Genomic DNA, 105,307 nt, shown 5'->3' on the forward strand with positions numbered 1-105,307 from the left:
TTCTTCCTTCCCAGAAGCAGAGTTAGATCCTGAACTTATGGGTGGTCCCCCTTTAGACAGCATTGCAGGAGATTGGACTAGATGACCCTGGTGGTCCTTCCAACTTCTCTGATTCTCTAATTCACCTTTCTCTTCTTCCCACCCCCTCAGGTTCCCACATCCCTAAACACTACTTTAAGAAAGAACCCTGCATTAAGATGTGCAGTTTTGCATTTAAACTCACCGAAATAACCACACACCCAAGAGTAGACAAATAAAACAGGGGTTACTTCTGCTGGGCTAATGCTAAATACATTTACTTGGAAATAAGCACACTTTTGTTTTAAAAGTAAAAAATTTAAAAAACGTGCACCTGTAATCATGTGCATGTCTGGGCCAACTATAAAATATTTCTTAAAATAAGATGCTATGGCAACAAGCACCGAAGCTGGTGGCCCCACTCATATTGGCCGAGATGTTCATACTAAGTCTCGAAAATCTGCCAGTATCCGAGTCAGCTCTTGTCTTCCCCTCTGTCAAAGGCTATGTATACATTAGTGACTTAAAATGCAACAAGGTCACCCCCTCCGCGCCCCATGCTGCTTTTCAATTCATATTTGCATGTTGCTGCACATGCCCAAGTGGGGCAGAAATGTCTTCACCTAATGTGCTTTACCTGTCTTGCCTCCCCATGCCTACCACACATACCCCTCCTGCCGCTGCAAACTCCTATTCAGTGAAGCTGCCATCTGCGCATGGGCTATGGTTGCCTGAAATGTACATACATCAGTTTAACTGCAAAGTGAGACTTACATTTTCAAATCGGATGGAATCTGGTTTGACAGAAAATGCTGTATTTTTCAAGAAACTACAGGACAAATATGGATTGTGGCTAATGTCATGTGTACACAGCTTCAGAACACCAGTGGTTGGAGTGCACTGCAGCCAGAGTAAACGGTAATATGTACAGAGCCAAAGTTTAGGCTGAAAACTCCAACTGAATGAAAGTAGCTTCTTGTTTGTTTTGTATGTCACTCACGCTGTAAAGTTCCATGTTCATTTGTTGTATAATAAATACCTATCCATGCTCTGAAAAGCGTTTTTTGTTGTTGCTGAAGATCAAAGAATACGGTAGCCACTTTAGCACTGTTGCAGAGAAAAAGACTGAGGAGGAACTGCATCACAGCAAAGAGGACAAAAGGCACCATTTTGCATAAAATGGTATGCATGCATTATCAGAAAATTTGCTATCATAATAGAAATGTGAGAATCTGATTATCACTAGGTATCTCATCTGTGACCAGGTGTTCTGTTTGCCCTCTCGGTCTGCTGTCTGGGTGCTGCTAACTTCAAAGCACAAACAGCACAAACAGTTGGGCCTGGTGAGCATTTAAGGTCCCCAACCCTAATCTGCAAGTTGCAATCTGATTGGATTTTATTCTGATCCTGATCAGATTTGAGGATGTATTTTAATTGACTGTCTGATTTTATGTTAATGTGTTATACATTTGATGTTAGCCGCTCTGAGCCTGGCTTCAGCTGGGGAGAGCGGGATATAAATAAAATTTATTATTATTATTAGGATTCTTATTCTTTAAAGTGGACTTGCCCTGGACAACCCTTCAGACGGAGGACTGTCCTCTTGTTGTTGTTGTTGTTGTTGTTTAGTTGTTTAGTTGTGTCCGACTCTTTGTGACCCCATGGACCAGAGCACGCCAGGCACTTCTGTCTTCCACTGTCTCCCGCAGTTTGGTCAGACTCATGTTTGTAGCTTCGAGAACACTGTCCAACCATCTCGTCCTCTTATAACCCTTCATAATAGAGGACTGTCCTCTGTAAGACACAAGTAAGACACATGTTCACCCTAGGGGCCTGCTGAACAGCTGGAAATCTTGGTAACCAGAATTTGAGGTAAAATAAACACCCTCTTAGAAATTGCCACCCACCCCGTCTCTGGGTCATCAAGACCTTTTTGGTTAGTTTTTTACCCACTTATTTTTATTAGCTGGTTTGGAAAATCAGCAGTTATGTTGAGTTAACATCAGTTTCACTGGAGCTCATGTCTCTACTGTAATTATTTATCCTAAAGCAAAAGCAGTTCATTTTTTAGTTTCTACCAATGCAAAGCACTCCTATGCCCCCTATTGGTTCTTAAAAGACAGTTAGAAACAGAAAAAGTTGGGAAAGGAATGAAATGGTCATAATATATTTTAAATATTTTTTAAAATGGATTCAAGAACCAACTAATTTATGCCCACCAAAGGATGTTTGGGTTAATTTGTTTTCTACTGTAATTTTACACGTTGCTGCATCCCCACTTAGCACCATAACAGAAAAAGAAGGTGGAATTTTCCATATCTGCAGGCAGATTTAGCTCTTTGGAATTTAAAAGATAAAAGGGAGATATTGTATGAGCCGCTATAGAGTTGTGGACGCCGAAATAACATATTGCTCAGTCTTCCTACAAAGGTCCTGGACATTCAGCTGAGGTCCAGTAGAAGTTTGTCGCTATACATTTTGTGGTGGCAATAGGTGACCAGGAGTGTAATTTCATGTGTTATATTTGCATGCCACCTTCCTCTGAGGAGCGAAAGACCGCACACTTGGTTCCTTCTCTTTCCTTTTTATCCTCACAACAGCCCTGCGAGGTGAAGTTCGGCGGAGAGAAGAAGCTCACTCACAGAGTAAAAAAGCCTCATGCCGCACACGGTCGACTAAGGATTAGACTGAGCACACGCGCTACATTTAGGCACATTCCTCTCCAAAGAATCCCGGGAACTTTATAGTTTCCCACGTTCTGGGAACTGCAGCTCTTTAGGTGGTAAGCTACAGTTCCCAGGATTCTTTGTGCGTGTGTGTTTCTTTTTAATGCATGGTTTGCCAACATTTGGCGCTCCAGATGTGGCTGGGCTCCAGTTCCCATCAGCCCAGCCAACATCGCCAACGGGCAGCGATTATGCGAGCTGCTGTCCAGCAGCGCCTGGAGGACCGCGCACTCGCCACCCTCGCCCTAACCACTATGCCAGACTGCCTTTCTGGAGTGAAGCTAGTGGAACCTGCAGGGCTAAGCAGCAGGAAAGGCACGTGGCGGAGGGGGCGGGAGAAAGAGTTACGCTAAACCGGAACACCGGGGGGGGGAGAACCCAAACGCAGCGGAAGGCCTGTCATTCGTCGCCATAGCGACAGGCGGCCGGAAGTTCTGGCCGACGCATGAAGCCCCCCGTTTGCCAGGATCTCTTCCTAGAGCGGTGCCGCTCTAGGCCTCGGCACCTCTATAGCGGAATTAACTCCTTCCTCGGAGACCGCGCTTCCGTTCCCGCCTACCTGTCTCGCCGTCTCCTGGGTTCGTCTTGACTGTTCGCGCTTCTCTTCCAGCCAATCCCTGTGCGTGCTTCCTCCAGAGGAGCAGGTTGCCCCTAAGGCGAGCCTGGCCTCTCACTTCTCTACCTCAGTCCTCGCGGGACGTCGCCCACATGGCTACTACATCTGTGGTAAGAGTGGAAGCTGAGGAGGTAGCGCGGGGCAGTGGTTAGAGTGTCGTCCCCTGAGACGGAGGACGTGGGTTCAGGTCGCCCTGCCGCGTAGCTCTTAGGGTGGCCTAGCCTCTGCCTGCCTAACCGTTGTGTTGTTAAATTTGGGAGGGAGGGAGGGACACATGCGACTTCCTAAGTGGAGGGCCGGCCCATGAGGCAATGTGAGGCCACCTCCTCGGGCGGCAGGACCAACGGGCGGAAGAACCGGCTTCCAAAGAATGTATTGCCAGGCGTCCGCTGCTGCAGAGGCAATGGCAAATGAGGTCGGCTCCTTGGAGGCTGCTTTGTTCAAGAGTTTCAGCTGGGAGATATCGGGCCACTAGTGTGCTCTCTTTCTCTCTCAGCCTAATCTTACAGGCTTCTTATGTGAATGGAATGGGGAGGGATGGAACAAACAAGTATGTGGTCCTAGGTGACCATCACGGGAGAAGGGCCCACTACAGAGTTCATGGTGTAGGAGCACCCCCCCCCCGAAACAATCCCTTTGCTGCCTTTCTCCTAGCACATAGTTGAAGGCATAACTTCACTGCTGCTTCTCTTCCTCTGTTTATGCTGATACTGAATGGGACTGTTTCATGTAATTATGGTCGACAAAATCATAGTCATAGGTCATTTCTGCCAGTCACTTATATAAAGTTGTATGGCTTTGGGGCAGGGGTTACAACAAAGCAAAACTATGGAAGAGATTTCTATCCATTATCAATAATAATAATAATAATAATAATAATAATAATAATAATAATATATTATTATTATTATTTATTCCCCAGCCACTCTGGGCGGCTTCCAACCAAAACTAAAATACAATAACCTATTAAACATTAAAAGCTTCCCTAAACAGTTCTTGTATGTCTTCCCTAGTTCTTGTATGTCACAAAAAGGAAATCAATTAAAACTTTACAAAATGGAGTTCCCTTCTCTGCATCTGACATCTTTACCTTACTGTTGACACCCTTCGAAAATGGTTTCATTAAGCTGTGTTTTTATGTTTAGAACTTTAAAACCTATGTGGATCAAGCTTGCAGAGCTGCTGAAGAATTTGCAAATATTTACTATGAAACCATGGATAAAAGGAGACGGGTATGTAGATTCCCAACAGCTTTTGTGTTTGGTGTGGGGTTTGGTTTTTTTAGAAGAATTGTTTACTGCATTTCACAAAGTACATATCTGAGTTCTGATGTTGTATGTGCTGATATTATTCGTGCTAATATACACATTTGTACATGCTGAGATTATTAGATCATTCCATGTTGTCATGGACACAGGCTTCAAACATATGTCATTTGTTTCTGTCTCTTAACAGCTTGATCCTCTGTATGTTTACTCAAAAATATGTTCAGTGGGAGTTTACTCTGTGAGAATATCTGTAAAGGACTGCATCCAAAGGCTACAATCCTATACCACTTGCCTGTAAGTCCTATTGAACGCAGTGGTGTTTAAATAGACATGTATAGGATTGTGTTATAAATAGTGCAAACAGGTACACAGAAGTGTGGAAGCAATGACTGAGCAGTTCCAGTTAGTTTACATGAAATGGTAGCTACTTAATCTGAGTGTTTCTCCCTTTGAACTCAGTGGGGCTCACCTTTCTGTAGACATAGAACCAAAGAATTGGAAGGGACTTTGGAAGCCAAGTCCCAGCTCACTGTAGGATTTTGCAGTGCAGGGTGCAACTTCTTGCATCCCTAACACATGGCTTACACACCTCCAGCAAATGAGACTCATTGCCTCCCAAAACAGTCTGTTTCACTGTTAAAACAGTTCTTAATGTTAGGTTGTTTCTCTTACTGTTTTAGCAGGTGCATCATGCTGTTTGCTCATACTTAGAATGTGATCAGCTAAGATACCTAGTTCCTTTTCCAGTGTACTACTGCCAAGCAAGGTCTCCCACATCCTATACTTGGTGCTTTGATTTGGGTGTGTTAATTACAAGACTTTAATGCAACTCTGTGCATTTTGTTGGGGGACTTCTTTAAAAAGCCTTTCAGATTTTTTAAAAAATAAAAAACCCTAAAGGAAAGGGGGAAATGTAAATACAGTGGTGCCTTGCAAGACGAAATTAATCCGTTCCGCGAGTCTCTTCATCTAGCGGTTTTTTCGTCTTGCGAAGCAACCCTATTAGCGGATTAGCGCTATTAGCGGTTTAGCGGATATTAAAGGCTTAGTGGCTATTAAAGGCTTAGCGGCTAAAAGGCGCTTAGCGGCTTAGAGAAAGGGGGGGGGGAATCTCAAGACTCGCAAGACTTTTTCGTTTTGCAAAGCAAGCCCATAGGGAAATTCGTCTTGCGAAGCGCATCGAAAAACGGAAAACCCTTTCGTCTAGCGGGTTTTTCGTCTTGCGAGGCATTCGTCTTGCGGGGCACCACTGTACTGTATCTGGATGCAGCAACCTATATGGGAAGGGGTGCTGTAATTAAAGCACAGTTTCCCCTTGGAGTTCATGTAATGCTTCCTAATGTTTCTCAGGTGTTGACCAAACTCTACCTGGACAAAGCGACCCTGGTTTGGAATGGGAATGCAGTATCCGGGCAAGCAGCACTTGCAGAATTCTTTGAAATGTTGCCTTCAAGTGATTTTCAAGTTACCACATTTGATTGCCAGCCTGTTCATGGTAAGATGCCTTGTCAAACAGTGTAGCCCACAAATCAGGGAAGATAGCTTGATTCTAAATATGTAAGCAGAATTATTTAACCATTTCTGGAAGAATGGCAGATGAAGCTGATTGACTGTATGGGACTGGCAGAAATGACTGGCAGAATCCGTGACCAGGGAGAAGAGTCGGCAGAAGAAGATTGGAAAAAATTTAAGGACTATCTACAAAAATACTGCAAAATTAAGGAATGTTGAATGATGTTGGATTGAAATTAAGCGGTTTCTAGCTGTAATGGTAAAAGGAATTTGATAAAATGGTTTTCTTTTATTCAAAGTTATAATAATCTAAGATGTTGGAGAGAAAATAAGGTGTTTTCTTTTTTTTTTCTTTTTAAGCTGTAATGCTCTGAGATAAGGATTTGCTGTATAAATAATCTGAACAGGATATACAAGAAGGGGAGGTATGAGGAGGTCGGGGAAACATGTTATGAGAAAATAAGTTGTGAAATTTATGTGTTTTTGTTTTTTATGTTTGCTTTTTTCTTTTTGTTTGTAAAAAATTGGAAACACTAATAAATATTTAAAAAAAAAAAGAATTATTTAACCATTTCACATTATGTAACTTGCAATCATTCCAGTTTCAGAAATTTCAGCTGTTTCTTTACGTTTCTGAATTATGTGGTTAAATTATATCTACCCAATCTGTTCTTGTGATGTTTCTGCATATTCTTCCAAAAAAATGTAGAAATGGAAAAGCATCCATAGTGTCCCTGATGGTCTTTTGGAAAAGGTTGTGAGGAGCAGCTTTGTTCCTATTTGTGCTGATCTTCGTAGCTCAAGCAGAAAACTATTGCAAAAAGTGTGACAGCATGCTTTAAAAACGTGCTTATTAAATATTTTTTGTGATACAAAACAAACAAAGGAAACAAACAAAGGAAAAAACAAAGGAAAAGTACATATAGTGTCTCCACTTTCAACTCATAGAGTCTTTTTCACAGTTTGCGTACGTTCGGTATGAGACACTATTGTCACAGACTTAGGGGGAACAGGGGAGAAAAAGAAGGAGGGAGAGGGCTGGGGGGATAGTTGTCTTTTCATTCTATTGTGCAGGGTTTTAGTGTCAGCATTTCATGGGTAGGTCCTTTATTTATATAGATATGGATTTATATTGGTATTGTGAGAGATTGGAGAGTCCAGAGCTTGGTTGGTTGTGTTCAGTTGGTTGCAGCGTGGTTTGGTTGTATGTATGTGGAAGGGTGTTGTTGTGTCAAATTAGCCATATTGATTTGTATGCTGTTGTTGGGGATAGGTCATTGTCTTGTTGGACAGTATGCTTTTTAGAACATCAGTTCCTATGCCACCTTACAAGGCTGCTGGACAGGTCAGAGCAAAATCCTATGAACTGTACAAAGAGTGCTGATGTGGACATAACCTGAATATAATTGTTTTTAGAAGCCTTAAAGATTAATTTGAATTTCCTGTAAGTCGCTTCTTTGAACAGTCCTTTGCCCAACTTATTTCATATTTTTAATTTTTAAAATTACATTTTTATACTGTCCTTCATCTGAGGGTCACAGGGCGGTTTACAATGTTAGCAATGTTAGCATCTGTCTAGGGAGATAATTGAAGAGCTCACCTTTGGGGGTAAAGTCAAACCACTGGAGAGTTACAGCGCCTGCTTTGGCTGTAGAGTCCAGTAGGGCAGATGAAGACGTTTGGTTTTGCTGCTGCAGGTGCACCGTGGCATTTCTTCTCTTTGTGCTCCTTTCAGTGGTCATTCATCCTCTAGTCACTGCTGTGGACACACAGCCTGACTGTCTGTCTCCAGGCATTGCAATGTCTGTAAGGGATTGCCATACAGTGGCAATCCCAGCCTCCATGTCATATTTGCAGACATCTTTGTGACACAGAGTTGGTCTGCCATCAGGCCTAGTCCGTGAAGCCAGCTCCACTTGCAGCACATCCTTAGGGATCTTGCCATCTTCCATTCTGTGTACATGACTAAACTAGTGTGGATGTTTCTGAAACAGAAATGTGAACATGCTAGGAATGTGGGCTTGGGAGAGCACATCTTTGTTTGAGACTCTGCCCTGCCATGTGATGCCCAAAATCTACCTGATGCAGCACAAGTGAAAGACATTGGGGCTTTGCTCCTAGCAGGTGTAAGTTGCCCATGACTCACTTCTATAAAACAAGTATGCATAGCATAGTAACAAGCAAAACATAGTCAGGATGGCGAAAAATAGCACTGAAATTATTGCTATTTTTGTAGATTCTGTTTTCATGTTGTATTTTTGTATTTTATGGTTTTAATTTTTACTTCTATCAACAGAAGTATTGTTATTGGATATATACATATTGAAAATGAAATAACGAATAATGGGGGGGGGGGAGTTTGCTAGTTGGCAAGTTAGAGAAGAGGCATACCTCAGTGGCAGAGCATCTTCTTTGCACACCGAAGGTCCCAGATTCAGCCTCCAGCCTCTCAAGATGGTACTGGGATAGACTCCCTGTCTGAAATCCTGGAGAGCTGCTGCCACTCAGTGTAGACAACACTGAGCTAGGTGGACCAATATTCTGCCTTGGTAGAAGCTGCTTTCTAGACACCCATAGAACATTGTAAAGTGGCACCTTGGACTAAACCATTGGTGGGTAAGTTGTGGCACCAATGACTCTCTCTCTCGTCATCCCTGACTTTTGGCTATGCTGGGAAATGAGAGTCCAACAATACATGGAGGGCCACAGGTTAGCCATCCTAGGGTTAAACGGTATAATAAGAAGATGAACTTACTAATACTTCTTGAGTTTCACACACATACGCATACCTGTTTCATGATTGCACTGCAAGCTTCTAGAATACTGACTGTATTGTTGGTTGCATTTTACAGGTGTTTTAGTTAGAAAGAGGAGGAAGAAGCAATAACTTTGAAATGCTTGATAGAAATTCTGTATAAAAGTAGGCTTGTGGTATATCGGCATGCCTTAATATCTTCTGTTCTGTTTCTTTCTGTAGAGCAAGCCACTCTGAACCATAACACCATCCTTGTTGTGACATGTGGGTCTGTCAAATTTGATGGGAGCAAGCAGCAGTACTTCAATCAGAACTTCTTGTTAACAGCACAAACCACAAACAACAACACAGTGTGGAAGATTGCGAGTGACTGCTTCCGCTTCCAGGACTGCCCTAATTAGTGGGGAGCAGCAGTTGGCTATACTTCCTCTGGACAAGATAATTGGCTTTCAGGATGGTCGTACTCTGGATATGAGAAAGTACCTTCTCTTTGAAAGAAACTTCCTCTTGCCAGGAATTACCAACTTCAGAACAGCAAAAATCAAACTTACTTATTTAAGAATGCTGTCTGGGGCTTCGGTATTTAAATCAATATAGGAAAATACTGTTATCGTTTACTTGCATTGATGACTCATTCATACACATTGTATACAAGCACTATCTGTCACAAGTTGTATTTGTTTTGGTGAGAAATAAAAATAGCTGTAACAACAAGGTGAGAATGCAGATCCTGACCAACTTTAAGTCTTCCTAGAATCTGAAAATCTTGGTGCAAATAAGTACAGCTGGGAGAAAATTGTGTGAAGGAGAATGATAATTGTCTCTGGGCTTCCATGTATTTCTAGTAAAGGAAGCTATTGGAGAGATATTAGGAAGACCTCAAGAGAGCCAGTGTGGTGTAGTGGTTAAGAGCGGTAGTCACGTAATCTGGGTAACTAGGTTCGCGTCTCCGCTCCTCCACATGCAGCTGCTGGGTGACCTTGGGCCAGTCACACTTCTTTGAAGTCTCTCAGCCCCACTCACCTCACAGAGTGTTTGTTGTGGGGGAGGAAGGGAAAGGAGAATATTAGCCGCTTTGAGACTCCTGAAGGGGAGTGAAAGGCGGGATATCAAATCCAAACTCTTCTTCTTCTTCAACACTCCGAGGCTAATTTTTTGAGCTGCTTTGGAACTGCTTTTGTTACACTATGTTGCTTTGTGCTGTTTTATCTATGATTAGTTGAGTTTGTATGTAACCATTTTACTGGCTACATAAAAAAATATATAATTTTTTTTAAAAGGGGGGTTTGGAAGAGAGATTTTGACTCTTTTGTAGCAGAGTTACGCCCAATGGTGATTGCTCCAAGCATATTAAAACTTGGTTACATTTTGCATCTACCCTCATCTACCTTTAAATATAGGTTCCTCATGAAAATACTTGAGCTGGAATACATCATACACACTTAGCTTTGCAAATAATAAAAACTGTTTGCATCCACCAGGATCTTAACTCCTCTGTTACAGCAGAGGTGACCAAGGAGTGTCCAGAGCACTGTCTAGTCCTGTTGTGTTGGATGAGTTTCAGTTGGTAAGGATCGAGAATGTGGACAAGGTGCTTGGATTGATCAGGACGGCCATTTGCATTCTGGACCTTAGTTCATCTTGGCTGATAAAAACTAGCAGGGAGGGGCCAGGTGGCTGGGCCAGGGAGGTGATTAATGTCTCCTTGCAAGAGAGGGTGGCCCCTGCCTGCTTGAAGGAGGCCACTCCTTAAGAAAGCCACTCCTTAAGAAACCCTCACTGAACTCGGAAAATCTAGAGACTCAGAAAAACTATTGGCCAGTTCCTAATCTCCCCTTAGGCAAGTGGGTGGCCACAGATCAGATCCAGGTGCTCTTGGAGGAAACTGATTTTCTGTATACATTTCGATTGGGATTTAGGCCCAGTTTTGTCATAGGAACTGTTTTGGTCACCCTGTATGATGACCACTGTTAGGAGAGAGACGGAAAATGTCTCCTTGTTAATTCTTGACCTCATGGTATCCTGGAGCAGCTGTCCAAATTGTTGGAATATTCTGTTCCACCTTAAGGAACAGGCATGATTGTTGTGTGTCACATGTCAGTTTACACTCCAGCACAGTATGCTGGGAACTTCCATTTGTGTATTGCTTTTGCTTTTTTGCTTTGGACACGAAGGAGATTAGACATGTTCCCTTTTGTCCTGATGTACGCTGAATAAACTGCTTGTAAATATCCTCACCTGCCTCTTCTGTTTGTGCGGTGTTTACTCTGCTGAGTAGCGTGCCCTAGCTCCAGGCCGGTGGGCTGGAGCCAGCTGGGGGCCTGCCAATTGCCCCTGTTTCCTTGGCTGCATGCAAACACAAATTGGGGGTGGGTGGCACTGCTTTGTGGTGGTTCCAGTTGTACTTGTGTGGTCGTTTCCAGAGGGTGATGCTTGGGAAGTTCTTCACCTTGGAGGCTTCAGTGTGGGGTTTCTCAGGGTTCAGTTTTATCCCCTATGCTGTTTAACATCTACATGAAACTCTGGAGTACATTGCCAGCAACCAAGCTCAGCATACTGCCTTCACACTGCCAGTGAGGCAGTGGTTGTACTTGACCATTGTCTTGCCTCAGTAACGAACTGGGTGAGAGCCAACAAACTGAAGCTCAATCCAGGTAGGACTGAAGCACTGTTAGTAGGAGGTTCCCTAGACCGTATGGATGGGAGGTTGCCTCAGAAGCAGTAAAAATAGATTTTTACTGTAGGGATTCATTAGCACATGGGTGTAGGTGGGTGTCATCCTTTGGCCTCTATGTATTGAAAACATGTAAAGCTATTTCACTGGGTCACGCAAGTTAGCCATCCCTCTTGATGATGCCACAAATGCCAGCCACCTGGTGGTTTGTGTGAATGAGTCCTATATGAGTATCTGCACACTCATTTTGGGCTCCACACAAGGTAGAACCCTAGGCCAATTGGGTTTTCTTCCCATGTGAAGTTGTACTTGTGTGTGTTTGATGGCACAAATGTGTGGGGCCCTTTGAGTTTGGGTGTAACCTTCGACGCCTCCCTCTCCATGGAGGCACAGGTTGCAGCTACTGCAAAGGCGGCATTTTTCCATCTCCGTCGTATGAGATTAATTGCTTAATGTGGACGAGGTTGTGACAAAAAATGCACATTTGCTGAAAGGCAGTAAGCCTCTGTTCATAGATATGATGGAATCCCATGTTATGCAGTAAATAGTGTTGGGCAGCCTCTCCTGAGAAAGAGCCCCCCTCAAGTGCCTTAAGCCTTATATAGTGGGGAGAAAAACATTGTCTGTGGATGGCCTGTCTGAACCATCTGAAAGACAAAGCCTCCTCTTGTGATTAATCAATATTTTGGGATGGCTTTTTGTGCAGCCTTCAGAATAATTCTATGTGTAGAATTGGACTGTTTGGCTCAAGATGATGAGTGACACCTCAGACAACTGTGAAATTTTATCTAGTTCTTAGTCTATAGTAAGACCCCAATCACAGCATTGTAACAGTGTTTTTCTTGTTCAATTTGTAGGCTGTTAAAAAAAGAATATTTACCGCATAATGCTTTACTGCTAACTCAAAAACATTTGACAAAGACATGTGCATTTGCATGTGATCTATTCTTCCTGATGTTTCATTGTGCAGGCATTTGTCTTTGTATTAGCAGGAGTCCTATGTGATAAAGTAGAATGCCCCTGGGTATGTGGTACGGTAAGATGTACATAAACCTTTTTTTTAAAAATGTACATAAACCTTATGCATAGGTAAAGGTACCCCTGCCCGAACGGGCCAGTCTTGACAGACTCTGGGGTTTGTGCGCCCATCTCACATCTATAGGCCGGGGGCCAGCGCTGTCCGGAGACACTTCCGGGTCACGTGGCCAGCGTGACAAAGCTGCATCTGGCGAGCCAGCGCAGCACACGGAACACCGTTTACCTTCCCGCTGGTAAGCGGTACCTATTTATCTACTTGCACCCGGGGGTGCTTTCGAACTGCTAGGTTGGCAGGCGCTGGGACCTAACAACGGGAGCGCACCCCGCCGCGGGGATTCGAACCGCCGACCTTTCGATCGGCAAGCCCTAGGCGCTGAGGCTTTTACCCACAGCGCCACCCGCGTCCCAAAAACCTTATGCATACTTTCAACCATAAATGTATGGCATTGGAATTAAATTATTTTTTACTTTACAGAAGCTTCAAAGGATATGCAACTGAAGAATGGTGTGAGGCCCATTAATATAATTTGCCTTTCTTTTGAAATCATTTTTATTTGGTTTTTACAATACAAAATTATTTTAAAAAATTCAATTACATATCCATATGGAGAGATTCCTCCGAATCTCAGGGCTATATAATTTGCCTTTCAAAAATGTTCTTTCTGAAAGACACTGTATTAGAGAAATCTTTCCATCCAGAAGCTTTTACATATGCAAGAGTCTCACCAAATTGTGGGAATGTGAACTGAAACATGACTATAAAGAGGTGCTACATTCATAGAAGGGTTTCTCCAGCTTATTTGCTTTTTCTTTGCCTTCCTTTGTCATGGCTCATCTTTCTTTACACCACCTGCTTCCTCATTTGTCCTAAATCTTCACCAGTGGCGTAGCATGGGTTGTCAGCACCCGGGGCAAGGCAGGTAATTTGCGCCCCCTAACCCATGGATTTGTGCCCCCTAACCCGTGGATTTGCACCCCCTAACCCTAACCCCCAGATGTTGCGCCTGGTGCGGCCGGCCCCCCTGCACCCCCCACGCTACGCCACTGATCTTCACCCAGCCCAGCTCTACCTTCCTTGATGTCTCCTAAATTCTGCCTATTTTGCTTTTGCCATTGCCCCATTTTACGCCACCTTCTTCCTGCCTGCCCCACTTCATTATAGCTCGGCCTTAGAACTATGTTACGATGCATGTGGCTGTTGTAATGTATGTGGAAATATGGCCTACGGACAGGAAAATCAGATTGCCCACCCTGGCAAAATGTCATTCTTGAAACCTTGATGTCTAGTACTCTCTTTTAACAGTAGAGGGGACTGGGGCTTAGTCACTTGCTCACTCACAGCTACTTCTGCCCCTATTCTCTTGATGCCAGACAAGGGCTAAATAAATTCAACAAGGTTATCCAGTGGCTACTAGCCACAATAGCTATGCTCTGCTTCCACAGCGATGCTTTTGAATGCAAGTTACTGGAAACCACTGGAGGAAAGAGTGATCTTGTGCACGAATCCTGCATGTGGGTTCCCCACAGGCATCTGGTTGGTCACTGTGAGAGCAGGATGCTGGACTAGATGGGGCATTGGCCTGATCCAGCAGGCTCTTCTTATGTTTTTATGCGGGACATCAAGTCCCAAATGCAGGTAGGAGAAGAGTGAACCATGACAACAAAATTAGGGGCACGTGAAGTCTGCCTCTCGGAAATGTAGTGGAAAGCTAATCATTGCAGTAACTTGTCACAAATACAGTAATTAGAAAAAGTCACAGAAATAGTACTAATCTAAATCAAAGTAGAAAAAAACAAAGCACTGGAAATACAAATTCTCCCGAATATATGCAGTTGCTAGGTGTATCAAGGTCTACACATCAGGTGTATCAAAGTCTATACATGAGTATAAAATTGCTCCAAAGTCCATGAACACAACAGGCAAAATATTAATCCATTTCAGATCATTATTCTCTCGACAGGAACAAACAAGCACTTGCTTGCTTCATTTCAAAATGCACTGCAGTGTTTGACATGTATTGGACCTTTATCAAAGGAACAGAAAATTCCCTGTTACTGAAAATGACTATCGTTTACAAGGATAATAAATACCGTAGTCATTTATTATCACTGTGGAGCTGCAAAATTCTGTTGATAGTGGACTTAGGCTGAAGTTTAAGGTCAACCAGTAAAATACCTAAGAGAGACTATAACAGGTCCCTGCTATCAGCCAAATGTTTTTGCTTCCCAGTAACTGCAAATTACAACTGTCATTTATTATCACTGAACTGGAGCCAGATTAAGTTAGTTGCACTTAAATCTTGTTCAAACAAATTTGATAAGTCACAATTGATTTTAATGGGTCTTCAGCACAACTAACATATAGTGCAATCCTATACATGTTATTCAAAGGTAAGTCTCAATGTGTTAATTAATAAGTGTTTAGGACTGCAGCCTTAGAGTGCAATCCTATAAATGTCTACCTAGAGGTTAGTTCCACTGAGTTCAATGGGGTTTACTCTTCTCTCTATACACACACACACATACCCCATTGAACACATTGAGAGAGACTGTAGACACTAAGAAAGTCACAGAAGTCTGCAGAAGACATTCATACCTCAGATACATTGCATTTGAAGGCAAGTTCATTTGTTTAAAAATCTTCCCACTGGTATTAAAAAAAGCAATTTTGGCGTGTCCTGGTTTTTACTTTTTGAAATATGGCAATCTAGACTGGGGAGAAGACAACTCTAAATAGATGCTGGTAACAGGACCTAGCATTTTTTTTAAATTTAAAACATTACTTTGCTGCCCTTTAATTCAAAATTTCCAGGGAGGTTTGCGATATTTAATACAAACACTATAAAAAGCATAAGAAAGGGGGTTTGGGGGTTGTTTTTTTTAAAATATGACACCTAAAAATGATCAAACATACACCAGAGGTTAAAAGCCTGGGAGGGAAATATTGCCTGATACCTAATGGTATTATTGATACAGGCCAGCCTTTCCCAAGCTGGTTCTACTGACGGAGAAAATGGCAGAGCATGCAAGACTGGAGGTAGCACACCACCCCTACTGAAAAGTAGATGCATTGGTGCTCATTTCTGGGGCAGGGGGTCCTCTCTTCCTCTGGGGGCAATTAAAGAGAACAAAAGGTTTGTGCTGTTAAAATCCAAAGCGGTGTCATACCAGGTCTCCAGCCTCAGCACACACCCCTTCCAACCCGCATGGCTTGCTCTCTTTGTTTCCCTGGCCAGCACCCCTCCTCTTAGGACTATTGATGAGCTGTGCAGCTGCTGAGGGTGGGGGGTGGGGGGAGAAGCTTGGAACTCGGGGCCCCAGAAAAGTATTTGCTTGAATGGCAGAGTTTGTGTGTTCACAGCCAAAGCTCATTGTAACATGATATTTTTAAGATAAATTATCCTCTCCTGTCCAAGGTGGTGGGCACCTTTTAAATGAAAACCCATCATCAAAGAAAAAGAAATAAAAAATGGATGTTAAGCAGCAAAACAGTTACAGATACTTTATATGAAATGTTCTCCATCACAGGGCTGCCTGGACAATATAAAGCACATTCCAGTGCCCACCACCCTGAAATAATCTTATCTTCACACCCTTAACAAATTACAGTTCCCAGGATTCTTTTGGGTTGTGGGCGGAGGAATGTGCTTTAAATGTATGGCGTGCAGGCAGACTTTTACATCCTGCAAGCTCCCAAGGGAACCAATAAACCTGTCTGTCTTCCAAACAGAGCCAGAGATGGATCCCAGTCCTGGTGACTTGTGTTCTCTAAGGGAGAGCATCCCACGGCTAACTCCACCACCACATGGCCTCTGGCATATGTGTCCACTGATTTGTTTTGCAGTCAGCACAGTCCAACCTGGAGATGGAGAACCTAAGTTTGCTCCAGATGCATTTAAAGCACATGGCTACCCCGGAAGAATCATAGGAGCTGGCAGTCTTAGTGGGAACATCCGGGGGGAAACAGGTTCCGCACCGCTGGTGTAAATACCTAAATATACCTGCACAGCACAACGCTCCCTCCGCTTAAGACTAATTACAACGCTGAGTACCGAACCGTCTTTTTGCCTAGCGCCATCTGCCTCCCCATTCAAAGCTTGCACGCGGCTTCCTCGTGGGGCAAATGAAGCTGCAGGACGGATTGTTTGGTTAATTTTTGTTGTTGTTTCGTTGCCCCCGCCGAGCTGAGAGGCGCAGGTCGCAGTTCAGAATTCCAGCCTTTGAGCGGACCGCATCCCCCACCCCCGAGAGCACTTCTTCAGATTTGGGGTGGGCCGATCCGATCCTCCTCCGGAGCCTTTCTCCTCTCTCACAGATGCTCGCTGTCGTCGCCGCTGCTCCCCCTCTCCCCGCCGGCAGCCGCCGGCATCCCCTCGCCCAGGCTAGGCTCCCCGGCCGCCACCGCCAGCTTCGCTCCTGGTCCTCCCGCGCCCCTTCCCAGGCTCCCCGCTCTCGCCGTCCAGTCGCTCTCGATGTACAAGTGGTAAGGGTCGTGCTTGGACTCCAGCTTCCTGGAGCGCGTGTAGGCCAGGATCAGGCCCCCGGCCAGGCAGCCGTAGAATATCATGATGAGCAAGATGTACAGGTAAGCGTCGTCTGCGCCCGCTTTGCTGCCCGCCGCTGTCGCCTGGCTTGGCGGCGGGAGTGAGTCGTCGAGGGGGCTGCTGCCTTTGCGGATGGCATTGGGAGCAGCGCCGCCGCCGCCGCCGCCGTGCAGCTCCTGCCAGAGCCGACTCAGGAGGACCTGGATTCGGAGGCTTTCGCTGCAGTTCATCGGCCCCTGCATCCGCCGCCTTGGCACGCTCGCTAGCCTCTGGTCCCTTTTGGCCTCCTTGCTCCGCGCCCCTTTCCTTGCAGGCGCGCACCGCCCACCCAGCCGCAACACAGCCGTTGCCTGCTGGCCTCTCACGCCTCGGCCATCTGCTTCTCGCCTGGCTCTGGAGGGACAAAGGCGTCTGCAGCCTACCCTACCCCACCCCCTTGCGGGAGAAAGCAGGGGGCGCCTGCCTCTCCCCCTCTCTCGGCCGCCTGCCACCCAGAACTCTCCAAGGGGGGTGGGCAGGGAGGGGGAGAGTCTCTCCGCCTCTAAAAAGCTTCTTTGTTCCTTAACTGGCAATCCTGGAGTCTGGCTGCCTTATGATATTGCCAGTGGTCTGCCCCCACCCCCACCCTGCCCACTCGCCCATGAACTGAAATATGGGAAGGTGTCTTTGAATTTTTGGGGGGTGCTGCTGCTTTGAGATCTGAGTCCCCCCCTTACCTATCACCCTCAGCGAAGGTGTGTTGGTGGTATGGATCTATCAGTTTGTTTGTTTTTTTTAAAAAAAAGGTTTTGCATTAATCATCGTTTTGCTAAGTCTAAAACTTTGCTTTAATTCTGGTGGTGCAGATGAAAAGCGAGGGGCAATGGCATCCTTATTGGGTCTCTTCTTGTTGCTTTGCATAAATGTGCACAATGATGCTTGAGAAAATTTCTGTGCAACCTTTTCCAAGCTGGTGCCTTCCAGATGATTTGGACCACAACTTCCACCAGCCTCAGAACCACTCTCTGGAAAATGGAACAAGCTGTATGACCAAGGCCCTGGGAGTGAGGGGTGGCACTCATGATCTCTGCGAGTGAGGCTTGCACTTGCTGTGGTTTCGGAAGGGCCAAAACCAAGATGGGACACAGGGACACCCATAGGAAGCTGCAGTTCAGACTATTTGCCTGTCAGGCCAAGCAACGTTTGCACTAGTGGCTCCCAAGTTTTTTGCTATGACAACCCATAAGTCCCAATTTACTTGGTATGGTGACCCATCAGTTTATTATCACATTACATTTTGGACCTTGGATCTTCTCTGCTGCCAGCCACCAGACAGCGGTTTTCAAGGGTCAAAATGCAAGAATTGGGGGTTGTGACATTCATTTGCAAGTGCTAATGCAGCATTATAATACATGAACAAAAAAGCCCATCATACCAGTCAAGGATTACAAACCATGCTTATTTAGGGTTTGTTTATAAAGCTCATGACTCACTTGTGTGAGTTTTGCAACTCACCTGCATGCCACCATCCAGAGGTTGGGAAACACTGGCCTACACCAGTGTTGGGGAGCCTGTGGCCCTCCAGATCTGGATGGACTCTTAACAATTTTGTGGGTGTCAGGAATGACTGAAATATGGCAGCCCTATCCAAAGGGATCTTCCCCATGTAGAATTTGTGCTCTGACACTGTTTCCTGGTGCATGTCGAAGGCAGGCTTAAAGTTTCATGCACTTCAAGTCTCAACTGCCAAGCATCACCACAGGATACTCTTCCATCTTTGGACATTTTTTTTAAGGGGGGGGTCAACGTGGACTGGCAGTGCAGAGGAACCATTGCATTTCGCCATTTTCTACAATCTAAATCTCCCTTTTCTCCCAAGCGGTTATTAGCCACACTAGTGGGGAAATACACACAATATTTTGTGGTACTTTGGTTGGTCTAATAAAAGTACTGACCTAGTAGGGATTTTGGAATTTTTCTTAGCTGTCAACATGGCTACCTTTACTCTTTGTTTGAAGCACAATACTCTCTCTCCTCCCGTCAAACTGTCCAAATTAAGACATACATTAGAATCCAGGGAAGCAGGAGTCTTTTCCCCGTCTTTCTTTTTGCTGGTGTATGTGTGCTGCAATTCTCAAGGTAACTGTAAAAAACTAAACATTGTTATTCTCTTCACCCCCCGCCCACCTCAGGTGGTGGCGAAATATTTATTGGGGTTGTCAGATCTTTGAATGTGGCTTTGGCAATTTATCCAGATTTGAGTTTTAAGAGGGATTTTTGTTGTTGGCTGTTTGTGATTTGTTTTTGTTTTGGGAGGAAATGCATTGCTATTGCACTTTGCTTTTAACGAAGTCACCTAGATGCTTTTGTGTAGGCTATGCATACATGCAGTAAATAATAAAGGTCGCATGACATAGATAGGACATTTTAAAACCCAGAGCTATCCTCTGTGTTAATTCATCTGGAATGTTTAAGACTCACAATCACCAAGCTGGATCGAATCCTTGTTTCACCCGTAAACTTTTGCCTTGTAAGGCTTTGGGAAGAGTTTCCCTCAAACTACTTGCTGTAGCTACTGGAGAGACGAAAGGAAGTTCTCCTTCATATTACTAAATAGACGACTATCTGTCCTTGACTGTTAGTTATGGGACAAGTTAGCAGTTTACCACTCACTATGGCATGCGGATGGCGCTGAGGGTTAAACCACAGAGCCTAGGACTTGCCAATCAGAAGGTCGGCAATTCGAAACCCCGCAACAGGGTGAGCTCCCATTGCTCGGTCCCTGCTCCTGACAACCTAGCAGTTTGAAAGCATGTCAAAGTGCAAGTAGATAAATAGGTACCGCTCCAGTGGGAAGGTAAACGGTGTTTCCGTGTGCTGCTCTGGTTCGCCAGAAGCCCCTTAGTCATGTTGGCCACATGACCCAGAAGCTGTACGTCGGCTCCCTCGGACAATAAAGCAAGATGAGTGCCGCAACCCCAGAGTCGGTCACGACTGGACCTAATGGTCAGGGGTCCCTTTACCTTTACGGCACAGCAAGGCTGAACACCAGTTTGTGGCAGATATACAGTAGGTGAGGGCTACTGCTTTTAAGTCAGCAGTGGGAAACCTGTGGCTCTCCCATCATCACCAGCCAGCATAGCCTGAGGTTGGGGGTGATAGAAGCTGTAGTTCAGCAATTTCTGGAGGGCCACAGATCCTGCATTCCTGCTTGTGGGCTGCCTGTAGTCATTTTATTGATCACCAGATTTCGAAATTAGCCAGGCACCAGACACATTTTGCACCTAGCTATTGGCCACTTGTGACCAAGTGAAGATGCCTGGGTGGCAAGATGGTTCCTGACGTCTCCACTATCTGGAAGTGCATACCAGGCCAGGGGATCCTTGGATCTTGACCGGTTTAACACAGTAACCCCACAACCTGTAGAATTCTATCAGTTATATTTTATCTGCACGATCAGAATGAATTTCAGGAACCAAAATGCTTTTTTGTGTGTGCAGCCTGAGCAGGAGCAGTCAACAACATTAAAATTAACTGTTGTAACTTGTTTTCACTTACCCCACACACTGTCCTGCTCACAGTTGTGAAGAATATCCCTACATTATGAACGGTCCATGAAACCATTAAGAAAAAGAGGTTGGAACAGGCCAATATATATGTGGACCTTGCCTGAATCAAGTGACTTTTCTTCTTTACGTTCTCAAAGCTCTTAATCTAGCTCCAGGTTGTGATTAAACCAGTATAAGCTGATATAAGTACAGTACTGCTCTATATGAACATAACTGCCCCTTTGATTCCCTTTGCTTGTAAGTGTATAAACGCTTGTGCTTTTTCATATTTGGTGTGACACCCCCCCCCCAAACTATTTGCTGGTTGAGGTTGTGTTGCACCAGTCTTGCAATGTCTAAATAAACATCCTGTTTGACTGACAGTTGGAGTCTGGATCTTATTGGACATCCAGGCTGAACCCACAGTATTGGGTATTGAGCCCCAATATTTCACAAAAGAAGGTAAGGCCTTTTGAACCCACTTCCTTATAAGTATGGGTTGCACATCTCTCTTGTTCCCATTTTACAAATTACCACTCAGATCTGAGGAATCAGGTCTACAGCCTGAGCAAGCCTTCCCTAACCTAGTGCCTTACAGATGTTTGGTATAACAGACCCCCACCTCAGGCCAGCACAGATGTGCTGGCTCTGCAGCTAATGGGAGTTGTAGTGCACAACATATGGAGGGTACAAGGCTGGGCTAAGGTAAGGTGTCAAGAGCTGTTTGTGTGAAGGCATTAACTAGCAGAAACCTGTGACATGCACTGCTAATTCTAGATCTTGCTTTCTCTTTCCTTTAGTTTCCCTTTTGTTAATATATGGGAGAAATTTGAAGGTTGGGACTTGCTGAGCCGAAAGCGGCTAGATCTGTTCTCCATCAGCCAACTCACAGTTCCTCCATGCACAGAGCAATGCAGCAGAATGACCAAAAAAGGCTCAGACCACAACTGCATTGGCACCTGTTCTTAACAAGGGGCAGCTTGTGGAGCTCTGTATTCCTTTGGGCCAAATGGATGGCTGAAAAATACTATAAATAAAAAAAGACGTATATGAACAGGTGGTTTTGAGTTTAAGAACTCACTTAAATCACGGCACCATCATGGTTGTAGGAATAAATTGGGACTTTGCTTCTGCTGTCTTTATGATACACAAATATACTTGGGAGTAAGCACCATTTTGTTGTAGAAAATGACATTAGATGTCTTGCTGCTCAGCCATGCCAACAAAAACATTTGCAAATAGTGTCAGCCAGTGGGGCCTGGCATACCTATGCTGACCCAGAAACTGTTGTGGGGCCTGTTGTGCTGCCACCACCATCTGCCACATTGGCTGGGTCTGTGCCTCCATCACATGTTGTTCAGGAGGGTCCCATAACCCTTCAGAGATTTGTGGGAGTCACAGGGGGCAGCAGGATGAAGAGGAGGGGGCAGGAAACTTTCCTTCCATGAACATCCTTATCTTTGGATCCAAACTAAGAGTATCAGTTGCTGGGTGGGTAGGGAGATCAAATTTTGGACCTCAGTATGTAGCCAGGAGCAGTGGCGTAGTGTGGGGGGTGCAGGGGGGGCCGGCCGCAACATCTGGGGGGGGCACACTCGCAGTGCTAAAATCCACGGGTTAGGGGGTGCGAATTACTTGCCTTGCCCCGGGTGCTGACAACCCACGCTATGCCACTGGCCAGCAGTTAGCTTTTTTTCTTCCATAATATTAAATCAAATGCCCTCATTAGCACTATTTTCTCTACTTCCAAAAGCCTCTGAATTTCTTCTCCACAAATACTATTGTATTTTCTTTTGCAATAGGAAGTACCAATAAAGGCAGGCATAATCACAGTAATGTTAAGAATTCAGTTCTGAGTTTATTTGCTATACTAGCAGTGGCTACACTGGGGCATCTTAGTTCTGTGGGATTGTCAACTTCAGTTCCATATGCATTAGGTGGTTGAAATCCCCGCAATAAGTCCGCAAGTTAGGTGGCAATATCCCCATATTGCGAACCTGGGGCTGAGAGTAGCTAGTCTTAAGGTCTCCTGGTTTGTGGCAGAAACCCAGAGGTTTGCTGATTTGTGCTCGGTCTCTTGGTCCCAATGCTCACATAAGCTGATCATCACATGGAAACAGGTGTTTAATACCCCCACCTCAAATCCTCAGTGTGCTAGTGCCAGACTAGTGCAAGGTGGCAAAAACTCTTTAGGTATTCATATAAACACATGAGCAGGGTCTACAGCATGGGTGGGCAAACTAAGGCCCGGGGACCGGATCCGGCCCAATCACCTTCTCAATTCAGCCCGTGGACGGTCCAGGAATCAGCATGTTTTTACATGAGTAGAATGTGTCCTTTTATTTAAAATGCATTTCTGGGTTATTTGTGGGGCATAGGAATTTGTTCATTCTCCCCCCCAAAAATATAGTCTGGCCCCCCACAAGGTCTGAGGGACAGTGAACCGGCCCCCTGCTGAAAAAGTTTGCTGACACCTGACAGGGATTAAGGTGCTAACTCCATCCCCCACTGCTATTCTTATTGTCCTTCAACTTGTGCAAAGTAATCTGAAGTGAGGATGCTTCTGTACACGGGGAAGTTTCCCAAATTATAGAATCCTGGAAAATCTGGGTTCTAAAATACAGAGCACCTCCAGGAGTGCATAAGGTTCCCTGCTTCAGAACAAGGCTGGAACTATCACAACCACAGCCCCTGCAGGAGGCGGCAGGTATATAGTTCTATGGCATAGGCAAACCTACTAACCCCACTTTGCCCTACCTGTACCACTCAGTAGTGCTGGTTCCAGGTTGTTGGGGGTTTTTTTTGGGGGGGGGGTCTCCTTGGTGGCCTCCAGCCTGTTCACTGTCCATTGATTTACTTCCCCGTGGGCCTAATCAACAGTACCGAGAGAGCAAATAAGGCATGTAGACGTTACATTACCTTCTCCTCTAATTGAGGAAAATATGCAAGCTCCAGTGATCAGTAGTGTATAACCCTACAATGGTGGAGCCTTCATAGGTGTCCAGTGATGCTAATCCCCAACTTCTATTATGCCAAGATACTCTTATTTAAATTTTGGCTCACAGCTAGAATTACCATGTGGTGCAAGCATACATCTTTGTCTTCAGCAACTTCTAATGGGACCTCAGAGAGTAACTTGTCTTGTTTTATAACATTTTGTGAATGCATGCGGTTTTCTTCGCAGTAGCCAGAAACCACCCATAAAATGATCAGCCAACATTTCTTAGTAACTCACATGTCTATAACCAGAATAATGTGTTTTCAGACAATACTAAGCAGTTTCATTTGTTTTGGCAAATCTTTGGATGTATAAGATGGTTTGCTTTGGCTTATTTCCTGTTCAAGCACTGAGGCAGTGCAAATCTAATTATAGGGAACACAATGACATAGCTGAAAGTTAATATTTTTTGTCATAGCTGGCAATTAAAGGCAAGCAAGGGTCTTTGATTATGTTCTTTCTTTCTTTCCTCCTTTTCAAAGGCAGCCCCATAGTTAAACTTTTTTTATTAAATATGAACTATTAAGATGTCATCTCAGTAACACCAACCAGGGCCTCTCTCAAGCTTTATTCTCTGTAATAGCCACATTTTACTGACTGATCTGAGTAAAAGCCAGTATGTGCTCTCCACAAAACCTTGCCTTGAAACAAGTTCCTTGTTAGTTCCTTAAAGACGTGCATATTCCAGTTATATTTTCACACATGGGAAAGAAAATTGATCTGAAATTTGGTGACTTAGTGCCTAATTAATTGATATCAAGGTGTTTTTTTACAAGCTAGTTCTTGAAGAACCACTTAGAGCTAGTTTTCACTCTTGAAAACTTTCTATAATGCCTCTGGCTGAAGAGTGGTGTATTTTTTTAAAAGGAGAATCTAATAAAAAAGCAAAGAAAGAGCAAAGAACAGACAAATCAGCCACAAATCTGCAACTCAACTGACAAATTTATTGATGTCTACTCTCACTTCCCAGCTATCCCAGTATCAATTTAGGAAGATTTTAGGGCTTATTTCATACTTTTTCCAGTGACAAAAAGGAGCCTTCCAATCAGCGACTGACCTGGTTTGTGCAACATAGTAAGCCAAACAAGTTTCGCAAGACTACGTAAATGTGCAGCCTCCTGCAGAGAAGCATGTGGCTGCATTGTTCCCATCTACTATTTTCTATATAGGCCAAGCTAAGCCAAGGCTTGGCTTAGTGTGTTGTCCCAACTGGGGGACTTGTATTTAAGCTCTTGCGGTAACAGCAAGCTATACCCAAGAACAACCCTGACTTTAGCTTGTGGTTAGTGAGAGAACTTAAACATCAATTCAGCTGACATGGTAAAACCAAATCTTGGTTTAGTTTGGCACAGCAGGAAAAAGTACTTTGCTAAAGCTTGGCTTACTGTTTCATGCAAATCATAGCCTTAGAGGCATTGGATACAGGGGGGCCTCTATTTGTAGTACCATCACCTGGGCTCTGCCTACTTCAGGTTCCCTAAAAGGGAAAAAAAACACCACACTCTTGTTTATCTCTCTGCAGTTTCTTGCTAAAGCCCTAGAATATTTTTCATTCCAAGACAAAGATATGAAAATGTAGGCGGTATCTAAAAATTATGTAACAGTCCATCTGTAGCTGCTGGGAAAGTGTATTGGTATGCAGGGATTAAAATTAAGGAGGTTAGAAAACTGAAAACAAATGAGTTCCACAGAATGTGTTCCCTCACTAGTTTGTCTATAGTAATTACATAGGATGTAAGCTGCAGGGGCTGCTTAACCTAGTTAAGGCTATATTCACTTGCCTGCAGGTAAGTTCCATTGAACTCAATGGGACTTACTCCTGGATAGAAATGTAAAGGATTGTGCTGTAAATGTATTTTATGGAATAGAAAGTCATGTGAATCTTATATGGACTTGACTTTAAAACAAAAACAAAAACCGAAAACAACTATGATGAGTCTTAAGCTGTGGAAGAAAACTGCAAGACTTTCACAGTGGGAACTTTTAAAAATATATCTTCATGAATACCAAAAATGAGGTTAGTCAATAAAGGCCACATTAACACCAGAGCAAAGAGACTATATAGGTCAGAGATATACTCAGTGCATTCTAAACAAACACCACAAGCTGCTGTTAAGATTTAAAAGCACACAACAGCTATTAACTCCATACATTTGTTGTTTAAAGATTTGTCGTGTTTGACGAAATCAATATAGCAAATTTGTGTCTAAGAAAGAGCAATTTTTATCACATACTGAATATAGTAGACTTCAACAATGAGCTCAGGGGAGGGGATCCCTAATCAATAGGGGAAGGATTTCCTGTTTATGTAAACAAGTGTATGTGTTTAGTGAGGAACTACCAAGAGGCGTTTTTCTGGTCCCAATGTAGGACTCGTCATACATTAGCAGCCCTCAGATTGGACTCGACAAGTTCAATTGGCAGTGTGCTGGTTTGATGGGAGAAGGATGGTTGAAAAATTGTCTAAACTATCCTTGTGCCTCAAAAATTAAAATTGGTCCTTAAAGACAGAACAGCTAGTTCTGGCCAGAACAATGGCTCAATAGGTTTGACAATAACTGAAACTGGTGATTTGTTGTTGCTCTGAAGGTTGACTGGCCCACACATACACTTCATAGAAGGAAATCTTGCCCAAATCTTGAGTACAGGAACAACATTTCATACAAAAATCCCTTCATCATTTAGAAACAATACTGGATTGTTTTCTTTTGACCATAATATACACACTTAAATATTATGAATAAAAGAAATCTATCTTATAAATATTTTTAGAGCCAAGTCAAAGTATGACACATTGCAATCAAGGGTCACAGCTGTACAAAACTGGAAGCAATGTATAAAAAGGTATTAAGAAAAAAGTGCAAAATAGAACAGCATCAAGAATTGCCACATCTTACAGCATTTCTAATTCAAGTGTGAACTGCTAGCAAGGATATAAAAGTCCAGAGCACGAACTCAAGGGGGTGGGAAAAAGTAAGACAGCTGAATGCAGTACACAAAACACAAAATACAGGAGAGTTGCTGCCTTACTCTCTTCTCAACACACCAAGAATTCCAGTTTTTAAACAAACGTTTTCACAAAACAGAAGTTTTAAATACAGTATTTTCCCTTTAAACACATCCTCGAACAAAAACTTCCAAAGACCAAATTCATCACTCACAAATACAAAATTAAGCTTTTACATATGACTTGTGTGGTGTATTAAAAGAAATAGAAATGCCCTTTCAGAGGGAAAAAAATAATATAAAAACCCATAGGACTTAATTTCTGGTGTTGATGTGCTTGGAAGAGCAGGCAGAGATCCCAATTCACCATCCTTGGTAAGTAAAAGTGTATGCTTAAGAAAACAGAGACTACTGTAGCCATCAAACTTGTTTAGTCCCATTGATTTTAAAGGGAGTGTGCTAATGATCTGAAAACTTATGGATGCTGCGTTATCATTGGAAGTCGGCGTAGTGTTGGAGGTGGTAAAGATCACAAACTTGTCATCATTTAGAAAAGGATTTTTAGATCCTTTGGTGTTTGAATAGGGGGAGTCTCCTTGTGATAGTATAGGATACAACCCTTAAGGAGCAGATAGGATACATCTGAATATAGATTACAGATCAGCTCTGAAGTGTACTTGTTTCCCTTTTAGACACTAAAAACACTGAAAAACTGGCAAGCGGAATATCTCACCAGTAGTGCATTCTTTGCCCCGTCCACATTAAATTTATGAACCGAATGATGTGGTCTGTGATCAATAAAGGGCAGAAGCTAGTTTTACAGTTATTCAGTGTAGGGTAAAATGAAACTGGGTCTTTAATACCATAAAAAGTACCACAGGTGTCTCTTCTTCCAGAATATTTCCACACAGCTAAAGTGTGCTTTTTAGGAGCCTAAACTACGGCCAACTGCACTCAATGTGTATTCACTTAACTATCAAAAAAACCCCACAGTACCCTGTGGTAACATTTCTGTTCCAAAAAAATCTGATCAGTTACATTTTAATAAACTAAATTGCTGTGTGTTTACCAAACACATGCATGGTGCAAAGCAGATGCATGCTAGGATCATTGTGGATCTGTTTTTGGCTGTGTGAAAGTAGCATTCAAGAGAGAAACATCTTTTTCTGTCTTTTAGCTCTACTTAATGACAGTCAAATTAAAAGAAACTACTTTCTCTACCAAAGGACCTGAGATTGCAGATTTATGAGCAGCACTCTGGAAAGTATAAGCTTCATTCTGCTTACTCTTTCTTCAGTTTTTCCATATACAACACATAAATTAAATACAAGCTCGTTTTTTCCTCCACTTGAAAATCATCATAGTGAAATTATTAAAGATGATTTAATTCCTTATGAGTAAGGGAAGCCAGAATATAAAAAGATAAAAACAATGGTTTACCCAGTGAGGGAGTTTCATATGGACACAACCATTCTTTACTGGGAGTGATCAAATGGAACTACGGCAGTGGGTCAGTCATTTGGACAGCATCTTGAAAGTACAGTTCAGGAAGCCAGTATTGTTCCTTCTTGAAAATGAAGTGTAGCTTTCATCCATTTCACAAAATGCCACTTCTCCATTTATAATTATAGCCAGCGTTTGGGGAATGACATTTGTTGCTTTGTTTTAGAAGGAATCCTGCACAACATCTTGACTCCCGATGTCTGGAGATTATTTACCGCCATACATTCGCTCAATGTCGTTGAGGTAATGATTCTTCAGCTCTTTCCTTTTCAATTTGAAAGCATCTGTGACTAGCCCAGTCTCTGGAGTCCAGGGCTCTGGGCTTAACCGCACTTTGACTGGTATTTCAAATCTTTCAAGTTTCACTGCAGGATCAATTTGGGAGAGTGAAAAATGGAGATTAGGAAACATGACAGTGGTTTAATACTCAACTGATATGTGCTCATGAACATGGCCTGCACAAAATATTCAACTGTGTGAAGTCTAGTAAAGAGAGAGCTTTTACTACCTAGATTAACACAGGAAACAACACTGATTTTCAAGCTTCAGGGAACTCTTACCACAGATGTTTGTTCATCACTGCTCTCCTGAATGTCTGCCATGGAAACCTCATGCATTGAAGCAGATTCTGCATTTTCAGGTCAAGTCTGTTGGGCTTTACTCACATGTGACTAAGAATATGTCCAAGACATTCCTGCAGCTGCACATTGCAGTAGGTTTCTTTTTTTTTTAAGTGAACATCACTCATTGCTGCTAATTTCACTGAAGAACCCCTCACCGATAATCTTCCAAGGAGACCAGGGAACTGACTAGACTATATGAATTTTAGTTTATTAATTTTTTAAAAATGTAAATATGCATATTGGTTACTCAATACAGAAACCTCCAAAGCATTTTGTTTACAGTGGTAACTCTGGATGCAAACGGGATCCGTTCCAGAGCCCCGTTCGCATCCAGAGCAGAACGCAACCCACGTCTGCGCATGTCGCGATTCGCCGCCTCTGCGCATGACATCATTTTGAGCATCTGCGCGAGTGGCGAAACCCGGAAGTAACACGTTCCGTTACTTCCGGGTCACAGCGGAGCACAACCCGAAAATGCTCAACCTGAAGCTACTTTAACCCGAGGTATGACTGTACTTCCAAGCTTTTGCCCAGGGCCAGCGGATCAGATCAAATTATGCCAATCCTTAGACATCTTAACTGGTTGCTGATTTGTTTACAGGATCAATTCAAGGTAATATAGAAAAGTATGGTATAAATTAATTTAAGAAAGCAGATCTTCATGTGCTGCTTTTCTGAAGTGTGAGCAGGAATGTAACTCAATAAGTATATTTAATTTTAAATTATCATTATAATATAACAAGACATTTAAACAAATTTTGAAATAAAGTTAAGGCTACTGATTTTGCCAGAATGTAATAAACATTAATTTCGGTGTGTTGTGCTTCTTCAAGTAAGAATTCCAGTTTTGGCTTACAATGAATTAAACTGGGACTTCTGGAAAGCAATTGGTTAACAACTTGTTTGTATTGCTGTAGGAACAAGCAAGCTATGATGAGTTAACTGCCAACATGGAAGAAATTAATTTAAAAGCTTCTGTTTAAAATGTACCAGTTTTTGTTAAGAAAGTACTTATTAAAAGACTGCCTGTTCCCATATGAACATACTAATTTTGTTATTCTGTGGGTAGGAATGGTCATACTGTTCTTTCATTACATTTCATTGTTGTTTTTTGTCAACACATTACTGTATAAACTGGTGTTTTAAACTATTTTCTCTACTGTTTATAGTATGTTAAAATAAAATTGAATTGGTAACTGCTGTGAAAATTTTGCTAAAAATATGAGGCAATATAAATGAATTGAATTAAATAAAGCCTAAATGTTTTGCGGGTGTTTTTTGTTTTTTTAAAGAAAGAAAATGGTGTACGTATAGCCACTAGATGGCAGGAGAGTAATGAATTAGGATGTTCCCAAGGGCTGTCTGTATCCCAAGAAGCAATTCTGCTTTTTCTACCCTTACACAGCCCAGTTAACTTTAACTGACCGTTCCCCACCCCCGGTAATCAATATATTTAAATCTATTGAACAGTTATGGCATATCCAGTCACTACATTTTGAGAGAGAACCCAGGTCAGGGTCCATTTTTGCCTTTATTCCTAATGCTTTCGGGTTTTAATCAGATCCCATTTCCTAAAACTCTTAATTTGAATTCTCTTTGCAGTACAGTTCTTGCTATGCCCACAACACATTCAGCTATGCTGCAGTGCTCGAGTACTAGGCTTACACTGCTTGGCACAGTTCATAGCATTAAATACCACGCAGCAAGTTTCAAGTAAAAGGAAGCACAGCAATGTTGCAAGTAAGCTGTGTATTCAGCATGCATCCAGGAGCTGGAATCTTGGGAATGGAAAGGATGGCAGTCCTGGACAGCTGAATACAGAATTCCCATGGGCTATTCCGGTACAACTTCTTTTAAAATGAAAGGGGGGAGGAGAAAATTGGATCCCTAAAAGGCAGCATTTCAATCAGAGTCACACAATCAGAGTCACACTTTCTATGGCAAGTAACCAAAAAGTGTTTGTCCAGACCTTTTCTCACCTGCCACCCAAAGAAACAGAACTAGCATGGAAACAAGAGGAAAATGTCACTATGTTTGGGGAAAACAGGTTTCTAGGGGTGTATTTTAAAAATAAACCCAAAATGAAGGCATGGCTGCCACCCCAAGCATGAGTGGGCTTAGGCAATAAGGCTATATATGGCCTGGGGTGAGAGGCAGTGGCATGGAAGAGTCTTGAGGGCCAGTTAGAAAGCTTGTGGGGCTCAATGTAGCGCTTGCGCCAAAGAGGGTCCTCCACTCCTGCTATAGTCTCATCATTTTGTTGGCAGGTCTGTCTTTTGCATCATTACAACAGTATTCTGATATCCAGAAATAGCTGTTTGCTTACTTTTGTTAGCCATCTGTTTAATCTCTTTCAGGACTTCAGATTCCATTGTTGGATTGTTACAGATGTCCACCCAGCTGCCAGTTGCACCTTTCTGTTCAGCAAGAGCAGTTAATTTCTTCTGATTAGGAACCACAAAACTGATGACGTAAGACTGGTCACTAGAAAAGAATGCAATAGAAATTCATTCAGGACCCATAATCATACTTCTTTGCTTGCAAAAAATATATGCTCCTATGTGCTTTAGCTAGAAAAGTACTCCAATCCTTCAAATCTGTAGTGTGGGTTGTGTCCAAGACTAGTCCTTCTCAGAGTAGACACACTGAAATTAATGGCAACAACTAAAAGGTTCATTAATTTCAATAGGTCAGCTCTAAGTAAAATTTAGTTGGATATAAACCACTGGAGACAACTCATTTATCACAACATTTGATTAATAGTCTTGAAAAGAAAAAAAGGAGCGCATGTAAGATTCAACACAATTCCAACACAGAAGTGTTAGTAAGAACAAAAAGGGAAATACAGCCCCATGTTTTTCTACTACTTATAGGAAAAGTCTGTTGCTGTTAATTATCTCATTTCTATATAAAGACTAAAGATGAAGAAAAAGAGGGTTGCTTTTTTACTTGTAAAATAGGTGCTACCTATTTGGAATACAGCAATTCTTTCCAGAGCTATGAGAGAGTTAACAGCTGCTGTTTCTCTGTGCCAACTTAATGTACCTGTAACCTGAGCTAGGGAAAGGCATGTGTGTCAGCTCCAAACCTGTTGAAGCAGCCCTGGGTCTAATTTCCACTCCTGCAATTCTATAGTCATGCAAGAAAGCCTTTAGATAGTAAAGAACAAGGCTCATTTTAATTAAATATGCTACTTTGCTTTTCAAAGTAATTTGGGTTTTTTAAAAGCCTCCCAGAGACCAGCAAATCAAATTTATGAGCACACAAATTCATACAAACCTACCTTTTGGCATAAGCACATATATTGTCAATAAGTGGACAGTTTTTCAGAGCTGCCTCAACTTTGCCCAGCGATACATATTCTCCTGCCTGCAACTTCACCAAATCTTTTTTGCGATCTGGGGAAATAATTGGGTGAAATGGTGCTTTAGAGAGAGCATGCAATTTGATCCTATACATCTTTACTCAGAACTATGTCCTACTGTATTTGTGAAGCAAACATGCAGATAAATGTTTCCATTTACACCATGTGTTAGGAGAAAGCTCAATATACAATCAGATGTTTCATTTTGTTATTCAAAGTGACAAGGGATTTGCCTTTGCAACAGGGACTCTACTATGAGTTCGATGCCAAAGTAAAAAATGTATACATAAAATTTAAAGTCAAGATTAAAAGAATTTCTGTTAAGATGTACGGCAAGACAGAATTTGGTTAGGGCTCTAATATAGCACACTCCTGTATAACAGGAAGACATAATACAATGGGTGACTGAAATCCAACCAAATCATATTCAGAGTAGATTCACTGAAATGAATGGAAGCTATTTAAGTCCACTGATTTCTACAGATCTTCTCCAGTATAACACACATTGGATATTAAATGTTTAAGTATCAAACTTCAGTCCAATCAGAGAAAAAGATAAGGCACCTATGATTTGCAGACAGCCATCAGGATGAAACTCTCCAATGTCTCCAGTGCAAAACCATTGTTGACCATTTTCATCAACAATGAAATCTTCTGCTGTTTTCTCTTCATTTTTGAAGTATCCCTTTGAGACATTAGGTCCACCAATTATAATCTCTCCCCTAGGGTTTGGTTGGTCTCTGTTCGTATAGCCTCCTGAAAAAGTAATATAAAATAATTAGCAAGAACAATTATAGTTCTTGCTTTCCTGCAATCAATGAGAAATAAAGCAAAGCAGCTATAAAGCAGGCTATAAAAATAAGCAGTAAAGCTATATAAAAATAAAATGCTGTACTGAAGAAGTGAACATCAATGATTAACTGTATCAAGATACCAAATTCACAGGGACAACAAAATGCCATCCTTTATTAGGAATGACCAATGCCTACAATGCTCTCCCCCCTTTTAATGCCAAGCCAATTGAGCCTGTTAGATGACAGGCATGAAGATGACACCAACTCTGGCCTATGCATGGTTACTCAGAATTAAGGACCCCCCCCAAAAAAAATATGGGGTTTATTTCCAGTAAGTGAGCATATAATTGCAGCTAACACAGCCTTCTTGTACTAAGCAAGCCCTATTCAACTTAACTGGAATTATCTTCTGAACAAATATGCATAGGATTGGTCTGTAAGTTTGACTGGTAAGTTTTTCAGGGTTTATACGTGCATTATATTAGTAACTGAAAAATGGAAAGTGCTGCTGTAATTTGTACTGGACATGCAGTGCTCTCTTACCTTCTTGCCAGTCTCTCAGTTTAATCTCACAACAGATTAGAGGAGCCCCTACTCTGCCAGTGCTGTAGTCAGAAACTAGAGGAAAATCAGAAAAGATTTAAGACAACAGCCAAAAGAGTTTTTCCATTTTAAAATTCTAGGTGCTTCCAGACTGTTGCTGTTTTGTGGATGATATTCAAGCAGAAACAGGCAAATTCAACTAATGCAATTAAAGTGGATTTCGTGCTCTTGTGCAACAAACCCACTTCCAAAATAAAACAAAACAAGACTTTTGTAGTAAAGAAAGCAATGGGAAAATGACTGAAAATCATCAGATAACAACTGCTTGATGCAACATTGTGTAACCTACCCATACATTTAAGATAACAAATCAGATGAATGCTCAACAAACAGATTCTCTGGAAGCATTGTATAGAGACTAGATAAAAGAACAACCAGCGAAAAGTTAATTCAATCACTGTATTTTTCACTCTATAAGATGCACCCGACCATAAGACACACCTAGTTTTTGGAGGAGGAAAACAAGGAAAAAAATATTCTGAATCCCAGAAGCCAGAACAGCAAGAGGAATCGCTGTGCAGCAATCCCTCTTGCTGATCTGGCTTCAGCGATAGCTGCGCAGCCTGCATTCCCTCCATAAGATGCACACACATTTTCCCTTACTTTTTAGGAGGGGAAAAGTGCATCTTATAGAGCAAAAAATACGGTATTTAGCAGAAACTCATACCGACCTCCTAGAAACAGAGATGATGTAACCCTAAATTGTTACCTTCAGTAATTGTCCCTGCTCCACAGGTTTCTGTTAACCCATATCCTTGACCAACAGGACAGCAGAAACAAATGTTCATGAATCTTTGTGTTTGAGGTGAAAGGGGCGCTCCTCCTGAAAGCATCATGCGTACATTCCCTCCTAGGAGTGCTTTCACCTTGTTAAATAAGAGTCTTAAAGGAAAAGAAACTAGCATTAATAAACATGTATGTGCAATTCCAAGATCTCCTTCCTGACAAACAATGTGATCTGGATTATGCCCTATTGTTACAGCAGTGGCTAGCTGTCCCATTTTTAAGAAACTAAATGGAGGCATATTTACATGACACCCAATAATAATGGCTGTGTTTCAAACCAGCTTTAGACTGTGCAGTTCAAATCCAAATGTGCACATTCTGACTGCAATGCATTCATCCAAAGCCCACTGAAATGTCAGGAGAAAACTTTATGGTTTTAACTTCCACTCTATGCCCTTTGTTGAGTGCTAGCACTAAAAATGTTTCAGCTGGTAGAAAGGTTAAAAAGGTTTCGCAACCTAGATGATATTGGAATAGTAGCCTAAAGTGCAATAGATTAACCCCTACATAAGAATTATTCAGATACACTTGAGGATGTACAGCAGCAGGACCATATTTGGGGTGCTTCTTGCACTGGTTCTTTAGAATACAAAATTGGTAAAAATGCATTTACTCAATTGTTGCTCCCTATACAGTGGTGCCTCGCAAGACGAAAAACTCGCTAGATGAAAGGGTTTATCAGTTTTGCGTTGCTTCGCTAGACGAATTTCCCTATGGGCTTGCTTCGCAAGACGAAAACGTCTTGCGCTTTTTTAAAAAAGCCGCTTGAAGAGGCGCAGTTGCGACGGACCGTGCTTCGCAAGACGAAAAACATCGCAAGACGAAAAGACTCGTGGAACAAATTCTTTTCGTCTTGCGAGGCATCACTCGTAGCTATATAATTACTTGTAGCTTTAACATATTAACTGGCACATATATGAAATATACTTACAAATTACATAGAGGTGCATCATAACCCCTTTTTATTTGTTCCAATTTATAGTCATATCCTATCTTGAATAGTGTTTTCTGGATATAGTTCATCTCTTGAACTTTGCTCATAACGTTCTTATAAATTCGGTCCATGATTTCCTATAGAAAGATTTTTTTATAAAGGTGAGTGTTGAGAAAAAATACCATTCCTGCTTATACTAGTACAGTCTGGCAATCTAAAAAGGCAACAGGAAACAGGAATCTCATTCATTTTAAACAGCTTAGTTTTTCCTTAGTTGTGCAATGCTTAGTGTACAGGCTAGTTAATCTATTTATGGTCAATGTTAGCCGGGAGCCATTCTGCGTAGGCACAAGCTGAAATGCACAATGGAAAAATTGAGCTTTCCTCCCTTTCCCTCTGAGCTATGCTATTTCAACAAGATTTTAGTATAGCACATTGGTTTCTAATGTTTAAGAAATAGTTACAACAGTGTCTAATTTGCATCACTATAGTATCTGAGGACAACCTTCAAGGTCTGCAGTTCTAACCACCCCATTCTTTTCTTTTTGTTAAAAACAACAACTCATAAAGGAGTTTTCCAATTGCCCCAGCACTGACTTTTGTTTATTTTCTGAGTATGCTACAATATATGGGTCAGACTTATGGGATGCTCATGAAACTTAATGAAGTAAGTTCTTTCTCTGCAAGTTGGACTTTCTGCCATAGCTTGCACTAGGTCTTTCACAGGGCAGTCATGTACATATCTATTCAAAAGCAAATCCCAGTGAAATACAACGGCGCCTACTCTTCGGAAAGTGGACATAGTTTTGCAGCCTCAATTGCTGGTTAAAATCACAATATTTTGTGGTGGCAGGGAATGAAGATAAGTTAGGTTGCCTACATTCAACAGCAAGTCAGCTATGTAAATTATTAGCTGCTAAGATATCTATAGTAATAGCATGGATTATTTGCACTCAATCATGCCTCAAATATCCCAGACTCAAGGACCAAATATAATTCTAAAATGTATAATATATATATTGGATTGCAATCCTATGTACACACTTATTGGGGAAGATATGTCACTGTACCTTTTAACTACTAAATTAAAATAAAAAGTTACCATACAGATTCACTCTACTTCTTAGTGTTGAGGCTGTTGGGAGTGAATGATATGGAAAATAAAAGGAGACTTCTGGTTTGGCTTGCCATGGCGGAGGCTGTTGATTACATCTCTGCCGTTTTGCGCAGGATATTTTGAGGATGAGGTGGATTTAACCATCCTCCCAACCACCCCAGGGCCGGGGGGGGGGCAGCTTCATCTGCAGATCACCCAACACCTGCCCCCCAATCTGGTATGAATGAGGGGGCGCTGGGTGGAAAGCACTGTGTGTCTCTTTGGCAACTCTCCAAAGTCACCACCATGAGTGAAGAAACTCCTGTTTTTTAAGATGATAATTCGGACTTAATTAACGAGCATGCTCTGAGTGAGAGGAGATAAACTGCTCTGCCAACTGATTCAGCCACTAAGGAGCTAAATGATTTGAGTGGAAGAGAGATTATCTTTACTATGAAACTGGTATGTCGGAACGGAAAGTGGGGAGAGAGGGAGCCACCTTTGTTTCTTTTTGATATACTGCGTATCTGCTATTTTACTTGGCAAATCCCCCTGGAAAGTCTGAATATCGATTGATTATGTATGCAAGTGAGACTGGACTGTATTGTAATATTGATATAATTTTGATCTAATTATTAACTGTGTGGAAAAGATTTACGAACTTGCAATTAATTCTGATGGGGCTGTTAAGAGCGGAAGATGGGAATTGAGGCTCCTAGCCAAAATACAGGCTTATCTGTTCTGGTATGGTATGAGATGAAACGGAAAGGTTTGACATATGCTTGTAACAATTGGCAGAAAGCCAGATTTCCTCCATTTTGGGATGTATTGTATTGGGTAACAACTGGCATGAAGAAGCGAAAGTGAAAAACATGGAAGAAAATAAACACCCACACAGAAACATACTGTTTTGATATAACTTGCTTGCTGGACGAACTCAGAGGCTGTGAAAATGAATGAAGGATTAACATCGGATTGATTTATAGGAACCACCTGGACTAATTAAGAAAGCAGCGCAAATGTGGCAATCCTCCGCAAATGATGGCAATCCTCTGACCTCAGAGCATAGGAAGTCAAACAAAGATTTATGATTTGGCTTAATATTTGGACTGTTTGATTATTTTAAAATTCAGAATATCTTTAACGTGGCCTTTATTAGATTGTTAAATAGGAAAACTTAATAAATATTTTTATTTAAAAAAAAAGGAAAATAAAAGTATTTTACTAGCCACTTGTCCCAACCAATACTTACGGGCACAGCTGCCATCAATGTTGGTTTCAAAATAGAACAATCTCCTTTGCTTCCCTTTTTAATTTTACTTGACTGCAAGAAAAGAGTATGAGAATCTCAGTTAAAAGTACATTAATAGCCCTAAGACTGCCACATTCCAAAAACAATTACTTTATTCCATTCAGTGAAAGAGAATGAACCTCAAAAACACAAGGAACCCCACTAACAATACACTTTTCCATACTAAAAGAAACAGCAAAGTTGTATGTAATTATCTGCAGGCCTTGATGCAACTAAGTAATGAGGCAAAATACTGGGGAGTGGTGCTCTTTGAAACCTAGCTTAAATCCATTTATTCACACAATAAGGGAGCTGCAAAACTTTTCTTGGCATTACAAGATCTGTGCATGCTATTCAGTTAGTGAGCAAGATAAATATTATTTATTGCATGTTCAACATATTATAGTGTGTCAGGGTAAGCAACTGATGGGCTTGCCTGTTCAAGACACTCTATTATATACACATATATGTGGGCAGGCTGTTAAAAGTGCTATGGATGGGTACAATTCTTTTTATTTAGTTGTAAAGCTGATCCTAAAGATGGCTATGGGTGGTGAGGGGTGGATCATGCTGTTGAACTAGATTTTTCTAAAGCCAGTTTCCCGAGCAAAGTTTCCTAAGTGCCTTTTTGGATGTTACACTTTCCTACACTAGCCACTACTGCGCTTTGAACCTTTCAGTGTGGCGAGTCTAGGATTGCTAATCATCTCCATGCTATTCACAACTGTTGTGTTAATTCAACTGAATGTTAATACATTTCTTTCTTTCTGAACAACCAACAGGATAGGTCAATACATTTGCTTACCTGGTCTGATAGTGTGAGAGGAGAGGAATATCCAATCCTGCAGCCGTAAGTAATACAGGAAATTTCTGCTGTCAGTTCTAATACATGAGCCAGAGGCAAATAGCCAATGTATGTGTCCTTGGGTCTAAAGGAGAAAAATTATGTGATTCAGTATAGCATGCAGGTTATCTGAACTTAAAAAGAGCCCTGCTGGATCAGGTCAAAGGCCCATCCAGTCCAGCACTCTGTTCTCAAAGTAGCCAACCAAATATCCATGGGAAGCCTGCATACAGCACTTCAGTGCAGTAGCACTTCCTCCACCAGTGATTCCCAGCAATTCTTGTTCAGAGGCATACTGCCTCTGACAGTGTAGGTATAACATAGCCATTGTGGAGACTAACCTCCAATAGCTTTGCCCTCCATGAATTTGTCTAATCCTCTTTTTATAAAGCACAGAAAACAGTTTTTATTCTACATTCCTTTTTCATAATTGAGGGCTTCTTGGATCTATGTTCTCTAACATATAGCCAGGCAAATTACATTACTTAACAGATGAAAGCTTTAAAAACATCTCACCAATGGAAAGAATTTTGAACCTACTATTCAACTTCCTGGACTTGTCAATTATTTTCAAGCAGAGTATTCTCTCCAGCTTGGAGACATCAGGTTAAAATAGGTTTCCACTGTTGTTTTATTATTGCCCTTCTTAAGGCTACCACAGGTTTCCATTTAAAGTCTGTTTCTATTCTCCCACTTCCTCACCAATAGTCTTCCAGGCAACAAAAAATAAATAAACCTTCCCTTTGGTGCATTCATGTCAGTTCCAAGATGTACCCAATTTCCAAAATACTGGTGAAGTATCAGCCACCAGCACTTAAGTTTCCTTTGTCTGGTCTTCTCCCCACATATCTAGCAGTTTGGTGGGGCCCCATATATGATGCCCAAAAAGTCTATTACAAAATCCTCAGACTAGTATTCAAACATTTCAGACCTCTGTTTTATAAAGGGTTTGTTTGTTTTCCACTCCTATGTCTCCCCCTTAACTTTAGCAGTATCCAAGTTAAATACTCTATTACTACTGTTGCTGTAGTAAAGCCTTAGAATGATCCTGTCCAAGGTGTAAGGTTATAATCCAGTAAGAAGCAAGTAAATAGCCAAAGTATGAACCTAGGATCAATAAATAAAATTTCCTAGGAAAAGCACATAGCTTTTATCTTATACAGACTAATTTATCTCTTCTTTTGAACACTGTTCTGTTTAACCCATTCTAGTCCTTGTCAGCTAAGTCTCATGCTAATGATTCAGCCAGAGTGCAATCCCCCTCCCTATCTGCTGGGGGCAGGATGCAAAAACACATAGAGAAAGGAATGGAAAGTGATAGGAAGAGGGTTTAGAATGGGCCAACCTAATCCTCTCTGCCCTCCCTCCTTGCTTGTCCATCAGTAGCTGCAGTTAACAGCAAGTGCCACCCACCCACATGAACTTTAATCATTGCTAAGTGACAGGTGAGAGGAAGCACCAAAAAGGCGTTAATCAGCCCAATTCCTCTGGTTGCCATGCTGTTGACAGGTATGCTGCTGTGCCCTGATCCTCCATGGGGAGAAAGCAGGATTGCACCATAAATGATTACAGAAAGACAGTGTTGTCTTTAAAAATGGAGTTTGAGTTTTTGACATACATCTTTGAAAAACAGGAAATGCTTACCCCAACCCTGGTATCCGTTCACACTGTCCTGTCATTCCAGCTATCAAATTTTTATGCATCATCATCACTCCTTTAGGTTTCCCAGTGGAGCCACTGGTGTACATTACTAAGGCCATATCTGTGGCAGTAGGTCGACTTGGAGAGATATTTACTAGAAAAAAGATCAGGGGCAACAAACATTACAGATAAGTACATCACAGAAAATGAATTAAACTGTATTTTATATTTGATGCCAATCTTAGCTAAAAAAACAAGGTATAAACAAAATTTATGAAGAAATTTGACTGTAAGTACTTTCTCTGTGTGGGAAACCAAAACTAGAATACTCTTATCTGCATTCCTATAAAAGGTCAAAAAGTCCCAGAAGTTTCTGTCTCTTAGCTTAGAACTAATTGGAAGGGCTTCTTTCTAGCAATGGAAATTTCCAAAGCAACTTTAATCTCACTGGGAAGAAAGTACTGAAAGACTAAGATATGTGACACATCTACATGCCATTTTTATGTTGATGTTAAATCAAAAGTATCCCGCTTGGAGAAGGGCTCAAATAGTTCTCAGGAACGGGATCCATACCCTGCTGGTGTCGTTTTGATTATATCTATTCCTGCTGAACAGGTTGCATGGTTCTGGCTATGGGTGAAAAATAGGCTTCATCTTTATTGACAAATTAGCTGGTTGACTGGGTGCTTTGTTTGCCCCTCTGCCAAGGCTTCAGGTGGACTTGAAAGAACTATCAACTTATGCTTGACACCTGGAAGGTTCAGCTGTTTTCCTGATGCTTTGCTTCAATGCAGGCACAGAGGAACAGGATAAAGCTCTTTCACTGAAGGTGACTGTTATGAGGCAAGTTTTAAAATGAATGCGAGTGGTGCTGTGAACCTGGAATCCAGCAGTGACCAGGGCACCAGGTCAGAGGCTACAGTGTCACTAGCAAAGGAACCAGACCAGATTCCTGGCTTTGAGCCTGATGCTAGGACCACTTAATTTGAGGCTTGCAGGCAGGAGCCCTTTGAACTAGCTCCTATAGCAGCAGGACTGAAATAAAACCAAATCCAGTATTCTTATAGGTCTATTTCCTGGGTCTGGGGGCCTGCATGCTTCTCCCACTACCTCACCACTTTAGTGCCACAAGGACTAAAGTGATAAGCCATGAACTGCAGGAGATGTGTCTGTCTTCAGGCCAGAGAGTTAGTCTTTTAAGAAAACTCTAGTCCTCAACAAAGAAAGAGCATAGATGGATTGGAGGCAAAGGCACAAGAGGTTTCAATTCACTCCCAACCCTTGTCAGAACAAATTGTTCACTAGTCCCCCTTGGTGCTGTGAGAACCAATCTTGCCTTGCCTTGTGGGCTCATATGTGGGACCAGAACAAGACAAGTATGGAATATACCCTGGGGTAGTAATTCTATCCACCTACCAAAGCTTTAGAGGTGGGAACTGAGGGAGAGAGCGACCAAGCAGAATTAAAATCCCTGCACAGGGAGTTCAGTCCTGCTTTCTGCAGCTGATCCAGCCACATATCTGCCTGTCCTACATCCAACTTCACATATGACATCAATGTGGGAGAGGTGAGCATGGTTTTTGGAAAATTTGGCAGCCTGGTGGACCAAATGGGACCCCATCCCTGGAATACTGCATTATCAAAATTTTAATACTCTACTCACTGGAATGTGAATCGCCAATCTAGAGTGCCTGTGGAATGCCCCCTCTTTAGCAGTGCAACTGGTGGTGACATTATTATTATTTCAGCCGCATGTAAGGACTTACTTGACCCAGCGTTTTAAGAATTTGAAAGTTCGATCTTACCTGCTACTGTACTTTGATTATATCTGCTTCTATTTATTCAGATGCAGGGTTTTATAAGATTATTGTATGGCTTGTTTCTATTATGTACTGTACAGTATATATTGTACTTCACCCTCATATCTATAGAGATCAGTGTTGGGGAACTAACTGCAAGCCCAGGGGCCAAATGTGGCCTTCTCTATCTGGCCCCAGGGACACTCTCCAGACCACATCCATCCCACAGGCCAAACTTTCCTTTACTCATTTAACCTGGGCTGAAATGTGTTACTGAACTGTGATAATACCGCTTGCCTGAAAGGAGGCCGAAGAGATATGTGGTAGTTATAGAAACCTCATGGCTAGAATGTAAGATACTGTACAAGGGTAAGAGTCACACCACTGCTTTGCCCACTTTTGCATCTGGACCCACCACCACAGGATTTGGCTCCCAAAAAAGTTGCCCATAATGCAATGTGTCTCCTGGGCTGAAAAGAGTTTCCCACCCCAATATAGATGAAGGATGGGCTAGAAACATTTTAAATAAATACACATGTGCATACAATATTGAGGGAGAAGCTTATATTTTAAACAGCTTACAGTTTCATACTTCTTCCCTATGATTAACATATATTTACAACTTTGCTTACTATAGTGAAAGAAGTGTTTTATAACTTTAAGCAGCTGTGATAGCCTTTCACATGGTCCACTTACAGTTTTCTGATTTGGCTCCCAGTTCTTCTACTGCTTGCATGCTAAGGATCTCTAGTGTTTCAGGATAGTCTGCCTTATTGATAGTCTTCTTGTCCACATAAATGATATGTCTGAGGCAGGGGATTTCTGACAAAACATTCTGATGAAGAAATATTTGAAGGTTGATTACACAGTGTACAGAAAAGGATCTTAACATATTGCCTGTTTATTTTGATACCTCTATCCTTATGATGGTTTGGGCTAGTATCAGTGCTTTAAAAATCTACTCCCTTTACCTGCAGCCATTAAACATCCAATCCAAATGGAAGCATATTTTTATATATTAGTTCATACTAGAACTATGAAAACCTTCAGATGAACATTGCACAAAAGGTAGAGAAGCTATCAATAATGTTTGCACTTTGGCTTTCCAGCTTTGTGCCCAAATCATGGTGGTCAATATGCTACTTGTTTGTTTAGAATTTTCAAATAATTTCAATGAAGGGAATTTATTGAGAGTCCCACTGATTTATAAGCCAAGACAATACTTTGCATCCCCACTACAAAATACACATAGCCACGTTAGTCCACACGATCTCCAGAATTTCAGCCTAATGTTGAATTAGTTTTCCATGAAACTTAACATCAACCCAACCCATATCTTTTGCAAGATTAATATTATTTATACCAAATGAAGATATCTCATCAAGACTTACCTTGAGTTTGCCTTCTAAAAGGTCGGTGCTAGTGATTAGATAAGATGCTCCAGATTCGTTCAGTCCATAGGTTACTGCATCTTCTCCAAGGGTCGCATATAAAGTAACAACTGTTTAACAGAAAGGGGGAGATTGCTTTTTTTTTATTAAAAAAAAAAGCTAAAACCAAATCTGTATTTCCTTAGCCACCATCAATTACTTTGCATTGAGGAATGAGTAAAAGCATTCTGGTTTTTCATGTTCATTTTATGTTTCACATCTACTGCAAAAAAACCCCCACCACTATCCCAAAGTAGAATAAACCTGACATACCAATGCAAAATTCTGAAGTTTGTAAGAAAAATACAGTGACTATTCATGCAAACCAAGAGACTTCCAAATGACGACTGTGCTTACCCTTGTGTACATTTGAGTTTTACACAGAAACATCATGGACAGTTAACTCTGGCATTGTATTTTAAAGTTACATACCTGTTTTGATAACTAGGAGATAACATTGCAGTGAGGGGGGAAATATAGGACCAGGAAAGGAGGGAACAAGGAGCCTGGGGATCAGAGTCCTATTTTTCCACAAACTTGCTCATATATGCCAGATAAAGCATCAATACTCACGAGGAAAGCTGTATCGGAAACAGGTTTGTGCTGCAATCATCCATTCAGTTCGGGTTTCACAGAAAATAGCAACTGTGCTCTTTGGTTTTAGCCCAAGTGAAACTAATCCTCTCCCAAAGTTGTTCAGTTTCTGGTTAGTTTCCTCATAGTTCAGCCACCTATAGTTTCCTAAGATCAGCTGGTTAAAGAGTAAAACACTTGTTTAATATACAAGAACTTTGGTTAGTAGGCTCCTAAATAAATAAGTAAAATATACTGTTGAATGACTTGATCTATAGAACATGAGGCAGTATTTGCTAGAACAAGAGTGCCTAAAAACTAAATATTTTATTCATCATTAAGAAAGTCAGCCACAATGTTGGTCTAAAAGAAATGCAGGTAACTTTCAAAATAGGCCAGCTGTGTTTGTAGTGCTAAGAAACCTGCCCAGTAAGGTGTCTGTGCAAATACAACATTTTCGTACTATATCAATACAGCTTGTTCAATAACATTGTTCTCTGAAGTACTTTAGAATCCTCTCCCTTGATTAGCAGCCAACAATCCACATGGCAATAGAAATGCCACTGAAATATATACAAAGTAAATATCTTCAGACAGAAGCACATAGTTCCAATACTTGGAACAAGTATTAAACTTCATATCTGTTTGCTTGACAAAGTAACTTAACAGTGGGTGATGCCTTTTGAAATGAGCATTGACCTATTTATTACTAATTTAACAAAAAAGTATTTGTTTTTTTAAAAACACGAACTTACTATTTGAATAGTATAACAAATAATAAAGTGCATAGATTTCAAGACCCTCTAAACATACCAAGTGCTTTAAAAAATGATCCCAATTCATTGCAGGTAAGATATTTAAGACATTATCAACCTTTTAAAAATACCTTATTAATGGTGTTTAAACATTTACCAAAGTTATTACCTTCTTAAATACTTTCCCATGGGGCTGCATTTCATTCTCTTCACTCAGGATCTCTCTTGTTCCAAGACAATCTTTTTTCCCAAATTTTGCAACAGCATGGTCAAACAATTTGTCCAAAGTGTCTGCTCCAGGCAAGTCTATAGTGGCTAATGACTCAAGATGTGAAATGGCTCTGTATGGGCTTCCAGGACTGTCCAAGACGGGTTTAGCTTTTAATCGCTTCGCCATAGCTTTTTTCTTCTTAGCATTTGTAAGAAAATACCATGGAATGAATATAAGGGCACTGTACAGATTTATCAACAAGTACACAGGAAGCAAGAGAAAGATGCGTAGTCCTAGCTTAGGGTTCATAATGGATGGCTTTCTGTCTCCTGTCCTTCACGAATTCGAAGTGCCTTAGTTTTTTGCACGACAAAAGTGGAAGCAGCCGCAGACAAAAGCAGAATGAAGGTTTAGGTGGTTCAGTTTTAGAGTAATCACTGCAATGTTAGAAATACTGGAAGCCAGCAGCAGATTATTGGTGGTTGAAGATCATAGGTAATCAGATAACAGGAGGCAAAATTAGTAACAGTTTGTTAGCTTCAATCCTTTATTGGTTTCATCATAAAATGCAGCTAGATACTGGAGGTTGAAAAAACTGGTTTCATACTTATATACATCACATAACTGATTTTAAGGAGAATAAAACTGAAATAAATATTTGTTCCATCTACCCCATCTCAAATATTTTTGAGAAGCACTCTTAAAATGTTATACTTTTAATCCAGTTTAGCAAATAAGTATTGCATCATTGTGTTCAAAAGTTCATAGCTTTTTCTTTAAATATTTTTACTTGAGCAGGAGAGGATTTAGCAGTGCTGTTTATGACTCAGAAGCTACATTAATTCACTGTTTACTGGACTTGCGTACATTCAGATTCCTTGGCAGGCCAAAATACTGAACTGTTGCAATTGCTTATTGCAAAATGCTTCCATAGCCTCCCTTCTGACCTTGCTTTAAGACTGGCAAACAGTTTGATAGAAACAAGGTCTTAAACATATCCTAATATTCAGGCATGAGCCAATATAGATATGTGATTTTGGCTTCTTATGTGGAAGGAGCTTCTTCTGTTCAAATAACAGCACTGCAGTTTAACCATGGTTTCATAAAACCTATCCTTATATGCAATCAGATCAGCCTCAGTGGTCTTGTGCACAATACGGACATATTGCAGGGGATTGGACTGGCTAACCCTCAGGGTGCCTTCCATCTTCATAGGTCTTTGATTCTATATGGGAGTTAGGGTTTAAATTTGCAAACGGAGAGAGTGAGTGATGGATAGAGGAATGATAGGCGCTGACTGAACAACATTCACTTCCATTTCACTAGGGCTTTCTTAAATATTCCTCACAATTTCCAGGGGAAATGCTGGAAGCTACACAGAACACTGTTTTGTGAAATGGGCCCAAAACATTCTGATATGAGGGAGCAAGAAGCGAGGATCATCTCTTTACACACTTAATGGGGGGTTGCAGCGTGCTTCAGGATAAGGACTATTTTGGACAGATTGATGAAGCATAATGCAGAGGAACCACAGGACAGGAAATTCCTCAGGAACAAGGAATTCAGACAGTTATACCCCAGTATTCAAAGTGATGTATAAACATATTATATGTTTCAGGATGAAACACGCTGTGCTTTAAAAATAGATTTTAAATGACTGACTAGCATGTCAATAATTAAGATTCTGCAGCACCCATTATTTAATCATGATAATTGAATTTGCTCTAAGGTACAGCAGCAGCTACAGACTAGTAGCATGTATTACTCAGCTGATAAATGTTATTTAATTATATAGTGCAACATGATAAATTTCTGATTCATATTTATAATCACAGTAAAACTTTATCTGTCAAGGCCTCAACTCCTTTGAGGAAATTTAACAAAGAAGCCAGCCATGTATACCATCAAAAATAAATAGAAAGATGTTCTTCATATGTAACAGCCATATGACTTGTAAGAAATCCCCTAGTTTCCATTTTCTCAAATAGGAATAGTAATTCCTACAGAGTGTCTAGCTTTTATAGAAACATAAATATATGATTTACATCCATAGGTGAAAATGCTTTACGTTACCAATATTCCAAAAAAGACATTTCCCATGAATTTAAATCTAATTTACAGTAGTTAAATCCCAAAGCAACTGTGGTACAATAACTTTTATCAGAGTCAACCAAAATATCACAAGGAAGTGGGAAAGCTTTCCAGTTTTCCAGTTTCCCAGGACTTTCACTGAGCTGCTAGATGTTCAGCAAAAAAAAAAAAAAAAAAAAGGTCAGAGGAGTGGGGAGGAAAAAATATGGTTCTATGGCAGCAGTTCTGAACACCTTTGTGCTTGTGTGGATGACTTGAAAATTTATGGGAGTTTCAACTTGCACTTTTTCGTATTCCATATTGACACTGTTAAAAACAGCACTGTGTTATGATGCTTTAAGCCATGGCCTTGTTGGCCTTATTGATAAATATGGCTCTGATCAAAACAAAAAATGAGTAAAGTGCAAACTACTGATATCCTCAACTTTTCTGCAACCTTTAACATGGATCACCTGGTGGCTTGTGTACCAGTTTAAGAGAACCAGTTTAAGCCTGTTGGGTCAGGCCCATGACCCATCAAGTCCAGCGGCCCATCTAGTCCAACATCCTGTTCTCACAGTGGCTAACCAGATACCTGTGAGAAACCAGCAAACACAAAAGCACTCTCCCCTCCTGTTGTTTCTAGCAGTGGCCATTCAGAAGTATTGCATGCATAATGGCATGCTCATTTTGTTTTCACATTTTAAAACGTGACAGCCATGGCTCTCCAATGAAGTATATTTTGACAGCTCCAAATAGGACTTCTAAAAATATATTGTGTTTGCCAAAAACAAAATGGTAGTCCCAAGACTTTCAAGTAAATTACATTAATTTGCATTAGCTCTTTCCTTAAAACCTGTTTTAATGCCGCCCGCCCACCAGTTAATTAAACACTCCAGTAGAAGTAAGTTGCACATAACACAAAAACACATGGGCAGAAATGTTAATGCTAGTTAAAGCTCTAGCGAGGAACAGTGATACAATATGACATAATTTAAGAAAAGATCTGGAAAATTTGTGTTCAAAGTCTGACAACAGACAAAGCATGCAACACCAATTCAGAGCCTAACTTTACATTTATACACAAATGTGTGCATCTGAACTCCCTTCTCCTTCCCCTCCAGGAAAAGCTTCTTTGGAATGGGGAGATTTTGACGGGAGAAAGTGTGTGTGTGTGTGTGTGTGCGCGCGCGTGTACGTGCATCCGTGCGTGCACAATTCCTTAGCTGTTTCTGTGCTTCCCATCACTTCCCACCCTGTCTCCCTCACCTGGGTCCAAAATATAAAACATGCACTTGGGCTCCATGGAGGAGATGCAGCAGAAGCAGCAGATTGGTTGGGGCCCCGCTATCATCCACCATTACTTCCAATCTTCTCCTCCTAAAGTAACTTTTTTGGGCTGTGGGAGGAGCTCCCTCAGGATTCAGTTTCGTGCAATATACATTTAAGATGTTTGGAACTGGCCAATGCCAGTCAATATACAGTTTGCAAAAGGCTCAGTGCTGTCGTCTCTATTCATAATGAATTAATAGCACCAATTCCACAATAAAAGATCTGAAATCAACGCAGGCTACCTAAGCAACATAAATAATCATTCAATACTAAGGCTGATGGAAACTGCACTGTGCAAAGTTTAAGAGTAGTTATTAAGAAGCACCTCCCTGACAGACTGAAAAAGCTATACAATGAAAATATACTGTACAGTACTTAATTAGAAATTAAGACAGCCTTTTATTCAAGTACTAGCCCTGTACCCACAGGTGAGAAAGGACTGCATGCAAGGAAAATTGCAGTTGTGCTCTCTTGAAGGCGTTTCCAAAGCATGTTATATAATGGGTAGGATATCAAAATTGCAACCAGAAAAGGGGGGCGCAGAAAAGGTGCCCCCATGTATAAGGCGCCCCCTATTTTGGGGTGCTCAAATTTAAGAAAATGGGGGGAGATGGCTTAGAGTTGTTGAGCTTTTTCGGGGGGGGGGAATGCCCATGGTTGTTGAGCAACTGGGGGGGATGCCAAACTGAATATCACTCACCCAGCTGGCAAACGCTAACGATCGCAAGCAACGCAAGCCAAATTGCCGAAGTGGCAGCCAATCCAAAGCAGCCCTTGCCACATCCACTAATAACCTGCCCATTTGACAAAGCAGCAGCCAATCCAAAGCAGCCCTTGCCACATCCACTAATAACCTGCCCATTTGACAAAGCAGCAGCCAATCCAAAGCAGCCCTTGCAGCAGACACCATTCACCCACCCAATCGCTAGATCCTGCTCACGGATGCAACCAGTCGCCCATCCCTCCTCTGCACTACCCAGGTATAAGATGACCCCCATTTTTTACTTTATTTGGGAGTAAAAAAAACCTCGTCTAATACACAGAAAAGTATGGTATCTTAATGTAGAAAGTAGCATGGCCCAAAGATGCTCCATTTATTGTTTTTTTGAAATGATGAGGAAAAGTCTCACCATTAAACAGTGTTTTAATTGTTTCCATATTATTTAAGGTCAACCCACTGGCATCAAGAAAAGTGCTCATCAAAGCTTTTAAACACATAATCTCATTAAAAGTTTGTTCACTTTAGAGTACTCCACCAGTTAAAAACAGAGTGTGATATGAAAAAAGCTTATATCCAACTGACTGTGGAGTTAATGCCACATAACCTATTGAAAGTTTGGGTAGTTCTAATAGTCACACAAATATCTTATTTCATCTTTTTTCCAAGCAGTACCTGAAGTGTTACCATGAAAATTGCATGGTAAATTGCACCTGAGGAACTTTCAGATCCAGATGTTTTAAACACCTAGAAGGCCTGTTTTGAAAAAGTTGCTAGTCATCCCAATTCAAAGGTTGATAGTAACCACACACCCAATCAAATACTGCTGTAGACATTCAATATATGACAGCAGAAAGATACAGGCTATATTTAGGATATATTTCTAAACAGGAAATTACTTCAATCAGAACACTTTAAAAACAGTACATAAAAAACAGATATGTTAATGAAACATATTCAACAATAAGTATTGGTATACCAAAATTCAAACTTACAGTTTTTCCAGGAGAAATGAGAACTCTTCAGAAGTTGCTCAGTCCACAGTAAGATGGGGATGACTGTTTGTAACTCTAGATTTAAAGTTACACAGAACTTTAATTTTCAAGTTTTATATGGCTATTTATCATAAACAAATTTTGCTTTTCAACAAAATGACAGTTTTTTTGTTTTTAAAAAAGGCAACATCAGAACTTAAGAATAGTCTGTCAAATCAGGCCAATGGCCTATCTAGTCCAGTATCCTGCTGTCATAGTGGCCAACTGGATGCCTGTGGGAAACCAGTGAGCAGAACATGAGCACAATAGTATTCTCCCCTCCTCAGCAATTGGTATTGCTACCTCATAGCTAGTAGCCATTGATGGCCTTCTCCATTAATTTATCTAATCCTCTTTTAAAGCTTCCAAGTGACCATCACTGCCTCCTGGGGGAGGGAGTTCCAACGTTTGACTATGTACTGAGTGAAGAAGTGCTTCTTTTTATTTGTCCTAAACCTTCCAACATTCAGCTTCATAGAATGTCCATGAATTCTAGTGCTATGAGAAGGAGAAAAACATTTCTCTGTCTACTTTCTCCATGCCATGCATAGTTATTTTATAAACTTCTATCATATCACCTCTTACTTGTCTGATCTCTAAACTAAGAGAAGTCCCAAATGCTGCAACTTTTCTTCATACAGGAGTCGCTCCCCTTGATCATTTTGGTTGCTCTTTTCTGAACCTCTTACAATTCTACAGTATCACAAAAGGCTTCTTGGAACAGAAGAACTGAGAACACAAGATGATCATGTTGCCCAACAATGAGATGCCATTCAGGCAATCAAAACATTTGATTTCTGAATCGTTGCTTGTTTGGAACCTATTAATCATAGTGCCTGATCGCATGTCAAGGGAAACTATAGTAAACTGTAGCTTTTGTTTCTGTGCTCGCACAAAAGGAAGATCAAAGGGACTGTGTCAAATGCAGTAAAATTTACATTAGTTCTGCTCACTTTTGTCTCTGGCATCACCAACCACAGGGGGAATGTGGTCCTCAGGCTGAAAAAGGTTCCCCATCTATGTTGCATGGTTACCTGCTACATGACCTTAACTTTTGCATGTTCCACTTTTAACATCAAAGGACAGCATTTTTAATATTACAAAATTGTAAGAGTTTCCTTGGAAATTGTAAAAAGTTATTTGTGTTTTCAACTACTTTTGAGTACATTTTCTATTTTTGACAATATAGGGTATTACTTACAAGTACATTCAAGCTTCTCACCCCCATTTCCCTGCTGGGGAGAAAGGGGTAAGATAGATAGATAGATAGATAGATAGATAGATAGATAGATAGATAGATATCCCGGTTTGATGTCACAGAGAAGTAACTGAGGAAACCCAGCCAGATGGGTGGGGTATAAATAATAAATTATTATTATTATTATTATTACTACTACTGATCATGTGTCAGCTCTATCAGGGCATCTTTGGAAGTGGAGTGGACGGTACATCAACAAACTCCTAATCTCTCTCTCATCCCTAAAACAAGATAGCAGTACAGTCATACCTTGGTTCTTGAACAGAATGTGTTCTGGAAGTCTGTTCGACTCCCGGAACCATTCAAAAACCAAGGCATGGCTTCCAATTGGTTACAGGAGCATCCGGAAGCCACGGAAGCCATGCCAGATATTCCGTTTCCAAAAACTGTTTGAAAACCAGAACACTCAATTCCAGGTTTTGATTGTTTGGGAACCAATTTCTTTGGGAGCGAAGGTGTTTGAAATCCAAGGTATGACTGTATCACCAAAGTAGTACCAGGGTTGATTATGCTTCAGAACCATCAATCCTATAAGAAAGATACATCAATGCAGACACAATTTTTTGCAGTGAATCTGCCTGCAATACTAGAAAAACCACCACAACTGCAACAAGAATGTTACTGGCTCATGTTGAGGCAGTTCAGTGGCTGGTATTAGGGCTGGGCAGTAACTGTTTTCCAACATTGTAATATACCACCAGGTAAACACTGCAATCTATATCACAATGTCAGAAAGAAGCCCATATCAAAGCAATGGATGAGGAAAGTGTGCTAACACTCTGTTTGTTTGCCTGCCTCATGCACTGCCTTGGCATGGGCAGAGTGGGGGAGCGAACGGGCTACCTCTCCCTCCCTGGATGAAGAAGCAGCCCGTTTTTACCTCCTCTGCCTGTTCCAAGGCGATGGAGGCAGCTAGGGCAGCAACCTCCACTGCCTTGGGAAGGGCAAGAGATGCAGGTGGGCTGCCTCTCCCTCACAGGGAGGAGGAAGCAGCCTGTTCGTGCCTCCCCCGATCCATCCAAAGGTAGCAGTGGGACCTGAGGCAGCATCTGCTGCTGCCTTGAGACAGAGGGACTGGTGAGGCTCAGCTGGGGGGCAGGAGTCTTCTCACCCCTGGCTAAGCAACCACAACCAGCGTGCATCTGCCAGAGGGACCGGGGGCTTGTTGAAGCAGAGGAAGGAACAAGCTGTATCACACCTCGCTGATACAGCTTGTTTCTCCCTCTGCAGCAATATGAGGGCAGACCGTGATGATGGCATCACTCAGCGGTATATCGCTGGTAAAACTGCTACTGCTCCCGAGTCCCTCTGCCTCCAATGCCCGGCTGCAGCTTGTTTTTCCCTCAGCGTGCAGGGCGCTGGTAGCAAAAGGACTCAGGCAGAGGTGGTTTCACCAAAGATATACCACTGAGTGAAACTGTCATTGAGATCTACCCCTAATACCAGTCCTGGCCGATATATGGATATATTGCCCAGGCCTAGCTGATATGCAGTATCTCTCTCTATCTCTCTCTCTCTCTCTCTCTCTCTCTCACACACACACACACACACTCCTTTCCAGACTGCTAAATTGGTTTTTTAAAAAGCAATCATTTGTAGAAAACATATTAGGAACCAAAAATAGAGTTTCTTAATAGTGTAACTGCCTTTGAAATGGGATTGTGAGAGGAGAATTTATTTATGTCATAAATAATGAACTCTTCTATCGTAATATATGCAGTCAGTAGTCAGAGATGCTATGGTATTATAAAACTGAAGACTGAGTGAGCCAAACTGGGACTATTATAACTCTGTGTCTAGTTTAAATTGGATGACAGAGATCAAATTTAGATGTTATTATCTGGCTACTGGGAGTATTCTGACTCAAATACACCAGCACCTCTTCCCCTTGGTATCTATGGCATAACATTAAATCTCCACTGGAATTAATGACCATAGTAAGTCTTTACTCTTATGCTCATGTAACTTGGAAGTAAGCCCCACTGAACTCAATAATACTTCTGAGTAGCCACATATATGATTGAGCTGTTGAAACTAAAAGCAGCTTCTAATCCTTGTTCAATCTCCAATGTAGGTTCTTTAAAAGTGATCAGACAAAAAAATCATACCCTGGGTGCACTTTTCATTGTGGAATTTAGACAGATGTAAAACTACAACTCAGCAATTCTAGGACATTGTTTATTTCTGCTCAGGTGACAATGTCCTAAAATTCAGCCACAGCTTTATTTCCGTCAAGTCCTGGTTTGCCCAACAATGTAAGCCAAACTATGGTTTACCAGGATAGCACAGGTTCTCTAAGGGGAGTTTGCAGTTGCTTTGCTCCCTCCTGGTCCTTTTTACTGTCGTGCCAAGCCAAGGTTTTGCTTAGCATGTTGCCAAAACTGGGACACATGGTTAAGCTTTCTCCCCACTAATCATGACCTGTACAGTAGAGGCAAAAACAGGTCACAAGAATAATGAGAAGGCCCTCTTGTTACAGTATCATTAATTTTTAAAATGCGGCACATGGAATAAGCAGAAGACAAGATTACATTTTCTATAACTGCTTTTTTCCTCCACTCCAAGGTTTAATGTGAAAGAAAAGATACCAGAGATTACAACATTCATACAGAAATATACTTGTTATTTTCTATCAAAGAAGGCTTTGAAAGGCACTGCATAATTAAAAGGTACTTTTGTTCAAAGTTGTAAAGGTTTACAAAGTTGTAGAAGTTGAAACTTTTATGTCCACTACAAAATATTTGTAACGTTATCAAGGGCAGGTAAAAAGTTAAATATGTGACTTTTTAAAGCACTGTTCCGTTTGCACACAGAAATGGCTAGCAGCTTAAAAAAGAAAACAAATGGTTTAAGATCAGAATATTTAATGCTATTGAACCAGAGGTGTTTGCACATCCAAGTCAAACTACGAATATGCACACAAACTGCAGCTACTCACCAAGCGAAGCCTTCCAAGTCTGTCTGCTAGTCTGTATATGCATTAGGAAACTTATAAGGCTACAAGAACACGCCTACTAAGACAATACGTTTTTCTTTTTAAGTAAGCATTATGACCTATTACTTCCGATTCTGGGGAAATGAGTCAATACTTGTTGTGGCAATGGTGATGTTTCTGAAAGGTCAAACTGAACTGACCATTTTTGCAACTGCTGTTTTGTTGTAATATAAATATTCTGCAAATGGTTAAGCACTTTCCTACATAGCCACAAATGTTCTCATGATGTATTATAAATCCCCAAAAGCTTATTTACAATGAGGAGTCATCTGTCTTGCAGCAGAGACTAATAACCATGGTTGACCCTTAAACTGATGTTCATCTTGAATAGCTAGTCACTAGTGTATGAACTGTAAAGGATGTGATAAAATATTAGTGTACTGTTAGTGGAGAATGAAATCTGGCCCCTTATCTTTCAGACAAGCAGTTAAGACATTTTCTTTCTAGTAGGCTTTTAATAATTTTTAATCACGCTAGCTACAGTGCCCTTTTATTTGTTTATACTCTGTGTTGCTTTTAAAAATTATATTAACATTTAGGGAGCAAATATTCTTCTTTCCCAAAAAAGCACATTATCCCTTTCGGATCCTGTAAATATAGGGAGACAAATCAGTAGGTCTAGGCTGCAAAAAATGGGACTGGCATTGCTGAAGTTGTCAGCCACATATTTTTTTACATGGTTGCAGACAGCAATAATTTTGGCAAAAAGCACAATTTCATTGAGTCCAAGGATCAAAGAAATTACAGGATAAAGTTAACTCTTTTAGCTGGCAAGTTTAGATAAACCTAGCAAGGTTTTCAACAGCTGTGTGTAAACACTTGCTTGGAAAATATAGGGAACAACAAATTCCACAATGGCGAGTGAACAGGCAGAGGAATTTTGTGCTCTTGCACCAGAATAGAAACTAAGTAAATTGTGGGAAAAGCCCTCTTTTCCACACTCAAGTGTAGAACTGTAGTGAGCTGCTGGAAGAGTCATGGTGCTCCTTATCTCTCTTCTTCCAACCCCTCTGCCACAATAGCAGGCTCATAAACGACTCCCCCCCCCTGCACAGTAACATTTTATAAATCTAGCCTTAAGAGTCATGTTTTTATAGTGCTGCAAGCTATAACATATCACACTGACGTATGATCATTAGCACACACTCCTCTGGGTACAAAGGAAAACAAATTGTATGTGCCTTCTTGCTTCATCTTCATTGATACAAGCTGCCCACTTTTACGTAACTGAGAGCAAAGGGCAATTGGCAAATAACCTTGAGTACTATTTTAATTATTCTGCCTTCGCTGTTATTTTCATAAATGTAAATTAAGATACACTGCATTTCTGCTGTTTGCTTCTTTCATTGGCATAAGCCCCGCTGTTAGTTTTAGACTGTCCATCCATCACATAGGTGGTCATCCTCTAGGGCTTTTGAAATTGTAGGCTCTCCATGTTAACACTGCTGTATTCCATCAGTCTGAATTGCATCTTGCCACAACGTTTTTAACTATGGCAAAATCAAGATTTGAGATAGCAGAATAGGAAGTTGTACTAGGAGGCACAGAGCTTCCTCAACTTCTGATCACTAAAGATTAGCATTTTTACAAAAAACAAAAAAACGATCTCTGCTCATTAAAAAAGAATCTCCAAGGGAATCGGAAACATGCTTAAAAGAAAGTCACTTTCTGATGTATTCATTTATAGACTACACACATAGTCTAAAATCAGCTATGTATTTGGAACATTAGCTTTCAACATTTGAAGCTAAATGAGAAAATGGGCAGGTCACCCAATATATGATTGCAATGTAGACTATTAACTATGTTCACACAGCCTGGCAGTTCTGTCTGTGTGAGGTGTGTGTATATGGTGGTGGGGAGAGCAGAGGGAGTGGTTGGCTGATCATGCTTTCCACACACACCTGCTTGCAGTTCACACTGATCATTGGAGACATTCACAAAGAGTCAGATCAAGGGAAGTGTCAGTCGAAGGATCAACATACTGGTTAGGAAAAGAAGTCGCAGAGCACTATCAAATAATCAATAGTAGGTTCCACACATTTGGTTCCTGCAAGTGCCAGTGGAGTTGTCAGTGGAACAATTCTGCAAAGCTTATATCATCAATGGGAACTGATAGAGCTGTCCAAAGTTTTCCTTGGTGGCAATTGGAACCCTCTTTGTTGCAATGATGAACAGCAACACTTAACACAATCCCTCAAATTTTTATCCAATCAAATTGTTTTTTACTTCTCAGATTTATTCAGTCATTCCTACTTGCAGTTTTAACCAAGTATAAAATTACCTTAAATGTTCAGGTGGGCAGTATGTTTTGACCATTTCCTTATCTTAACTCCCTGTTCTTGGCACAAAACAACTGGAGCATGGTCTGTACATGATACTTCTGTTTTTGTGAAAGAACAAGATGCAGCCTAATAACCTAGTTCTGTAGCTTGATTACCAGTGTCCCAGTATATAAAGCTAGCTCTCAGTATGGTTGGCTAATGGGGTGTTCAGAATGGAAACAGAAAAAGTAATCTTTGTCCCCTTCACCCCTTCCAAAACATTTTTCCTTGTTGGTGCTAAAGTTCAGAACAAGCCACAACATTTAATTGGGGGTAGCAACTTGCATGCTTAAAATTACTACTGGGAAATACAAAAGATAAGTTTGTGCATGTTGAATAAAATCCTAATTGTAGATCAATAGGAAATAGGATTGCAAAATTGTTAGGGTTGACAGAAATGGTGCAGTAGCAGACTTCCTGCAGAAAGGGACATTACTCATAAGCAATTTTAAGTTGCAACGTATCAGAAAACAGCTTTCACAGGACTTGCTCAATAGCAATGTACTTCCTGTAGGAAAAGCACACAAGTTTATCAGTGATGTCCTAGAATAACCTCTTCACTACGGAAGTGATGAAGCATATTCTTAAGAAGATATATAGCTGTACAATAGTTGATGACCAAGTAACCACATTATGTAGGTTATTAAAAAAGCAAATTTCCATCAGCTCAATTGGGACATTGTAGATTACCAATCCAATTACAACTCCTCCAAACACAAAATAAGGAACTTTCACTAATTTCAGGCTAAAGTCAGCATTGGATTAGCACAAGCCTCTTGTGCTCTTTAGATAGCAGGTGCAAGCACACATTGTCTCCATATTTCATTTGTTGGCTTTTGAAACAAAAGACATGTAATCAAAAGGTTATTGTAAGTTTGTAACAGTTGTAACATCAACATTAAACTACTGTACAGGATTATGAGGGAACCATTGCCCTCTTTGGCATAATTGCCAAATGGTTATGTTTACCATAACAAGATAAAGAAAACAAGATTCTTACTATGAAGTAGTCCTAATCTGGATAGTTTGGTTCCCTCTCTAGCTTGCCGATCAGAAGGTCAGCGGTTCAAATCCCCATGACAAGGTAAACGGCGTTTCCGTGCATTGCTCTGGTTCACCAGAAGCTGCTTAGTCATGCTGGCCACATGACCCGGAAGCTGTCTGCGGACAAACGCTGGCTCCCTCGGCCAGTAAAGCGAGATGAGTGCTGCAACCCCAGAGTCGTTTGCGACTGGACTTAATGGTCAGGGGTCCCTTTACCTTTACCTATGGTGAGCCTGTGACCTGGATTCAGTAACTAAGTATATAGCATCTCAAAAGGAATGGCCAGGCTGCCTAGGTGGAGAAATCAGTGATCACTGTCATGTATCCTGACAAACAGGATTTCTGTGGTAGACTGCCCTGTGATGTATTTCTGTTGGAGACCACCTCCTTCTGTGATGTATGTACAGTGGTACCTCAGGTTACATATGCTTCAGGTTACATACGCTTCAGGTTACAGACTCCGCTAACCCAGAAATATTACCTCGGGTTAAGAACTTTGCTTCAGGATGAGAACAGAAATCGTGCTCAGGCAGCACGGCGGCAGCGGGAGGCCCCATTAGCTAAAGTGGTGCTTCAGGATAAGAACAGTTTCAGGTTAAGAATGGATCTCTGGAATGAATAAAGTACAGTACTTAACCTGAGGTACCACTGTATGGTGTTTTGGGGGGTGGTCTTGAGCTACAGGGTGGGTAATTTCAAAAGTCTATATAAGGGCTTGCACACCATTGTTCGGGGTTCCTCTCCTCCCTCCCTGTGTGGAGTGAGTGGAGGACCCAGTTTAATAAAGATCGGGCTTATTAGCTGCTTTGCTTCTCAATATTCTCTGGTTGGCCTCTGTTATTTTCTCCTACTGAGAGGGAACCTACTTAAGGTCTCCATACAGGCTCTTGTATACTCCATAAGGGAAAAGGAGCAGTGGTTTTTTTCTTGTAACACTTACAAGATTGTTAAATACCAAATTTGCAGTCTTTATAAGCACCAATAACCTATTTCAAAGAGTTAATACACACATAAAGATAAAAGCAAAAATGCTTCTTTGGAGAAACACCATTAGGTTCTTGAAGAGCTGATCATAATCTGGTTTAGAATGTCTGCAACAGATCCCTTTTTGCCAACCTGTGTAAGACAACGGAATATATTAAGAGAAACTGAACTGCAGCTGTCCTGGGGGGGAGGGGGCAAAACTGCGCTACCCATTAAATGACACTGTTCCTCTAGCAACGGGGAATCACATTACCCCAAGCCCATCTAAAACTGCTACAGAATACAATTATTTGTTGGCTACCCTACTCACTCATTTCATTTTCTAGTTTTACATGGAGTTTGTGTAAGGATGCCCAGAACCATCTCATAACAATTCCGAAGGCGCTATTGCCAGTTCCCCTCTTCAATAACACCACCTCCAATACTGCATCCTGTAACTTGTTCTTAGGCTTTATTACTTCTCATATAGCAGTGATTCCCAACTTTTATGAACCCAAGGTCCTTTTTTAACCTCAATTACTTTGCAGACACCCATATGCTAATTGTTGTAATTTTAGGCTCTGCTAACTGATACATGGCAAATAACTATTATGAATATTGCAAGGCCTCTTATATACTCTTGCCCAAAGGAGGTGGTGGAACCAAAGGTTGCTTGCTGTGACTTGTTTGCACAGGATAAAATTGCTTGCATCCACTGGCATCTTGAATCCGCTATTAAATTCACAAAGAGTCAGATAGCATCAGTGCTCCATAAATCACTACTACAGCTAATTTCAATGAAATTTAACAACTCACAAACCAGCTAAAAAAAAATTGATCCACATCCTGTTCTTACTTAGCCACAGATACTGGATCAAGTCATAAAATAGTCAAAGAGAAAGTATTACTTCTTAAATAGCAGTAGATTATAGGCTTTAATTTAGTCCATGTGCAAGCAATTGAAATGAAGACTAGTGATGTGAGGTGAGAAAATTCTCGAGAATGAGAATATTCTTGAGAAATATTCTCTGCTAGAAAATTCCCCAGAGAATATTCTCCACAAACTGTAAATTCTAATGTAAGAACCAGTTTTACAACCCACATTTAAAAAATCTAGTAAATAATAAGTCAAGCTGTGATATTGCCAGTGTTAGTAATGAATAATGATTTTTTTTGATCCAGTTACATTACTGGGCATTGTGTCACTCACCACTGGCAGTTTTGAAATGTGAGCTACAGAAAACCTTTTTTTAGTTTTAAAAATGCTATACTTTTAATTTGATGAACTTTTGAATTTGTATGTATTTCAACTATATGTAATAGCCATTTTTCTATTTTGGTGTGACCTTATTCTTAGTAATTCTATACCGTTGGCCATACAGTGTGATTTTTTTTTACAGAAAGTAGCTTTAATGCTTTATACATTTAAAGTACCTAGGCCTATATGTGTAACAGCATATGAGGTAGCCTTGATTAAAACAGTTGACGTTTCTATATTTTTATTTAGTGCCAGTAACTGGTTTTTGCAGTACCATTCAATGGTACAAGGTGCCATTTACCAGAGACTGACATACTGAAATATATTATCATATAATGATAATATATTTAATGTGAATGGCTTCTTTTTTATATGTATGCATATACAGTGGTACCTCTGGTTGCGAACAGGATCTGTTCCGGAGGCCCGTTCGCAACCTGAAAAGAACGCAACCCACGTCTGCGCCCACACGGGTCGCCGCTTCTGCGCATGACGTCATTTTGCGCATCTGCGCATGCATGAGCGGCGAAACCCAGAAGTAACCCTTTCTGGTACTTCTGGGTCGCCGTGGGACACAACCTGAAAACGTGCAACCTGAAGCAAACTTAACATGAGGTATGACTGTAGTTTTGTTTATCAAGCTGTGTTTTAGTCACCAAAACAGTTATTAAGATTAGAACTATTAGAAGCACAAGATAGCCTATTACAGAACTTACTTGTATCAAACCTTAACATGCCAATTGCATTTATTGACTTGTCCTTTAACATGTAAATTTTCTGATGGAAGAATAAAATATGATTTAACTACTGAATTTCCTTATACCAAACCTTAACATGTCAATTACTGGTGCCATCACCTTAGAATGGTTTAATTTTAACTATAAAACATGTTTTACTTTTTAATTTGATACTTGCAAGTCAAGTGACAAATAGGCTTGTGCTTATATATTTTCACTGTGGTTCTTTTACTAAATATACAGTTAGTGGCAGGCTTAGTGATTAACATGAGTCATTCACATTGAATTTTCAATTTCAAGTTTGGCGCAAAAAATCAAAGAATGTGAATTCACTGCATTGCCCCACTGAATAAAAGCATCTGTACAGGTTTTGGCTGCCATCTGAACAAGATTACCCATGAATATTACATGTACATTAACTAATTATATAATTTTCAATGTATTAAAATGAATATTCTCCTATTTAAAATGAAAATTCTCTAATATTCTCATTAATCCAGAATATTTTCCAAAAGACTATTCTCAAGAATTTAACATCACTAGTATGGAATCTATTTATGGGTACTCTATGCATGCATCTTTTGCACATGGAAGAGAATGCTATACTGGGGCATCAGTTACAAGACTCTTCTACTCTGAAATTATAAAACCATTTAACAAAGGTACTAAAATAATAGAATTATAGAGGTGGAAGGGATTCTAAAACTCATAGTCCAACCCCCTGCAATGCAGAAATCTCAACAACACCATCATCCAATGTGAAACCATACTGGACCCTGCTTAGCTTTACAAATGTGCTAGCAATTTTATTGCTACACCAATTGTTGCTTTAAAAAAACCCACTGCAAGAAGAAATTAAGAAATTGTTCCACTGAGCAAGAAATCATAAAAGGAAAAAACTTTTTGTTCCAGACCAGTCTTTGCCTCAACTCTAAAAATGTGTGACAACCCAAAAGGGCAACTGTATATGGACAAATCCAAACCCCTAGGAATGGTGGATTAAGAGCTCTAGAAAGCAAGACAGTAAACTTCTATAAAACGTTACTTATCTGCTTTCCCAGAAAAACTGCACATGAGAATATTAAGTGCACATCCTTCCTTGAACAATCATATAACTGAATATCTACCTGTTCTTTAAACATTCTTTAAGACTCTGCCCTGTCATGCTTATGGTCTAGAGATGTGAATGACTAGGATTCAAAAAAGGCAAGGGGAAAAACAATCTGGTCAGATAAGTATTGGTGTTTGCATATTTCACGTTAGCAGAATCAGCATGTCCGAGAAAAGGAGGAGGGCTAGTCACTACAACCATTCTAGGAAGCATAATGCTTGTACAACTACAAAATACCGTATTTTTCGCTCTATAAGATGCACCAGACCACAAGACGCACCTAGTTTTTGGAGGAGGAAAACAAGAAAAAAAAAATTCTGAATCTCAGAAGCCAGAACAGCAAGAGGGATCGCTGCGCACTGAAAGCAGCAATCCCTCTTGCTGTTCTGGCTTCTGTGACAGCTGCGCAGCCTGCATTCGCCCCATAAGACGCACACACATTTCCCCTTACTCTATAGGAGGGGAAAAGTGAGTCTTATAGAGCAAAAAATACGGTAGTTATGACTACTCAAAAGCAAATCACCTCCACCATTTAAAATACAAGGACATTATGAAGCTATTGTTAATCCAGTACCCTTGTAGGAAGTGACTCCTATGCTCAAATTTCCTTTCCATGAAAAGCCAGTCACACTAGAAACAAAATCCTACGTCAAAAATAAACAAATATAACATGAAAAACTAAACAAATACTTCAGCCATTTAAGCTGCTCCCACTTATGTGGGAGCAAACTTCACAAAACTCAGTGAGCCTTAATTCCGAGATGACACCATGAAGATGTTGTTGTTGTTGCTGCTGCTGCTGCTACTACTGTTGCTGCAGGTCTCATGTATAAAATTTCAGTTTTAAACAGCTTTAATTTTGTTAAAAGGTTCTATTCTGCATGTTCTCCTGCAACAAGAGTTGGTTGCCTTCTGCACCCCGCCTCCCAGTAATAATATATAATCACATTACATAGGTAAAAGGTAAAGGTAAAGGATCCCTGGACAGTTAAGTCCAGTTGAATTTGACTATGGGGTGCAGTGCTCATCTCTGTTTTCAGGCCGAGGGAGCCAGCATTTGTCCGCAGACAGCTTTCCGGGTCATGTGGCTAGCACAACTAAACCACTTCTGGTGCAACAGAACAGTGACGGAAGTCAGAGCACACACAAACGCCATTTACCTTCCCACCACAGCAGTACCTATTTTATCTACTTGTGGTGGTATGCTTTCAAACTGCTAGGTTGGCAAGAGCTGTTACATTACATATTACATTACATTACATATTAACCTGCTCAAACCAAGAGCAAATGCTTCTATTTTCTATGTCTTTTCAGCCAAATATATATCATGATTCCAAATACATTTAATTAAGATTGCTATTCTTCCATAATAAGGAACACTATTTTAGTGTTTGATAGCTTACACTGTTTTGTAATTAATATTTTTGTCATTCAATAGTTTTTTCTTAGATTTGGGGGTGATACAAATGAGAAGTCAATACAACAGTCCATTGATAACAATGAAAGCATCCCCATTAAGGTTTCAATCAACAATTAAGTATGGGAAAGTTGTATAGATTGCATAAGAGTACAAATAAACAGCATTATGTCTGATAGACAGTTTCCAAATAAAGATGACCACAAAGGCTGTTTTAATTGCCATTCTTCTACAGTGGTACTTCAATTAGGAATGTAGCACTGATGAATAAAAGTCAACTGACTATTTATATCCTGCTGTCATCCCTCTTTGTTGGGACATAACAAAGCTTCATATCCTTATACTAACGTGCCTATTTTGGAAGGTGACAAAAGAGTGATAGTTTGAAAGGTAAAAAATATATAATGTCCTGCTATTCAGTACTGCATGAGACAATGCTATTAAACCCTGTGGTGTTCAAATAATTGCTTTATATCTACAAATTGGCTAATTGCTGCCATATCAGTGACTGCTTTCCCAATATATACTGTATATACTAAATAGAAAGCTTACTTTTTACCCAACCAAGGAAAGCCACATGCATCAATTAGTTCATATGAGAACACAAAACATAGCTGATGTAGCCTTTTACCTCAAGCGGAAGATAACACTTTAGTGTCCACTCTTATCATAATAGACAAGATGTAATATGCAACCTTGGAAGCTGCTAAGCACTGAATCACATTTTCTTGGTTTTCTTTCTCTCTTTCTGCCTCCCCCCTCCCTTGTTACATCAGCATCAGGCCACATCCTGAGCCCAGCCTCCTGAGCTGCGTCTACAAAGGGGGCGTGAGAGGGAGGAGATTATGCTACTGAAAACAAATGACCAAAGGAAACCATCTGGTCTGAAGCCAGAAAGATGCTACTGATTCAGGGAAAGAATCACAAAGAACTGCTTACTTCTCATTCAGCTCCTGGGAAGAAGATACTCTAGCTGGACAAAGGCCAGAATCAGCTCACGGGGTTGTTTGTAATCCAGAATATAACTCTTTAAGGTACATTACTGACAATAAATATAACATCTCTTTCTCAAAAGCAACAAAATATAAACATTTGGTAATGCAAAAGGCTGCTAGAACTAAAAAAAGGAGGCAGACAGGAGGAAGTGAAATGACAATTACAGCAGAGTGTAGCAACAGTGATGAACATATGCAGTGATAAGCCACATACACCTACACCTACACACACACACACACACCGTACCTGAGGCCCTAATAAAGGCAACATTCCAAATGCTATGCAAGTCAAAGTGCATTTCTCACAATGGCTACACAACACATACTGACAATTAAGGGTTTGCATTTGTTTCTTTGCAAGACCCACCTCTTGCAAACTGTTAGAATTACAAAAGTAAAACTGTTCCAAATGGAACAGAATAATATAAGTTTTATCTGTTTTTATAATTGCATGCTATGTAACTGTAACCTGCCCTGGGACCTTATGCTGAAGAGTGGGTAAGAAATTCTATAAGTAAAATAAATATGAAATTAACATCTGCTGCTGAGTTTTGTTAAGCCTATTCTATAGATCTCTCTAATATTAACAAAAATATTCTTAAATAACATGGGCCCACATATATTCACCCTACCACTGCAGCACCCCATTACAGATAAGAAGGCTATCTGGAATACCTTACCCTGAAATAAGATGCCTCAGATTACATCTTGAAATCTGAGCCACTAGCCCTGATCGGCATGCATATGCTTCTCCAACTTGCAGGATCCAATCCCCATTTGGCCACACTTCATCAACTTTACAGATGCTTTCCTCCCCACTCCTCTGCCAATTCTACACTTCTTTTCAGTGTTGTTCACATGAACTTCATCCCAGGTGACCACCTCATATTCAGCGTTCAAAATTAGCCCCTTTTCAGCTGGCTATTGGCCACTTGCTACCAAGTAAAGATGCCTGGGTGCCAAGATGGTGCCTGACATCTCCACCATCTGGCTGGCTGGTGCACAGTAGCGGTTTTTTTGCTGCTGTGCTATGGCATGCGTCAGATTTTAGATGGAACTGATAATATACACAATTCATTTTCAGCTTTGTAATCTTGGGGGGGGGGAAGGCACCTAAACATTCAGTTTGTGAGCCTGTAATCTAGGTTTAAGGCACCATTTGGCAAAAAATAATAATAATTATATCTGCTTCTAACACTGCTCATACTCTACTGTGATACTTTTTCAGAACCACACACCTATGTCGTCCCTTCCTATTCCTCTCCTTCAATTTTTTTGTTCTCTTATACTGTCGTCTAAATCTTCATTTCTGCTTTTCTTTCTCTCCTACTCTTCTGCTTCTACATCTCCTACTTTCCTAACAGTGTTGTCCAACTTTGCTTTCCTCGAAAGTCCATAAATATAAAGTGATCATCATAGCATGATTACCAATTTCCAAGAAATGAAAGTTCTGCATAGTTTAGCTAGGGAAAACACATGGTATCAAATAATTTCTCAACTTAGGTTACCAAATAGCCTGGGATTCATTTCACTGACCAAGACAGCGATAAGAATTAGATTGTCCCATACAAGCTAAATTGCTTTTAAAACCGATTACAATCCTAATGTTGCAAATATATCCCATGTTAGTTCTAATTCTTCAAATTCATAAGAAAACATATATAAATTGGTGTTATTCATAAATATCTTACACACAAATTTACGAATGTCTACTTGTGGTTAAGCCCCTTTGTCTTCAATGGGCTGTACTCCCAAGCATTAAGTGTACCCAGGATTGCACTCTTGTCTGGAAGTAAATTCTATTGAACGCAATCAGTTTACAGATGAATAGATATATAGGAAATTATGTTGTGGTTAAGTCTCCTTACCTAAATGTAGCCTAATGTGACAAACAATATACAAAAGAGGCAATTAAAAAATAATATAGCAGCAATTTATCTCCCTTCTGAGAACTTAAGTGCTGCACACCGTTGATACAGGTATTTGTGCTGCTGAAAGTGAAAAATCCTATGACAACCCCACAAACAACCTCACCCACATCCACACAACCCATCCTTTCTGATGCAACAGAAAGTAAGTGAGCTCACAGATGAGTCCATCAACTCAAGCACAATGTAGCTTTCTCTTCTAAGCAAGATCATTATCAGGATAAAGGGAAGATCATTTTAACTATTATCTGCTTATCTTAAGATGGTCTCAAAGTATGTTATGACTATTAGATTATTATTTTGGGGAAGGGAAATAAATGGCACAGGAACCATCATTACCCAGCCCTTATAACTTCCTCTATCCAGGGTGAAACATGATGTGTGTGCGGCATTTCTCAGTTTTCTTGTAGATATAAGTCCTCTGTCATGCATGATCTAGTTGAGATTCCTGCATTGCAGGAGGTTGGATTAGATGACCCCTGGGATCCCTTCAACTCTACAGTTCTATGATTCTATACATTTCCTTTTGCCCAAGCAAGGCCAACACATACTCTCACCAACTCCTGAATCCACAACGCACAGAATGTTTTGACTGGCAGGAAGATACAAAAATCTAGTGTTGATTTTCACAAGCAATAACCTTTGCCTTCCTCTGGGGTTTATGCCATCTCCCTATCTCCTGACAAAGTATCACACTAGTTACCCGCCAAATCTAACCTGTATACTAAAAAATACCAACTGTTACTCAATCCAATCTGGGTGCGAGAGCCCTTAAAAATGGGCTGTGATATGCAGCCCTTTGTCCTTTCCATGCCAGACTACTAGTCCCTCACGTCAGGGTCCATTATCAAAAATCAAAACCACTGCAACAGACGACCTATGGTGTGTTACTCATGAGACCAGAAGCCTGCTTTCTGGATTCCAAATTGTGTTTACACCAACCTCAAGAATTCTAGAAATCTCCTACATGCGTAACCACTGAGCGTATGCTACTGGGTGAAAGTGTGGGGGTAGATAAAAGCAGACTTCTTTGTTCCCTGGGAGTCAGATAAGTTGGGTACTGACTGAGAAGTGCAGAATGTGCTACCTCAGGATCCCTCTGAAAGCAATTGCTTTGTTTTTTCAAAATTCACCATGCCTGGGAGCTGAAAGAAATAATTCGCAGGTGCAATGGCAGCAATACCTGATAGTTAAGACACCGCTGGCCTACTCTACAAAGCCGTTGTGCAAAGGAAGAGCAGAGCCAGGCTCTCCTAACCTTCCTGTTCTGTTATACGGCCACATAATCCAGAAAGCTGTCTGAGGAAAAATGGCAACTCCCTTGGCCTGAAAGCAGAGATGTGCAGCACACCCCATACTCAAATTTGACTGGACTTAACTGTCCAGGAGTCCTTTACATTTTTACCTTCTGTTACACGCCCTCTCCTTCTCCGTTTTATTTCCTCATCTTGATACTTATAGGAGGACTAAATACACCCACTCCAGGGCTAACTAACACAGTTTTAGGCCTTTTTGGAGGCATGTTAGGGAACAAGGGGGTCTGATACATTCAATACCTCCTTCAACATGCTTCATTTTCAGGATGAACATCTGCTCTACACAGGCATCAAGTACAGAGACTTCCTCAGCTGCAAGATCTTACGACCGCACCCTTAGTCAATTAAGTGATTACATTAGCCAAGGCTGTAACCTGAAACATACTTACATGCAACCCCTAAACATACATGAACAAAGTGGGATTTATTTCTGAGTAAACATGCAGAGAGGACTGTACTGCACAAAGCATTCTGATTGGCTAAAAGGTGCTTCCACAATCAGATTTATTAAACATTTTAAAAACAAGCACTCTAATTAGCAACACCCTCTTGTCTTGTGGCATCATAATGACACACACATATATTGTCACATAAGCTTTCATCAACTATGGAAACTTATGCCACAATAGATCTGGTCATCTTCAAGTTACCTGAAGACCCTGTTGTTTTTGCTATAACAGACTACCATGGCAACCCCTCTAGAAGTTCTCCCTGAAGAAAAATTTTATCCTGTGCAAGAGAAAACAGAAGACCTCTTCTGGGATACCTATTGCAGCCCAGGAATGCATCATCTAAATAAGAAAAGAAAGAGAACCCATTGTTTTTTCCTCATAAGCAATTATATGTAGATAAAAGAGATTAATTTGTAGCAGAATCCATACCTGCCTATTTAGAAATAAGGCCCTCTTAGTTCAGTAGTGTAGACTCCTAGGTAATTGGGAGAAAAATTTAGCCTAAATCAGTCAAAACTCATACATATAAACAGCAAAGGCAGCAAATTTTACACTGCCAGTTAACTTATAATTGTACTGCATGGAAACCAAATACCGTGGTACCTCTGGTTACGAACTTAATTCGTTCCGGAGGTCTGTCCTTAACCTGAAACCGTTCTTAACCTGAGGTACCACTTTAGCTAATGGGGCCTTCCGCTGCCACCATGGTGCGATTTCTGTTCTCGTCCTGGGGCAAAGTTCTGAACCCGAGGTACTACTTCCAGGTTAGCAGAGTCTGTAACCTGAGGTGTTTGTAACCTGAGGTACCCACTGTACTGGAATCCTCTACCCACCTACCAAAAGTAAGCCCCCCTGAACTCAATAAGCAGACATATAGATTGCACTACTAGTTGAGTATTTGTATGAATTTTAACTGACCTGATTAATCTATGAAATGTGTATAAAATGTATGTGTTACACACACACACACACACACACACACATGACTCAAGTGTGAGGGCCGCCATGTATACTGAGTTTCTGTAATGTTTTATTGATGTTATTGTATTTTTTATTGATTAAAAAAAAACATTCAGAAGGTCAACAGGCAAACAAAAATGGCATTAATAACAACATATATTTGAGATTTTGATGCCCAAGCAGAATATAAATCCTGTTGAATGGATTAACATTAAACATACAAACACAAATTTTAGGGCTCCCATTTGATTAAAGAAACCCTGGCTTAGGGAGGAAAGCAGTATGCCCTTTCCCTGCCAGAGGACCACATTTCTTCTCATGGACAACCATTTGGGAATATAGCGGTATGGCCAGAAGCAAAAGTATGAGGAGGAGGAGGAATGCAATCCTTACTTTTCTAGGCTGCATGACAGCCATGCAAATTCACAAAGAGGTTTCCATACACACACTCCTACATCCTACCGGCAAACGGCTTTGAGGATGTACACCTGTGTAGGCAAAAGTAGAGCCACCTGAGGAGGGGTTCCTACCCCTGCCGATTAATCGGATGGCCTTGAGCTGATTGATCTACCGCTACATCCCACACTGAGGGGAGGGCAGGGGGTCAGTGAGGCTGAGGGGGAAATGGGTGGCTCAGAGAAAAGGGAAGCTGGGCAACGCAGGTGACGTATTAATAAAAGCGAGGTCAGAGGAATGCGACCCGAAAGCCAGCTTTGAAAGAAAAGGTGAAGTGAGATCCCCGCTTCCTGCTTCTACCCGACCGGGGGAAAAGCTTTCATCCCCTTTGGCGATGGCTGGAGGGAAGGAACCAAACTGTCTTTCGCAAGGGCCACGCAGCACCACTCACCTCATGCGGCGAAAGGCAGAGGCGACCCCTTTCCGGCACATATATATGTACCCTACATATAGGGTGGGCAGGTGAATAATCTCTCCCAAATAAAAATGGGCGGGAAGCGATCTCCTCCCCCCCCCCTTAAGAAGCGGGGCGCCGCCAGGCGAATCTCACCGTGATGTGGGGCGTGGAACGAGCGAGAACTCTTTCCTGTCCCCGGCTGCCGTAACCGAATCTCTCCTCTCCCGCAACTGAAGCCGGTCCGCTGCCCGCCTCACGCTGTTTAAAATGGCTGAGGGGGGAAAGAAAGCGAAGCAAGACCACGGGGGAGGAGGCGGGGGCCGCGCCGGCTGAGGTAACACGGGGGCGGGGAAGTGAGGGGGAGGAGGGGGAGAATGCCCCGGCGCGTGGACCAATCCGAAGCCTCGCTCAGCTGATTGATGTGAAGGGCAGCCTCACAGAAAGGAGGAAGCAAAAGAGAGAGAGAGAGAGAGAGAGAGAGAGAGAGTGGGAGGGGAGGTTTGGTGGTGGTGACAGCGGAGCCGGCCGTGACGGTGTTGTCGTCTTCGTCGACGGCGTCGGCTGCTCAGGCGGCTGGAGGGTGAGGTGATGGGCTGGAGGCGGGCGAGGTAGGAAGAGAGCCTCGCCCAGAGAGGTGGCGATGTTCTCTTCAGAGGTGGCGGTGGGCGAGCGCGAAGTCTGACAGGAATTCAAGCTATTCTCTCGATCTGGGTTGTTGGTTTTTGTTTTTTTTTGACCGCCAACGTATAACAGATCAGACATATATATGCCTCTCATAGGTTTATTTATTAAATTTCTATACAGCCCTTCATCCAAAATATGTGTGTGTGTGTGTGTGTATGAACATTTGTTCCCCACTCTAATGTAGTCAGAAAGGCTGCCAGAGCAGCATACATAGTCAGTTAAAACAAAGCAGTCCCTACCCTCAGGGTAACAACAACAACAATAAACAAAAAGTACACCGCACACAAGGAAAAAGGGATAGGGAGGGAAGAGGAAAATCAAAACAAGTCTGTGAACTTGCTATCTAGAATGGTACATGCCTTGCTTATCTCCCGCTTTGACTGCTGCAGTGAGCTTCTACATGGGGCTACCTTTGAAGGTGACTTGGATACTACAATTACTCCAGAATGCAGCTGCTAGACTGGTGACTAGGTGTGGCCACCAGGACCATATAACCCCAGTCCTAAAAGACCTATGTTGGCTCCCAGTATATTTCCATGAACCATTCAAAGTGTTGGTGCTGACATTTGAAGCCCTAAATGCCCTTGGCCTTGTATATCTGAAGAAGTGATTCCACCCCTGTCCTTCAGCCTGGACACTGAGATCCAACTCCAAGGCCTTCCTGGCGGTTTGCTCATTGGGAGAAGTGAAGTTACTTGGAACCAAGCCCAAGGGCCTTCTTGGTAGTGGGGCCTGCTCTGTGGAATGCCGTCCCATCATATATCAAGGAGATAAATAACCGACTTTTAGAAGACATCTGAAGGCAGAATGTGTAAAGGAAGTTTTTAATGTTTAATGGTTTATGGTTTTTTAAATATTTTGCTGGGAGCCGCCCAGAGTGGCTAGGGCAAAATTATAATTGTTCATTAACAGCAACAATGATAATTTTGGTACACAAAAAAATCATCATAAAAGGACAAATAAAACAGTGGCTTCCCCCAGTTAAATTAATTTAAGGACAAATCAAACAGTGGCTTCCCCCAGTTACGGTAAATTAATTTAAGCACACAATGAAATATTCAAGAAAATTACTTCATGACCCCCAGTTAAGTTAAGAGCACAAGAAAGTTAAGTGAAATCTAACTGGATAATCATGTGAGTTTAAATCCATTAGCAGTACTATGAACAATGTAACAGTACAATAAAGTTGTAGGGTGTATGGGGTGTTAGGGGAGGAGTAGTACCTCTGGTGGGGAATGCATCATGCTCTATTTGGGGTAAATTGTCCTCCTTTGATCCCTACCCCACACTCAACTCTCACCTGTGGCTCCTAGAAGCTGTCAGCATGCGACTGCGGTCACACCCCAGTGTGGTTGCCATATTTTGAAGAGTAAAAAAGATGATGCTATGACAGCCATTCAAAGGAAATAAATGCAATTTGTCTCAAATTTTACCCCTGAAAAAGAGTGTGTCCTGGAAAAAGAGGACACATGGCAACCCCCAGGAAATTGCTTCAACTGGCCAGCTAAACCAGGTGAGGGTAGCTGATTGGTCTCAAATCCTCGATGAGTTAGTGACTTCCCCTGCATGCGAAGACTCTGGAAGATTGAGCAGACAAAACCAATAGAGGGCCAATGGTCAAGGAGGTTTCTGCATGTGCTGTAGAGAGAAGTGAGGGGCAGATGGGGCTTATCAACCTGGGAAGGTAGCCCATCTAGGAGAATGAAAACTTTGACCCTAAACCACCCCTGCTTTGTGGGATATCTTTGGAAGAAGAAAATGCTAAGGAGTAAACCCTACACAAATCTAGAGTGGAGTCCCTAAGACGGTTGGATGGCACCTTGTATGCCTCCTTCTGTCAACTCTTGCAGCCAAGCTAGTGCCAACTGTATTGCTCTTCTTTCCTTTGGACTACATCACCGAGGCTGAGAAGGAGGCAGCCTATAATAACAACAACAATAATAATTTTATTATTTATACCCTGCCCATCTGGCTGGGTTTCCCCAGCCGCTCAGCCTAGGACTCCATGCACCCTGTTCAGGCATGTGCACTGGGGAAGTTCACTTTGGTGCTGCTAACGCAACGGTTTGACTTCACCTCCAGAGGCTCACTCACTGTCTCTTGAGAAAGAGGGATACCAACACAAATCACAATAAAATCATGAAAACTTAATGTCGCCACAACCAATAATTTATTGAAAACCATGATAAAGTAGTGTAAAATCTCAAGCTATTAATCAAAATTATGTTATTAAAAATTATGATGGAAACACAGAATCTTGGATCATAAGATATATTTACTTGGACCGTAATCTGGTATTCATTTTCATTGGGAAAAGACCAGTCTAATTTGGTGTGGCTTACTTCTGGCTACCATTACTTCTAGTATTATTACTTCTCACTGTTACCAGTAAGTAAGTTCAGTGAAGGAAAGTTTCCCACCCATTCCTCCCCACAGCAGTCCCCTGTGCCGAATCCCTCATGTATTTATTTATTGCATTTATATCCCACCTTTTTCTTGCAAGGAGCCCCCCCCACCCCAAAGCATGTTTGGGTGAAAAACTGTAATTGTGTGTGTAAAAGGACATAGGTTGGCTCTGGTACTGAATCACGCATCAGAAATGAGGACTCAGCTGGGTTAGAAACAGCTTAACTAACCAAATGCACCTGTAGCAGGAATGTTCACATGGAGAAGCCACACAAAGCCACACAAATAGTGTCACATGGTGACTTTGCATCTTGCCCAGTTAACAATGGATGATCACCAAATGGGTAGCAGAGAATGTGAACTGATTAGAGATGCTTTATACATTGTCCAAGTACAGACCCTCCAAGTATCCCTATTTTCCAGAGACGTCCCTAATTTAGAAAAGCCGTCCCAGTTTCTGATTTGATCCTGGAATGTCCTGCTTTTCCTTAGGACATCCCTATTTTCATTGGAGAAATGTTGGAGGGTATGGAATTATCTAACCCCTGAGCCATCTGAAGGCAATCCTGTATAGGGAAGGTTTGTTTAATGTTTTATTATGTTTTTATATGTGCTGTAAGCTGCCCAGAATGGCTTGTGCAACCCAATAAGATGTGTGGGGTATAAATAGTAAAATTATCATTATGGAATGGGACGTCCCTATTTTCATCAGAGAAATATTGGAGGGTAGGCAAGTAATTAACACAGTACCCAAGTGGAGAGAATATGTATATCGGCCAGTCAGTGCACACACCAATTAATGTTGATACTCATGCAGATCAGCAATGCATATGGTGGTTGCATAGGAAGCAGAAACTGCACAGTTAGACTACTGAATAGGGTAACAGCTTTGCTGTGCAACTCTGTTCTTGTTTACTCAGAAGTAAGTTTCACTTTGCTCAGTTGGGCCTATTCTCTAGAACGTGGGTGAGCAGATCTTAGCCTTGTAGGATTAACGTTGGGGTTTTTGCCTTTTTAAGTTTATCCCTGACATCCACTTCAAGATGCAAAATAGTGGCTCAGCCAGATGGCTATGAAATAGAGTGCTTCTGAACAAATGCTCAGCCCAGGAATTTGAGATCAGTACCAGAACCAAGCTTACAAATACTTTCAGAGAAAAAAATCACTTCGGGTTTTCCCCCTAAGCATACATTTTTAGCAACCTAATATTATGTGGGGGCAAGCTTTTCAGTTGTTGCTATTGTTAGACAATTGGAAATCGATGTCACCTGAAGATCTACCAGTAGATGCTAATCTTCCTTCTTCCCACCAACACAGACCTAGAAAGTGTGTTTGGATTTCACCTTTAAACACCTACTATTTGTAGCACGGAGAGAGGCAGGTATGTATTGACAGTTTCAATGACGTTTAAATCAGATCTGTTAGCTTAATATCCAGATTCCTCATTATTAAATCAAAGTCCACGGATGTCTGTTATTTGTATACTGTAATTGCAGCTCAATGCAGTTTAGAAATATAGATCCACTACTTAATCATACAATAAACTTCCTTGTGGGTTATTTTAAAATGTGTGAAATTGAAAAAGGGAAAAATAAACCCTTTTGCTCATCTTTAAGATTAATTTTTTACGCTAAACTTTCATTTGAGAAGTCACTTAATGAAATTGGTGGCTGAACTCTTTCGTAAACTCAGTAACTTGAGACTCATGAGAAAAGAGTGGGAAATGGAAACTAAAGTGTTGATATAAGAGGAACTAGAAAATGCAGCTAGGACAGATCTTTGTGCTAAAATGCACATTGTAAAAAAAAATAATCTAAGTATTTATTTATTCCCATAGACGTTTTCAAATTCTGGATTAGTGGCCTTGTACACACTGGTATGAAATATTGTGTGCTCAATAGACTGGTTTGGCATGCAAATAATTGAAACTTTAACTCTTCCCATGATTTCATCCCCTCAACTTCCAGTTTAAAGACATGACCATATTTGGTGTAGGACTTCAGAACTGATTCTTTGGGGTTGAAGTTACATACAAGATGTTATCAAATGAAAAGGAAGAACACAGTCAACAAGGCTTTGTTTTTCTGCTGTATATAGCACACAGAGGATGAGGAATCTCTCCCCACCCCCATTTCATCCAATCTGAGATCACAACAGTCACAATTCCTTTTCTGACTTCATAGTAAAAAAAAAACTGCAGCAAGCTATAGTGGAATTTAGTGATTCATTCAAAATTCGAATGAAGGTCCACTAAAATCAACAGGATGTGATTCTAATTGTTTTGGATGAGTATGCCAAATCCTTGAACTGTTTTGGGAAATACCAAGGCAAAATTTTTAATTGATTCCTAAGGCTTAAGCGCACATTCCCTGCCTAATCCTTGAATGAAAACCCCACTTTCTACCTCCTCTCCCCTTTCAGTTACAACAGTGGATGGATGTGTAGTCAACATCCAGTTAAATCCTTCCTTATTCTTTCATGTGAGATAGAAATGCAATCTTAGCTTACAAGGTTGCATATATTATTAGCATGAGTGGATAAGGTTGTCAGATACTGGATTTTTCATACCAGGCTTGCTGGATCATGTCAAGGACCTGTCTAGTCCAGCATTCTGTTATCACTATGGTCAAATGGATGCTTATGTCAGGCCTGCAAGCAGGATCTGAGCACACTCTTCCCATTGCAATTCCAAGCAGCTGGTATTCAATGGCATACTGCTTTTTTCCCCCTGCTGCGCAAACTTTTCTCCCTCTTTGAGTTCATTCGCATTTCCATTTGCCCTGTAATTTCTTAGGCACGGGTCCAAAAGGTTCTTCCTTTGTCCTGTGTCCAGAAATCATGGGACAAGTGGAAGTGTGGATTTTTTTGTGAATAGTTTGTAAATACACCTTTGTTTCGTTTGCTGTTCTGTCATACAAGTGCACTAAAAAAAAGGGGGGCCAACTTGTGCATGTAGTACCACGTTCAACTCCTAGCCCAGCCTTCCTCAGCCTGGTGCTTTCTAGATATTTTTGACTACAACTTCTGTCAGCTCCAACGAATATGGCTATTGTTCCAGGATAATAGGAACTGTAGTACAAAACATTTGAAGGGAACCGATTTCTTCTTCTTCTAAGAGTAGTCTCTGGTAAAAAGGCTGGAAAATACATTTTCCTTAAACTTGAATACCCTCTGCCCATCAGAGTACACAGTACTGTGCTAGAACTGACTCAGGATAAAGAAATTATGCCACACATATCTGTAATGTGTTCTTCAGAACCTCTTTGTTAACTAAAGAAGCAATCCAGCATTTATAAGGCAGTGGGTCATTTCCATGGCCTTAAATGGAAAGGTGAATTGTACAGTGGTACCTCGGGTTAAGAACTTAATTCGTTCTGGAGGTCTCTTCTTAATCTGAAACTGTTCTTAACCTGAAGCACCACTTTAGCTAATGGGGCCTCCCGCTGCCACTGCAATGCGATTTCTGTTCTCGTCCTGGGGCAAAGTTCTGAACCCGAGGTACTATTTCTGGGTTAGTGGAGTCTGCAACCTGAAGCGTCTATAACCCGAGGTATCACTGTATTGTTAATTGAACAGTTAGACTTCTTACTGCTTTCTGAGGGCCAAAATAGCTAAACTACAGAAAATCTGTGATCATATTCCCCAGTGTTTTTTGGATTCAGTGTTGTAGTCTGCAACACTAAAATGAGATATAATCCTTCCCCTCATACTGTTTGCTAATCTAAATTGTGTGCACACGAACATAAACAAGTTGCTGTTTGTCCCATTGTGTGTCGAGGACCCCCAAGACACCCCCCCAAAAAACACGGTTCACACATCCTTTTTGTTTTGGTTTATGGCATAATTTTGGCCACAACTTTATTGAATTACAGTATGTACAGTGGTTGCTTAGGCATTGGTTAGTGAGGTAGGAACAGAACTGACAAACACACCCTGTGAAAGTCAGTAAGGGCAAAAAAATTTGGGGAGAGAATAAAGCTGGGTGCCAGGCTCCCACCTCTCCCCAAATGCTCCCAGGGGCTCTTGTGTGGCCCTAGCCCTTTGCCAGGGATTCGGACAAAAGCATGGCGAGCCCCTGGATTCCTTTAACGGAATACCCTTGCAGAAGCATCATTGGAGGGGCAGGCACAGCCAACCACATCCCCTCCACCAACCAAAAAATTAACCAATGCCTAACTGCAACCTTACAAGTTGTGACGATTTGCTACGCAGTAGGCAAAACCCAAATGGCACCACCAATCAGCCAAATTGTATAATTCCTACCAGGCCCCTGCTCTAAAGCAGACGACCCCATGACAGGCATAGCAAGGTCAGCGCGAACAAACCCTAAAGAAAGGGAGGGTGGGGGGGGGAATCTGATGTGCGCAGCAAAAAGAGGAAGCTCAACGCTGCGCACAGGGACCTATATAGCACTCCCATCAATCAAATAAAATTGCAACGATAAATTTCCCCCAGCAACATTGGAGGTGCCCAATCAAACTCATGGCCATCCAAACTAACCCGTCCAGCAACAGGGGAAGTCATGGTTACTCCCACCGCAACACGTGCTCTCTATGAGGAGAACCCGCTTTGGAGAAAACATTTCCATATAGGCACAGAATAGTTAATGTTAAGTTGTGGATGAACATATCAGACACAGCGATACTTCAAACAGCTCTTGTTTATTCACAGGCCAGAACAGAACTGAACAGCAAACAGCTCAGCCGGCCTGCTTTTATAGGCAGCCGGCTGTCAACATCCAGCAACAACAACCCAGGGTTTCCTGCTTAAAGTAACAGACCTGGACCTGAGTGAAAACTATATACACACGATACTCAATACATAACAGTTAAAGAAGGGAAGGGAGATTTATATCGGAAAGTGACATTGGAGGAACAATTAACCCTACTTGTCCAAGCAGCTCTTTTTGTAATCTACTTTGTCTAGGTAAAGGGACCCCTGACCATTGGGTCCAGTCATGACCGACTCTGGGGTTGCGGTGCTCATCTCGCTTTATTGGCCGAGGGAGCTGGTGTACAGCTTCCGGGTCATGTGGCCAGCATGACTAAGTCGCTTCTGGCGAACCAGAGCAGCTCACAGAAACGGCGTTTACCTTCCTGCCGGAGCGGTACCTATTTATCTACTTGCACTTTGACATGCTTTCGAACTGCTAGGTTGGCAGGAGCAGGGACCGAGCAATGGGAGCTCACCCCGTCGTGGGGATTCGAACCGCCGACCTTCTGATCGGCAAGTCCTAGGCTCTGTGGTTTAACCCACAGTGCCACCCGTGTCCCTACTTTGTCTAAGGGAACACAATTAAATCAAAGGAAATCAACATGACTGATGTGACCCTTCGGCTCATTGCCCAGTGTGTGTGTACTGCTCACCCATTCCTAATCTGCCCCTGAGTGAAGCATGCACTTTTCAAATTCTAATGAATTATGAAACATTGCAGACCCAAAAAATAAGCCATAAGTATTTCTAGTGCCTTCAACATACTGCCATTTTAATTTTCCCATTTCTATTATTGGCCATCATTCTATTATTAATGGATGAAACAAAGTTCCTAGCAGACCCTAATTTCAATCTGCTGCCTCCTTCCACACTCCACCTTAAGACTCTAAATGTTTGTCCTGTTTTTATTTCATCTTACAATGGGTGGGTGGCTGTGATGGAGATTAACCCATTTATGATATTTTATTCTATGTTTTTTAGCATGCTTGTGTCATTTTTATTGTATTTTTACCTTGTACATGATTTGGGGGTTTTTTTGTAGTGAGAAGTGATCTCTATAAATTTAACAAACCTAACTTTCTAACCTGATGTAGATTTGTTGGCTTTGCTGGTCCATTTTTTTCTTCTTCTCCTACTTCCTCTTTGTTTACTATCTAGCCTATTGTGTTCTGGGAAACGCCTGCACACTATTTTGTAACATTTTAGTTAGACTAATAATGGTAATGCTAATAATGGTATCGCCCTAATGTGGAATTTGGATTTCCCCCCCCCTTACAGGCCAGCATAACTACCTCTTGTGTGTGTTTACCAAACACTATGTAAGCTTTCAAGTTCTGCAAAACTCTTCAGAACGGAAAGGCAGCAAAAAAGAGTAGGCTTACATGTCCACAGGAATAATGATTCGGCCACTTTAGACAGTTAGTGATACAAAATATTTAGTACTTCAGACCCAGTGTAGTGGCCATGATGGCCATGTCAAAGATGATTTTAAAGGGGTTTAGATAAATTTATGGAGTGTATGCCTAAAACTCTTATTTTCCATGATAGCTTAAGTGCAGTCTTCAGGTTCAGCGTACCTCTGGATACCAGTTGCTAGAAGGCATCTGGTGGGGGAGTACTGTTGCCTTCCGACCTTGCTTATGAATATCACAAAAGCTTCTGGCTGGATGTCCACAAGCAGTGCTGGAGTAGATGGACCCTTCGTCTTATCTAACAGGTCAGGGCACTTGTTTTTACACAATAGCTAACTGGTCAATAGAATCATAACCCTATGCTTGTATGTGAGATCCAAGCATAATTTTAAAAGTCATATTCTTGTGCTGTTGCCTGTGCCAATGGTGTGGCATTCAGTCTGAATTTTCTTGATGTATGGCAAGCCTTTGGAGGGGCTGCAAAAGTAGTTGTTTTGCTGCTACTGACTAACTCACCTATGCCTCTAGAAACTGTGGAGACGTTTGGGTCTGATATGGCTTTAGGGGAAGCAGAAGCAGCAGGGATTGCATGTCGTATAGAAATGTTGTTTTGTAGAAACATTTTATTCTGAATTTTATTTTATCATGAAAACTTAAAAAAGATCAGGCTGTGACCAACAAAACCCAAACAAATAGATCCAAGCCAGAAGGTCTTCTATGCATTGACATTACCTTTTGGAAATATATCCTTGACTCACTTCATAACCGTATGATCGTAAGTTAAATTATTCATACAAGAACAGAAAACTCATCTATAGGCACTGAGAACTTGTAGTTTCATCAATTGCCGAACAGCAGTTTTGCCGTCACATACCCTTGAAGTCTATTTTTGACTTCTGATTTGGCATGAGTACCATCTCTGTGTGCTTATATGCTTGCAATCATGGTGTATTATAAATAGCCAGCAAAACACATCTCTGCAGTGGAAGTGCAGCTTTGTAATATGCTTGTATATAACAGCAAACACCAGTTTTAAGCCATGAGATGCCAGTGACCAGCATTAACCTTCGGCCTAGTGGGAATGAATAACTAGCAACAGATATGTCACACTGGGCTGCCAAAGCATGTGTTAAAGACTTGCCTTGCTCTAGATGTCTACAGCATGTCACATAACCAGTGACTGAGAGCAGCAAAGAAGGCAGCAAGAGCATGCCAGCAAATTCTTTAAATACATTTCATCATTTTTCATATCAACATAGATTTCTAGCTAAAGCTAATGACTTGGTTTTGCAAGTGAACTACTTCTCAGAAAAATCATAAATTTGTAGAGTTGGAAGGTACCCTGTGAGTCATCTAGTCCAACCCCCTGCAATGAAGGAATCTTAACTAAAGCATTCATGACTGATGACCATCCAGGCCCAGTGCCACCAAGCAGGTCATGCTCCCCTAAATCCACTTCTGCTGAAAACCAGGTTGCCCAGTCATCTAACATCCTGAGATAGAAGTTCTCTGCGTAGTAATCCAGTGTGTCTAAAGCATAGAATACAATGACTTATGCTTATGATGTCTGTTTACAACATCACTATCATAGAATCATAGAACTGTAGAATTGGAAGGGACCCCAAATAGTCCCACCCCCTGCAATGCAGGAATCTCAGCCGAAGCATCCATGACAGATGGCCATCCAACCTCTACTTAAAAACCTCCAAGGAGGGAGAGTCCACCACCTTCCAAAGGAGTCTGTTCCACTGCTGAACAGCTCTTAGCATCAGAAAGTTCTTCCTGATGTTTAGTCGGAATCTCATTCCTTGTCATTTGAAGCCATTTTTTTGGGCCCTACTCTCAAGCAGGCGAAACTTGCTCCGTCTTCTATTAGATATTTGAAGGTGGCTATTGTATCATCCACATATTTGATGAGTAAGCCAGATGTGTCCCCCCTCCTCTGATATTTGTGCATCTGGTTCTTCCTGCCTAAGTGCAGAACCTTACATTTGTCCTTATTGAAATTCATTTTGTTAGTTTAGGGCCAGTTCTCCAATCTGTTAAGGTCATCTTAAATCCCGATTCTGTCTTCTGCTGCATTAGTTACCCCTCCCCAGGGGTGCAATCTCGCCCTCAGGATTGTGGGGGCCTGCCGCCATAACACGGATGCATGACGTCACATACACACACCTGCACATAATGTGTGTGATGTCACACACAAGACACGCAACATCACATCACGTTGGGGGAGGGGGAGCTCCTCCAAAAACGCAGTGCAACATTGCATGTTGTGCATGTGACATCATACACACTATGTGCAGGTGTGTGCATGTGACGTCACACATCTGTGTTGCAGCTGATGGCGACTCTTCCATCTCCTCTCCATGACCAGCGAGGTATCCTTTTTCGTGAGGAGGGGCTCAGACTTGGAGGTAGAGAGACTCTACCTCCATGTCTGAGCCCCACCCAGAAAAGGGTGGCTCGCTGGCTGCGGAGGGTGGAACTGAACTGATTCTCGGGGGCTGTGCCGCAGAGGCTGGCTGACTGCCTCTCTCCGGCTTTGCTCATTGACTTTGTGGGTGCCCAAGCACCCACGGCCCACTGAAGTTGGCTCTTATGCCCCTCCCAGCTTAGTATCATCCACATATTTGATGAGTATCCAGGCTGACCTGACAGAATATGCATCCTGCAACTAATTATGGTTATTTGTGCAATTGTGAGCATGAAGTAAAGTCAAAGAATCTCTCATTTAAAGAATCTCCATAGCCCACCTTCTGGAAAGTGCTATCCCAATGCCTTATATTATTTTGGTGATAGTGAATACTTTTCTGACAACCAATGGTGCCTAATTAAAATACTGGATCCAGGTTATGAAACTTCAGACCTGCACCTCCCTTGTTTTCCTGCCCCTCCTACTCTCAAATCTTTTTCGGGAATTGACCCACCAGTAATAGGTGAGAGACAAGCAAAACAGAAATGCAATTTTTTTCTGGATTTTTTGATTTTTGTTGCACTAGGCAGATTAATATCCTGAGTCAACTCAAGAGGATGTTTCATAACCTGCCTATGTCTGTTTATTGATTTGCAAGCCTGGGCATCTCAATCCGGCTCTGTTTTCCCCCCCTTTGGTTGTCACCTGGCTAACTAAAAAAGCATTTTTAATTTTTACTCCTAAAACAATGAGAGCACAACTGGCAGGTTTCTGCTTGTCTAACATGCTGTAATTAATGATTCAATTCAGACTTTGATCTATTACATCTCTTAGTTTCTTGCCAGTTGTAACAAAGGTCAGGAGCTATGGAGTTCATGGTATTTCACCCATATAGCATTGTTATCCATTCACCATGGCACCTCTGTAGGAATAAGATGGTGAGAGAATTTGAATGCACATGCATTCTTTTGTGATAGAAATGTGTGTGAAGCTAACACCTAGATGTTCTTTAAGATAAAAATAACTCAGATAAAAACCGCTCATATGCATAGTTGTTGTGATTAGAAATGCACAACTCTTTAGCAATATGCAGGCAGCCAGATTCTAAGAATGTTTCTTCAGAAATAAATACCACTGAGTTCCATTGTATTTGGGACTAAGCTCCTTTGAAGCTACAATAACAATACTGTAGTGGGTCCTGTTAGGTGTACCTGTGAACCAAGGTATTCTTAGCTCCTTATGGGACTCAGCATGAGTGCTCCCAGGTAAAGGCTTTCCTGAGTGGCCATCATGCTGAATCAGTTTGTGTTATAACAGCTATCAAGAGCTATGTGGCAAAAAACAATAATATCAAAACTCCACAAAGTCAAGCACTGGTAGCACTAACCCTGCATGGTAGTTATGGCTAGTGCATGAGATATGTCCCCCTCCCACTTCCTTTTCTAGTTTGATAGTATCTTACGCTGAATTTCTATTCATTTATGTATGTAAAACATTTTACCTTGCTTTTCAGCTTATTACCTCTTGTCTGCCTGCCCCCCACACCATTCAGGAAAATCGCAATGACATCAGTGCCAGGACAGCAGCTCTGCAGCACTGTCCCACCACACTGGCCACTCCTAAATATCAGCTTTGGACATGACAAGAAGTAGGGATAATAGGAAGTGCAAGCTTGTGACATTTCTTGCCCTCTTTATCCCTGCTTGTCCTCAACAACAGTCATGACACATTGTACTTGCCATCTGCCTCCACTGAGCGGCAACTTGGTGAAGGAAGTTGTCACGCTACAAGTTATACAAAAGGGGTTTTGCATCGGGGTCAGCCGTAATGGATGCAGGCTGATGCTATCCACACTGCAGCTGTGCAGCATAAGTACTTTACACCTCCATCATCACAGTATTGCAGCTGCTAAGCTTCGTGAACTGAGTCTTTTCATTTTGGTCAGTAACTTTCTGGACCTTCCACCTTCTTAGGCTTCTACTCAGCAGTGGCAGAAGAGAAATGTAGTGTTCCCACCCCACTCTTCCAGGTTATAACCATTACGGTCACAGCCAGTGTGGTATAGTGGTTAAGAGCGGTGGACTCGTAATCTGGTGAACCGAGTTCGATTCCCCACTCCTCCACATGCAGCTGCTGGGTGACCTTGGGCTAGTCACATTTATTTGAAGTCTCTCAGCCCCACTCACTTCACAGAGTGTTTGTTGTGAGGGAGGGAGGGAAAGGAGAATGTTAGCCGCTTTGAGACTCCTTTGGGTAGTGATAAAGCAGAATATCAAACCCAAACTCCTCCTCCTCCTCCTCTTCTTCTTCCTCCTTCACTCACCTTCGGTCACAAAGTAGTTTTTTTAAAAGTCATACTTAAGATTACATTGCTGAGTTTTGATGCTTAAAGCAAGGATGAGGAATTTAAGGCCCTCCCAAGGCAGTTGGATTATAACTTCCATCAGCCCCAGCTGGTGATGGTGGGAGCTGTAGTCCAAAAACATCTCCAGGGCCGCAGATTCCCCATCACTGTCCTAAGGCATGTATAGTCATCAGAGGCATGGACAGCAACAGCAGAAAGGCCTGCAAATTGCATAAAGACAGACCTAGCCTTTTATCAGCCTCTTGTGTGCTGTGCTCTTGCCTGATCCCTGGCTCAAAAGACTAGAGGCACACCCACACCCAAGCACAGGGAACAGTGTACACTCTGTTAGATGCAAAAGATTACGCAAGCTCACACTTAGGACCTTCATTTGTGGCATCTTTAAGTACATAGCTAGCCACCACCCAGGTATGTGCCACTTCTTTGATGGGAGTATTAGGAACATGTTAGGCCACTATCAGAACCAGTGGCCCTCTATACATTGCTGCATCATAGCTTCCATGCACCATCCCTGCTTATTAGCCAAGGTTTCTTAGCCATTTCTGCACTTTTCTTTCCTGCTGCCACCCCACCTATCATGTATAAATTGGCCTCTACTTCACAATTGAAATCTAAGCCTATACCTGTTTCACCCATTGGATTTATCAGAAAATAGCCATAGGAGTATTTTTCTTTTATTATTTTATTATTTATTATTTTTGTGCCCTGTAGGCAGACCAAACATACTCTCTTGTCTATTTTACCTTAGCCTGAAGGAACAATACACGGTCTGTACAGTTGCGCGGAATGAAAGGCACACTTTATTCAGCAGATAACCACTACTTCATGTTTAAAGTAATTAAAATGGCAGTTATACTAAATGTCCTTGTACTTATTCCTAGTACAAAGTGGTCCCTATTTTGACCTTTGGGAATGCTTTGTTATAATTTTGTGTGGGCACACACGCACACATGTCCATGATAAGATCCCACTTTACAGGCTTCAACCCATCTTCAGTGAATCCCTCTGTCATCCTGGTTCTGTCTCCTAAGCCGAGTTCTTTTCCCTCTTGGGAGGCATGGATGGGGAACTCAGCAGTGGAGAATGGTGGACTCAGGTGATCAAAATCGATGCTTGAGATGGGCTGCACCATTCTGACTCTTTATAATTTGAGCAGAAGTGATTGCATTTGTGAACATATTTGCTCTGAATGTTTGTTCCATCCCTAGCACAGAAAAAAAGGTCTTCACTTGCCACCAAAAATTGTAGGTGGCAGGCAAGTTTCCAGGGGAGACAATGCCTCTCTGTGGTCTCTTGCATAACCCTAGAGTGCCTCTTCCCAACCTCCATTGACCTAATCTCTGAAGGCAGATGCGTCTGGAGAGGGACCTCTGATGATAAATCTGATGCACTGGCAATCTTGTCCCTTGGCGTCCTTGCCTCCAGAGATCTTTTATTATTGAGCCTTCTTAGATATGTAACACAGCTTATTTTATTGACTGGATGATTTTATTGATTGACCTTCTTTTCCTCCCGAAGGAATACACTGTGGAACAGTTAAAACATGCTGGGAACAATTGAGTTAAAAACATTCTAAAAGCAGCTACAGTTAAATAAGTTATTCTATCCAATGATCTTGGGGTTGCTAGGAACGGTATTCTTCAGCAACAAGAATAAACTTGGCCTTCAGTTCAGAATATAAAGAGCTGTATAGTTAGTAATGATAAAGATATTCTATTCCTTAATAGAATATCTATTAAGAGGATATCAAGAATATCAAGAGGGAGGTGGCAGTAGACTTAGGTAAACCTCAGGGTTTGCAGAAGTACCAAAAAACTTAGGGGGGAGGGGAACTCATGTGTGAAATCCCTTCAATGAAGACCGAGCATGCCCAGTGGCCATGGAATGCTGGAGGAGTTGGCACGAAACCTCCAAGGGCGAGGGTTAATAGAACAGAATATCCTGGAACAGAGCAGAGTTCCGGACAGCCAGCTAGGAACAAAACACTCCACAACACTTTATTGCAGGTCCCACTTGCATTATTTTTTTGTCATGTTGAAATTCATTGTATTTGTCATAATTTAAAGCCACAAGGGATAAAAATGAATAAAAATAGAAAAATACAATAATAGGACAACTATGAATTAAAGGTCATTTCTTCAGTATTTTAGAAGAATTACAAAATAGAATCAGTGAAAGCCTCTCATTCAGGTACTTGTCGCTTCCATTGTCTTTACAAAGCAAGTTTATTTCAGTAGCTCCTTATCAGGCAATCTATTTCCATATTGGTGACGGCAGGATATTTCTGAACAGTTGGTTCTTGTTGCTGCGGACAAGAAAAATATGCAGGCTGGGAGGCACAAATTGTGCTGATCTTGTTCTCTTCCTACCAAGAGATTCGTACCACCCTCCCACAGTGAAATAAATTATCCTTGAGTCAGCACTACCATCCCAGAGGAGAGTTTCTCCCCCACCGCTTCCCAGACGGGACATAATAATCTATCATTCATTGTCTTGTTGAGGAAGGCTAACAAAGCGGCTGCCTTGAATTCATGCAACTGGAGCATTACGCATTCCTGTGCCTTTAAGATGAAAGCGGTTGCTATGGCTGCAGTGACGTGGTGCCACTGATGGAAGGAAATCCATGAGTGTGTGTGTTGTCTTTGACAATTCATATGAGAAGCTGCATTGCTGGCTAATCCTACAAGAGAAAACAATGAGGGGTCTAAGATGACATTGGAGCTGACAATTCAGATAAACCTTCATTAGCCCAAGAGAGGGTCCTCTTTTTAGAAGGGCGGGAAGCCTACCCCCCAAAAAAAACAACAACAACCCACCCCTCCAACGTTTCACAGGTGAAAGTAGGCACACACTTGTAACAACCCCATTCTCATGTCAGCAATTATTTCCTGAGGCTTTGAATCACCACCATCATAATTTTGCTGAAGGATAATAATCTGTTTTGTTGTATTCATTTGCACTTCCTAGCCTGTCCTGTGCTCAGGGGTGCAGCTAGGTAACCTTAGACCCTGGACTTACTGGTCTTACAGGTGAGTAGAGTCTGCATCTGGTAAGAGTATTAATATGGCATGTGGGAGGAAGTAGCAGACATTTAAAGTGGGCTCTGTTAGGTGCTACACAGTTTTCAAATTTCATACCATGGCCAATTCCACATCTCTAGAATATAAAACTCTATAGCTATTCAGGTTTGTCTTCATCCTTGGGTGAAACACATTGTTCCTTGATAGGAAGAAAACACAGGAAATGATGCAGTTTTTAGATGAACAAAGCTGGATATTAGTTTTAGGTGGTATGCTAGCCTAATGAAGAGTTCTAGAGAACTTGAAAGCTTGCATACTATTTTGTGACATTTTTGGTTGGCTACAATAATGGTAGGGACGCAGGTGGCACTGGGGTCTAAACCACAGAGCCTAGGGCTTGCCGATTGGAAGGTTGGTGGTTGAATCTCTGCAATGGGGTGAGCTCCCGTTGCTTGGTCCCAGCTTCTGCCAACCTAGCAGTTCAAAAGCACGTCAAAGTGCAAGTAGATAAATAGGTACTGCTCCGGTGGGAAGGTTAACAGTATTTCCATGCGCTGCTCTGGTTCACCAGAAGTGGCTTAGTCATGTTGGCCACATGACCCAGAAGCTGTACGCCGGCTCCCTTGACCAATAAAGCGAGATGAGCGCTGCAACCCCAGAGTTGGACCTAGTCAGGGGTCCCTTTACCTTTTACAATAATGGTAGCCAAAGTCCTAATGAGGAGTTGTTGTTAATGAATTTCCTTACTGTTAAGCTGAGAGAGACCTCTGTTTGAAACCCGGGAGAGCCACTTTGTTTCAGTAGACAATACAGTTAGATGGACCAATTTATGTCTCAACGTAAGGCAGCTTCCTAGATTCCTATAGTTCAGTTGGTAGAGCATAAGACTCTTAATCTCAAGATTGTAGGTTGAGTCCCACATTGCAGGGGGTTGGACCCTCATAGTCCCTTCCAACTTTACAATACTATGGTTCTGTGGTTGCTAATTGCTGGAGACATCGTGGTGACTATGAATGAACATGCACCTGAGGAAGTTCTTCCCCTTGCAATCAAACAGTATATAAATGTAAATTATTAAAAAATAAAATAAAAGGTTGCTTCCCTGATTCCCAAAGTTCACTACCTCTGTCAAAATTAGGTTTGAAAGAAGTCTTCTATTGCAGTAAATTAAGTCAGTTGCACTGTGTACTTGGTTGCATTTTGTGTGTGATCGTTTCTCCAGTTTGCAAATTTGTGCACAAGCCCAAAAAGATTGGCAACCCCTGCTAAAAATGATAGTCAAAGCATAATGCATTTGGGGTTTCTGATTACCTGATGTTCCTACCTCTCTCTCTCTCTCCCTCTCCCTCTTTCTCTGGGATCTCTGCGAATAGATGCAGCACATCTTGTGTGATTATGTTCCTCTATGATGTTCTGTAGCCAAGCCTGCCTCCCACTCAGCTTCTTTGAATGAAAATTGTTGTGTGCCCAAGGAACATAAATTCACACCTGTTGCTATTCCATTTCTCCCAACCCTTCCGTTATGTGGCATATGAATGCAGGCACTGTTCCTGTCCCAGCAGCTGGGGGCTCTGACTGCTGCTCCCTATAGGTCATTAAAGATTAACTTTTAATGAGAAACTAACACTTTCAATGTCAGTTTGGAGGGTATGAAAATAAGCAAATGCCAAGCAGGCACATTGGTGTCCCTTGTTCCTCAGCCTCTCCCATTTTTATTTTCTTTCTGCTGCTTGTTTCTCTCACCTTCAGCTCCCCTCCCTCTATTGACATTTGTTAGACTGTAAGGTCTTTGGGGCACAAAGCTGTTCTTTCTCCCCTCTTTGCACAGTCATGATATTAGATCTATGAATGCATCTAGAAGTTCTGGTCTCCCACCTCTTTTAACAGCAGCAGCCAAAGGGGAACCCAAGCAGAATCTGGACTGCAGTGTGTAGGAAGTGAAGATTACCAGGGCCTCTGCTGTCTTAAATCTTCAACAGAGATGTGTGGCATGGAGGTTGGAAGAGATGTAAGCCCCCACCTTGAGAATTCTAGGGACATACCATAGCTCAGTGGCAGTAGAGCACATGCTGTGAATGAGAAGGTATCAGGTTCAATCCTTGTCATCAAGTTAGTGGAAAGTGTGAAAAAACAAGCCTGAGACCCTGGAAGGCCACTACCAACTAGAATAGGCAATGCCAAGCTATGGCTTATCTACATTTACCTTCTTTCTTTCTTTGGCCCCATGAAGTCCCACTCTTTAGTCCTCAATCAGAGCAAATGTCAATTTGGGTTTTCTGTAGGTTGCTGTTTGTTCTGATTAGACTTTAAAAGGCAGGGGTTTTTGTGGGGAAAGCTGTGGAGCAAAAAGAAAGGGTATGCTCAGACATGGAGCTTTAAATCGCAGGCCATGCCTTGAAAGAGCAGAGGAAAGGTAAGTATGGATAATCCCCTAGATGGACGCACAGTCCAATTTGTCTTAAGGCAGCTCCCTGTGTTCCTGGGCTAAGTTCCTCATAGAACTAAGTAAGACAGTAGCAAGGCCTAATGGAAGACAGGAGAAAAAAGATCTATCTTTCAGAATAACGGACACCTTGCTTTGTTAAATAGTTCTGTACCACTCCTAGACTCTAGTAGGCCTGAGATACCCTTAATTGCTAATTCCAAGTGCAGAGCTAGTGTGGCTCAGGTTGGGGCTTGAAGGTGGAAAACCCAGTTTAAAATCTCTGCTCAAACATGAAGCTCCCTAGAAAGCCTTGGGCAAACCACCATATCTCATCTTAACTGACTCACACAAGCATAGAACCCACAAAAATTATACTACATCATCATCACATGCACACACCAAAAACAACAACAACACTCACACCTTACAAAGTTCAGATAATCCAGACCCATAGATGCACCACACCCCAGCTCCAAGTGCCTGCTTCAGCTTATCCCAGTCAGGAATGGCAGAGGCAGGTGGGCTGCACTTGGAAGTGAGCAAAGGTAATGGCAAGCAAAGGGGGAACATTTTCAGATAGTAGCAGAGCAGTGACAGTACTGGGTGGGCAGCTGCAACAGTGGCTAAAGGGCCATTACTGAGTTATAGCTTCTGGTGGCAAAGGAACTTGCCACTCTCACTTGGAAAGTCAATTGGCAGCAGTTAAGCTCACTGTGCAGCCTCAGGTCATTCAAACTGTGTGGGTGGAGAGTGCGTTTTCACGCTTGGGCACAGCAGACCAAAAATATGTTTTAAAAACAAAGGAGCTGAAAGTGAAAACAAAGGAAAAGGTCCTGCCCTTTGCTTTTCTGGCAAGAAGCCAGAAAGCAAAGCAAAAAATGAACTGGCTGGTTTCCCTTGTCATTATTGTCTGCCCAGTTTTCCAAGCACCATAGCACCTGCTGCGTTGCTAACAGCACTCGCAGTGCTGTTCTAAAGCCAGGAGGCTGAGGGTAGCTAACCATGGCTGCAACAATCTACCTACCTGTTAAGTTGTGGGTGAACATATCAGATGACACAGCGATTCTTCAAACAGCTCTTGTTTATTCACAGGCCAGAACAGAACAGAACTGAACAGCCAACAGCTCAGCCGGCCTGCTTTTATAGGCAGCCGGCTGCCAACATTGTAGCAACAACAACCCAGGGTTTCCCACCTAAAGTAACGGACGTGGACCTGAGTGAAAACTATATACACGATACTCCTGTTGGCCAAGGTGAGAACTTCAATACATAACACTACCGGTACTTCCCTGCAAATATGCCCCATTGAACTCAATGAGACGTACCTCAGCAGGTAAACCGAAGACTGGGATAGCCAGTCTTGAGTCAATTTGCTGCCTGAAGCTAAGGACAAAATCATGCAACTGTCCATTCCTCATACATAAGCAGTGGCGTAGCGTGGGTTCTCAGCACCCGGGGCAAGGCAAGTAATTTGCGCCCCCGAACCCGTGGATTTTAGCACTCGAGTCTCTTCCGCGCCCCCCCCCAGATGTTGCGCCAGGTGCGGCAGGCCCCCCTGCACCCCCTACGCTACGCCACTGCTCCCACCACAAGTCTTCAGGACAGCCATCCGAAGGCTGGTGCGGGGAGAAGGTCTCTCCGCCCCACCGCCAGGCTTCGGAGGAGCCTTCCGAAGGCTGGCCGTGGGGCGGAGAGACCTCCTCCCGCCGCCAGGCTTCGGAGCAGCCTTCCGAAGGCTGGCGGTGGGGCGGAGAGCCCTCCTCCCGCCGCCAGCCTTCGGAGCATCCTTCCGCTTAATTCCCAGCAAGCAATTAGCAGGCTCGCCCCACCTCCTCCTCCTCCTGGCTTTGCTGCTGCTGCTGCGCGGCTCTTTTCCTCCACCGACGGCGCGCTGCGCTTTGGAGAGGTTCCCGCTTCCTCGAGGGGGGCCGGCCAAACGCGCCCCCCCCAAATGTTGCGCCCGGTGCGGCCGGCACCCCTGGCACCCCCCACGCTACGCCACTGTACATAAGCCAGTCAGACTGGCACCTGAATCTTACTTCACTACTGAAGCAGGATCCTGAGGGCAGCAGACTAGCTTGGGGGATTGCAAAGCAAACTGCAGCACTCCTGGTTCCACAGCCCTCAGCACCTGCCCCCTGACTGATGCTGCCACTTTGCTTAATGAGAGTAGCCAGCAAAAGGAACGTAAATTTACCCTGCCAGGATGTCCTTAGAACCTGGAATAATCCACAAGATTATCTTTTCAAAAAATAGTATCGTGAATGAAACAGACAGGATTTTTATATTTTAGCCTGCAGTAAACAAACATTTTATCTGTGGTTACCTTATTTAATAATTAATCAAATGACTTAATAATCTTTATTTCTTATTGGCCCCCCTCCTCTTAACAAAGTACAACTCATAAACATGGAACACAAGCAAGGGACAGAGGGCAATAACACAAAATCCTTTTGCTCACTTACTTCTTTCTCTCCACTACAAATCTGACTCCCTTTGTCTCTGTCTCTGTCTCTTACACACAGTGTCATTTCCTGGGTTGGATTCCACTGTTATGGAAACAACTCTTTCATTCTCTAAGAGATTTCAGAAGGTGTGAGGGAGGCCCACACTGTTCTGGGAAACTGGAAAGAGAGGCCAGAGGCATGTACAAATGAGAACAGCAGAGTGCTTTTCTCATTCATCCAGTCTTCCCCACCCCCTTCCTGTCTGTACTGTAAGCCATTAGGCAATTGAGGTTTCCTCCTGCGCTTCCTGAAATATTTTTGGAAGGCAGTAGATAGAAAGAGAAATTTGCTAGCAAGCATCTGAGGACATCCTTTCTCTATTACTGTATTGGTGTTGCATCACTAATTGGTAAGCCCAGGGGTGGGCAACCTAAGGCCCGGGGCCGGATGCGGCCTAGTCGCCTTCTCAATCCGGCCCACAGACAGTCCGGGAATCAGCATGTTTTTACATGAGTAGAATGTGTGCTTTTATTTAAAATGCATCTCTGGGTTATTTGTGGAGCATAGGAATTCGTTCATTTCACCCCCCAAAATATAGTCTGGCCCACCACACGGTCTGAGGGACGGTCGACCAGCCCACAGCTGAAAAAGGTTGCTGACCCCTGGGTAAGCCCTTCCCCAAAGTATCTTGAGGTTTGTCTGCTGAGATGAGGAGAGTTCTGCTCAGAGGACAAGACCCCTTACCATCAGCCTCACTGATGTGGTCCAAAGGAAAGCCAAGCAATTTCTTTGGCACCAGCTTGGTTGCAGGAGTTGCTTCAAGGAGACGTACAATGTGCCACCCACTCTTAGGGACTCCACTCTGATTTGTGTAGGGTTTACTCCTTTGCCTTTTCTTGTCCTGAAGATATTCTGCAAGGCGGCAAAGGTTTAGGATCAGAGTTTTTCTTCTGCTATATGGGCTCCCTTTCCAGGTTGATGAGCTCCCTTTCCAGGTTGATGAGCCCTGGTAAACATGCTTAACATTCCACTGCAAGTTTGGCTGGGTTGTATACGTGATGTACCAGATCTATTTTAAGGATTTACCATTAAATGCCATCAACTACCAATTCACCTGAGGCACAACAGCTGCACTTGACTCCTTTTTGGCCATTGGATAGTAAAACAGCATCAGTCCATGGAGGACAACAAGAGTAAAAAAAGCACATCACCTGACAGAGGACCACACAGTTGCTGCAGCTGGGGGATGAGCTAGGATGAAAGGCAATGGGAGCTGCCACAACGACCTAATGTTAATGGAGGCAGGGGAGAGAGATGCTGCTTCCAAGGTACATTAAGTGTTGGAGGAGAGAGAAGCAACAACAACGTAATTATATGTTAGTAATTTTAGGTAAGCTGCCTTGAGGATCCTTCTGGATCAAAAACCAGGACGAAAATAAAATAAAATATATAATACCTTCAGGCAATTTTAGTAATTAATATAGCAGCAATCATCTCAGGAAACATTCTCTGAGGGCTCCTGAATCACAGTAAAAATAGAAGCATAGCATAGTGTTGTTTCAGTATTAAAGGAAACTACAATTTGAAATACTAAGAATTACAATAATTACATTGCTATTAGTGACTCTAAGAAAGCTTACTCATTACTTAATTGGCAAAAAAGTTATTTGTTTCTGAAGCCTTTGGAGTCATTTCAAGGCAATGCAATTTTTTATGTTTTATGTTCATTGGAGAAGAGTGCATTATTTTTAGTGCTACAAATAGAAATAACAGCTGTCATTTACACAGCCCAGCCCCTTGCAAAGTAGTTGAAAGACACACCCAAGCAGCAGCAGCAGCAGCAGCAACAACAACAACAACAACATAACAGCAGACAAGCCAAGAATATGTTGGGTCTGTCACTTCTGTTTTCATTTTTTGAAAGCTGCACAACTGGAAGCCTGGACAAAGCAACCCAAATTGGAGTGTGCCATCAGATAGTGTAAGGATGGTGTGCCCAATATCACCTCTTGTATTATGGGGACAGCTCAGCATATGTCAGTCCTGCCAGCCCTTCTGTCATCTGAATAAATAGACATAGAAGTGATACATACTAGGAAGCCTGGAGGTTTGGGTGAATGGAAGGATCACATCCAGTGTGGCTCCGAGTGTGTTTCTGGGCACAAATCAAAATATTGACTTAATAAAGATGTATTCCTCATGCTCTGGACTCATTTGGTTACTTCTCCATTGCCTTGCCCAAAAGAGCTATGTTGGGCAAGATCCAAGAAGGAAGTCGGATAGACAGCCGCAAGCACCTTGTCCAGATCTGTAGGCCTCAAAAACCAGAACTGATCCCATGTAGGAAGTGGATCTGCAGAAAAACCTCGCAGCATTAGCTTGTAAGGTACAGATTCTTGGCACCAGAGCACAGTGGTTTAGAATGCACATGGAGAGTTTGGGATAAAGAAAAGGTTTATCCTGATCATTAGAGTCTTAACCTGAAACTAATTGTTTCATAATGTAATTTTAAAAGCTATTCTCCATAATACCAGATTTAAAAGTTTAGTGCAAGAAAGCCATACTAAGCACCTTTGGAGGGCGACACTAATGCTAATTGAGCTTGATAATCTTGTAAATCTCGCTCGTTAGTGTTGAACAAATCTTTAGCTACACACTAACCCTTTTCTGTATTAGTCTAGACCATAAAGAGAGAGAAAATATACTAAGGGCTCATTCACACTTTGCTCCACACTTTCTAGGCATAGGTCTGTGTTTTCCAGACCCCTGTCCAGGTGGTTTCTTTTCCCCCATTTTTCTTTTGGTCCTGGCACTTCCCCTGGGAAAACCCATGCTTTACCAATGAAATAGATTATACGCTTTATACCCCATATATGCACACTCAACCACTTTTATCTGTGGCACTGCACTGTTACTCATTTCACATTTATAATAACTGAACTTTTAATGGCAGCACCTACACTTTGGAACTCCCCGCCTTTTGACACCAGGCAGGTTCCTTCGCTGTACCCTTTTTGGCACCTTCTAAAAACATTTTTGTTTAGACAAGCCTACCCAAATATCTAGAATACTGATTTGGGTGCCAATCTGCTTTTGATTGTTTTAAAATGTTGCTTTTACTGATAACATCACTGCTTTATTCTTTTTGCAAACTGCTCTGTATTTGTGTGAAACAACCAAGCGGTGCATAAATTCTATGAAATAAATAAAATAACTGTTGAGGGTGATCATTGTAATCAGCATTGTGTCCAAGGGGGCCCCATTACCCACTTCAAATACATAAGACTACGGAAGAAGCCTGGTGTGGTGTGGTGTGGCTCATATGCTCCTGCGGCCAGGCTAGGAATGTGAGAGCAGGCAGGCTTTCGCTGATAAAACAGCAACCAGCCACAATGTGTAATATGGGAATGCTGGATGTAATTGGTGAACCAACCCACCCACAGGTATAGTTGGGTTTCTGTGTTTAGTGCTTGCAGTAGCTGAGAAACGATTGCAGAAACTGCAGCTGGGCCATACATTCTTCTGGACCTGTTTTGCAGAACCTGTTTCTGTGGACTTGTATTGAGATTTCTAGAATGCTTCCTTTCTACTTGAACATACTTATATACTCCCAGAAACCATACATCATTGCACTCCAGACCCAAATGGACCACTGAAAAAGTCTGGCTCCTTAACACCACTATAATCTGAGGGGTCCTGGCCAGTTGGAAAGAAACCTTTGCCAATCTGATGTCTTCTAGATGTTCCCCCCAGCTTCTACCTTCCACTTTTAAAACAGGGGTGGGGAACTTTTGGCATGTGAGCCAGTGTTGGCCTGTTGGCCTCACCAATTTGGCCCACTAGGCTGTTTGGGTCAACCTGTGCCTGCCTACCCTGCACCAGACATCATATTGGACATCCTGCTGGAGAGTGGGTTAAGCCACTGTGCTGCTTGGGCTTGCCAATTGAAAGGTTGGTGGTTTGAATCCCTGCGATGGGGTGAGCTCCCGTTGCTCGCTCCCTGCTCCTGCCAACCTAGTAGTTTGAAAGCATGTCAAAGTGCAAGTAGATACCGTATTTTTCGCTCTATAAGACGCACCAGACCACAAGACGCACCTAGTTTTTGGAGGAGGAAAACAAGAAAAAAAATATTCTGAATCTCAGAAGCCAGAATAGCAAGAGGGATTGCTGTGCAGTGAAAGCAGCAATCCCTCTTGCTGTTCTGGCTTCTGGGATAGCTGCGCAGCCTGCATTCGCTCCATAAGACGCACAAACATTTCCCCTTACTTTTTAGGAGGAAAAAAGTGAGTCTTATAGAGCAAAAAATACGGTAAAAAGGTACCGCTCCAGCGGGAAGGTAAACAGCGTTTCCGTGCGCTGCTCTGGTTTCGCCAGAAGCGGCTTAGTCATGGTGGTCACATGACCTGGAAACCTGGAAAAACTGTCTGCGGAAGTGGACAAACACCGGCTCCCTTGGCCTTTAAAGCAAGATGAGCGCCACAACCCCAGAATCTTTCGCAACTGGACTTAGTTGCCAGGGGTCCCTTTACCTTTTTACTAGAGAGACCTCCCTTTATTAAAGCTCACTGGAGCAATCTTTAATTGGGGGGGTGCTTTAGAGAGTGGTTTGCCTCCCCATCTTTAACATCACTCCAGCAAAATATTTTCAGGTGGTCAGTGTCTGTCAATCATGTGATCTGGTAATGTCATGCAACTGACAAGTGGGTAGCCCTGCCGACCTGTCAAATTTGGCCAGTGAGGCTGATCCTGATAAGGATCTGGCCCGTGGAGCTAAAAAGGTTCACTGTCCTTTTAAACACCCCACAGTTTTAAAACACCTGCAGAACACTGATATAGAAGATTAATGATCAGGTATCTCAACTGTTTTAAAAGAAGGCTCTGTATTTTGAAGGCTTTCAAACCTTCCCACTACACGTTCTCCCCCCCCCCCCCCGGGTCTAGTGCACCCTCCTGCTACAAATCTGATATCTGCCCCTTTGGGGTGGGGGGGGGAATACAACAAAAACCCCTGCTTTTCCTCCCTGTCAGTGAAAGTAGGAGTTCATTCCTGTGTGTTTCACCGAGTTATGTGGGAACACCCCCACCTCTGACATCATGGCTCCAATCAAACTGAGAGTCCCTATGCCTTATTTTAATAGGTGGTTGAAGATGCAATCCTCTAGAATTACTAAGAGTCAGCCCCATTTCTGAGTACGTACGTTTGGGCTAGCACTATGTGTCTCCTGCATCACATATTGTCTGACCTTCATTTCAACATGCAGAGTGTTAGAGCTGAAGACAACAGGCTGACTTAGCTCTCAGCCCCCACTTGTGGTCAGATAAGTCATAAAAATAGCAGGAATAAGGCTGGACAGCAGCTGGTGTCAGCTGCCTCATCGCTAGTCATGATGACGCGTTTATGTGGAGAAATAACAGATGTGGAAACAAACAGAAGTTGATGTTACGTTACAGGAGAAACACGACAGGAACAGGGAGGTTTTTGGAAGGGGGGAAGAGGAAAGTCTCCTAGCAACAGGATGAACAACTGTTTTTAGAAGGGAGCTTGATTTGGCTAAAATTGGGAAGAGTTGGGTGGGGCTGGTAGACTTCATTTAAGTTTCCTCTCCCTTCCCCCCGTAAGTTGTGCACTGATAGAGGCACCATTCCTCATGCCCCATGCATTACAGTTACTTTTCTCCAGCAACTTTTCTTTTTAATCGGGGCCAAAAGGAAGCACTTTGCTTACCAGGAATAGGAGACTGACATAGAGAAGAGGGCGAGGAACCTGTGACCACCCAACAACTATAGGACTCCAGATCCAATCAGCCCCAACCAACATCAGGGGTGATAGGAATAGTGGTACAACACGTGAAGAGTCACAGGCTTTCCACCCAAGCTGTACAGCAGCCTTCACCAACCTGGTACCTTCCAGATGTTTTGCACTAAAATTCTCATCATTCCTATCCATTGACTGATGTGAGTTCTAGTTCAAAACTACTGGAGGGCAATAGGTTATGGAACCTCTGAGCTGTTGTCCCATTTCTTGGTGGTCAGGCCACCACAGGAGCATGCCTTCCACACTTTTTTTCAGCCAAAAGGCTGAAAAGGAGTGTAAGAGGCAGGGTGTGCTCCCTGCTGTCCCTTAACACCAGAAAATGGGAGACTATTCAATTCAACCACCTTGCATTTAGCACCCTTCACTGCTACCAGGAAGCTTTCCCAGTGGGAAATGAGAGTTGCCCAATAAGAAGAACCCTGCAGCTGGAGCAGGCTTGTGGTCCATCTAGTCCAGCACTCTGTTCTCAAAGTGGCCAACCAAATGCCCCAATGAGAAGCCTGCAAGCAAGACCTGAGTGCAACAGCACTCTCTCCTCTTTTGGCTTCCAACAGCTAGAATTCAGAGGCATATCACTTGTGACTGTGGAGGCAAGAGTGCAGCCATCCAACACAGTGACCATCAGGGAATTAATTATTTAACTATCTTGTCTTCTGTATTCCACCTTTCTTCCATCATGGATCCCAAGGCAGGATACATGTGGCCACCATGAAGTCAGACCCTTTCAGGCAATGGCTGGACTCCAGGTGGCAGCCTCATGTGCCTAAACAATCTATATTCCACAGAGTAGCCACTTGTGGGGTGAGATGGCCACATGTCTCAGAGCAGCTCTACACAGTAACTTCTGAAAGGGGAGTCATGTAACTCCCAAGACATGCTTGCCCAACCAGAGCGCCAACAACTTCAGGCTGCATCTCCTCATACCAAGGCCAATTAGAACACCTTGATCACTTTCAGCAGAGAGCGGTACACACCCACTCACCTTTTATTTTTTTCATGACTGCATACCTGCAGTAGAAACCCTGCCAGAAAAACACCTGAGTGTTGAGGAAGCAGCAGAGCACCTGCCTTGCATACAGAATGTACCAGGTTCACCCCCCCCCCAGCATCTCCAGGCAGGACTCAGAAACACCCCTGTCTGAATCCCTGGAGAAATGCTGTGATTCAGTGTAGGCAATGCTGAGCCAAACAGACCAATGTTCTGACTTGATATAAGGCAGATACTTTAACGCATGGACAACAATGGTCACAGTCTTGCTCTCTGCCTGCATAGTAATAATTTCCCAAAGTTGCCCAGCCTGCTTCAACCCCAAAATGTTAAGTCAACCCATATGAATCATTTGTCTCTTTAATCAAGTACAGTGGTACCTCGGGTTAAGAACTTAATTCATTCTGGAGGTCTGTTCTTAACCTGGAACTGTTCTTAACCTGAAGCACCACTTTAGCTAATGGGGCCTCCTGCTGCCGCTGCGCCGCCGCTGCATGATTTCTGTTCTCATCCTGAAGCAAAGTTCTTAACCCGAGGTAATATTTCTGGGTTAGCAGAGTCTGTAACCTGAAGCATAGGTACCACTGTAGTGGCTGATGACTACTGGAGCTGGTGAGGCAGTGGGCAGGGCAGCTAATGGGCAGTAGAGCCCAAAAGTTAAAAGAGATACTCATCTTACTTGTTTACTTCCCATCCTCCTGCATTTCAGAAATATAGTGGACACTTAAGCAATGTTCAAAAACAAGCACCAGATACTTAAGACCAAACCAGCAACAAGTTGGATGCCTCTGGAGGAATGCAACACCATACTATTATGTTCATTCCATCCGGGCAAGCATTTCTGCTTGCCAGATTAAAGGATCTCCTGCCTTCTCCTACAATGTACTGTTCTGAGGATTTTCTCAACAAGCCAGAGTTGATTTGGGGAGGGCACATGGGGGAGGAGAGGGTGAAATCCCCATTACGCTAGCAGGATTTGTGCTGGCTTCTACTAGTGCAATGGCTGAGTTCAAATTTTATACCTTATACCTGGAGAGCTGGACAGGAAAAATTCTGGGGAGTCTCCGAGTGATGAGAAATGTATGAATATGACTCTATGGGACACAGGAATGCTGTGCTCTAGCTCTGGCTTTTAGGGTGTAGGAAAAATAACCATAGGATTCTAACCCTCCTTGCCTCTCCTACCCGAATCCCTCATCCTTACTTATCAGAGCATGCCAATACAATATGGTCAGATGCCAGTTTACTGATGTATGGTTGGCCACATGTGGCTTTGGATGTGAGCCACAGCACCCTCCTGTCCATTCAGGAGCATTTGCATGAATTTGGCTGGAAAAGCAGCAAGACAAGAGGCAGAGAGCAGTGGCAGCCAGTGAAATGAATCTCCAGGACAAACTGCCAGCTGGCCACTGCATCACAACACAAGGAAGCAGGAGGACATTCCCAGTGGTGGTTTGTTCCTCTTGGGACTGGTACAGTTAAAGGCAGGGAGACCAAAAGTACATGGAGCCAGAGCCAATGATAGACAGACCCACCCCAAGTGCATCAGGGCCAAGGCAGCAAAACACTATACACAAAATTAGAAAATGTGTGAAAGGCATTTGAAGTAGAAGTAGCAAGCACAGGAAGCCCAAATCTAGATTAGGACCCTGGTGTGCTGGGCAGAGAGGCAGGCTCTAACCCTTTGCCCTCTATGCTATGATCCAAATTTGGGCTGAGCCCGCCCTGCCTGCTATTTGCATTTAAAGGAAATGCCTCCCTTTTCTTTTATTTCAAGGCAAATAACAGGTGGAACATTTTGTGCTGAGGCAATTGGATGCCTCCAGGAACCAAGAGGACATTTTTTTAAGAGAACATATCCTCATTATTAACCTAATTAGCACAACATGGACGTATGCAGGGCAGGCTCCACAGGGTTAGATTATTCCTTTGAAGATGCACTTCAAAAGAAGAAGAGGAACTGTTGCTTTCAGGTCTGGGCCTTTGTCCAGGAGCCTGTCTTCCCTACATCTCCCTTCTCTTGCACCAGGTATCTGCCTGCTCTCCCCACCTCTCTCAGCTTAAGAACAAAAGAAAAGCCCCACTGGATCTGGCCACGTGGGTACCTAGTCCAGCATGGTGCTTCCTGCAGTGACTAACCAGATACCTCTGAGAAGACCACAAAAAGGGTTTGAAGGCAATAGTCTTGCTCTCCTTTAGTAACCAGTATTATGTGTTAACAGTGACTCAGAATGTAGCAGTTAGTGGTCATGGCTTGTGGTCACTGACAGACCCATACTTCTCTAAGCATTTGCCCAACACCTTTTTAAAAGACAGCGGCCATCACCCCAAATTCATGTTACCTACTGCTTTCCCAATCTGCCAGGCTCCTTATTTACTCATAGACCTGCCTGCCTGCTGCTTACCTGTACTCTTGTTTCAGCTGCTATTCAACAGTGGCACCTACAGATCACCTTACTTGCTTAGTTTAGTATTTAAATGTGTATGCTCAAAGCATTTCATGACAGAACAAAAAAATGCAGACGGATACACCATTACAATAACAATAAAATATCACATCATTTCAAAACATAACAATCCCAACAAATAACTCAGTTTGATGCTATGATCATTATAACGTTTACAGCTCTCAAGCTGGCCTGCAGCATAATAACACAAACAACCTCCACCTGCTTTCTTTTCTCACCTTCAGCATGTGAAAGAGGCTTCCTTCCTGGCTGCCTGTGCGCTTCTCCTCTCCAGTGTGGTGGAATTGCTTTCCTGGCTCATCACATCCATTCTTCAGATGCTGAAGATCCTGCTCCAGTACCTGCAATTTATTGGTATCCACCTATCCAGCCTTGGCTTACTTTCAAGGTCTCCGCCCAGCTAGTCACAACTCAGTCCCTCCTTGCTCTGCTTACCACTTCTGACAAGTCCCGTCCTTTTCCATCTGATGTCCCTCCTCCACAGCCTTCAGCCTTGGGTTTATTTATTTTGCTGTGTATGGTTTTGCCCAATATGTTTTGGTGCCTGAAGATGCAAATCCAGGTGGTTTCTCCCACAACTTACCGTAGGGCACAGCCTACTAGGAAGTACTTCTGCACAAGCCCTGCTGGAATGAACAGGTATTGTGAAGCACGTTTGAAGTTTCAGTGGTGGCCACTGGCCAGTGAGGTGGGGAACAGGGCAGTAGGTGGCAAAGCATCCACCATGCATGAAGAAAACCCCAAGTTCAAGTCCTGGCATTTCCAAGCAGGGCTGGGAAATATTCCTGCCTGAAACCCTAACCATGGCTTAGTGTTATGTGTACACCCTGCCCAGCAGGTTAACCATGGTTTATTTATTGCCAACCAGCAGAATCTTAACCATAGTCTGTGTGGCTTATGAACCTTGGTTTGCTTTAATTGTGGGTTGGTGTTATGTATGAAGCAGGCCACTATCCCGAAGTGTTCTGGGAACAGCAGCTGAGTAGGCAAGGCAAGGAAGAGATGGTTCATCATTTTTTAAACCATTTGAAACTATTTTTTTAAAATAATTTTTTATAGGGGCAATGATTGCAAGCCCTCAGTCCTTGGGGGCTTGGCCATGGGTGTCAATGCAAGTGAAGAGTGAGGCCAGAGTAGGGGCCCAAAAGTCCATATTGTTTTAAAGGTCCTCTGGTGGGATTAGGTCTTCTCCTGGGACCTTCCCCAGTCTTTATCAAATCTGAACTGAAGCCTTTTTAAAGGCCAGTTATTGAACATATTCTGTTAATGTTTAGCAAAATAAAAAAATTAAGCAGTTGATAAAACAGCACCAACTCCAAATTATTTTTTTTAAGGCAAAGTGGTTATTTATGTTCAATTTTAATATTTCTGTTAAAACTCCCCCCTTTAAACACTATTGCACAGGGTTTTAATAATTACAAAATCATGAATTAAAATACTGAAAAAATATGTGGCTACAATGGCATCTACTGAAAAGATGAAACAGACAGTGTTCAGAGATATAGCTGCATGGAAATAGGCTCAACCACTCAGTACATCACTACATGTAGCACAACCAGGTGTCTTTTAAAGAAAGAAGTGTAACATGAAGGCAGCCACCTGACTTGGGTCAATGGGAATTGCTGTCCAAAGTCCTGGGGGAGCAGTACCAGGTGGGTGAAGGCTGTGCTAAGGCCATCTACACCTGACAGATATTGTGTTCTGTACTTTCCAGAAAGTTTGGATTTTCTGTAATTTGAGAAAAGGTGGAAATAACACAAGGAACACAGAGGAGAACAGTGATTTGATGACACTAAATAGATGCTGTGTTAAAAACACAGCAAGTTTACATAGGCATTTCCATGTTCTCCTGGCCAGAGTCTCCTTAATGCCTATTTTGGCATTAAGAGGTATATAAATTGACCAACTAAATGAAGCATGGCTATTCCACACTAAATGCAAAGTGTGGAAGCAGCTGTGGAAGGCAGCAAGATATTTGGTGCTTGTCAGCTCAGAAGAGGGACAAAGGACTCATCAGAATGAATACTGTTATGAATTTGGAGGATCAGCCTGGATGATGCCCTGAACTCCTCCCAATTCTTGGGATCCTGTATCTGAGGGGCTAGAATGTTTGAGAGCAAGTTTGCCAAACCAGTTCCTTTGTTTAGGTACTGTCTTTGGCTGATTAATTAAGCACCATGATTTGCATAACCAAAGGAGTTGCTCTGTGCCATAGAACAAATGGGTGGGTCTCCCCCCCCCATCTTTGTAGGAGAACAATAGCCAATGTTGTACATGAGTTGAGCTGGAAGTGGGCTGGTAGCTGGAGACACAGACACATGCTCGCTAAGTGCTGGATCCAAAGTTGTGGCTCATGGAGATTCAATATATTTGGGGGTGTTAATACTGTGAGCATCTCCATCCTATGCTCAGGTTGTTTATATGTGTAAATAAATCCATAGATGCTAATGACACAACAGTGTCTGCCGACCTTCATTCCAAGGAAATTGAACTCAGGGCAAGTGCTAGAATCCCTGGCATCTCTTACCTCTTGGAGACTGGAGTAGCATTTAACAATAATTTTTAAAAGCAATTTATTGGCAAGCCGGTAAGTACATTTGCAGACCCTGACTTATTGCAGTAACTTTTAAATATATCATTACAACTGCAGCAATGTTGTCAATATATGTGAAAGTCACCCTTCTGAAAACAAAACACACATAGATATACCAATAGGGAATTAAAATTTAAGCAACGAAGTGAACTTGAAGAGTTAATTACATATTGGCAACTCTCACCTGTAGCCATTGGCAGAAGGGAGCCTAAGATTTTATTGATTCTGAATGAATTCATGCCTATTAAAAGAAAATGCAGGTATTACCACAGCCTTGTTTTCCACTTATGGCAGACCTGTTTGCATCAAGTGCAATGAACTGCAATGTTTGTTTATTATTGGTTGTACAACTATAGCAATATTTCAGTTTAGAAGACATGAAAAGCAATAACCACAAATCTTACAAGAGAAGTGAACTGATCCGCACCCCCCTTCAGCAGGACTGAAATGAGAGAGCATGCACATTTTAAAACAGCAGACAACCACCAGGAGGCATAACACTCCACAAAGTATAATTAAGGAGCTGACGGAATTAAAATACAAGCTGAGTTCAAAAGGTATACTACATACCTTTGTCTTTTTAAAAAGTGACATTCTCTTTGTGTTTTCCACCACAGAATTCTAGGAAGGACTGTATAATTTTCTTCTTATTTAATAAACCAAGGGAGGGGTGGAGGTGGGAAAGCTATATTCTATAATTTATTTATTTGTTTTCTATTCCAAACACCAATATAAATATTCTTAGGGTAGCTCACAGCAATAAAAGAATCAACAAGATTTACGATTCATGATATTTATGAATTACGAATCATGAATCACGATATTTATGAATTATGATTTAGGATTCATGGTATTTATGAATTATGATTTAGGATTCATGATATTTATGAATTATTATTTAGGATTCACGATATTTATGAATTATGATTCATATTTATGAATTATGCTTTACAATTCACGATATTTATGAATTACAAATTATGAATTATGAATCACGATTTATGGTTTCCAGCAGCGGGGGGCCGCTAGGGGTGCATTGGAAGATGGCTGACAATACCATCTCTCCGTCTCACACGAGGTAATTAAGAGGCTGACATGGGAGTATGCAGCCTCCATTGTTACCCCACGGGAATGCGGAACACTGCCTCGCCTGCGGTTGCCATAAATCACCCCCGAGTTCGAAAGAAGGGGATGAGTGCACAAGGCGCACAGCACTCGTGTGGGATGGCTCTCCCGGACGCTGTCTCTGATCATGCGGCCTGGTTGCAGCAGCTCAAAATAAACAATTAGAGAGAAGAAAATGCACATATTTCGAGAGAAGAACAGGAGTTAAGACTGCTAATTGAAGTGACCTCTGTGAAGTGAAGCGACGGGCTGGATTCAACAGGAATATATCAAGAAGAAGACACATCAAAGGGTCGGTATGTTGGAACGGGATGGAATGGGGGGGGGACTTTTCTTTTTTTATCTTATGTGATTACCTAACAATCCCCCCCCCCCAGGAAGAATTGTTGCAATTACTGATTATAAGCGGGATGATTAAGAACTGTGTGGAAATGAATTACTAATCAAAGACATGGCTTGTGGAATATCTGGAAAGGAATGAAAGGCCTTTGGAATGACGCAGTTATAAAAAGAGACTCGTTAGGAAGCAGGCCTGGTTGCAGGATTTACGATCGAGGGGGAGGAGACCATGGCTTTGTTATTATATCGGACTGTTAGTTTGACCTGGCAGAACCCCCTAAGAAGATTGAGGAGAGGATGACAGGCCTGCGAGGACTAATGGGCAGACTTTAAGAATGTTTTGTACGGAAGTGTTGAAATGGCATCTGTCTGTTTGAATATGGCTCTTGGAGGAATGGAAAATCCACACAGGATATAACAACGTTTGTTTTTAACCCGCTTGTGGAGACTATCAGAGGTC

General features: G+C 42.1%; 3 protein-coding genes and 1 long non-coding RNA gene across 8 annotated transcripts; 2 read left to right on the top strand and 2 right to left on the bottom strand.

The window, feature by feature from the left end:
* The first annotated feature begins 3,309 nt into the window (after positions 1 to 3,309).
* Positions 3,310 to 9,772, top strand: NXT2 (nuclear transport factor 2 like export factor 2). Of its 2 annotated transcripts, XM_082207352.1 has the most exons (5): positions 3,328 to 3,470; positions 4,506 to 4,592; positions 4,816 to 4,922; positions 5,979 to 6,123; positions 9,118 to 9,772. In XM_082207352.1, the coding sequence occupies exons 3-5, from the start codon at positions 4,845 to 4,847 to the stop codon at positions 9,294 to 9,296; spliced, it is 402 nt and encodes a 133-aa protein (XP_082063478.1). In that variant the 5' UTR covers positions 3,328 to 3,470; positions 4,506 to 4,592; positions 4,816 to 4,844; the 3' UTR covers positions 9,297 to 9,772. The 2 variants fall into 2 exon arrangements, with proteins under 2 accessions (XP_082063477.1, XP_082063478.1); XM_082207351.1 differs by lacking the exon at positions 4,816 to 4,922 and having other exon boundaries at positions 3,310 to 3,470.
* Positions 9,773 to 16,002: 6,230 nt separating this feature from the next.
* Positions 16,003 to 20,856, bottom strand: KCNE5 (potassium voltage-gated channel subfamily E regulatory subunit 5). The gene has a single exon (XM_082208024.1). The coding sequence runs from the start codon at positions 17,391 to 17,393 to the stop codon at positions 16,917 to 16,919; it is 477 nt and encodes a 158-aa protein (XP_082064150.1). The 5' UTR covers positions 17,394 to 20,856; the 3' UTR covers positions 16,003 to 16,916.
* Positions 20,857 to 24,600: 3,744 nt separating this feature from the next.
* Positions 24,601 to 69,944, bottom strand: ACSL4 (acyl-CoA synthetase long chain family member 4). Of its 3 annotated transcripts, none has more exons than XM_082208649.1 (16): positions 69,788 to 69,944; positions 49,985 to 50,059; positions 44,828 to 45,067; positions 43,904 to 44,081; positions 43,292 to 43,401; positions 42,597 to 42,735; positions 40,105 to 40,255; positions 38,422 to 38,545; positions 37,578 to 37,649; positions 35,227 to 35,366; positions 34,219 to 34,391; positions 33,450 to 33,524; positions 32,677 to 32,868; positions 32,032 to 32,146; positions 31,075 to 31,232; positions 24,601 to 28,490 (listed from the first exon to the last, which is right to left on the bottom strand). In XM_082208649.1, the coding sequence occupies exons 3-16, from the start codon at positions 45,053 to 45,055 to the stop codon at positions 28,333 to 28,335; spliced, it is 2,013 nt and encodes a 670-aa protein (XP_082064775.1). In that variant the 5' UTR covers positions 45,056 to 45,067; positions 49,985 to 50,059; positions 69,788 to 69,944; the 3' UTR covers positions 24,601 to 28,332. The 3 variants fall into 3 exon arrangements, with proteins under 3 accessions (XP_082064775.1, XP_082064773.1, XP_082064774.1); XM_082208647.1 differs by having other exon boundaries at positions 44,828 to 45,323; XM_082208648.1 differs by lacking the exon at positions 69,788 to 69,944 and adding an exon at positions 65,994 to 66,053 and having other exon boundaries at positions 44,828 to 45,323.
* A 134-nt stretch (positions 69,945 to 70,078) lies between these two features.
* On the top strand, positions 70,079 to 102,328 carry LOC309524212. 2 transcript variants are annotated; one of them, XR_014215855.1, is made up of 3 exons: positions 70,079 to 70,242; positions 79,004 to 79,154; positions 101,015 to 102,328. It is a non-coding gene; the product is annotated as an uncharacterized lncRNA (long non-coding RNA). The 2 variants fall into 2 exon arrangements; XR_014215856.1 differs by lacking the exon at positions 101,015 to 102,328 and adding an exon at positions 90,170 to 90,492.
* Positions 102,329 to 105,307: the final 2,979 nt, after the last annotated feature.

The sequence above is a fragment of the Podarcis vaucheri genome (assembly GCF_965113315.1).
Source record: "Podarcis vaucheri genome assembly, chromosome: Z".
NCBI lineage: Eukaryota > Metazoa > Chordata > Lepidosauria > Squamata > Lacertidae > Podarcis > Podarcis vaucheri.

Bases quoted from the DNA above. Each gene is read 5' to 3' on its own strand.
- NXT2 (XM_082207351.1), top strand. The intron at 4,593-5,978 runs GTATGTAGATTC...AATGTTTCTCAG, and splicing joins CCATGGATAAAAGGAGACGG to GTGTTGACCAAACTCTACCT. The intron at 6,124-9,117 runs GTAAGATGCCTT...TTCTTTCTGTAG, and splicing joins TGATTGCCAGCCTGTTCATG to AGCAAGCCACTCTGAACCAT.
- KCNE5 (XM_082208024.1), bottom strand. From the start codon at position 17,393: ATGCAGGGGCCGATGAACTGCAGCGAAAGCCTCCGAATCCAGGTCCTC.
- ACSL4 (XM_082208647.1), bottom strand. From the start codon at position 45,178: ATGAACCCTAAGCTAGGACTACGCATCTTTCTCTTGCTTCCTGTGTAC. The intron at 40,256-42,596 runs GTAAGTGGACCA...TCTTTTTTCTAG, and splicing joins GGGAGCCAAATCAGAAAACT to TAAATATCTCTCCAAGTCGA. The intron at 28,491-31,074 runs GTAAGCAAACAG...TTGATCCTGCAG, and splicing joins TAAACAGATGGCTAACAAAA to TGAAACTTGAAAGATTTGAA.